This window comes from Lipophrys pholis (genome assembly GCF_963383615.2).
Source record: "Lipophrys pholis genome assembly, chromosome: 20".
Lineage (NCBI taxonomy): Eukaryota > Metazoa > Chordata > Actinopteri > Blenniiformes > Blenniidae > Lipophrys > Lipophrys pholis.
In genome coordinates this window covers 4,380,202-4,502,097 of record NC_137648.1, presented here as the reverse complement: position 1 = coordinate 4,502,097, position 121,896 = coordinate 4,380,202, and the positions used below count along the sequence as shown (strand labels likewise).

Here is a 121,896-nt window from a genome sequence, read left to right as displayed (position 1 = left end):
AGTGCTGTATCTTTCAGCCTGATGGTATGCTTCAGTCTCTGTCATGTGGTGGTGGGGTGTTTGGCACTTTGACGGGTGAGTTTGGCAGAAAATGATGTCATGAAGCAGTGCAACACTGGACCATGAAATAACTAAATAGTGAAATAATGTTTTTACATAACATATATTTAGTATCTTATTGAATTAATGGCACATTTGTATATTAAATTCCATTTTTAATTAATCACACATCTAATAGCAATTGAATAGTGTTAATTTTGGCACATTTAGTCCTCCATACAGATGGAACTGTCAATTTATTTCAATGCATTACAATACAAGGAGTCCTCCCGTGCAGTAGAGGTCGCACTACTGAAGATAATAAACAGAACGGCTGGAGAGATGATTGACCTTTCATTTCCACCAATCAAAATACAAAAGCTTAACATTTCAGCCAATCAAATCTTGCTTTTCAATGTCGGGGGAGGGACTAGAAGCAGCTGCCAGGAAGCTGTGTGAGGCTTCAGTGAAGCAGCGTATCGACACACAGCTCGTTTAAAGTATTTTCCATGTTCGATTGAAGCATCTGTGAATGAATATCGGCTTCTCCGAGCCCCAACTTTTGATCGAAAGGTTTGTTTCCCGCCAGGTAAGCGGATAAATCTCAGCCAGTGTTTTGTTTGCGCGAGTGCTAATGCCACATGCTAATGCTACACGCTGAACGTGTAGGTTTGGTCTTGATGTTTCTTGTGGAAACGGCTGTGTGAGATGGAACCGCGCCTCTGAACCCATCCTTGTCCGGGCCTTTTGCAGGAGTCGTCATGGGTGAGGTGGAGCTCTCCTGTCGGGCTTACGTCAAGATGTACCTGCACGCCTGTCTGTTCCCCCGCTGCAGCGTCAACGGCCTGCTGCTGTCGTCCAGCCCGGCAGGGGGCGCTGTCTGCGTGACGGACTGCGTGCCGCTCCTCCACTCACACCTGTCTCTGGCTCCCGTCACCCAGCTGGCCCTCACACAGGTAAGTGTGATCGCTCTCAAACACCTTGTTGAATACAGTATGTTGCTTCATTATCTCGACATTATCACAATCACAGGGCTGAAGTCAGACGCACGATATTATGTCTTTTAGTGTGTATTTACTGTAAAGCATATCTCGATTGCCGTATTCGATGACATCACATGCTCGTCAAACAGCTGGTGCAGTAGTTTGCCTCTGATGCTTGACGGCAGCCTTTCCTCTCTCTGCAGGTGGATGTGTGGTGTTCACAGACTCAGCAGAGGATTGTGGGATACTATCAAGCCAACGCGTGTGCGTCAGACAACAGGTGAGTTCTCAGACTATGAAGCTTCCCAAACATCTTCCCTCTGGAGTTCATTGCTCAGATTTCATCAGAGACCAGTGGAATCCCACCACATCCTCCCTTTCCAGTCGTCATTTTCACTGATGTCCGTTTCTCTCACAGCCCGACGCCGTGTGCGCTGAAGATTGCCGACAAGATCGCCGAGCAGTTCGACAACGCAGTTTTGTTGATGGTAAGAAACGCAGACACGAAACCAAAGCGGTCTGCTGGAGGTGGAAAACAATCGGCTGAATAACTGTCTCGTGTTTTCCCCGTCGTGCTCTGCAGCTGGATGGCAGCAAGATGTCTTCGGACTATCGGGTTCCTCCCATCGTCATGTACGAGCGTAAAGACTCACGGTGGATCCTCAAAGACAAACACACGTAAGAGTGGAATCATTGATGTTGCGTGGTCCGATCAGTCAAACTGCTGCAACTAGTCCAACGTCAGTTTGAACAATCTTATAGATGGTTTCTTTTTGAAGCACTGCAGCAGTGACTCCTGTTTATTTGTGTGAACGTAATCAGGTTAAAGTTTGTTTTTTACAGCAGTGAGTGATTGTTTCTTGGTTGGTGACTCTTCAGGATTATGCTGCGGCAGTGGGAGGAGACTCGGGCCATCGCCTCCCAGATGCTGGAGTCGGGCGACCATTCGCTGCTGGTGGACTTCGACAGCCACTTAGACGACATCACGCAGGACTGGACCAATCAGAAACTCAACACCAAGATATCCGAGCTCGCCTCGCCGGCCAACGGGAACATCTAGCCCGAGAAGCAGCGTTCGCTTGAACCCTCCACCCTGCTCAAATGTGATTTTGTTTTTGTTTTACACAACCACACCTGCTGCACAGACTCCAGGAAGATGTTTATTTTTCTCCACTGAACGAGAAATTACACACATAAATAACATAATATTTACATCTTGGTACGTCACTCCAGTCTTCCATCCAATGTCTCTTCCCACTAGTGCAGCGTGTGCCTTGCGGTCCAGCCCGACACCACCCTGCTCATTTTCGAAGACAAAGCATCCACCACCACGGCCGCCGTTCATCCCTGCTACCGTTTTGTGCATTTCTATAGTTTGTGCTTTACAAAGTAACAGAGACGCCCTGGTACGAGGAAATCTGACTGGACATGTCGGTATGTTGAAGCTCAGAATATTTTGTCAGGAGATTGAAAATGAAAACTCACAGCTGTACGTGTGCCTATGACGACCGACTGTCGGTGCATGTTTGAAATACAACGATGTTACGGTGTTGCTTACGTTTGTGTGGCTAAGACGGTAACATTCTCCTTTAACTCTTTTCACTATTTAATACCTTTTTTCTGTAATTGTGCACATAAACATAAAGCACAGGTGCAGTTGGTATTTTTTTGGGGTCCAAACACGGTAATAATAATAATAATCAGGATTTAGCGCGGAACCCTTTGTAATACAATTATTAACCACAAGATGGTGCAGTGACTTGTCTGCAAGACGAGGCAAAGAAAACAACATAGTCGCGAACTGATATTGCAGCAAACAGGACTACAAAGCAATTAGGAAAACCAAGCAGGCGAGATGGTCTGGGAAAAACAAAAACATTCTGAGCTTCAGCTTCCTGTACTCGCCGCGGGAGTTTTTCTACAACTGCATGAGTCTGTTTGGTACCACAACAGGTTCACACGACAACGTTTTCCAAGTGAAAACACAAAACTTGTGTTGCATTTTGGGTCCGTTTACGTGCCAACAATGCTCGGAGTCACTGAAAATTCAACTTCATGAACATGTTCGGGATCCGTCTCCGTGGAAACGGGAGAACACAACTTTTCTGAAACACTGCTACTGTGCATGCGCACCACGGCTGTAGTAAACAGTTGTGCATGTGTGTGAGTAGATGGACAATAACAACAATGGCGGCCTTTGAGAGTGCCATGACTCCCGGTCCATATCGTGGCCTGGCATGTCAACTACGTTTTCAGCATTTCTGCCGTTGCCATGTGAACGGACATCATTTTCAAAACTTAAAACGTGTAAACGCAAATCTTTTCTGAAACGAAAACCCCAAAATCATGTTTTCACTTGAAGCGTTGTCGTGTAAACGGGGCACAAGACACTAACGTAGGACACTATAACTTCCTGACATTATTACTGATCTAGAAAATAAAAATGCACTGAGCGTCTCAGACGGAGGATTCCTGATCGGCAGAACTTGTCTTTTCCTTCGAGTGTCCAACCTGCTGCGTTTTGCCTGTGTGACACTTTTTAATGTATTAAAAGATGACTAATAACCCACGCATGTATACAAGCATTTATTTAACTGAAGACGACACATCCAATAAGGAGTACTGGTCTCTACTGTTCTACTGAGCTACTTCAAGTTATGTTTTCCTTCACTGGAATGGTTATGTTTGTATTTGTATCCGTAGTATAAATGACAGATTTCAGACTTGTGATCTTTCAAAACAAAAGACTAAAAGTGACACAAAAAAACCATATTTTTTTTTCCAACAATAGCGTTGTAAACTCTCTGTTCACAGGCTGAGAACCACTTCCATCAAGCGCTTTAGTGTTTACAGAAAACAAACAAATTAATCTTTAAGGTGCATTTACTTTCCCTTGACCAAAACTCTACATCCATTATCGGTGTGTAACAAGTCCAATTATAAAGTGAAGTATTTATTTTGATTAATCTGTTGTAGCTCTGAAACAGAGAAGAGCTTCCACGTAATATAAAAGTTCTAATTTTGTAAAGGGTCGCGGACGGGGTTCAGGCTGTACCGCAGGTGATGGCCTCCGGGGGCACCGCCACCAGGTTGAGGGTGATTTCTCCCAGAGGAGACTGACTGGCCAGAGACTGCAGGATGGAGATGGAGTTCTGGATGGAGCGAGCCTTCTGGACCTCCTTCTCCGCCCAGGGGAGGCTGATCTGCACACAACACACAGTACACACACTGTAACACACTGTACACACACTGTATCATGTTAACGTTCACTGTAACACACAGTTCACACACACACACACACACACACACACACACACACACACACACACACACACACACACACACACACACACACACACACACACTAATTACCTCAATAATATAATATCTTTGTTGTTATTTGATGGTCTGCACTTTTACATAATTTAGATTTCTTACACAGAAATGAAACATTTCCAGCATTACATTTGAATATTATTGGACTATTCCCTAAAATCAAATCCTTTTTGACTTTTTTTTTTTTTTAAACTTGGGCCATAATGATCCGAATTAACTTTTTTTTCGGAAAGTGTTTTAGTCCGTAGGTTTTGAGCGTAGAAATAACATGAATGAACTTACAAACGATCCAAAAAGTTAATTTTTATTTATAATTTAATTCAAACTCTGAGGCTTCCTTATGGATTCATGACACATAAACTCTGTAACATCACAGCTTAACTCTTGGTTTGTCCACATTAACCGATTCAAACAGAGAGAGAGAGAAAAAAGAAGACATTATTCTCATTGTTTTCATTCTCTATTGTGCTGCTAAATTTAGTTGCAGGTTCACAAAAGACACTGGTCATGTTGTTGATTCGCGGATGATGTTGAAAGGATTAAGCGTTCACCTGCACGATGATCAGCTTGCTGGACGGGTCCTCCTGGTTCTTCAGCTCCTCTCCGAAACAAAGAGTGATGCTGCACTTTGGAGGCTCGCCGCCGTTCGTCCGGAAGTCGTCCAGTTCTGATGTGGAGAGGAAGTGAAGAAATTAGGGAATTTTCCCCACGAACGATCCCAGAGGAGCTTTTCAGGCTGCTGCATTGTAAAGCTTCAACTTTTTGAAATATCTCCGCCTCCACCTACGTATACTCGCAATCCAACTTTTTCTGCCGTTACCATGGAAACAAACAATGTTTTTCAAACGCTGCCATGCAAACGAGAAAACTCTTCTTGAAATCGCAAAGATTGATGCTCAAGTTCGTACCTCCGGGTGGTGGGACAATTTCCCCCTTCCCCGTGGATCCATTATCCAGAATAGCTCTCCTAATGTAACAGTTTCCTTTTCTCAAAATAATTTCACTTCTGGTCTTTACTTTTTTAAACTATGTGGCGCCTTGTCTACTCTCTTAAGCATCGTTTGTTTGCGATTTCAAGAAAAGTTTTCAGGCTGCTGCATTGTAAACCTTCAACTTTTTGAAATCTCTCCGCCTCCACCTACGTATACTCGCAATCCAACTTTTTCTGCCGTTACCATGGAAACAAACAATGTTTTTCAAACGCTGCCATGCAAACGAGAAAACTTTTCTTGAAATCGCAAAAAAAAAACGATGCTCAAGAGAGTAGACAAGGCGCCGCATAGTTTAAAAAAGTAAAGACCAGAAGTGAAATTACTTTGAGAAAAGGAAACTGTTACATTAGGAGAGCTATTCTGGATAATATTCTGGATAATATTCTGGATAATGGATCCAGGGGGAAGGGGGAAATTGTCCCACCATCCGGAGGTACGAACTTGATCTGGGGGATTTTAGAATGAGGAAGGGAGATGTCACATTTCTGATGGAAATCAATAAAGAAATACACTTAGGTAAGAAAAGAAAGCCTCTAAGAAATGACTTCATGAACAACCATGAGGTTGTGAGCCTCCTTTAACAGGGTATTAAAGGTTACAGATTCCTGACTCACGCTGCTTGAAGACGTCTTTACTGAAGAGCATCACCGGCTCCGTGTTCCTCTCCATCTTGTGCAGGCCCGGGTTGGTGGCGTGCGGCCCCGTCCAGAAGACCCGCCCCCGGCAGAACCGCTTTCCGTACACGCCCTTCACTAAGGTGGTGAGCAACACGCCGCGCTCCATGAAGGGCAGCAGCGTGTGGAGCCCCTGCAGCTCGGGGCCTGCCGGCAGCGAGGAGGGGGGCTCCGGCAGCGGGATGCGAGGGAAGCGGCTGCTCAGGGCCGCCGGCGTGGAGGGGATGACCGAGGACGGCAGGTACAGTATCCGCACGTCGGTGCCCTGGATCACATAATTGAGGACCTCGTAGCCTAAGTAGTGAATGGTGATGCCGAAGGAGTCCTGGACTGAAGAGACGGAGACAAACGGTCCGGTGAGTTGTCGTCACTGAAAACAGTGACTGCAGCGTGAGCCGACAACATTTCTTCCACTTCCTTACCGGCCGCAGGAGCGGGGTCGTTCTCCTCGATCCGCAAGTCCAACACCGCGTCTGCAAGGGCGAGAAAAGAAAGGAATAGACAAAAGCTCATCAGACCTAAAACAGCTTAAAACACCTCAAATATGTGAAACTGCTGAACAAAAAGTCAAATGACAAATATTCTCAACAGGTGAAAAGCCTGAATGGATAAAAAATGCTTGTAAAGGTGTAACAGCTGATGTAATGTTCATTTTTTCAGTTTATTAATTCATTACAGGCATGTGTGCAATCACACACACACACACACACACACACACACACACACACACACACACACACACACACACACACACACACACACACACACACACACACACACACACACACACACACACACACACGAGTAATATTGCTAAAATAGCTTAAGTTGCTAAAAACCGCCCAAAATGGTAAAACTACTAAAATGACTAATGAGGATAAAATCAATTCCTAGTTTTAGTACGTAGATTTCACGGTATAAGCTTTTAACATTTATGAAGATTAAATAGGTTTTTTTTTTTAGGTTCCAGATGTGAGGTATTTCTTGTGAAGTGATGAGGAAAGTCTGGTTTACAGCTCTGAGTTGGATTCTGGGGCGATCCGGTGTCAACATGTCAGAGTGGATCTGTTCACGCAATGTTGAGGTTACTGATGATTGAAGTGCCTCGAACTCACCGTCGCTCTGCATGAGGCTGCTGTACTGGATACACTGCTGGGTCTGCACGGGGCTGTCGCTCTAAACACAGAGGGAGGCAGAGGAAAACCTTCAAAACTGCAATATTTATGTGAAAATGTCTTTGATTCATTCGCGGATGTGATGATGGTCTGAGGAGATTGGTACTAAATATAACATCATGGGTCTGTGGCCAGCTGTGGATCCCTGACGCTTTCAGAAAGTTATGAACATGGATTTTATTTGCACACCAGGTGACTGATGTGACTTTTACATTAACTAATGATGTAATAACTAAAATCCCACCTTGTTAGATTTAAGCTTGAACCTTTTGTGCCTGTCACTTTAAGTGAGTTTCCTGGATAGACTCATTTACTTTGCTGTCATAATACAACGCACAATTAAATTGGAGAACTGCTCGACCAACATCACTAAAAGTGGCTAAAATAGATCAAAAGAAACAAATATATGACCGGGATGTCTAAATGAGTCAAATGTGACTTTCTTTTTAAAATGAGATTGCTAAAGATGGTGACAACTAAAATGGTTAAACCAAAATTCTCGAGAGGAATTAAACTGCTAAAGTTTTTTTTTTTTTAAATAAAAGTAAGAATAAAATAAGTTAAAATCAAACAACAAAAATGTTTAAAATTATATGAATAAAACAGGTTTAAAAAATGCGGTAAAAGTTTTATCTGTAGTGAATTAAAATTTTAGTGAATTAACCTTTCTATATTCATGTGACACTATTATTTGCTCAGGCGTTCAATTAAACAATAGATTATTTTATTACATTTATCTTAATAATGTTTTTACTTTATTTATTCTTCCTTTTTATGTCTTTCTTAATCTCTTGGTTTTAATGTATTTCATAATCTTAATCCTTTAAATTTTAGATTCTTGATGGCAATTCTTAACTGCAGTACCCCGGTGGTCCTGCGGAGGGGGTGGGGGGCAGTAGAGATCCGGTGGACTCACCAGCTGTGACATCACCTCCTCGGTTTTGATCTGCTGCGCCGGGCTGGCGTCTCCGCCCTCCGAGTCGCCGCCGCTGCTGCTGCTGCTGCGCCGCCTCTTCGCCCTCCGGCCGGCTTTTTCTCTGCACTTCTTCTCAGGAGGCGACAAACCTGAGACACACGGAGCCGAACGGCAAACGTGAAAACCGTCTCCTTCATCCGCGTGTGAACACGTGATGACGAGGACATGACCCTTCATCTGCACTTTGCTCTCTCAGCTCATGACCCACTTTGTGCAGCAGCTGGAAAACAGAGCGGCGTGACTCACAGCGCTTCAGTCTAATCTCGTCCACATTTCTGTCGTTTGTCGGTTTCAGTGATTCGTTACAATCGAAGCTGTTTTAACTAAACATTTGATGGTTCGAGCTTCAAAAAGTGTTTTTTTTTGTTGTTTTTTCCATGTAAAATATGCAGCAAAGTGACTCAGGAAAAGCTTCTGAAGGTTTCATCTGATAAATCAACTTTTACTCACACAAGAATTGTCACTTATTGTAATTCCTCTTTTTTTTTTTTTTATGCAAAATTGTTTGCGATATCAACTGATTTTACAATCTGATACTATTTGTTCAAGAACTCACGTCAAACTTTTCATAATTTGAGCTTCTCAAATGAGAAAAATGTGAAGCTGCAGCAGAGCGACTCACGCAGGGCTTGTGAAGGTTTCATCTGGTTTTTTTATGGATTTCTCAAGACGAAAAACAAGGAAAAGATATATTCATGTTGTTTTAACTGTAATTTTATCTTCTTTTTTTATTTTTTAAATGCTTTAACACTAATGTCAAAGTTGTAAAGATGCAGAAAAGTGACTCATGTTTTTCAGTGTTTGGTCACAGTTGAACCTAAACTTGCAATTTTAACTACTTTAATGATCTGTGACCAATAAGACGATTGAATCTGATTCACCATCGTGTTTTCCTCCTCTTAACTGATGCCTACGTGTAAATACAGTAGAGGCGTCTCTTGCCCGACGCCAGACGTCCCTCACCCTGCTCGCTGAGCGGGACCAGGCGGTACACCTTGTACGGCTCGGAGATGTCCAGCTGCGCTCGCTCCATCACCTCCTGGAACTCGGGGCTCTTGTTGAGGGCGCAGCGCAGGCGGGTCTTCCAGTTGGCCGGGTTGTCCTGCGCCCCGTCCGTCAGCTTCCCCTTGAACTCGGCCCAGGCCTGCGGGAGAGGAGAGCCGTCGGGTCGGAAGCTGCTTTCGAAACGACCGAAACCCGCGGGCGGCTTGGAGGCTTCTCTTCAGATCATTGCTTTTTCAGGTGGCGAACAGCACCCACTGGTGGCCCAACATGGAAACTGCATCGATTTTTTTTTGTCTTTCTGCCGTTGCCGTAAACAACAGTCTTCTTTGACTTTGTTGTTTTTTTTTTGTTGTTGATTTTGATGTTTTGACCAGGGAGGAAGTGATGAAGGCGGTCCATCAATTAAAAAAAGAAAACAGCACTTTTTTTGTGTGAATTAATCACATTTTTTTTTCTCTATATAAATCCTGCAGTGCCTGAATGCAGAGGAGCTAATCTCTCACAGTTGCCTCGGTGTTTTGTTTATGTTGATATACGTATGTTGATGTTTACATGCTGATAGCGAACTTGAGATACACTGAGCCGTATGAAAAATGTGTTGTTTATTCCTGCCTCAGCGAATTAAATATGTAAATACCTGCGTTCAGATTTAAAGAACTGGAAGATGATTTCAGCGACACTGAGGTCGTAAAGATGGCCAACTGTGAAGTGACTCACATGTTTAGTCTTAGTCCAGCTGCTGAAACCGTTAAGTTAACGTTTACAGCGTCTCGGGTCACAGACTGAATGTGTTGTTTGGCTTCCTGCCTGCTGGTTCAGTTGGAAAAAAAAAAAAAAAGATGCTCCCTGGTGTTTCCTGCAGCAGAGAAATGAAGCGGAACAAAGCTGGAGGATAAAAACAACCGACTGCTGTGTCCTCACCTCACCTCACCCCGACACGACGGCCTCACGCAGAGGACGACTCATCTTCCTCTCCAGTGTCTGAATCCAACGCTAACATCCTTCAGCTCGCTGACTCAGCAGACGGGGAGGTAAACCACTGGGCATGGTGACGGCATGACGCTACAGCGACCTGACGCTACAGTCTTTGTTCCCGGGAAAAACACTTTTTTTTCTGCTCCTGGCCACTGCCGCTTCAGCCGCTAACGCTGCATTCAAGAGACTTCATCTTCCTCTCAGTGATTAAATTCCAGCTTCAGCGGGGACTCCCTTCACTTTACTCAGCAGTCAGGAAGCCAAACGTCAGACCCAATCTATGACTCCAGGTTCTGCACCTTTCATTTCCAAGTATTTGCAGATAAGAATGAACATTTAGCGACACTTTATATCTCTTAGTTTAGTCTGTGCTGACCCTCGGATACTCTCTATACTACTGCAGCCGTTCGTAATGGAACAACACAGGTTGACTAAATGAGTGAAATATGAGGAAAAAAAATGCAATCAAAGCCAAATGGGTTCAACTTCATGGCGGTAAAATCAAAATAGGCCCACTTGGTCAAACCGTATGGTCAAACATCATCATCAACATGAAGGCTGATCACGTGAGATGCAGATACAAATACTGGTGTGTGTGTGTTTACTTTAAAGATGGCGGCGTCCTCGTCCTTGCGGAAGTCTTGTTTCCCGGCGTGTTTCCATGGGATACGAAACCTGGTTTTGGAGTCGTCGTCCCACACCAGCCCCGGGTATTTACCACTGCTGACCTGAAACAAGGCAGCCACCGAACCAGACGCACACAGGGTCAATTCTTCTTCACGCGTGTGATTTCATCACAAACATATAAACAACAGCACCCACTAGTGGCCTGGCATGCAAACTACAGCGGTTTAAGCATTTCTGTGTGAACGAACATCGTTTTCAAAACGAGTTTGAGCAGCTCGCTGCACCATCCTGTGGTTGAAAGCGGTACTACAAGACCAAGTTGCTTCAGAATGTTATCTTGTAAACTTCAGTGTCTTTAAGATTATTACTTTTTCAGGGTAATCACACGACGTCTAAGTTGTGTTATCCTCAATTTAATGTTTTGCTGCTCAGAAAAGTAACGTTGTCCTCTGGAGTAGCTCGACGATGCAGGAAAAACATCTCACGACGTGTCAAAACAAACATCTTCTACCCGAATTCCTATGATTCTGTGAATTCTCCACACGATCACACATTTTTCTGTAGGGCAAATCTGCTTGTAAACTAAACTCATAAAATCTGTGTGGGAAAAAGAAATTGAGCGAGATCTGGAAGAAGTTACCATGATTCATTGGTTTGAATTGTTTGTTGATTGTTGCAACACAAACCACAAGAAAGTGTAAATGAGATGGAAAGCAGATGGAGGAGAGGCGACGCAAGCACGTTTCAGTTGAGATGTAAATAAAGTTTGGAGAAAACTTTGCTTGAGGCTTGATTAAAAAAAAAAAAAAACACATTTAGATGTAAATTGCATTAAAAATCGATAATTTGACTCTGGGTTGAAGCAGAAATACATTATTCACCATTAGATTACACGTTCAGTTAAAAATAGGGATTTTAGTTCAGTTTTTTTTTTTTAAATTGAGAAAATTTACCGTTTTATTTTTTTCACTTTAATGTGATATTGAATTAAATTTGTTTGGTTTTTGGCTGTAAAACACAAAAGTGATTTGAGGTTGCTGCTCCCCCCCCCCCCCCCCCCCCCCCCAATAAACTAGAAACCAGTTATTTGCCTGCACGTCTCTAAAAGATGCTTCAGCTGATATCTAATGTTATGAGGAGCTACTGTTGAGTGGCGGCCTCAAGGTTTCTGTTTTATAGCAGATAAGTGAAAACAACTTTACTACAAAAATTAAGTTACCCCAGTTTTAGGTTAATTTGAATCTGTGAAAGACTATTTAAAACATACAAAGAGATAATTTAAAGTGCAATTCATGTTTTAACACCATCAGATGACTGAAATTCACTTTGAAACTAATTTCCCTGCATAATAAACAAAGTGATTAGAGAAACTTGAACGTTCCTCCACACCTACAGGATAATTATTACATTAACATGACAATTTAAAAAAAATAAAAACGATTGCAGTAGTCAATTGAAAGTGGGTGTAAACACACCGGTTGGCCTGGAGGCCACTTAAAACAAGAAATGGAAATGGAACACTGAAGCCACATTCCAGGTTGATTTGGGGTTGTATTACTAAAAGAATGATGTCGGATCTTGTTGCCGTTATTGTGAGTCCAATTAAACCCATTAAACCCATTTCCTTTACATTTCTAAGATCAATATCAAGTTATACCGTTTTGTGTTTTTGGTGGGGAGACATTGTTCAAGGACCTTTGCAATAAGACACTTCGGATAAAAAACACGAGCATAACTTTGCTGTGAGAGGGAATAAATTCACAATGAATGGATCTGGCATTTCATTAAAAAAAACAATAAAGGGAGCATTTGAGGAATTGAGTGGGAGTGGGTGGGTATTAGAGGGCGTATACGGCAAGTTAACAACACAAAGTTCAACAAAGCTGCGATCACAGTATGTCGAGTAATCCACTTTAATCACTTGTTTCTCTTTCCGTCTCTCTCTCTCTCTCTCTCTCTCACACTCACACACTCTTACCTGTTCGACCATCCAGGAGCGCAATCTGCGAGTGGAGCGCATTTTCCCTGCTGCCATGACTCTGTTAATAATAAGATGTAAACGCCACAAACCTAAAAGCAAAAAACAAACAGTGGTGAATACAATAGACATTTTATAATAATTAACATATTCTCCTATAATAGATGTAAAAATGGACAATAACACAGTGAATGATGTCTAAAGGTCCCATTAAAGCCTCGTGTTTGCCGATCCGAGAGACACACACACACGCGCACACTTCGCACACACGCGCAGACACACACAGTTCGGCGCAGTAAACAGGAAAAAGTCCTCTCCAGAACCTCTTCCACAAACGCACTCCGTTCCAGAAACGTGTGGAACAAAACGAACCGCTGGCTCGGCCGTTATTTTTAAGAACAAATCAAAAGTAGACGTAAAGGTGGCGATAAGAGGAAGTGGCTTCAAGTTTCGTTTACCTCGCTGTTGGTGTCGCTCCGCTCCTCCGACTGTGCATTCTGACGCTCCTACTCTCAGAGCGGCTCGGCGCGCGCTGCGCTCACGCAGACGTTCCTCTTCCCCGAAGTCACGTGATTTCACTGAAAAAACCCTCAGATGTCCACCAGAGGGCGACAGCCCCCACTCACTCCAGTTGATATATATACGATCAATAACATTGACTTTAATAGCCCTTAAAGGTATAAACGAATATAGACATTGAAAGGATAATGTAAATAATAAAAAATAATAATAACGATAGTAATAATAGTAGTAGTAACAATATTAATAATATCAAAAACAAAAAACATTCTATTATTCTAAATATAGGTATTCAATTTTATTTATTCTTTATGTGACGCTGTGATCAAACTCAAAAAGGGCTAATAGAAATGTATTTTTATGTTTATGTTCTTTGATGAATTCCTATAAATACAATAATAAATAATAATACTGATAATCTGAAATGGACACATGAAACAAAAAAAGAGAATAAATATATTCTAATATTCTAAATATGATCAATTCTGTTTTGGACAAATAAACAACAACAAAAATAACTTTTTTAAATGTGCGACTGCTGTCAAACTCAAAATGAGCTATTACAAATGTAGAAATGTCTTTTCATGCTTCTGTTCATTCGGGAATAAAAAAAATGGCTTTATAGGATTAGTAATACATTTTTATTTTGCATCCCAACTTTTAAGAATTGGGGATGTACAACAAGAAATTCCAGAAAATACATCTGTGTCAGTTTTGAGTCAATCCTGGCATTTAAGGTAAATATTACAAATCCACATTTTCCCCTTTCAAAAAGAAGAAACACATGATCCACACTACAAAGTGATTCCTTTAAAGGTTTCCCCACTGTAACCAGCCCACTCACCACATTTAGCAACTTCATTTCTTGCCTTCTCTCCAGTGAATTAAAGAAAGTTTGAATGAAAACATGTAAAACCTGAAGTGAAGTGTTTACGGTGTACATGATGAACAAACATGAACTCGTTCTGCTCCGTGTTGAAAAACCACCTCTTATTCCGAGTGAGTTCACCTGACTGACATTTGAAAATATGATCAAATATGAAGACTTGTGCTTCCATATTAAATCACAGTACCCGTGGCACCAACAGATAAATCGTCATACTGCTAAACAATAAGGCTGAACACGACTTTTTAAAGGATCACAGTAAGAAGAGGATCAATTTATTCAAGACTTTTATTTTTTAATTTAAAAAGCCTTAAACATTGTCCCAGTTTAAACTATTCTCTTTCAAACTGTTCAAGACGTCACACATTAGGCTTCATAAAAAATGTCTCCTCATCAAAATAGAATCTTTTGTTCCAGTTTTAAAGATATTAAAAGAGGAAGAATAAACAGGAACAAATGCAAAGAGTTATTACGCCATTTTAAACCCCCCCAAAAAAAAAGGTTTTCAAACGCCCGTTGCAACACGGTCAACATTAAATCTGTGCTCGATTGTCTTCATTTGTTTCGGGGAACTTTTTCTCCGAGGGGAACCTCCGTCAGTTTCTGTGAGGAGAAAAATACCAAGAATGGACATGAAACTTTTTAATGAAAGAGTCCAGAGCCCAGACTCACATGTGCTGATAATCAACCACAAAATCCAAACTGAACTCAACAGTGAATATTTAACCACTTTATACTCTGTTCTTTTTGTGAGGAGTTTATCCATTTATTAATTTATCTCATTTAGAAGGGACAAAAAATATCATTGAGCCACAACAAAGTAAAACTTAAAAGTTTATATTTAAAGGTTATTCTGGCGCTAGTTTACCTTTCCAGCACACTCGGGAAGAACTTGGATTGCATGTGGCCCCTGAACTAAAATGAGTGTGACACCCCCGTGTCAAAGTGTGTGCTGCGATGTACTTCAGTGTCCCACCTTGAGGAGTCGGGCGTGGTGTGTGTGGTCCTCCTCGGTCTCTCCTCGCGTCGTGTCCACCTGGTATCTCTCGCATGCCCTCTTCAGCTCGTCGGCGTCATAGAGCACGGCGGGGTCCAGAGAGTGAGCGTTGATCAGGCTCACCAGGTACTCCCTGTAGTGCTTCCTGCACGCACACACACACACACAAAACCTGCAGCATGTGACGGTACGGGCATGTATTTTCTGTACGACTGGGACTCACTCGCAGAGTCCCGCCTGTCCTGGCTGAATCTGGACGCCACACGGCGAGTCCACCTGCTGGCTGCCTTCATCCTTCTGCTCCATCACACCACAGGCATCTGCAGGGAGGACACACACACACACACACACACACACACACACACACACACACACACACACACACACACACACACACACACACACACACACACACACACACACACACACACACACACACACACACACACACACACACACACACACACACACACACACACACACACACACACACACACACACACACACACACTATCATCATATGAAACCTTTGGAGAGTTTTTTGAAGACATCAGTTTCATATTCACCAGTTGAAGCATCGTTGGAAGGATCCGTGTTAAAGTCCACGCCGCTCCTCTGATGAAAGAAACACAAACGTGAATTTATTAGAACAATTTTAGACACGATACAAGTTTTCCTGACATCTTGATTTTTCTTTAACAATAACAGTTGATATTTCATTTTCTAGTGTGCAATCACATCTTTCTTGTATAGAATATTTGATAGATGATTGTTACGATCATTAATATAACAAATATAGTCGACGATGTAAAATCATTGAACTGGTGATGCTTTCTAAAGGAAATGATTCATTTCAACATTTAAGAAGGTAGATACTTAATATAAATATTGACAGAATTTTTTTATGACTTAGATAGTTCTACTCAAATATATCTATAATATAAAAAAAACACATTTATAACATATTTAAGAAGGCACATCTATATGGTGAGAAGGTATAAAGAGTGTGAGAGGAGAGAAAGACTGAAGGTGTGTCTCTACCTTCAGCAGCTCCTGCAGCCGCGCCGGCTCCCAGTCTCTCAGATAGAAGAGGCAGTCTCTGGGGTGGTGAGCGTGAAGCCCGGGGTAGCTGCACTGGGCCGTCTTACAATTCGTCTGCAGACACAGAACAGCAGGACTCAAACACAAGAGACGAGGCGGAGAATCACAAAGCGTCGTACTGAGGAGGAGAATCACACAGCTGCAGCAGTCAGACGACAAGTCGAGCTCGATATTAGAAGTATTCTAACTTCTTAAACAAACAGAGGTACTTTTTGTCTTCATCGTGTTTAAACGTAACTGAACCAAATGATCACACAATAAATCAGTTTGCATGTTAAAGACAGGAAGAGATGATCAATTACATTAATCACCAACAAATACAGGCATAACAACAATTTTAAACTACAGTTAAAACATTAAAACCTCAATTAATTTGACATTTATTCTACAGGAAATTAAATATTTTGAGCATTTTTGTTTGACGATTAGAATTTAAGCTTATAAGTCAGTTAAATGAAACAAATACGACTAACTTAACATTTTTATAGTTTTTATGTTCATAGCATTTTGTCCAATCAACTTTTATCTTACCTTTATTTTTAATTAAATCTTTCTACAGATTTTTCTAGCACATTTTCATTTGACTTAATTTTACTATTTGACAAATTCATGCTTCTTACTGATTTATTTTATTTAATTCTAATACATTTGGTGTCTTTTGTACATTTTGCAGAGAAGCATGTCAAAATGATTTAACTCAATTCAGCTGAACATATTTCACACATTCTTTATAATTCTAGATTACAAATCATGCAAGTAACTATTTGATCATCTACTTTGTCCAGTGAGAAGTCCAGGTGTGGTGCACAGTGTATGTGATGAAACTGTATGGCGTGAATGTTAGAATGTGAAAAACGTTTCTGTCTGTGCAGATTGATCAGCCATCAGAGTACTTCTGCTCCCGACTGCCGACCTGCCGGACTGGCTGCTGTGGGTGGAGCTCACCTTGTGGTAGGGGTTGTTGCAGCCGCTGCAGAACTGGTACCTGCACTGGCAGCAGGTGAAGTGCATGCAGCCTCCTTTGGTCAGAGCGTACTGGAAGCGGCAGTGAGGACATGCTGCAAGAGGACAACTAGTTTCACCTGAGAGGCCGATCAGTTTTTACTTAATAACCCCAGGAGGCTTTATAAACACTGTGTGGGGTTGAAACAGTGCAACAGCGGAAAAGCCCTGTTGGGGTGGCTAAATGAATATATACAGTGGCTGGAAAAGGTATTTACACTCTTTAAACTCTTGTACATTAGGTCGCATTGCATATAAATGTATTTTACTGGGATTTTATGTTATAGACAAATACAATGTGCCAAATAATTGTGATGCGGGTTTGGGTTATATAATAGATAATGAAGAAAAACAAGAAAAGTGCAGCGTATTCCCTGCAGTATTCCCCCTCCTTTACTTTCATCCTCCAAAATATAATCCAGGACAACCAAGCGCAGTAGTCTCTTAGTGAATAGAGTCCACCTGTGTGCAGTCTAATCTCAGTATGAATCCAGTTGTTCTGTGAAGGCCGCAGACGTTTATTAGAGAACATTTGTGAACAAACAGCGTCATGAAGACCGAGAAAGACACCAGACAATATCAGGCGTCGTTTAAAGGGGTCATATTATGCAAAATTCACTTTCTAATTGTTTTCCAACAGTAATAATCGTCCCCATACGAGGGATTGACACGCCAGAAGTGAAGAAAGTCTGTCATCTCTCAACAAGTGTGTTGCTTTAATGAGCGAATCAGAAATCAAACCCTCGATCATAGTGTCATCGAGGGTTTAGCCAATCCCAATCAAGTTAGGCCCTCCCTTGGACCCTCCCACAATTAGGCAGCTCTGCTCTGGCACATGGCACCACAAGAGGAAGTACTTCTTGGGTGGTGGACTGCTCACAGGAGACCAAAAATAAACTTTTTGGACTAAACGTAAAACACTATGTGATGGAACACGAGCACTGCACATCGCCCTGAACACACCATCCCCACTGTGAAACATGGTGGAGGCAGCATCATGCTGTGGGGATGCTTTTCTTCAGGAGGGACAGGGAGGCTGCTCTGAGTTGATGGGAAGATGGACGGAGCCAAATACTGGGCCAATCTCTAAGGAAAACCTATTAAAAAGGCGGTTCACCTTCCAGAAGCGGTTTAGATCAAAGCATATTCATGTTTAGAACGGAGTCCATGTCCGGACCTTAATTCAACTGAAAATCTCTTATTGTGACAAAATGTGGAACAGTTCAAGTGGTATAAATCCTTTCACAAGCCACTGTATATAAACTGTGTGTGGTGACTGGGGCTGCACGAAGCAGAGCCGAGTGGGGCAGAAAGCTGAAGTGTGAGGTTCGGCTGCGGGTTCAGGTGGACGCGTGCGGCGGGCCTCACTGATGCCGTTGTCTCGCAGGTAGCCGGCCAGGCCCTGCTTCTGGTACTCCGGGTCGTTGTCCCTCTTCCACTGCTGGAACTGCTCGCAGGTCACGTCCTGGTGCTGAGGCTCCCACTGCCAACACGGAGACACGTCATGAGCGAGAAGGACGACGCTGCCTCCTTCAGGCAGAGCGCGGGGGAGGTTCATACTCACGGGCTTCTTGCACTGAGCACAGAAACTCTTGCGGCACGACGGGCAGGTGACCTTCAGCTGGTCTCCATCGTTGATAAAACCAAAGGTGCACTGAAGGGGAGGAGGAGGAGGAGGATTCACTTTCATGATGTATTTCTGATGTTTTTCAGGGTTTGAGCCTCATACAGTGGTGCCTTTGTTGTGTTAATCTCTCCTCCAGGGCCAACATGAGCAGAGTAACAAAACAAGAACTTCATAAAAACATAAAGAGAAGTCATGAGAACCAATAAAGGAAGGTTATGAGAAGTTCAGTTCCACAAAAACAACCCGTCAGACTTAGATTTGTATTGTTTATCTCAGCGTTTCCTGACTCTTGAGAGAACCCTCCCTTTAATTTCCAAAAACATTCTAGTGAATTCAAACACTGATGGACCCCCCCGCCCCCACCGTGAATCTATGAATGTACTTACATCAACTAGTATAACAGAAAAGAGAAAAACCATGCATGAGCTTGAGCTGCAGAGAGAAGCGTCTGTTCATTAAGTTTTATACCAGGTTACAAAACAAATTATTAAATATTATTTTAAATCTACTGCTCGGAAGAAATGAAAGTGAGTTCAACTGTAAGAATTTACTCACAATCACACCAGAATAAACCAAATTTTTTGTTGGTATTCACCAGCAGTTCATGAAAAGTTCTGAGAAAATTGCAGAGTGAAAAAATGTATTGTCAACATTTTTTTTGTCTTTTATTGAGCTACTTCAGTGCAAAGGAAAACATAATCCTATGTCAAGTTCACATGTTGAAATTTCGTTCATTTTATAACAAAAACTTGTATATTTGGAATTTATCAGCCAACGTGTGACTCATTCTGACATTGACATGGTATTTTCTTTTGATCTAAAATTAGTACAGACTAGCAAAGTAATTATCAATTATTTCAATGGTTTCCAAACCAGTTCTAATCATAGGGTTAGTTTTCTTTTGCAGCTTTACTTTGTCACGTATGACAGTAAACTGACTGGTTTTTTTTTAATTTTGTGCATTTTATGTAAAAAACAAAAAGATGGTTAACTGCAGGTTTTGCAGTTTGAAGTAATGTCCAAACTTGATTGAAATTCAAAAATAAAAGCAAATTTGAACCTGAGAAACGTCTCCCCCTCGACCTAAAATGATGTGGGAGGAACTCACATGATAGCACCACAGGAACTTTGGGTCTTTCTTGAGCGTGTGCTCGGTCAGCTTCTTGTGAAACAGCTCGTACACGTCGTGCTCCAAACAGTCCCGCAGCTGCAACATAACAAAGCAGCTCAAGTTTACTGTGAGCAGACGAAAATGCAGCATTTCCTTCTTTCTGTCACATCTCGCCGACCGTTCTTCATCCATTTCTGTGTTTTAGATTTGACTGCACTTCTATCCACTATTATCAGGGTGACAACTTGTTAAAAAGTAACCTGAAAGAAATCATGTTTGCTTTAAATTTAGATTTAATTCAAATGTGTCATGAATGCATTTTCATACAAGTCACAGATTATGTACAAGATGATAACAAAACAAAAGGAATGAGCCCTCCACCCCACAAGATCTCAATATAAATCACAAACTACAAGGCAGAACATGGTTCAAAATAAAAGTTTATGGAAAAGGAAAGTTTGGATGGATGGATGAGCTGACCTGTATGTCCAGCGTGGAGAAGTAGCTGTCCAGCTGTTCGGGGTCGTTGATGTCGGGCTCGCTGCAGGAGGGACACACCATGTCTCTGATGTGTTTGTCCCTCACAGCGATGGTGAAGTGCTGCCTGAAGCAGTCGTGGCACGCGTAGCACTGGCAGGAGGTCAGAGACTGCATCTAGAAAACCAAGAGGGAATAAAACTCAACCCAATCCAGCACACAAACACTTGGCGTGAGATAGAATCAATGTACGCGACGTCTCAGTCGGACCAGAGTCTGATCTGACATTTGATTCACAAGCCAATTTTACAGACATTCAGTTCCTTCCTGACGGCTCCAGTTCTCACACATCGCTCAATAATAGAGTACTCTGGTAGAGACGATGATATATTTGAGGTTCTCAATAGGATCAAAGTTTAGCTTTGCTGCTTTACGTCGTGCTCCTTCAGTAAATACATAAAACAAACCCTTCACACTGAACGACTTCTGCCCTCGGGTGTAAAAGGTTCGATCATTCATCTGCAGCCTCCTTCCTAAACTGCTGGAATATCGGCAGACTTTCCATTTCTTTATTTTGAACTGTATTTATAAAACTAACTGGACTTTCCCTTCATCTTTGATGTCTCTTATGTGAAAAAGCATTTTCTAACAACTTCTTTTTTTATGATCTTAGAATTTTACACCTGAAATGTTTGTATATTCACATGATCCTGTCTTTTCATTTTATTGGCTAACCTATTATCTCAATCTCACATATTCATCAACATTTTTCGTAAATTGTGCTGCTTTAGGCCTTCCCTCTTTAACAATGCTATTATACATTCAAACATTTATAAATGTTCTATTTTTAGAAATACAATATAGTACATAGGACTACTTTTTGCCCATTTCATTGGATTAAGACAGTGGGAGAATGCACCCTCGAGTTCAGGGTGAGATAATAAATAAAACAAGGGTATTTTGCCGGTTTCCCTGCAGGTTAATTTAAAGTGGCGTCGCTCACTTTGCTGCGGGGGAAGATGCACAAACAGCACGGGCACTCGTTGTTGAGGAGGCGGCGGATGAAGTCCTTGTCGTGGGATTCCTTGACAGCTTGAACCACGTCCTCCAGGGAGTAAGACACACCCTGCTCCTGCAGCAGCGACAGCACCAGCTCGCAGCGTCCCCAGCTGGGCAGGTCGTACAACGCCAGCAGGCGGCGGCACATCCTCTGGGGAGCGTGAGGAGAGGTTGAGTGAGGACAAGGGAGGAAGCGATGGAAAGAAAAACAGAAGGCGGCCGACTAAAAATAAACTTCCCGTTTTGTTTTGCTGGAGTCTGACCTGTTTGTCCGGGTGTTTTGGATCGATGGGCGGCTCCGGCTGGTCGGTCCAGATGCGCTGGTGGAAGGACTCCAGGAGGGGGCGCTGGAGCAGAGACAGAGCCCCCTTCACCTCCCCTCCGCTCTGCCGCAGGGCCTCCTCGCACCGCGCCACGTCCCGGAATCCCAGAGAGTGAAGCTCCCTCATCTGTGTTGATCCAACAAACATGAGATCTTGTGTTCTTACTGCTTATTAGACATAAAAATATGTAAATGTGTTTGTCAGTTTATTTAAGTTACATGAAATTTAACAACCACATTAAGACAATAACAAACTCACTGTACTGGAGTATATTGTGAGAATCAAAGGATTTCTGACCAAACTAAATTCAGGTTGGATTATTGTAGCAGTGTGTTTACAGGTCTTAGTAAATAATGTGTCGGACTGCTGCAGCTCATCCAAACATCCTCACCTCATTTCTTTTAAGTCGCGACTTAAAAATATCATTAATTTTCCATTAGAATATAGATTTTACTTATTACCGTTACTTTAATAAAGTTTAAACAATCTCCTTTTTATGGCTTTTTTTTTTTTTTTTTTAAAACACTTTGTTTTAACGTTTTTCATAATCTCGATCATTTGAGTTTAAGATTCTTCATCGCCTTGTTTAAATGTATTTTATTTATTTCCTCATAAAGCACAGTGAACTGCCTTGTGTCGGAAAGGCGCTCTAGAAATAGATTTGCTTTGCCGTAATGCTGGCTGGAACAAAAACCGCCACTCTGCATTGATTGAGTTCATTATGTAAAATCTGGAGAATATATTCGAATTAAAATAGAAAATATCACAAATGTCATTTCATTAACAGTTAAAGAGACACTTGATACCCTTTCAGACTTTTAACCACGTGACAGACTGTGCAGGCCGGTCAAGTCACATATCTCGGATTTGATTCGAGGAGATCGTAAAGCGACTGTTATATAGAACAAGCCTGACATTTTATGCAGATGCGTTGCAGAAGAACATTTATCAATTTTTTTTTCAATCCAGTCAAACTGTTTTTGGAACATAATTTGTTCCTGAAATACAAAAAAGTGAATTTATCCATTTCTGACATTTAAATATAGATTTTTAAAAAAACATTTTCATCTGCATTTCATGTGGAAAACCCGACTACATGGTCGAAATGTTTTGTCATTATAAACTGTGGACTGAAGATAAGGGAAGTGGAACAGGTCGACAGCTGGGAGGAAACGGATAATGGTCATGACAAGATTTCATATGCAGCAATAAAAAAAAAAACACAAAAAACATCCACATAACCTTGAAACCTCTTTACACGTCTCAGTGTTGCTGTGTGCTGAAGACGATCCCAGTGAAACCCGGATACATCTCTTTTACGGTTTCTTTCATACCGACTGATGAGCATGTTCCCAGGAGCTTGAGTAAATTAATCTCGCAGTCTGAATCTTCAAACACATTTCCGGGAGGTTTTGTTCCTCCCGGCCTCAGTTTCAAAGCTCCTCTGAGTTTTTCTTATCAGGATGGAGTTTGTACATATTTGTTCGACACTCCCACGATATCCACACACACCAGGGTCACCCTGTCCTGGCTCATTTCTGCTTGTAGGGGCTCAGCGCCCCCTGCCGTTTCTCACGTGTAGTTCACACACACACTTAGCTGCTGTATTCTATGTGCCGCTTTCTTTCTTTTTATGGTTTTAAAGTAATAATATTAATGTTGTTTCCCTGCTTTATACAGAAAGGAAACGCTGTGGCAGGCCAGATTTCACTTTGTTTCCCCGTAAAAATATAACATTCTTGTCTTGAATACCAAATAGTAAAAAGACATAAACTGTTCAGTTATTAAATAATAATAAAAAAAATATTCCCTTTAATCAACTGTTGAGTGCAAGCTCTGTAATTATTTAATCTTTAAGGTAAATTATAACTCTTAAAAAAAATTGTATATTGGCTTCATTTATATTGTGCATCTCAACTTTGGCAGTCGGGGAGTCAGGAGATTCAAATTCCTTTTAGTGGAGGGGACACAGGCAGCTCAACTTGATCTTGAGTGGGATCGACAGCATGAAGTCGAAGACATTTGCGAAAATAAAATAAAATGTTCTCCTTTGTTTCAGTGCCACAGGTATGAATAAATTATGAAAATGCTTACAAAGTTCTCTAAAGTTGACTTTGCTTTATTTGTTCTTTTTACACTTTTCAACCCGAAAATCCAGACCGGACCTTCTGGTGGACTGGTTTCACATGTTTGTCTCACACACTCAATGGTGATGGCTGCCATGCAAGGTGTTCAGACCCAAAAGTGCTCTGACATCTAGAAAAGAAGGGATGAGGGTTACAAACAACACACTCTCATCTTGGTTTGGGGAAAAATGTAAAAACCCACACTGCTCTGACACTAGCTCAGGTTAAGAGGAGTAATAAACTCTGAACTGAAAAACAGCAGATGTTATTCTGGTGGTTGTTGCTATATAAACCTGTGCAGTGTCACAACTCTGCCTCAAATAACCTCCACCACCATGACGTCTCCCACCTTGGTCTGTCGGTCCCTCAGCAGCTGCCTCACGGCTCGGTCTGTGTCTCCTCCGGCTGCCAGCCAAGCCAGCTTGGCCTCGGCTCTGGAGAGCTTCGCGCCTTCGCCTGCACCGTTCAGCCCACTCTGCTCCTCCTCCTCCTCCTCCTCCTCCTCCTCCAGCGCCTCCTCTTCGTCTCTCTCCACCGCGGGCTGCGTGCCGGCGTTCCCCCGCTTGTAGTTGAGCTGGACGGAGGCGGCCATGGCGCAGATTTCGTCCAGCAGGTGCGGCAGCTCCGACGTCAGCCAGTCGCAGGGGTTTACGTTGCTGCCTCCACACATGCACAGAGCGGCGTACACTTCCTCCGGGCTGACGCCTTGCTTCTCTGCCTCCTGCGGATGAAACCCAGGATTTTAACCGACGGTAAAAGTTGGAATAATTGTCTATAACGATCAAATTAATCATCACTGGCATCTTGTTGGTAGTTGGAGAACATAACTGATGTGTGAACCTGCCATCATACGACATTTTCTGATTAAAGGTAAGATTTCCTTCTCCTCATACTCGTATCTGGTGGATGAGGTTGAGGCCGTCCTCCTTCATCTTATTCTGCCTCTTCAGCTCGGGGTTGACCCGGGGCTTCGGCTGAGGCGGACTCTTGCTGCCGATGGGCGTCTGCTGCAGCGAGTGAGGCACAGAAACCCCGGCGGACTCTTTGCAGGACAGGTTACACATCTCGCACACCGCGGAGGGCTTCGTGTTCAGGTATGTGCAGAACTTACACATCCACTGTGAGACGAAGAAGACACACGAAGAGTCACATACAGAGGAGAGGTGCCGATTGTGATATTGTGGAGGGTTTGATGATCTGTGTCATCCAGACCTTTCCTCCGGAAGCCGGCAGACCCCCGGGGCTGGAGACCGTGGATGGGCGAGTGGCCAGACGGGGGCGCTCACACACCTCACAGAGGATGCTGCTGCCTTGATTCACCACTGTGCAGCTCTTACACTGCCACTCTGAGGGATCCAACACAGAGACAGCTCACTTCCACACAACAACTTCCTGATCCATTTGTTTCCATCTTTAAAGCAAGAAAGTCGTTTTCTTCAGTCTTTTCCTACAAAAAAAAAAACTAGAGAACCTTACTATATCGCAATACTAAACCTTTATTTCAGTCCTCCTGATGATTTTTTTTCTTTATCTAAAATCTTACATTCAGGATAAATTTTTATTTCTTACTTTCTAAGGATTTTATATTTCATTGAGCCATTTGTGGAGTTTTTGTGATTATGCAGTTAGACCAGTGGTGTCAAACACATTTTAGTTCAGGAGCCACATGCAGCCCAAGTTCATCTCGAGTGGGCCAGTCCCGTAAAACAGTGCCATAATAACTTTTAAATTTAAAGCTTAAAGATTTTCTTTGTTGTGGTGAAGCAAATAGTTTTGTGGAAATGTCTATATTTTCACAAAACCAAACAATTACTACAAAATAGGACCACAATCTCAACATATAGCCACTTTTAATGAAACCTTCTTGTGCAAATACAGTGAAATGCCTCCAAAAGATTTATCCTGCAGCTGTTGCATTATGGGTGTTTTTACTCTCTCAGCCTGACAGCATAAAAAAATAAAATCAATGTTTTCTTTGAAATGTTTACAATTTGCTTGTTGATTTGGCCTTATTGGAGCCTCTTGTGGCCCGGTTTTGGCCCACAGGCCTTTTGTTTGACACCCCTGAATTAGACGGTTAAACATCAGCCCCCTTGTTTTATTGATAATAGAAATATTGTTCCATCAGCATTTCATTTATATATATTTCACTTAACTGTCATGCAGCCACCCACCACTAGTCGGGGCTATAGAGCCGTATGCCTGTCCAGCTTGGTATATAAGACACACTAACAGGTGCCATGATAGGAAGAGAATCTCACCTGAGTTTGGGGAGGTGGGGAGTGAGGCTGAGGTTTCCAGAGCGGGCGAAGCAGCAGTGGCCAGTCGAGGGCGTTCGCAGGTGATGCAGAGGACGGCGCGCATCTCGTTCACCGTGGTGCAGTGCGAGCACGTCCATGGAGAGAGAGACGGACTGGAACCAACACAAGAAATCTCACTTCACGCTTTCTCACACTGTCTGAATGACAAACGCTATAAGGCGCGCATGGTTGTGGGAAATGGTTGTTAAGGCCACAAATCTGAGTGCAGCTCAGAAAAAATTATTTTGTTGTTTTTTTCTTTTCTTTCCTACACACGTTTTCCCTGACTTTAACATTGTAACTCTCTTCTTTTAGTGTGTTTTGTCTTTCTGAGTACCCCTCGCCTTACCACAAACAGTTTAACCTTTCAATTATGTGTTTTTTATCATGATTTCTTTTTGAAAAAAGCAACTGTGCTGCAGCAACCTCGTCCTCTCCTCTCCTCTCCTCTCCTCTCCTCTCCTCTCCTCTCTGCTCAGATGAAGAGAACTCTCCTCTCCTCACCTGGAGGTTTTGGCCGGCGTGATTTGAGTCCTGTTGTGTCCTTTGCGGTCGGGGTGAGAGTGGACGAGCCTGTCACAGTTGGAGCACAGCCTCTGGACGCAGGTGGAGCACTGAGCCTGGACGGCAGAGACGCCGCAGATGCTGCACGTTTCTGCACAGTGACGGAGAGAGTCCGTTGGATAAACCCACAAAGCAACAACAATAAAAAGAAATGAGCATTTTAGGTCATACCCTGTTTGCTTTTCTGGAGTTTGTCCCTCTTGTGATTGGCTCTGGAGGGGTGGCGGTGGTAGAGGTCGTCACAGGGGTCGCAGAAGAGCTGATTGTTACATGAGGGGCAGAGCAGAGATGGAGCCCCCCCGCATAGACTGCATGCAGTGGCTGCAGGAGGGTCTGGAGACGAGGAATCCCGGGGAAGCACTGGGACGGTTTGCATTGTCGCTTCAAGGGACAAAACTCCACTTAATGAAAAGTATTTCTTAATTTCAGCTTAACAGTCATGCAAATCAATATAGAAACACATGGAAATACGTTGTTATTCTATAAGACAAGATGTGTGTGAGTATTTGTCCAAATAATGAAATAGATTTAAAAATGCTTGAAACTTTTAGGTTTTCATGCTGTGAGTGTGGAAATAAGTGACAACCATGAGGCTGAAGCGTTATGAGGGGAAACCAATGACAAAAATGAGTTTAATTGCATAATAAAATACATCTAAAGCTATTTCAGTGTTCAAGTTCAGATGAATTACTTTTTCTTACTTTTCTTTTACTTTCCAGTGAGGCTGCTTATTTTGCTCCCTTTCTATCTTCTTGATTCATTTTTTTTTTTTTTTTTAAACTCTCTTAACTTTTAAGGCCAAGAGCAAACTGTGGTGGTTTCTGGGAGAGGCGCTTACAAGAGGCTCCCATCATGTGACAAAAAGCCCTTCAGGCTAAAGGTGTGACACACTGTCTGGTCCGGTTTTCACATGTACTCATGTTAGAAGTTCTGTCACCTGCGGATGGTTTGGGGAGCACCGGAGGTTTAGTCGAAGGAGGCGAGACCTGCGGTTTGCTCTCCTGCTGCTCCTGTGCGGGAGGGATGGCCACAGCGTCGCACACCAGCTGCGTCTGGAGAGACCAGCAGCACAGTTCATCATCTTTGCATCGTCGCATATGACTCAAATGTGACAGGCGTGATGCAGATTAAACAAATCAAAGGAAATGTTGGCATTCAGTCCTGCCAATTCTGTGTGCTTGCCTCTATAAGAATTAATTCTAATCTTTTTCTTCCGCCGGAGTGGGAGAATGTACACAAAAGTACGAAAAAACATGCAGAATATTCAGCAATAGCGTGCTGTGACTTTTGTTAACGATCCGGCAAACTTGTTTCAGCAAAAATTGCAAAAAATAATTGGCCAGTCGGAAATGTGCTTTTAATTTTTTTAACGATTCTGAAAACCGCTTTAGTGAAAAACACAAATAAAATTAAAATTTGCCTGTGAAAACGGATGAGATTTTGGTGTGAAACACAAAATGGAGGGGATACTAGTCAGCGCACGCAAAATTTTATCTGAAATTTTCTAGCTCTATTTACTCTGCTTATTTTGATGAAGAAAAGGGACAAAAACAAAGCCAATAGTTGTTTTTCCACCATATCCGTGTCCGTACAGTGAAAACCAGCGCACACACCTGCTTGATGACTGATGGGATGATGTCTTTGAATTGCTCTTGGTGAGGATGAGTTCCCTGAACACAAAAACAGGAGATGGAACAGGCCTCAGCTTTCACAGGGACATGTTATGAGGCCTGCTTGAGAGTGAAAAACAAACCTTTATGATCATGTCCACTTCAGTGCGTAAGGTCATGACCTCCAGAGTCACCGCGGCAACCTTTCCAGTGTCCGGTTCGGTGACTTCGTCGGGAAAGCTGAGGCCGTCGATCTGCTGGTTGGTGTAACCGTACAAATACAGGACTCTCCGACCTCCCTGGGAAACAAGAAGCTCAAGTTTAGACCTCACACATGAACATTTTGTCCTATTTGCGCCAGGATGTTGATCATTCACAGCCAGCTGCTACTGAAACTGTGTGATACGTGTCATTCTCTCACTTTGACTGCGTCCACCGTGGTCCTGAAGACCGGATTGTTGTGCTTGACGCTCCTCCAGTACCGCGGCCTGGCGGGACTCGTCAGGTTACAGCCGTACTTCTCCAGGATACTCAAGGCCTTGATCAGTCTGCTCAAGGAGTCCAGGGCCTGAAGTAAGAGACGGGGTTAGTGCTCTTTAAGCGGACTTGAAGTGCGTATTTTTTTTGTAGAAAACAGGAAATAAAACAGTTTAAAGCAGGGGTGTCACACGCATTTTAGTTAAGGGGCTCCATGCGGCCAGATTTCATCTGAAATGAGCTGGATGTTAAAATAGTACATAGAACATGCAAACCTCCTCATAGAAAGGATCTCAAGTACAACCCAGTGGGGATATTTTCACAATACCAATGAGGCAAATAAATGTCAGCAGCAGTGCATCATTACCTCCTGTTCGTTCAAGCCCGCCGTGTTCTCCTTCAGAATGGCCTCCGCCGCCAGGTGACAGTACTTCTCTGAGGGGGACAGCGGGAGGGCGGCCATCGTCTGGACCTCAGCCTTCACGTCCTGAGCGGAACCCGAGGAGGAGAGGAGCGACTGAGCTCTCCTCCGGACCTCATCCATCTGCACTGACGCAGCGCTGCTGCTCATCGCTGCTCACAACTGAAGTAAGGAATGAAACATAGAAGTTATTTACCAGGAAAAAAACTGTCTTGGGTCTCAAACTGAAGACTGGTGGCTGCTCATTACTGCACCGTCCCATTCATATGATCGCAACAACAATATCTTTAACTTTAAGTATTTTGACTAAGACACAATATATAGAAACATATTTTTAAATTTTTTTTAAGTTGATTTAATTTGATTCAAGTATATCTGAACTTACAAAATATAAAGTACACACGTTAAAGCTTTTTTTTATATGTATATAATAATAGCTTTTGGTTAAAGAATACTACAAAAATGCAGCTATAGTGAAATATCACAATATTTTTGAGATACTGTATACATTTTTTGAATAACAAGAAAAACACTTGTTTGAATATTTTAGTTTATGTGTAACGATGAATATGAATGTTTTGCTTCTTAAATTAAATTATGAGGAGAAACTGTTATTGAGACACATCTGGGAGAGTCGAAAAAATAATAATAAAAATAACAGCAATGAGACAATCAGATAATAAGAGAAACGATTAGGACAGAACAGTAAAGAATAATGAATGAAATAAAATGACGTGAAATGAATTAAATCATAACGATATCAGCTTCAACTACTTCATTTCTTCATGAATTCATGCACTGACATTCATGTGATTTCTTCGGTTTAAAAAAATTCCCTCTGGGTATTTTCTATTCTATTCTATTCTATTCTATTCTATTCTATTCTATTCACACAGCCATTCTTAATGTATTTTATTGGTCCAGTAGTAATAATAACAATACACTTATGGGGCGCTTCATAACATATTTATAAAAGAAATACTTAAAAATAACCAAAGATTCTTATTATCAAAAAGATCGATTGGACATGGAACAACCATTACATTAGGTACACATTTGTAATGATAAAAAGTATAGGAAGTAGAAGAATATATATATATATATATAAAAACACTTTAACACTTTGCAACTAACAAAGCTCGATCAATGATATTAAACGTGAACCTGCTTCATAGAAACAAAGATTTGCGTTGAATTTGACTTTTGATGGATCTGATGACGACACATGGTGTAAAACACTGGAAGTGGGAAACTCCGAGCTAATCTTAGTTTCTGTGGAGCAACAAGATCAAATCTCAGACACACAGATTCAATTACAGTAGCACACAGTTTGAACACAGTTAACTAGGACAGTGGGTCATCTTTTTGCATGTTAACGGTGGAAACATTGAGCTAAAAACTGTTTTTAATTCCCTTCAGTCGAAACCGAAACTTTCAAAGAGGTTTAATAAACAGCTACGTACCTTCTCGAATGAAGTTTTCTTAAGCTTCTGTTAGAATAAAATCCTCCTCCAGCGTCCGGGGGTTAAATATCTATGTTGTCATGGTTAAAACAGCCGTTTTTAGCGTATAAATTTAGTGAAAGTGTCGCTTTAGCGGCACTTTTAACGCTGTTAGCTTTATAGCTTTAAAAAGGCGGAACTTCACTTTGACGTTTGACTCACTTCCGCCTCTGACCCCGCCTTCTTTTCAAAATAAACGTCTGAACATCCGCTGATTCTACTTTCAAAATAAACGCAAATGAATGTTTATTTGCTGGAAAATAAGTACATAAAATAAAAAGATAAGCAGAGTTATGATAAAAGTTATTTTTAAAGAACCTTCTCAAAAGAAAGGTGATTGACAGGTATAAAAATAAATCCTACGTCAATTTTTTTAAAGTGAGCTTTATTGTCAATTCTGCTATACAAACAAGATAAATAGGGAATCACCCAAAAATAAAAATAAAGAATATAGACAAAATATACACCCAAATAGAAATAAAAATAGGAAAAGGAGAGTATGGGTGAAGTAAAAGAGTGTAAAAATAATCTAAATATAGAAGTAAAAACCTGAAATTTGCAAAATCCAATACAGTGTACTCTTAGGAAAAGCTATAATGTGTCCATTGATGTGGTATAATGTGCATAAGACCTCACTGAGGTCCCATGATCAGTTGGATTTGAAGCAGTAAATTAAGATTTTAGACGCTTTGTCTCAGCTGTATTAATCTTGTCATCATTACATGCCTATCGGATTTATCATGTGTGCAAATCTTGAGATTAAACCTATGAGGAGACTTGATTCAGTGGGAGGCGCAAACTGGATCATTCAACAATAAACCGAAAGTAAAGTCAATGAGGAAATAAAAAAAAAAAAGAGTCACACCAGGCGGACGCGTCGTCATCTGCTGTAGCTTGACTGGATTTAGCTGAACCTTCTCACAATATTAATCTTGTAATCTCTGTGTGGTAGCGGGAAGGTTTGCTTCGTCATGCCAAAAGTTTCAACTCTGAAAATAAGCAGCGCCAATGTGGGGAAGGTGAGTCCGCGTCCAGCTCCAGGGAAACTGCCGCAAAGTGACTTTGCATTTTGGTGAATTGTGCGAAAACACGATTCTGGATTAAAATTTGAAAAGTTTAAGGTCACTTGTGTCCGAATAGTCGACGGAAAGTCCCCATCTTGTGGGAGGAAAACGAAAGTAAATCCAGCCAGTTTTTTTTTTCTTTTGGAAATGTGAGTCAGCAGTTTGACCTGTTTCATTTGTGTCCGCAGGTGGAAAACTTCCGACAGTCTCTGTTCCGTGAGGTTTGTGGAGGATTTTATATCGTATTTTTATTAATTGTTTTTAATTCTACGCACTGCCAACTTTTAATTGCAGGTTGTTAATAAATATTTTAGTCTTTTCATGGGAGGAGGATCGTTTTACGCACTCATTACGCACAGATACACATTACGGTTCAATATGAGATGATACAACTTTTTCATCTGTACGATTTCATTGTATTGATGGACAAATAATAAAAAATGCATGTAGTTTCTTGGTTTGTGCACATGGGGGAGCAACAAACAGTCACAACTTTCCAGTCACATTTACAAACGAATTCATATAAGAAATGGGGATTAAAGTGCGTTTTGTTAAGATGATTTATCAACCCGGAGAAATGGAATTTGTGGAGATTTAAAACAGTGAAAAGTGAATTTAGGGGAATTAAAGTAAGCAGAGGTGGACAGTCACACACTTAATGAATACTTTTGAATCTTGTTTATTATCTGTGCCTTAACTCATAATCATTCTACATGTTTGCTCGGAAAAAGTCCCCAAAAAACCCAAACTGCCTTTCTAAGACTGTCCATGAACAAAATACTTGAGAGTCTAAACAGGGTCGGCTTGTGTTTCCTCATTTGAAAACCAATTCTCCACGTAGATCTTTGGAAATCCCAATAACAGTTGAGTCATCGATTCAAGCATTGAGCTCAATTCTGCAACTCTGTGTGAGATGTGTTGAGAGTCAAATCTGTGAGAGATAGCAGCCCTGAAATCAATTCTGTACCATGGCCCTAAATAATCCCATTTTACTTTGTTTAATCATTTCCAGGCAGACAATCTGTTCTCCAACTTCATCCCACTGAAGATTATCCAGCTGGACGCTCTGCTCAGGGTTCAGTATATCATCTTTTCAGCTCAATGACCTTTCAAATGCCGTTTGTCTTGATAATTCGCTTCATGATTTTATCCATCGTTCACCAGGATGAGGCCCTCAGCATCAAAGACATGTCCTCGCTGCATGCTCCCCTGGACATCCCCATACCAGACCCTCCAGCCCCCGAGGACGAGGTGAGACCACCGGCTACTTCAGCCAAACGGTCACAGTTTTCTCCCTTAGCGCTTTATTATCCACACGTTTTATTTGATATAACGTAATCATAGGCTTTTTGAGATGTTTGAATAGTGACAGGTCTATCAAGGAAAACCAAAATGTACCATAATAACAGGAGAAAACAAAGAAGAAACCAACAGGAGACACAAAACGTACAAGAATTACAACTGAGAAACTCAAAACAAGCATAAAGTGGCAGAATTGAAAAAAGTTTTCCACAAACTGGTGACATGTGATCAAAACAAAGACACAAAATGACTATTACACACGGCAAGATCAAGACAACAAAGAAAGAAAACCCAGCAAATCAACACAAAATTAAAAAAGAAGTGACGCAAATGTGACATGAAAGACACAAAGCACATGGACTTACATTAGAATTACCTCATAAAAGATGAAAAATAGTAATGAACACATATAAACACGTGAACACATGTAGAATTAACAAGACCCAAAAGTATGACATCTATAAAAGAGACAAAATGATGATTAAGAAAAAAATGTCCATGCAATTTTAAATCCCTTTGAAAAATTAGTGGAAAACATTATTGACACAAAAACATCGTGGTTAAAGAACTTTAAATGTCACCTCTTTTCTCCATTAATGACAAAACATAAGATACTAAATACTCTGGTCATAAATCTAAAATAATCAAAGTTCAGTATGTGTCAGGGAATTTCCTGTTTAGTTACAATCAATCACATTAAATCTCGGTTATGCAGCAAAACACACTTTTTACGTTTCACGTCAATATTTTCTCCTCAGAATTTACGCAGTAAGATGTGATTTTGCAGGCAATTCCATCTTCTTCCCGGTTTCTCCTTTAGGAAATGGAGACTGACAAGAATGAAGAAGACGAGAAGAAGAAGAAGAAAGGTGAAGGTGTTTTTATTTTCTATCGGGGGTGCCCTGTTTGACCGTTCGGTAGTTTGAAGCTCGTCTCCGTTGCTCCGCAGCTCCAAAGTGCGGCTTCATCAAGGGGAACGAGAAGATCATGACGGTGCTGGACCGAGTGAAGCCGGAGATCGTCGCTCTCAGAGAGACAATCATCTCCGTACGAGAAAACCTTTTTATCTGAAGTAACTTTTTCACATTGTAATCTATTACTAACTAACCCTTGAAGAGGGGTGTAGGGGTCACAGAGGGGGGTTCTACGGCTTTGCCTGCTTTTAAGTTAATAAATATAATTTATTTCTTCTGGGCATGATTTTAATAGAGAGAACAAATGAGACATCAAAGAAGTCTGGATCCTTTCTAAGGGCTAAAAAAAATTTTGCTTGAAAAATACATTTTGATAGATATTTCATAATCTTAACTTCAGGGACAAAATCAGCTTAATATTAAATTTTCTGCAGGATTGGAGCTAAAACAGTTTATAGTGTCACAAAGTACCAAAAAAAGAACACTTTAATGCCTCGGTTAAAAAAAATAAAATGCAAGACTCATTATGACTAAAGTCAGATTTCCAAAATCAGTTCTCATATACGTCATGATGTGTGGAAGCATTGATCATCACGCGATCAAGGGGAAGTAAAGGCCAATAAGAGTGAAGATACACATCAGCTGGTTGCTTTCTGTATCTAGGATTGGCTAAAGTAAGTTTACAGGGGTAGTGACGTGGACAGGTTGTATTTCATGTTTGTTGGTTTTTAAGGGAAACAGTCCGAAGGAACACTGTTTGAAAGTGAATAGTTGGAAATCTGTGCAGAAATTCATTATTTCAGTTTGAGTTTCTTCTCTGTTCTGAAGGTGTCCTGCTGGATCCAGTATCTCATCCCCAAAATAGAAGATGGAAATGACTTTGGAGTGGCCATCCAGGTACTTTCTTTCTCTCTTAATTTTTTTATATTTTGTACATTTCTATCCCCAGCCCTGTGATTGCTGCCCATTTATCATAGGTCTCAATCTCTGCCTGTGAAATATGAGAAAATTATTATTTTTTTTTTCTTTCTTAAATATAATCCAACTCAACAAGAACTAGGGATGTTTCTTGCAGCTACTTTCTCTCTCTCCTAAATTAAAACCTTTTTATTTAGACTGGTCTCTCGAGATCTGCTTAGATTAGCTCTTCGGAGGTCTGTTAATATCAATAAACAAGTAAATATCCTTGGGTTAGATTGTGGCTGAGGGGCGCATGACCAGTAGCGGCATATCAGAAAAGTTGATGGTTTCCCGCTGTTTCCATGGAGACGAAGTTGGAGCATTTTCAGAAAGTTCCACCTTGGGAGCAGTTTTACAAAAGTGGCACTTTCAGTGGCTCCGAGCTCTGTTGTCATGGAAACGGACACCCAAAAACGCAGCAAACGTTTTCACTTGAAAACGCGGAAGTGGAGCCTTTGAATCAATAAATGGAAATGCGTCATGTAAAATGCTATGTTGTTATTTTATATGATTTATCCAATTTTTATTTCATTTTTTTTCAATTGAAACATCCCTTTTCCTCTTTTTAAATTCCAGGAGAAAATCCTGGAGAGAATCGCTGCAGTAAAAACCAAAGTTGATGGTTTTCAGACCAACATCAACAAGTAGGTCGGATATAAAGGATCTTTTTGGGCAATGTCTCCCAAACTGGGGGGTTCCAGGGATCACTGGAAACCATAATAACACACATTTTAGAATCTGTAATACTGGCCAGTGCTTTTGTATGTTGGTAAAAGTGGGCATGTCCACCAGTGCTTGTAATGCTTTGGCTAATGGAATATGTTTAGGGGGGGGGGGTCCATAGTGGGAATGAGAATTACTGCTTTAAATCAGACAGAATCCTTCATGACACGTTTTCAATCATTACAAAAATGTGAACATGTTTGGATTCTTTCCATCGTGTAAAATAAACAATGCTTCCCTCTTCAGGTACTTTTCAGAGCGAGGGGACGCCGTCGGCAAAGCGTCCAAAGAAACTCACGTGGTGAGTTTTCTCTGCGGATTTCATGTCATCCAATAAAAATAATAATAATCATGATTCAAGGACAATGTTCAGAAACTACTGGAAGTCACCAGTGAGAAGCAGTGCGGAACATTTTCTTTCATAGTATAAATGATTTTCACCATTCTGACACACTTCATTGTACGTGGAAGAAAGTTCTCAGGATTTATTGAAAGTGACTTTGAGATTACAAAGTCATTTGTACATTTATTTTAAATTCCACTACAAATAGAATGTATTATTATTATTATGAACAGTGTCTCATTTTGAAGCAATTCCCTTAACAAAAGAATCGACATGTAAGCGTCAGCCTGATCACATTCCGATGCGTCTCTTCATCCCACAGATGGATTACCGCTCGCTCGTCCACGAGAAGGACGAGTCCATCTACTCAGAGATCAGAGTGATCGTGCTCGACATCCGCGGCTTCTATGTAAGTATCACGCCATTAAAAAAAAAAAAAAAAGATTTATTCAACCACAATGTTGAACCCTGCAGCTTTAAGGTCCAGAGAGTGGGTGGGTGGGACGGGGACCTCTGATGTTAAGTTTTGTTTGTTCTAGACTCATAAGACATTTAAATTGAGTGTTTTCACCTTTGGATGTTCTGAAATGGATTTTCATAAATACATAAACACGTTAGTTATATAGGATACACTTATTTGGAAACACGGTATTTAACAATTTATCATTAAAACGTGAATATAAATCAGTTAAAATTTCCCCGGCTAGCTCAGTTGGTAGAGCATGAGACTCACAATCTCAGGGGTAGTGGGTTCGTGTCCCACGCCGGGGGTCACCTTCCCGTGGGCTCACCACCTGCAGGAAGGTTCTTAATCGGTGCATTGTGATCTGGGTGACAGTGCTCAGACTGCCACCCCCGCGACCCGGAAACGGATAAGCGGAAGAAAATGAATGAATGAATAAAATCGTCACTAAATGTCCCTAAAAAAAAAAAAGAAGCTTTCACTATCATCTTGTCTCATACTGAACACAACATGATGTGTTTTACTATTGTCATTAACTTTTAACTGAGACAAAATGACCATATATGGTCATTTGCTCTATAAAATGGTTAAAGTGATCAAAATCTGAAGTAAATTCAGTGAATGTAATTCAGCAAATAGATTCTCAATTTTACAGGAGTCAAACGCATGATAAAAATCTGCATTTTGATGATTCCTCAACTGAAAGGACACATCTTCTTTAAGGATTTAGTAATATACAGGAAAAAAGTTACTCATTTAAACCAGTTTATGGTCACAAGATAGTTTATTCTCGGTTTGAGGTGATCTTATACAAACAAAAGCGTAATCCTGAAGGTTTTAATTCATGCTTCAACCCCTAAATTCTGATTTTGTAATAGAAATACACTAATAGAAGGGGAAGTTCTGGACTTAAGGTATTTCTCAGCCCCTTAAAAGTCCCATGTGTAAGTTAAACTGATGTCGAACGGCAACGTTACATATTTAAGATTCTACTAGAACCTACTTCAGCTCAGTTGGTCTGTTTTGGGCTCATTCTGAGGTTACAATTCTCAAGTTTGGGTAGTCACGCTAATAAAAAGACAAATGTCAGAAAAATACTGAATTGGAAAGTAAAGTTTTGTAATTTAGGATTAAACTCACACTTTTTAATTTTTTTTATTTTGGTTGATCTCACATCAATAGAAATGATTCTGGTGTATTTGCACAAATCGATGAGCTTGAACATGGAAAAACGCCTGTTGAGTTGAACCATCGAAATGTTCTCTCCCTTCAGGCCGAGCTTTACGACATCATCTGCAAAAACCTGGAGAAGGTGACCAACCCGAAAGGCGAGGAGAAGCCGTCCATGTACTGAGCCTGATGTGGAGGAACCAACTGGAGAGATTCTACAATCCTCAATCCACTCTCACTCAACTTCCCCTTTACAGTCCAATAAACTGCTTTCCTCTCAGCTTTGCGCCACTCCACGAGTGCACCCGCCGTGTGTTTGTGTGAATGAATAAAGGAAACTTGTTTGTGAGATTCTTTTAATTTATTTGTAACAAAAACGGCGTCATTAGTCACCTGTGTGAGACACGGTCTCATGAGAAATACTACAAAAATATTTTCCTTACTCAAAAGTCCACGAAGAGAAAAAAACCCCAAAAACAACGAATCACTCAATGAAATCAGGAACGTAAAACAGGAACATCCTCCCAGCTTTCTGCCGTCTACACGTCCGGTCCTTCTCCGCCGGGGATGAGCTGCAAATGCATTAGAATCACAAAGTGATGAAAATGAACAGCAACAAAACAAGAGGTCCAATGTGCGTCCTGGTTGGTTACCATGGTGATGTTGTTGCCGTTTAGGAGGATCTGGTCGAGTTTGGTGATCCTCCGTCCCTCGGGTGTGAGTTCACTGCAGCAGAAAAAAACAAGATTGAACAAATATTGCAGCAAATCCCAAGAAAAACAAAAGAGTGCGCGTGCGTACGTACAATTCCGTCACGTCCTCCAGGACCATGTCTGAAACTCTGAGTTAGGGGCGACACAAGGAGGCAGGAGACCGGCAGAAATGAGACGCCGCTTTTAAAGAAAGGATACTGACAAAGTCATCGAATCCCAGCAGGGTGCCCACAATTTCCTTGTCGGTTTTCATCACAATGTGAATCCGAGAACCGATACATTTGTCCACCAGCTCTGGAAAACAATTATATGAATCGAATCCATTTTAGCTATTTATTCAATAGTCATGCGGACAGCTTTAGGAGTTTGTTTATGTTACGTTTCACTGTATTTATCACCAGAAGGTTTCAATAACATTGGCTTCATGCTGGCAATGTAGTCTTTTTTAATTTTTATAATAATTGTTTGGTTTTAGTGAAAATATTATCTTTTCCATCATGTAAACTCTGCGACACAACAATGAAAGTAAAAAAAAAAAAAAAAAAGGTTATTATGAACTATTTTAGCAGTGCTGCTCACTCAAGATGAACTTGTACTGCATCTGGCCCCTGAACTTAGATTTGCCTGACAGCCCTGATTTAGACAATGGAATGAATGAAAACCAAGAGCTTGACGTAAATTTAAAATCAAATTATAAGTAAGCAGAAAACAATGGAACCTAAACTAAATCTGCAGAAGTACTGGGGATATGCAGGAGGCTGAAATGACGTGAAGATATTACATTTTACAGGAATCAATGTATATTTAAAGGACGAAATTGCACATGCAGCAACAGTTGAAGGTGAAGTATAAGTAGGAATAAAACAAAGAAATCAATCAAGTTAGTTTCTAATACAAGATGAGATATGGACGTAATACGGCTAATACATTTATAATCTCAACGAAAATGCGACTTTAAGTGTCAGCCAATTGAATGGTGGATAAATACAGTCGTATGTCTATTTTGGGAGCTTCAACAGCCGTTTTCTGTTAATATGTTCTTATTTTTGTGAGTTTCTAATGGAAATCATATCGCCCTTCGTTAGCTCCACGCAGCGTGATGCTAAAGCTAACCATTAAAACGTCGCTAAAATGTACATTTCTATCGGCTGCTGTCCAAACTCTGGCTGCAGCTCTTGAGTTATGTCGCTGATACCTTCCCACTCTCTGTGAAATTAAGTGGCTTAATTAAGAATTAAGAGGATTTACAGACCGAGAGGGAGCAACTGTGAAGGGTTTGTAGTCTGAGCAGCCGCCATGTTGGATCTTACAGTAGGCTCAACCAATCCATGCAAGATTAAACTTAAGCAGACTAAACAAATCAAACTCCGAAAAATGTTTTTCCTTTAACGTTTACACACACACACACACACACGCACGCACACATTCACACACACACACACACACATATAGATATAGATATATTATATTTTTATATATATGCGAAATGCCTATTTCTCTCAAATATTGTTGACAGATCTGTCTAGATCTGTGTTAGTGAGCGCTTCTACTTTGCCGGTGTGGCATATCAAGATGCTGATTAGACAGCATGATTATTGCACAGGTGTGCCTTAGGGTGGTCACAATAAAAAGCCACTCTGAAATGTGCTGTTTCGCTTTTAGCTTTATTGGGGGGGGGGGGGGGGGGGGGGGGGTAATGTGGTGAAGGTGAGCGGACCAATGTTCCACAGGTCACAATCAACAACCTGATCAACTCTATCCGAAGGAGATGTGTTGTAGTGGGGCATATTAAGTCAATATACCATAAGAATCTTTCACTTGGTGATGCAAGCACCAAATTTGGCACAAGTGTGCTTCAGAACCTACTCTTTCCAAAATGTACGTTATCCAGGCTGAAAAACAATATGGCGGCCATTTTTCAAGATGGCCGCCACATCAACCATGAAAAAACAGTTTTTGCCATAGCATGCCAAGAGAATTGGTGATACAAGCACCAAATTTGGCACAAATGTGCTTCAGAACCGGCTTTTTCAGAAATGTACACTTTCCAGGTTGAAAAACAAAATGGTGACCATTTTTTAAGATGGCCGCCATCTAAAATCTTTAAAAATCAGTTTCAGCATAACGTTACTAGGGTTATGAATATTTGGATGATGTGAATGTTGAAAAGGATGTCTTCTGTCTAAAGTAACATTAGAGTATCAATATAAAAAACCAATAGTCTGCTTTTTTCAAGATAGTGGCTATTGAGTTACTAAAAATGTGTGTTGTTTTGTCAATTTCTACGACTGTCTAATTGCATATAGTGTGAAGTTGCTTGGTAATGTCAATCAACAGTGCCATATTTTTTAATACTGGGCCCAGATCCCCAGATCTTCAATATGGCTTATAATATTCTGCATTAGAGAGTGGTGTCAAAGCACAACCAGGGCACACTGGTGACATCACTGCTGTGAGACTCAGCATGGGGTTCAGTGTCGGCTTATAGTGTATTAACTGTAGTTGTAGTTTACTAACTGTGGTGGTGGTATACTCACTGTAGTTTTTAGTACTTAAGTGTCCCAAATGCTATCTAATAAGCCCTGTATATAGCTGAACTAAGTATCTAACTGGAAAAGGTTTCTGCGAGACAGTGACAACAAGACTGAACTTTTTGGATTTCTGGCAGACAAGATCATGACTCTGTGTCCTGACAATATCATAGTCGTGACAAAAGGAGAACAGGCTCTCTCCAACAAACCAATCTGTCTTGAAAACGTAAGCCCCTGCAACCATGAAGAGGCAGACTCAAGAATCTTCACACATGCTTATGATGCAGCCAAGCAACAGGCAAAATCTGTGTTGATTAAAGCATCTGACACAGATGTTGTTGTGATTGCCATCAGTGCTTTCATTAGTCTTCAGGATGTAGGCTTAGAGATGCTTTGGGTTGAATTTGGCCAAGGTCAGTCAATGAGATGGTTGCCAATTCATGATATGGTTCTCAATCTTGGTCCAGAAAAATCCACTGGCATGCTGTTCTTTCATGCTTTCACTGGCTGTGATGTTGTATCAGCGTTTCGTGGCAAAGGAAAGAAAACAGTGTGGCAGGCATGGGAGTTCTACCCTGAAGTGACCTCTGTCTTCAAAAAGCTCAGTTTGTATCCAGCAGTGATAGAAGATGCCGACATTAGCATCCTCGAGAAGTTTGTCATAAATATGTATGACAAAAATAGCACCAGTGATAGTGTTGATGAGGCCAGACTGGACTTGTTCGCTCGTAAGCAAAGATCTTACGATGCCATCCCACCAACAAGGGCATCCCTTGTTCAGCATGTAAAACGTTCTGTTTTCCAAGTTGCCTGCATATGGGGACAGGCTGCTTTGAGCCAAATGCAAATTGAAAGCCCTGCTAATTGGGGTTGGCAAAAAGACGGTGATGTCTGGCAAGTTCTCTGGACAAAGCTTCCTGCAATTGCCGAAAGCTGTCAGCAGTTGACAAAATGTGGATGCAAAACTGACTGCAGAGGCAGATGCAAATGTTATCGTTTCAGCCTCAAGTGTACATAATTATGTGCCTGCAAATGTGAAGACTAAATGAAAAAGCTAACCCACTCTATACGGCTTCCTTTTAAATCCCAATTCGTTGAAAACCTTTTTGGAAAACTTCAAAATTAGAACCATCAAATTGAGAGAGCATCTACAAATCTGTTAAGACAACTTTTTTCAGTAATTTAGGCTGTTTTAATTTAGAATAAATTTTGTATACCAATATACCAGTTAGTCATACATTTCAAGGTAAAGACTAGCCGCAGATTGTGATCCTTTGTTGTGTGCCACCAAGCCGTCAGGGTCACATTTGGGGCTAGATATAGAATATATCGAAAATATGATATACCGCGTAGAATCTAGTCAAAAAATTGTTTCAAATAAGTTTGAATGGCAGCCATCTTGGAAATGGTCACCATTTTGTTTTTTACCTGTATAGCATACTTTTCAGAAAGTGTGTGTTTTGAAGCATATTACTGCCAAATTTGGTCTTTCATCACCAAGACTCTTGGCATTCTATGGCGTAAACGCTTATTGATGGCTTATGTGGCGGCCATCTTGGAAAATGGCTACCATTTTGTTGTTTTACCTGGAAAGCATACTTGTCTTTAAGAGTAGGGTTTTTTTTTTTTGTTTTTTTTTAAATCTTTTTTTTTCTCCCTTGTCCTGTTCGGCAGCTTAGGCCAACAATATGATGTGATTGAGAGCCTTCGGAGTCAGAACAGTTTTTGGTCTTGCAACAGGGAGAGACCTGGAGTCTCCTCCTGTTGCCTTCTCCGTCAGAAGTTGGCATGGCTGCCGTACACGACCGGGGGGGAACGCACAAAGAGAGAGAAGAGAAGAGAGAGAAGAAAGGCGAGGGGGGAGGGGTGAGGGGGGAGGGGGGAGGGGGGGAGGGGATAACATACAATGTCCTTGTTGTGCTACATATATTATTTGCAATAATCACACTCATCCAAATACTTTCCAACTGTTATTAGATTGAACCAGCCTGAGCAGCTCTATCTAGACAGTAAGATGATTTTCTAGATTAACCAGCCTGAGCAGCTCTATCTAGACAGTAAGATGATTTCCTAGATTTAACCAGCCTGAGCAGCTCTATCTAGACAGTAACGTGAAGCAGGAACATGAAATAACAAAGAGGCAACAACAAAAGAGGAACATGATTTTTAAAGTTTGAGCAAATGATGACAGACAACAAGCAACTTCAGAAGCACCTTTCGTGAGGAGTGAAAGTGTGTGTGTGTGTGTGTGTGTGTGTGCGTGTATGTGTGTGTGAGTGTGTGTGGCTTGTCCACTGGGTGTGGCCGGAACTGTTGTGGGGGGACCCGTGGTGACACCCCGGGGTCCGAGGCCACCGCGCCCGGACACCGCCACCCCGGCAGACAGAAGCCCCCCAGGCCCGGGGAGACCCCAGCGAACCACCCCAGAGAGCCCCGCCCCCGCCCAAAAAGCACCCGACGGAGAATGCAGAGAGGAATCCCCCCCAGGCAAGAGGGGCCCACAAGAGAAGGACAAAGGGCACAGGGCCCCAGGCCCCGACCCAAGCCGCCAAGCCGAGAAAAGGCCGGAGCAGGGCCCCCGGGCCGAGCGGGCCGAGAGCCCCCCCAACCCCGGCGGCGAGTCCCACCGCACCCCCGGGAACAGGCCCACCCACCGCCCCCCCCAACCCAGCAAGGCAGAGAGAGTAGGTTTTTGATGCATATTTTTACCTAATTTGGTGCTTCTACCACCAAGTCTTTTGGCATTCTATGGCCGAAACGGTTATTTCATGATTGTTGTGGCGGCCATCTTGGAAAATAGCAGCCATATTGTTTTTCAACCTGGATAGCGTACTTTTTGGAAAGAGTAGGTCTTGAACCACATTTGTGCCAAATTTGGTGCTTGCATCACCAAGTGAAAGATTGTTTCAGCTATCTGCTTCACAATTGCGCCTGCATGAGGCAAATGGTGGTCACACCAGATACTGACTGGTTTTCTTGAGGAGACTTAAGTTTGCGGGAGTGTATATGTGATTTTGACATCCTTGGGGAGCGGCAGTGCAGGGGCTCCAGGTTCAGCGGGAAGTGAGCCTCTCGGTGTTTCACAGCATCTGATGATCCGGGCCGTGGCTTTGTGGCCCTCAGCCTTCCTGGAGAAGACAAGATGATGAATTGGTTTAGAATTAACTCAACCAATTGTCTGGTGTGAAACAAGGGTTTTATCGTCCTCATCCCATCAATAGTTAAAATCCAGCACACAGACATTGGTAACTAAGATGTAAGTGAACAATATAAACGATCCTCTTTATTTTGAAAGTTAGAAAACTGAAGTGTCTGACATGAGACTGGTGGCTGTGTGTGTTGACTCACCGTGCTGCTGGCTCTCAAGACAGGAGGCTTTGAATTCCACACCTCCTGCAAGCTTCTTCTGCACAGCCGGAATGGGAAGAGACTTCTTTAGCTTCTTCTGCTTCTCCTGCTCGTACTTCTGCTGAAGGAGCGCTCTCTCCACCACCAATCGCTTCTCCTCCTCCTCTTCCTCAATCCTGAGGCGCTCACTCTCCTCTTCCTTCATCCTCCTCTTTTCCTCCATCTGTTGGAAACAGACATCAAGGTTGGATGGATAAAACACATTTTCAAAAAGAAAAAAATCAAGGCCAGATGCAACAACAAGGTGATATTTCTGTGATTCCAGACCAACCTGTTGTTTCAAAACTTGCTGGTATGTGGACATCTCGTCCTCCATCTTCTCTTTTTCTCTTTTTTTATGTTCCTTTCTCTCCCTGCATGCAAGAACAATACGTTATTCTGTGTCTGAGATGGTTAAGTCTGGTCAATGCCAGGAAAGCCACCGGTCCAGACGGTGTCTCAGGAATGATTCTTAATATTTTAATATTCATTTCTTATCTCTCTGTATTATGATGTTCTCCTAGTGTGTGTTTTATATTGTTGTCACAACATTCCACTGCTGCTAACACTGTTTTAACATTGATAGTGACATTAAATGACTTCTATTCTATTCTATTCTATTCTATTCTTTATAGTGTGCTGTGAGGGCCCTCTGCTGGTAGAAAGAGACATTACATAAACCATTAGTTAAGAGCACAAGAAGGCAAACATGAATGACAAATTAAAAAGGCAATTTATCAACACTGAATTGACATTGGGCCTCGTCCTTAATAGAATTGTAGGTGAATTTGGTGATTTTAAATGTAATGGCTTTTTAAATTATCAACTCCTCCATTTTCTACATTGTTCTGGTGTGCCTTGTGATAATACCTGGTGGGAGCAGTCTGCGGAGGCCCCTCTGGACTTCTCTGGCCCCGCTGGAGCTCCAGTCGTTTCTCGTCTTTGCTGGAATTCCGAAGGTTCGGCAAGACTCTGACCATTTCCTGTTGACCCACTGAAGCGTACAGGTGGAACGCAGGCAAACAAAAGATGATTATGAAGAAGCCAGGCATATTTGTTTTCTTTCTGAAGCTGCATGTTCCATACGAAAGGTGTTATTAACATTATTGAGGGAACAACCTTGTGTCGGCGATGCTCCTACAGGGTTCGCTTGCCGCTGTGGTGTCGACACAAAACTCTCCTGTGAACATCCCAAATCTCAGATTTACCATCAGGGCTCGAGACATGAAACAAATTTGTACACATGGCAGACTTACAGTCCTGGAGGAGAGCTGGCTCTCAAGGCAGGGGGCTTTGAATTCCACACCTCCTGCAAGCTTCTTCTGCACAGCCGGAACGGGAAGAGACATATTTAGCTCCATCTGCTTCTCCTGCTCGTACTTCTGCTGAAGGAGCGCTCTCTCCACCACCAATCGCTTCTCCTCCTCCTCTTCCTCAATCCTGAGGCGCTCACTCTCCTCTTCCTTCATCCTCCTCTTTTCCTCCATCTGTTGGAAACAGACATCACGGTTGGATGGATAAAACACGTTTTCAAAAAGTAAAAATCAAGGCCAGATGCAACAACAAGGTGATATTTCTGTGATTCCAGACCAACCTGTTGTTTCAAACCTTGCTGGTATGTGGACATCTCGTCCTCCATCTTCTCTTTTTCTCTTTTTTTCTGTTCCTTTCTCTCCCTGCATGCAAGAACAATAAGTTATTCTGTGTCTGAGATGGTTAAGTCTGGTCAATGCCAGGAAAGCCACCGGTCCAGACGGTGTCTCAGGAATCATTCTTAATATTTTAATATTTATTTCTTATCTCTCTGTATTATGATGTTCTCCTAGTGTGTGTTTTATATTGTTGTCACAACATTCCACTGCTGCTAACACTGTGTTTTAACATTGATAGTGACAATAGATGACTTCGATTCTATTCTATTCTTTATAGTGTGCTGTGAGGGCCCTCTGCTGGTAGAAAGAGACATTACATAAACCATTAGTTAAGAGCACAACAAGGCAAACATGAATGACAAATTAAAAAGGCAATTTATCAACACTGAATTGACATTGGGCCTCGTCCTTAATAGAATTGTAGGTGAATTTGGTGATTTTAAATGTAATGGCTTTTTAAATGACCAACTCCTCCATTTTCTACATTGTTCTGGTGTGCCTTGTGATAATACCTGGTGGGAGCAGTCTGCGGAGGCCCCTCTGGACTTCTCTGGCCCCGCTGGAGCTCCAGTCGTTTCTTGTCTTTGCTGGAATTCCGAAGGTTCGGTAAGACTCTGACCATTTCCTGTTGACCCACTGAAGCGTACAGGTGGAACGCAGGCAAACAAAAGATGATTATGAAGAAGCCAGGCATATTTGTTTTCTTTCTGAAGCTGCATGTTCCATACGAAAGGTGTTATTAACATTATTGAGGGAACAACCTTGTGTCGGCGATGCTCCTGCAGGGTTCGCTTGCCGCTGTGGTGTCGACACAAAACTCTCCTGTGAACATCCCAAATCTCAGATTTACCATCAGGGCTCGAGACATGAAACAAATTTGTACACATGGCAGACTTACAGTCCTGGAGGAGAGCTGGCTCTCAAGGCAGGGGGCTTTGAATTCCACACCTCCTGCAAGCTTCTTCTGCACAGCCGGAACAGGAAGAGACATATTTAGCTCCATCTGCTTCTCCTGCTCGTACTTCTGCTGAAGGAGCGCTCTCTCCACCACCAATCGCTTCTCCTCCTCCTCTTTCTCAATCCTGAGGCGCTCACTCTCCTCTTCCTTCATCCTCCTCTTTTCCTCCATCTGTTGGAAACAGACATCACGGTTGGATGGATAAAACACGTTTTCAAAAAGTAAAAATCAAGGCCAGATGCAACAACAAGGTGATATTTCTGTGATTCCAGACCAACCTGTTGTTTCAAACCTTGCTGGTATGTGGACATCTCGTCCTCCATCGTCTCTTTTTCTCTTTTTTTCTGTTCCTTTCTCTCCCTGCATGCAAGAACAATAAGTTATTCTGTGTCTGAGATGGTTAAGTCTGGTCAATGCCAGGAAAGCCACCGGTCCAGACGGTGTCTCAGGAATCATTCTTAATATTTTAATATTTATTTCTTATCTCTCTGTATTATGATGTTCTCCTAGTGAGTGTTTTATATTGTTGTCACAACATTCCACTGCTGCTAACACTGTGTTTTAACATTGATAGTGACAATAAATGACTTCTATTCTATTCTATTCTTTATAGTGTGCTGTGAGGGCCCTCTGCTGGTAGAAAGAGACATTACATAAACCATTAGTTAAGAGCACAACAAGGCAAACATGAATGACAAATTAAAAAGGCAATTTATCAACACTGAATTGACATTGGGCCTCGTCCTTAATAGAATTGTAGGTGAATTTGGTGATTTTTAATGTAATGGCTTTTTAAATGACCAACTCCTCCATTTTCTACATTGTTCTGGTGTGCCTTGTGATAATACCTGGTGGGAGCAGTCTGCGGAGGCCCCTCTGGACTTCTCTGGCCCCGCTGGAGCTCCAGTCGTTTCTTGTCTTTGCTGGAATTCCGAAGGCTCGGTAAGACTCTGACCATTTCCTGTTGACCCACTGAAGCGTACAGGTGGAACGCAGGCAAACAAAAGATGATTATGAAGAAGCCAGGCATATTTGTTTTCTTTCTGAAGCTGCATGTTCCATACGAAAGGTGTTATTAACATTATTGAGGGAACAACCTTGTGTCTGCGATGCTCCTGCAGGGTTCGCTCGCCGCTGTGGTGTCGACACAAAACTCTCCTGTGAACATCCCAAATCTCTCTGCAAAATAATGAGCTTTCAGCAACATGTGTGATAAAAACACACTGCATTGTTTTCTTGATGTATTGTACCTCTGAACCATCGAATTGAGGCCGTTCCTTCGCGATGCTTTGACGAACCTCCTCACTCCTTTCCTGCCACCTCTTCCGCTTCTGCAGCTCCTGCCGAGGCGTTTTGGACTGAATGGTGGGATTCTGGTTTTGTAGTGAGCGGAGCTGCAGAGAGCAAATCAAACTGTTTCTCCAGTTCTAGTTATCTAAAGGAAGAGCGCCTCCCAACTTTAAGAAGGGAGGAACGATCATGAAAGAGATGAACTCCTAACCTCCGTCTTCTTTAGCTCCATCTTCTTCTGCTTCTCCTGCTCGTACTTCTGCTGAAGGAGCGCTCTCTCCACCGCCAATCGCTTCTCCTCCTTCTCTTCCTCAATCCTGAGGCGCTCACTCTCCTCTTCCTTCATCCTCCTCTTTTCCTCCATCTGTTGGAAACAGACATCAAGGTTGGATGGATAAAACACGTTTTCAAAAAGGAAAAAATCAAGGCCAGATGCAACAACAAGGTGATATTTCTGTGATTCCAGACCAACCTGTTGTTTCAAAACTTGCTGGTATTTGATTTTCTCCTGCGACGGCTCGTTGCTAAAACCTGCAACGGGTGAAAGTGAACCAATGATAAGAGTGAAGTTCAACTTTTAAGAATGTTGATACAAATTTAAATGATTTTGTCAATTCTTCTGAACTCATATAAATTGGAATGTTGTTGGACTTTTTAAAGTTTTGATTGCACTAATTAAAACCTCTGTTTAATGGGATTGGAATATTCATCATCACAGAGGAAACATAAGACATGGGCACACTCACATTTACACTTACGGACAATTCAAAGTCACTATTTAACCTCATATGGACTGTGAAGGAGGGGGGGCAGCATGCAATTTCAAGATCAACTTACCAAAAACGTCCCCTTTATGGGTGGTTTTGGGAGCACCACAGCCACCTCTCCCCCAGGGGTCGTATGTCAACATCTCCTCCTTCATCTTCTCTTTTTCTCTATTTTTCTGCTCCTCCTTCTCCCTGATCTACATGCAAGAATAAGTTATTCTGTGTCCGAGATTAAGCGGTGCCTTGTGCTGCACGTTGGGCGTGAACCGAGTCACCTGCTGTCTGAGTGCTTCTTGGTAGTTCTGTTGACTCTCTCTGCTCTGCTTGTCCTGATGAGGCTTCATCAACGCAAGAGGAGACGTTCCACGCCGAGGAGTGCGTCTAGAAGAAGACAGAGAATGAAACAGGCTTTTGTACAGGAGGAAGAGACGGCAGGGGACCAAGACTCTCACAGGCCACAGAGGCGACACCCCGTCCACACCCTCCGACAGCATCCATCCAGATTCTTTAAACCAGTTCTCCTCTCACTTTGACCAGCGGAGCAGCGACCCGGGAGCCGCCCCTCAGCCTGCACCACCAGAGGACGACGCCCCAATCCAGGTGCACCGGCACCAGCACCAGGTGAGGGTCACCCGGCGTCGGGTCAACGCGAGGAAAGCTACTGGTCCAGACAGCGTCTCAGGAATCATTCTTAATATTTTAATATTTATATCTTATCTGTATTATATTTTTCTACGAACATGTCACTGCTGCTAACACTGTGTTTTAACATTGATAGAGACAATAAAGGACTTCTATTCTATTGTATTCTTCATAGTGGGCTGTGAGGGCCCGCTGCTGGTAGAAAGAGACATTACATGGTCCTCGAGTTTCATACTTCATTAAACGGCTAATTGAAAACAAACTTTCAGTTGCAAATATGGAGGTGAAGGTGGGAACACTCACTCAAGGTGGTCACGTGACTTGAGACGAGGCGTCCGTTGAGAAGGATTCACAATGTTCCCAAACTGGCCATCACTTCCAGACAGACCATCTAATGAAGAAAACATAATGAAATTATTATACATCTTTAAACGTCAGCTGGTCGTGAAATAAGACTGAAGCCCATAAACAACCCCACACAAGTGATCACACTCAACAAACTACGTCACCAGAAATAATATCTGCTGTTATATGAGATTAATGATTTCACAAGTCAAGTACTCGTGGACATCGTCAGGTTGATATAGTGGCTCCACAGTAACTACACATAAGATTTCTGAAGCTAATGAATTACAGTGAAAATACTAAACGTTTGACTAAACAGTGTCCTGATGATTACTACTCATATCCTGCTGCATGTGTTTCATGTTGTCCTCTGCTGTGATCCATTACTGTGAACGTAATGATTTGTCTGTGTGTTGCTTTGACCTGAGAGTAAGAATCTCCCCTCAATGTCGGGAAGGTGAAGCTCCACTGGATTCCTGGCTCCATAGACGTAATCGGCTGCATCATCAGGAGTCCAATAAGTCGCAGGCACACCAGGAGTTGCACATTTTTTAGGGCCCCTGGCCCGAGTTGCAGCAGCTCCCAGCAAGGGCACCCTCCGTCCACAGACGCATGTTTGCTGTGGATGATTCTCAAGATCCATTGGCTTGGTCTGAGTGGAAATATGTCTCCTGGAAGGAGTGGGCTTCTTCTCGGGGCCGGGGGCCGGTGTGAGGGAAGGAAGCCACGCTTTGGACGAATTATCCAAAATGTTTAAATGCCGAGCCTTCATAGGCTGCAAGTGAAAATGTGGGGGAAGGAGAGGCTTGATTTGAATCGAGGACTTTCTCATTGCGATGCAGGAGTGCAAACCACTACACCACCGTGCACACAACCCAGTCACCACAGACATTTAGTAAAGTGCAGAATTTCTACTTGTAAACGTATTAATCCCCTTACTGTGCAGGAGGACGCTGGTAATCGCTTCGTTAACTTTTCCTTTTCGGCTTGTGTCTTCAGAAAGTCTTGAAATTCTCTCTTTCTTTCCTCTCTCAGTTTGTTCTACAAGAGAAAACAAAATTCATGACATGTCAATAGAAATCTTCATTTGCTATTTTCAAAATCAACTAAAACTATAAGGTGTAGCCCGCTGTGATGTTTCTGCATTTTATTCAGTGAAAAGACCATTAAATCAAAGCAAAATGAATGTTGGTTTTTTTGATTCTGCATTAAATACAGTGACCGTAAAACCAACGCACACAGATACTTTCACTTGAAACTATTAAATTCCTTGCTTGTGAACCCATCAGTACATATCCGAGCAGTTTCCATGAGATAAAGTACTGTGCAGTCAACAGTTCATATGAGCTTAACCACAGTTTCATTACAGCACAATTCACTGCTTACTGTGAAATCACCCTGATGAACCCATGCACAAACACTCACATACAAACACACACACACACAAAAAAAAAATCCAAACCTGGACCGATGAGTTGTTGTAAATCGGCAGGGAGACCCCTCCATCTGATGAGGGAGCTTCGCTCGCTCTCAGGAGCTGTTTCTAAAGGAGAAACGTGAAAAAAGAAAAGATGGGATTGTGAACTCAACAGAGCGACCGCTTTGTGAAACAAACATTTTAGTTCTGAAATGAATTACAGACCTGAGAAATGCGATGTGTGTTTAATGGGGCCTTCTGTTGAAGTCTCGGAAGCCTTCTTCCATTTTCAGTTTCAAGATGGGACCTAAAATCCACACCTGGAAAATATAACACATTCACAAGCACATAATTACTGTCATCAAGTATTATTTTTGATGTATTTGTGTCTAATTAGTTTTTTTTAGTCCACTTATGAAATTTCACTCTAAATCAAGTACCTTTTCTAATCTTTGTAGCTTACTTTGCTACTTTCAAACTAAATCGTTGATATTGATATCCCACAATTTAAATTAATAATAAACCATTCATCTGTATTTTAGTACTCCAAAGATTCTTTAAACAGACAAACTCTCTGCACTACATCTAGATTCCTTTACAAAGAAAATCTATGTAAATATTTTGTTGTTTTAAAGATAAATGTGTTTTGATTCTAGATATTTAAGATGGATGGATGGATGGATGGATGGATGGATGGATGGATGGATGATAGATAGATAGATAGATAGATAGATAGATAGATAGATAGATAGATAGATAGATAGATAGATAGATAGATAGATAGATAGATAGATAATAAATTCCTTTGCGTTATCTTTGACTTTTGTACCTCAGTACAACGTTGTTGATTACTTTGGGAAATGGCTGATTAAAATCTTCTTACAGAGGTACCTGTACTCTACTTAAACAACAAAGTCAGATGTTTTTCATAACCCAGGACATTGCACAGTACCTTGACCACGGTTGGAATTAATTTTTGGTGCGGCTAATAACCAGGGCATCATGGCTGCAAAACAAATCACAAAGCAGAAACAATCAAGCCCTTGAGGGGGGCAGTATTTAGGTGAGCAAGAGCAGCACATTAAAAAGAGTAAGAGAACAAAAACACAAAAAAGAAAATCAAACCTGCAAAGAAGTGTTCTACGGGTTCTCACTACCTACGGGACTCTGACTGGGAATGTCACCTTGAATAGTGGACAGACGTGGCAACGTTTTAAAAGTTAAATGAAATCTCTAGCTGACAGTGTGGGGAACCTGTAGGGATTTAAAGTTACTGGCTTTTCTCGTCCACTCCAATGTTTAAAATAATATTGAACAGTGTGAAAGATATCAAGACGTGAAAGACAACGCTGAGTGATGACATCACAAAACGTCATCGTCTTTTATCTTGGGACCAACTCGTCAGGTGTTTCAAATGCTAATTAGGCCACGTTGTGACGTCATATGGAAGTTAAGCCACGCTCCCTGCCACGGGCGGACTAGCCGTCTGGCGTACCGGCCGCTGTCCCGGTGTCTCTCGGGGCTGGTCAACAGACTATGAGCAAGAGAATGTCGGTGTAGCCGGCTAGCCGGTTAGCTCCAGCCCCGCCTGAGGTTACTGGCGAGGCTGACGTCGACCAACGAGCTTCACGGGGTCTCTGAAGTGACGTCTGACGGATCGAGCTGAGCCACACGCAGCTATGTTGCCTCCAGTGAACCAGGAGTCAGTCATGAGGACCCTCCTCCACTCCTCCACCCCTCCACCGCTTCATACACATGAGGGTTTTCCATCTATCGAAGCGAATATGGCTCAAAAATCAATTTGAAATGGATTCACAGAAATGCTTTTTCATTTTCAGATTAAACTGCATTTACTGACTCGTGAATAAAAATTAATAATCAATCATACAAACTGCTTTTTAATTTTCTTTGACAATGCTGCTTATTCTGTGACTTAATGGAAAAAGAGAATGATGATTAAGATTTAATTTTCAAAAGACACTCCAGCAAATAGTGACCAAAATTCATTTGGAATTGTCAAAATCAAAATGCGCTTCCATACTTTGGCAGTTTTTGTCTCTGCATTCAGAAATCGGTGCTTGTTTCAGTCAGCCGATGGAGACAACTAAATAACTTAACCAACAAAACAAATAATCAGACGAGGGTAAAAGAACTTAGAATTAATGGCAAGACCATCAGTGACAATGCCACTTTGGCAAATGAATTTAATCACTATTTTGTGAAGTCGGTGGAAGAACTAACAAAAACATTTGTGTTACCAAATATACTAAACAATACAAAATCAACCCTCTCAGCAGGTACGTTTAACCTTAACGTGATAGATGAAGAAGAAATTGCTGGCATTATTAAAACATTAACAAACTCAAAAACTAATGATATTTACAACATGAGTACTTCTTTTCTCAAAACACACAGCAAAATATTAATAAAACCACTGACTTATCTCATTAATCTTTCCATTAAGTCTGGTTCATTTCCAACTGGCTGGAAAAAAGCAGTCGTCATACCAGTATTTAAATCAGGTAGTCATGACAATATAGCTAACTCCTGCCCAATCTCCATTGTACTGGTCTTATCTGAGGTCCTTGAAAAAGTTGTAGCAACTCAGCTGATGGAGTTCCTACAAGACAGTCAACTACTTCATCCTCCCCATTTTGGCTTTAGACCAGGCCACTCAACTGAGATAGCAAATTGCTGTCTAGTGGAAAATATCAAACAATCCTTGGACAAGGGTAATGTGGTGGGAGCTGTATTTCTTGACCTTAAAAAGGCTTTCGACACTGTCAACCACCACTTACTTTTATCAAAAATGGTGTCTTTTAATTTTTCTCCTGATACTATAAAATGGCTCACGTCATATCTCCAGGACAGAGAACAGTGTGTAAAAATTGATCAAAACATATCATCCTTTGTAAACAATCATATGGGCATACCACAAGGGTCCATTCTCGGTCCTTTACTTTTCAGCCTCTTTATTAATGATCTGCCATTCCAATGCCCAGCAGCAACATGTCAGCTTTATGCAGATGATGCTGTTATATATACAGGGGTCAAGACTCCAGCACAGGCTGCACACCTCCTGTCTTCATATATGTTGGACATCCAAAAGTGGCTCATCCAGAACCATCTACTTCTGAACCTCCAGAAAACAGTGTCGATGTGCTTCTCAATTAGAAAATGTAACCTGCAAAAATTCAAAGTTAGTATTCATAACCAAGACATTAGCTTAGTGACAGAATTTAAATATCTTGGAGTGGTATTAGACCCTCAACTCAAATTGAACCACCACATAAAGAAGACATCAAAAACAGTAAAAACAAATCTGAATTGTTTTAAATTAATCAGACATTACATACCACACCAAACAGCCATACTGTACATGCACTCAATGATATTCTCTCACATATCGTATTGTCTGACAGTATGGGCTCAAGCGGCTCCTTCCATAACACAACACATTGGGTCTTTATACAATCAAACTCTTAAAGTCCTGGATAAAAAAAAACAATTAGGTGACATCACTGTAAAGTTATCAAAAAGTAAAATTTCCTGAGTTTCGAAAGTTTCATCGACCTCTGTTTTCTGAAATTAACCTTCAAATGCTTCCATAAGTCAGCACCAGAGCCACTCTCTGATTCTATCCAAAAACAGGACCGCAGCAGAGTCACCAGGAGCTCGGTCAATAACAACTGTAAAATACCCCACCAAAAAACCACATTCGGACAAAAGGCATTCTCAATAAAAGGTGGGGAATGTGTTTCATGATAACAGGTAATTGTGAATCAGATATTTACTCTGTGTATTCTGTGTATTTCTGCTTGTCTGATGTATCTTGGTGTTGTATGTACTGTTGTTTCCTCTTTTACCCTCTGAAAAGGTCTTCCAGGGACAAGAGTTGCAAATTAGTGTCGAGCTATATACTCTATGTGCAACACATCAGATTTTTTCTATGTATATTGCACTGTCCCTGATAAATAAACAAATTGAAATTGAAATTGAAATAACGTTGTAGGCTGGTCTGGGCTGAAAATGCCAGTGCAGATTTTTTGACCCAGTCCACGGGGCAATTTTTTATTATGGGAGAGTTTATAAAAAACTGCAGCTCAGTGATTGTGATTCGTGGCGGTTGTGGTTAATGACGTTATTTGTTTTCATAAATCCGCTTTAGTGACTTTCACTCTGTGGGAAAAAACAACAACAATTCTTTATAAATAAATCATATTAAATTTTTAGCACAATGGCGATCCATAAGTGGCGATCCATAAATTAAAAAAATACTTCTCTCCATATTTGTAAATGAGGTCAAACAAGATGTGAAAAGTATAATCCAATATGACCAAGACTTTTAAACTGTATTTTCTGAAGCTTTGCATCTGGGTGTTTATTTCCCTCGAGTGGATGTGACGTATTGTTTTGCACTCGACGGCTTGTCAATAAAGTTTTTAAGTGACGTAATTACTTGTCTGTGACAAAGAGTATACATTACAAGAGAGATGCTTCACAACCAGCATTGAATTTTTGTGACGTTGTACTTTTTGCCCCTTTTATACAAGTTATATATAAGTGACTTTATATAACTGGCTGGAGCTACCAGTGTCAGAAAATCTGAAAGGTGACAATATATCCACTTTTTGTCCTTCCAATGCTTTTAGTGAATCAGGTACTTTCTATGCAAATACTTACCTAACAATGTAGCTACTGAGGTGACAGCATTGTGTAACGTTTTTACAGAAATCCAGGAAGAAATTGGTCAAATCTGGGAAAAATCTTAAGCGATAAATTACAGTATCAGAAAGTATATTTTCAATATATGAACAGTGTACAAAACCTGGTAATATGAATTAGTATTTTTATGTAAAAGTTTACACAATATGGTCTTTTGGGTGTTGACCATATGAGCATTACTGTCTATTAATATAATGAGAGGGGTATCAAATTAAAATTATACATGAAACATTGCATGACAATATGTATACTACGTGCGTGTGTGTGTGTGTGTGTGTGTGTGTGTGCGTGTGTGTGTGTGTGTGTGTGTGTGTGTGTGTGTTTGTGTGATTCTTAATATGATCCACTTTCACCAGACTTGTCTAAATAAACAAAGCCATTGTTTTTGACAGTCTTGTTATTTCCTATTTACAAAATTAGACATTTTATTTAGGTGTAACTGTGATATGTAAATGAACATATTTATATCTTTCTTTATTTGTTTGTTTGTTTCTTTACGAATTCGTCTCGGCGGAAGTTCATTGGAACGACAGCGGAAGTGTGCGTCTGGGATCTCTCTCGCTCTACTTCCGGTCTGCGTCTCAGTGCGTCGAAGCGGAAGAGAGAATCGTCTCTGATCTCTGTGAGGCAGCTGCAGCTGTTGTGTTGTTGTTATTGTTTTGTTCGCGTTATTTCTCTCCGTTTGCCTGCCGGCTGCCACGTCGCCTCGGGGCTGAAAGGAGTTGTGTTGACTTCGTGCACGTCGCTCCCCGGAGGGTCGCTCACACTCGGCGGGCCGCTGGCTGGGATCCTCGCCGGGGCAGGAATGGAGTCTCCCGGCAGAGAGGAGGCGAATGGGCCGGTGCTGCACATCGTGGTGGTCGGATTTCACCACAAGAAAGGCTGTCAGGTGGGTGAACCTCCTCTTCAGACTAATCTCGAGGATCGATTCCTGTTGGATGTCTGTGATCAGCTGGCTGCAACTGGTCAGTCTCACGAACTGAGCGACTTTGCAATGATTTCACCTTTTAAGTCCCAATAAACGCCAATAAGATGCACGTTTGAGGCACCATCAGCTGTCCTGCGGGCTCCCCGGGTTATGCAACAACTTGGACATCTTTCCAGTTCACTGTATTCAACTGCAGCTCCTCTCGGGCTGCAGCCTGCAACTGTTTGTTCCAGCTCACAGTTTGCAGCATCAGACAAGACCCCCCGCAGATACCCCCCCCCCCCCCTCCCCTCAACATCCCCATCCATGAGGAAAACATGCTGCTTCGTTAATGCATAAAGAGTTTCCATTAATTTAAACAGTTCATAGAGGATTCGGTGCAGCTTTTGTGTCAGAAATGATAAAAACAAAATGCACACAAATCCGCCTCATATGTTCATCAAATACTCACATTTAGTTCAATTTAAATCCAGCAATTCACGATTTAAGCTTATTAGAAAGTGAGTTGAATATTTAAATGGTTTGGGAACAACTCCTGAATGCAGTTTTTATATGTATAGTTTATTTAAAAAAATGATTTAACAAGATGGCCAGGGCAAGAAAAAAAATAATAATCAATCAAATCATTATTTCATTTCTATTTAAAGCTAAAAACACCTCAAAATTGATGAGTGTTTCAAAAAAACGAGTTTCACATGTTTTTCTCACCCAGTGTTGATATAAACCGAATATATGCCAATTTGATTTGATTACATATTGACACATGCAGAATATTTTAAGGTTTTGAATGAATCCAGGAGCTAAAAGTTCCTGAATTTTCATCAATCTGAATAAAAATGTACCTCTCAATAGCATCAATCTGTCAACAACACGAGAAATTTATTCCAGTGTGAAGCAAAAATATAGAATATGGTTTTAGTTTTGCTACTGAAATGTGAATTTCTCTTGCTTTTGTCATACAGATGCGTCTTTGGATTTGATGCACATTTGTTGAATCAACACTTCCAGTTGGCAGCAGCTAATTTTTTTTATTGATTCAAATGACAGTCTCCATAGAAACCAGATTCTCACTTTAGTCCAGTTTATTGAGGAAAGAACTGCAAATATTTGATGATTAAATATCACAGTGAGTATCAAATATGAACCTCCTCACCAATATTTAGATGCAAAAATGATTAAAATCTGAGCCTTGCGGCAAAAAACAGCCGGAAACAAAGGCTTCTGCATGTGTAAACGTGCAGCTTTTTGGTTGCACATCATCATATGACACTATTGTGTTTACAGGAAAACTGAAAAATGTCATGCAACTTGGCGTTTCTAGATTTTACGCGTCACAAACTCGCAGTTTTTCCCGATTTCTTCTCAGTGGAATCATTTTGAGTAAACAATAGTATTCAATCAGTCGTGCTTTTTAACAAAAAAAGGTTAGTTTCTTTTTTGCAGAATAAAGCAAACATTGGTGAAAGTGATTTGCCGCCATGGTGATACAGAAAATATACTTTTAAATGGGTAATTCCACTCATGCATGTTATTTGCTGCAGAAATAAAACTCTCCACTCTTCAGTAAACTTGATCGACCGGTTTCTCTTACATTTTTTGAAAATCGTTCTTCTTATTTTAAACTATTTAAAGTGTATTTATAATAAAATACACTTTAAAAGTGTCTGTGAAAAAGAGAGACGTTATGATCTAATAATATAGAGTGGCCTTAGATTGCTGCCGAACCAAACTTAACTGTCCGAGTGCCGAATTTACACTTTGAGACGAGAAAAGTTAACATTTTCACACTTTTCAAAAATGTCTTGGATGTTTCTCATGTTTGGTTTTGCAGGATTTTATTTATTTTTTTTAATATTGCTGCTCACGTCTTGTTTTTAGTGCTTATTGTGTCATTACCTGCTGGTCAACATGCCAGCACGCACGCACGCACGCACGCACGCACACACACACACACACACACACACACACACACACACACACACACACACACACACACACACACACACACACACACACACACACCTGCTAATCAGTTAGAGTGTCTGGTCTATATTATCGCCTCCTTTAAAAGCGATGGCTGCCTCCAGTCACTGGTCTCCATCTGTCAGAGACAACAGGGTCCCCCTGAAGCCCCCCCACAGAGACCATGCAGTGTGTGTGTGTGAGACGTGTGTGTGTGTGTGTGTGTGGGTGCTGGTTCGGGGTCAGTGATCTCCCGCTGGGCGTCAGTAGATCGGGTTCCCGGCTCTTTAATCCAACTCTCCTCCTCCTTTTGATTCACTTGCTGCCCATCTGCTGCTCTGAGAGCTGAACACACTGAAAACATATGTATGTTTGTATGGAAACAAATTAAGGATTACGAGCATTAAATACACTGTAGAGGAAAATGTTATGTAATATCGTAGAGAAACACAAATGGCAAACAAAAAAAAGCTTTATTAAATACTGTAGAATTACATTTTATACAAATTTCTTTGTTGTAAAAATAGTTAAGAAAAAAAACAAAACAGCAAAATAAGAATGAATACATGAAACAAAATGAGGTAATAGATAAATAAATAACTGAAAACCAAAGGGGGGGAAAAAGTGGTTTAAAAATCCTTTAAAATGAAAAATACAATGAAATACAATCACAAAGGCGTAGAAGTTAATGAAATATTCCCATGACCTGTGTTCTCATTGTAGTGACGGTGAAGGATTGATTGTTGGTCGTTGCCTTCAGTGGGCATTAAAGGGGTAATAACACGTTTTGATCTAATTCCTGCTGCAGGGCGTGCGAGGCGGCGCTCAGGACCGGCAGGTTTTCAGGTTCGTCTCTAAACCGACTCGCCGGCTGCTCCTGTTGAATCACTCCGAACGAAAGAAAGAAAACCTGCAGAGTAATGGTGATGAACGTGTCCGCTCCAGACGGGAGGGTTTCTGGTTTGAAAAGCGTTTGTGAGAACAAAAGTTCACACGCTTAGATTTAGGAACTTTTCCAAGGGTGTGCATGTAATGAGATTTACTACACCATCGTCCGCATACGTGGAGATGCGTGACGATACGGAGTGGACCCGTCCGATGAAGAGAGGAGGAACACCGTCACTTCTCCGTGGTGTTGCTCGTGTGGCTCACAGAATGACGTTTCCTCTGATCCGTCCTCAGGTGGAATTCTCGTACCCGCCGCTGATGCCGGACGAGGGTCATGACAGCAACCTGCTGCCCGAGGAGTGGAAGTACCTCCCGTTCCTGGCTCTTCCCGACGGAGCGCACAACTACCAGGAGGGTAGGCGGCAGCGGGTCACACAAGTGGCTTTTCTGTTTTTTTGTTTTTTTTTTTTAAATCTTCCTGTTGTGTTGCTCCGGAAAGGTTTCGCTTATGAATTATTTGTAACTGAAAATAGTCGGGTCCGGAGAAGTAACTGGATTACATGACTGGTTATAAAAGGAGTATTTAAAGAGGCACGCCTGCCTGATTTTGACCAATCAAGTTGACCACAGTTGCATAGTTATTGGAATCAGGAAAGAAACACGAATGATATTAACAGAAATGACTTTTTTTTTTACTTTGTCGTTTTAACCTCTTTTTCTAAGTTGTTTTTCTAAGTAGAAACTTCCGCACTTTATTTCCTCCTTCTTTTCACATTTTCTCTTTTCGAGTGTTTTTTATCTACAATCTATGTCCAGTTCTGCAGAATGGGAAATTATTGCCGCTTATTGTAGTTATTACCTTCACAATTACGCTTATTGGTAAAACACAAGTCAATTGAAAGGCTTCATCTGTAATAGCTGTTATTTTAGAGCCGGGACCCGCGCCCTTTAAGACCTGGAGTAGTTCTTTTTTATTTTGAACACGTGAGTCATCGCCAGTGTGGTTTTTATTTGAACGCCTGTGTTTGAAGTCCCGCCTGTGAAGGGAAGAGTGTGGAGCTGCGGTCATGTGATGCTGCTGTCCCGTGAAGACAAACAACAGGCGCTGAGCCGAAGTTCACGAAGCAGGCGGGAAAGTGCAGATTCTCATTTCCTGCTCCCGCCCGTCAAGTGAAACAAGCTTTTATTTTAACGCGCTGATAGCGGAAAACTCCTTGCTTTTTGCGACCTTGTTGTGAACCTTCTACGACCATATCTATTTAGATTTTATGGCTGTGGAGTTATAAAATGTTCAATTTGATAAAAAAAATAGAAGATTCTCTGTGTGCACAAAGAGGGCGAAAAAAAGGGAATTCTTAAACTAAAATGTCTTAAAGAAAAATATTGGATGCATAAAAAAATTCTGCACAACTATTTCTAAAACGACATGTTAAATGTTCCTTTTAAAGAAAAGAAGTATTGCAGGAACACGGTCTTAAAAATAATGAAACCGAGTTTGTGAATATGAAACGTTTCAAAGCAGCAGGAAACACCAGAAGTTAGATTATTGAATTTATGTCTGCTGCTGTTTGAGGTTTTTTTTTATCAAAAACAGCTGGAAGTTTGTACATTTTGCTGATATACTAGTCGTAATAGTAGTTATTTACCATGACCTGCCAAACAACTAAAGAAAGTGGGAGGAACTTCAGATGTAAAATATCATAAATATTGATGTAAAAGGCCACATTATGCACATAAAACTGAGTTAGTGTTCAAACATGCTGTTAAGAAGTCATATTCTTCTAGAAAACAACATACGTTATAAAAAAAGGACATTGGTGCTCCAACAGCATGAAGTTCCTTTTCATCTGAAATCCAGCGAGACTCAGACTTTTTGAGCCACATGTGGGGAAATATTTGCGTTTTTGGCTTGATTTTGTGAAAACTGCACTTTTTGGACGTTTCACACTGATGCCAGTCTCGGTTGGTTTATTTCAATAAACAGCCTGTAAAGGGTCGGACCGTCACTGTTTGTGTGTTTCTTCATCCCGTGGCTGAAAGCTGATTAAAACAGAAAGAACAGTGAAGGTTCACGAAGCCTGAGTTTAACGAATAAACGCAATTTCATCTGAATTCTGCTAAAGAACCAGAAAAACCAACCAAATCCAGGTTGACCCGGGGTGACGCTCATTGTTTAGTAATGCCCGAGTGCAGAACAACAAGTTGAGAATGATCTCTTGTTCTGGTGTTTTTGAAGCTCTGATTCGTCACATTTAAAAGCTGCCGCCTCTTATTTTGTTGTGGAAATTTCTCAAATCAACTTTAATGTGGAACAAAACAGAAACAATGTGGATTTTGATCCTAGAATAAGACAAATAATGATTTCTGTATTTTTAATTGTAGTTTCTCTAAACCACGTGCACAATTCAGTTCATCAGCCGGCAGATGAGAAGCTTTTGTTGAAAGTCACAGGAGGTTTTATGTTCTAGATGAACGTCTTACGCCCATTTTTTTTTTTCTTTCTGGCATTCAGGTTCAAAAGTGTGTTTTTACATCTTAAATATGAGCTTTAATTTCTACCTAATAATGTGGTTATTTCTTCTAAAAATTCAAAGATACGTCCTGTCTTCTAACATTTTATCTTTCTGTCTATTCTCACTCTGACCTTTGTGTCTCTGTTTCTATCTTCATCCCCCAACTCTCTGCATTTTTGTCTTTTCCTTTCTCTCCATATGTTTCTCTCTCTTTGTTTCACCCTCTCCATATTTACCCGTTCTCCATTCATTCTCTTATTCTCTCCGTTTCTGTCGCTCTTGACCTATTACCGTCAAAAACAAACGGTTGGGTCAAGATAAGAAGAACCAAACAGATTCTTTCTTCTTTAAATTGATATGTAATTCAGTGATTCTCAGTTTGGCGGGTTGTGACCCAGAATTCATCGGGTGGCCGGACTCAGTTCGTGGGTTCATACATGCTAATTGAATTAAGCGAAACATATTTCATTACATTAAGGGCAAAGAAGGTTCGAAAAAGGCTGAGGTTACTGAAATGAACACCGGGGCGTACTTCCTGCTGTACGTCCAGGTGTTGTTGTTGTTGTTAAACCGCGTTCCCTCCTTCACTGGCTGCTGCTGGTGTGAGTTTGGAGGGAGTTGAAGATTCTCTGCCGCTGTGGAGGGTTGGACACAGACCGCAGCTTGCAAACGTTTGCTCGCCGCCACTGCTTTGTTTCCAGTTTGGCAGCCGAAAGAAGCGCCTGCTTGTAGCCTCGTTTCCACAGTGCCCCTTGGTGCCGGTGCCGGTCGGGTGGGGTCGGCTATCTGTAACCAGACCCATATCAGTGCCGCGTTTCCATTACACGGGGTTCGGTTTGAAATGTAGGCGGGGTTATGAACGGTTGTGTAATCACGCAGGATGTGACACCATTGTGCGTGGACATTTTCAAAAAAGTGACCTGATTGCTGCAGAAGAACTGATTGGAAATGGCTGCTGGCTGGGAGAACAGCGGTTCTCACGGACCAATGAGCAGACGGCAGTGTTGAAGCTCCTCCCCCTCATATCCGGCACATTGTGCCTGGTACCCCAAGTGGAGGGGCATCGAGAAATGGTTACCAATGGTACCGGTTGGTAACGGTTCTGAGTCAGTGGAAACGCACAACAACCGGTTCCGACCTGACCCGTTCCGGCACCAAGGGGCACTGTGGAAACGAGGCTTTTGAGTCCTCCTCACGCGGATGCCCCCCCCCCCGGCGGCGGCATTTCTGTGTTCCAAGCGCCGTTCTCTGTCTTACATAACCGCACGGTTGGTCTCTGAACTTGCACGGATGGATCAAAGCGGCGTGGCGTCTTCTGAACGCCGACTGCGGCGTTCCCCCTCTCCCCAAGCCTTTAATCTGCGCTGTTTTTCCCACCGCACTGCAAAACTCCTCATTAATTCTGCTGCAGAGATTAAAAAAAAGTGTGTGCGAACTACTGCAGGCGCCGTTTTTTTTTTTTAACTCTACTGATGTTGGTCTTCTGCAGACACAGTGTTTTTTCACCTGCCGCCGCTCAGCGAGGACATGAAGTGCGTCTACGGGGTGTCCTGTTATCGACAAATTGAAGCAAAGGTCAGTTCAAAATATACTACTTGAGCCTATGTCGTACCCAATCTAAAAATTGTGACAGACATGCAAAAGTGGCACAAATGCAGGAATTATTTTTATTTATTTATTTTTTATACCCTTTGTCCTGTTCGGCAGCTTGGGCAAACAATATGATGTGATTGAGAACCTTCCGGTGTCAGAACAGATTTTGCTCTTGAACAGGAAGAGACCTGGAGTCTCCTCCTGTTGCTGCCTTTATTACAAGGAGTCATGGCTGCTGTACACGACCGGGGGGGGGGGGGCGCTCAAAGAGAGAGAGAAGAGAGAAGATTGAGGGGGCATGCAATACCCTTGTTAGTGCTACATATATTATTTACAGTTATCACACTGATCCAAACACTTTCCAACTGTTATTAGATTAAACAGCCTGAGCAGCTCTATCTGGACAGTAACGTGATTTTCAAGCAGGAACAGGAATTAACAAAGAAGCAGCAACAAAAGAAAAACGTGATTTTGAAAGTTGAACGAATGATGGCAGAAAAGCAAGAACTCAAGTGGATAAAGAACGACACAAATGCAAAAGTAAAAGCCACATGAAAAGCAACATGATTATGGAACTTGTTCTCAAGCCCATAATGAACAAAGAACAAGTCGTTAGTATTTCATTATTTGAGCAGTCCTGTATTTTTTTAATTATTTTTTCTACCTATTTTGAGAACAAAAACTCTGATTTCAATGTGCAGAAGTATGTGGACACCAACATTTACATATTTGCCATCACCTCTTTTGCAAAATAAGACTCTTCACACAACATCTCCTGGACATAAAACATCAGTTTTGAACCTCAGTAATGCAGAAACAAAAAAACCAGTTGAACTGAAGCAGTTGCAGCTGCTTATTAAAGTGCTCTGTTGGCGGGGGGGGGGTTGTGGCGCCGAGCTGACCGTCCTGCACGACTGTGATGGATCTGCACCGCCTGGGAGTTTTATTCCTGCTGCCTATTAATTGCATTTGTTGCGTCTGTCGCCAGGCCCTGAAGGTCCGGCAGGCCGACGTCACCCGGGAGACGGTTCAGAAGAGCGTGTGCGTCCTCAGCCGGGTGGTGAGTCGGTCCCTGGACGATGCAGTTCCGTTTCAAAACTAATCCAATAAAGCTCGATTTCAGATGGAATCAAACGGTGAAGTCACTGAGCTGTGAAATGTTGCTGTGACCTGTGAAGCAACATGTGTGCAGATAAAAGCACTTGTTTGGATGCAGATGTAGAAGAATGAACCACAGATCGATTGTGGGATTCTGATCCTGATTTTATTGTGTAGTTTAGTTTAACACACGCACCACTTTGTTTTTTCCTGCTTTGTGACATTGGTTGTGTATTTAAGTATGTTACGTGTTGCTATTACCGTCATCTCCGGACTATAAGTCACACGCTTTGAACCCTGCGGTTTAAACAATGACGCGGCTAATTTATGGATTTTAACATTAACGAGCTTCATGCCACCGACACATGGGTGATGCGTTCGGGTGCATCACGTAACTCCAACACTTTTTTTTTTTTTCCCTCTTTTTTAATTTGGTGGGTGCAGCTTATATTCAGGTGCGCCCAATAGTCCATAGATTATGGTATTTTGTAGCTTTTATCTGTATATTTGTAATTAAGTCAGTGCTGCCTTCGTGTATTTACCCTGTTCATCGTCAGAATAAACATGACCACCAGCATTAACTAAGACAAAGACAGGAGGATCAGGATGTGGCGCAATAAGTCATAATTTACCAGGAGCTGCTGGTTGTTCAACCTCTTTGAGTACTTTGAAAGACGTTTTGACTCCCTCTCTGTTAGAACTGAGCCAGTTGGAGGATTTTGTGGGTCAGGCTGTATGTGACTGGACTGTATGTGTTGGGATTTATCTGCAGCCTCTGTACGGCCTGCTTCAAGCGAAGCTGCAGCTCATCACGCACGCCTACTTCGAGGAGAAAGACTTTTCCCAGATCTCCATCCTGAAGGTGAGGAAACGCTCCGATCGAACCGGGTTTTTTTCCTTCTTTCGTCGTCCGCCCCGCTGATCTTTGCAACGTCTCTGCAGGAGCTGTACGAACACATGAACGGTTCTCTGAGGGTGTCGTCTCTGGAGGGCTCACAGGTTTATTTAGGTATGTCTGATGTTTGGAAATGGCCAACTTGAAGCAAATTTCCAAAGAAATCTCCCATGAGAAAACAATTTACAGTTATATCGGCTCTAAAAATGTCTTTTTGAATCTCTAAAATAGGATATCTAGGATAACTATTGCTTACTGCTGTTCCTCAGGGAGTTTAACTTGTGGTGTACCACAGGGTTCACTCCTTGGCCCACTGATTTTCTTCCATACACATTTTATCACATGATACTGGAACTTAAACTAGTACTACAACTACAACAGCTTCTACTACAAGAACTACCAGCACAGCTATTATTACTTTATTATTTAGACATGATAAATATAAATATATTATATAAATAGTATAAAGTATCAGTACCTACTGCTACTGTTATTACTACTACTACTACTACTACTATTATTATTTGAAATTATTTCCCAAAGAGGGATCAATACAGGAGAAAGTATCAGTACCTACTGCTACTGTTATTACTACTGCTACTACTACTACTACTACTGCTACTGCTACTACTACTTTTACTATTACTACTACTACTTTTTATTTATTTTTTTCCATTTTCTCCCTACATGTTTCAGTCGTGGAGCTCTCTGTCAGTGTGGCTGATTTTAACTTTAGAAAAATGCTCCTGCGTTCTTCTCTGGGGGTAAATTCTTGTTTGTTTGTTGACGCCCGGTTTATTTTCTCTCCTCAGGGTTATCGCCAAGAGATCTAATACTGCATTTCCGACACAAGGTGGGGAACTGTAGTGAAGTTTTTTGCAGTAATTCACATCAGCACATTGTTAATGCATTTTTATCTTTTCTTTATGTCTCCAGGTTCTCATCCTCTTCAAGCTCATTCTGCTGGAGAAGAAGGTGAGAAAACACTCTTTTCTTTTCTCGTCTCCTGCCAGAGTTTGCCGCTTGGGGAATTGGCTTTTTGAAAATTCTGGTTTTATTGTTTGCAGGTCCTGTTTTATGTGTCTCCAGTCAACAGACTCGTGGGAGCTCTGATGACAGTTTTATCGCTGTTTCCAGGTCAGTAACTCCCCCCCAAAAAACTACAGTCGCTTTTGCTTGTGTAGCGGCTTTTGTAGCTTTTGTATTGGTGTTGTAGCTCTTCTGGCTTTGTATTGGTGTGTTGTGTTGTAGCCTTTGTGTTGGTATTCTAGCTTTTCTATTAGTGTTGTAGCTTTTGTAACTTGATATAGCTTTGTATTGGCACTGTAGCTTTTGTATTGGTTTGTAACTGTTGTGTTGGTATTCTAGCTTTTTTATTAGTGTTGTAGCTTTTGTAGCTTTGTATTGGCACTGTAGCTTTTGTATTGGTGTTGTAGCTTTTGTAACTTGATGTAGCTTTGTATTGGCAGTGTAGCTTTTGTATTGGTTTGTAACCTTTTTGTTGGTATTCTAGCTTTTTTATTAGTGTTGTAGCTTTTGTAGCTTTGTATTGGCACTGTAACTTTTGTATTGGTGTTGTAGCTTTTGTGTTTCTAGCTTTCTTATTAGTGTTGTAGCTTTTGTAGCTTTGTATTGGCACTGTAGCTTTTGTATTGGTGTTGTAGCTTTTGTGTCTCTAGCTTTTGTGTTTCTAGCTTTTTTATTAGTGTTGTAGCTTTTGTAGCTTTGTATTGGCACTGTAGCTTTTGTATTGGTGTTGTAGCTTTTGTGTTTCTAGCTTTTTTATTAGTGTTGTAGCTTTTGTAACTTCATGTAGCTTTGTATTGGCACTGTAGCTTTTGTAACTTTGTGTTGATGTAGCTTTTGTATTGATTTTGTAGCATTGTGCTGGTGTTGTAACTTTTGTAGCTTCATATTGATGTAGCATTGTATTGTATTTGTAGCTTTTGTATTTGTGTGGCAGCTTTTGTAGCATTGCATCGGTGAGTTCTGAGGCGGTGAAACTTGCAGTAGAGGTGATGTGAACTTGTCTCTCCGCAGGTATGATCGAGCACGGCCTGGTGGACTCGTCTCACTACCGGCCGAGGGGCAGCATGTCGGAGGAGCCGACTCTGGTGGAGAGCGTCTTGGGGCCCGAGGAGTTCGTCTCCGTGTCCGTCACCGACCTCGCCAACGTCTCCCTGGAGCTGGAGGGCGTAGATCCGACCCGGCCTGCCGCAGAGACCCCGTCCTCCGGAGACAACAACCACCTCAAACCGCCGTCCCGCACCTCTCCGGACTCGTCCGAGAGCGATTGGGAGACCCTGGACCCCAGCGTGCTGGAGGAAGCCGGTCCCAAAGAGGCGACGGAGACGGACCTCCTGCCGGACGCTTTTGACTCTGAGTCCGGGACGCCCATCACCATGCAGCCGCAAGCGGCCGGCGACCAGGCCGTCACTCAGGGGCTGGTGTCGGGTCTGGAGGAGGACCAGCACGGCCTGCCGCTCGCCATCTTCACCAAGGTAACACCCACAATGCAACAGGTCCCATTTGACTGTGGCAGAGGTTTAATCAGCTCACTAATATTGAATAAACTTTTTTACATTTTAACACAACCACACTACGTTTATTCAATGAAATAATGACACGGAGAAAGCCAAGGATAATTCAAAATTGACAGATTAATTTAAGGAAATAATGAAATCTACAGAATAAAGTCCAGGAAGGGATGAAACATGCTGAATAATGTCCTTGATATGTGGGAATAACCACAAAAATGTCAAGAATTTTTTTTAAATTTCCCAAATAAAGTCGATCAAAGTCAGAATCTATTTGATAGAGGAAAGAATAAGTCAGAATCTACTCAGACAAAAAAAGAAAAGGCCAAATCATGTAATCAAAAGTGAAGAAAACGCCAAAAAATGCATTTAAAAAAATTCAGAAAAAGAAAAGTCTACAGAGTAAGGTTCAGAAAAGGTTCACATCTACATAAAATGTAAAGGAAATGTTGAAATTTAGAATAAAATATGAAAAAAAAAAAGCTAAGAATTTTAAGAAAGTCTACATCTACAATTAAAATGGAAGAAAAAGACAAAATCCACAGAATAATGTTAACAACATAATACTACATAAAAACACATAAAACGTAAAGAAAAGGCCAAAATCTGCTATTAAACTATGACATTTATTTTATCTTCAAAGTTTCTCGCTCAGTGAAGCCGCAAACAGAACAAAACTATTTTAGAATCCTGCTGGAAATAAACCCTCAATGTTGTTTCAAGAATTTAATATGATAAAAAAAAAAGTGTGTTTTGGGTTCCAGCAGTTTCCTCTGTGATCCGCTCACCTGGCCGTCTCTGCCGGGTGGAGTTTACCTTGCCTGCTGTTTGTTGCCAGGGTTACCTGTGCCTGCCCTACATGGCGCTGCAGCAGCATCACCTCCTGTCCGATGTGGCGGTGCGAGGCTTCGTCGCCGGGGCGACCAACATCCTGTTCAGGCAGCAGCGGCACCTCAGCGACGCCATCGTGGAGGTGAGTCCCGCCCCGGACTCCACAACGCTCCCCCGCTCTGGGCTCCACGCTGAGCGCCTCTCGCTGCCCGCAGGTGGAGGAGGCCCGCGTCCAGATCCAGGACCCCGAGCTGAGGAAGACCCTCGCCCTGACCACCGCCGACCTGCGCTTCGCCGACTACCTGGTCAAACACGTGACGGAGAACCGGGATGACGTGTTCCTGGACGGGACGGGCTGGGAGGGTGGCGACGAGTGGATCCGGGCCCAGTTCACGCTCTACCTCCACTCCCTACTGTCCTCCACACTGCAGCAGGGTGAGGAGAACCCTAGAGCCCCCCCAGAGCCCCCCCCCCCCCCCCCCCCCCGCCCCCCAGAGCCCCCTAACCTGCTCTATTCCATCTGAAATAATTTAATAATCTCCAGGACTAAATAATAATGCTTCTTCTCTATCAAATCAAAAAAAAAAAGATAACTGCTCCCTTTTGGAGTTCTACTGGACAAACAATAAAAACTTTGTTTTAAAAAGAAATCCAGCTTCAACAACATAAATGTGTCTTTAAAGTAATGATGTCATTAATCTTAGTTAAGCCTTGTTCACCTGATATTGACCTTGATTATCTGGTTAGTTTGATGCTCGATCATCTTATGTTCACTTCTATTATTTTAGATTGGGGTTTTTCTTATTTCAGCTCAGTTTCTCTTGTATTAATCTACTTTATCTTAGTTTAGCCTAGGGCCTCTGTTATCTTTCTAGGTTGTTTATTTTATCGCCTATCGCTGCGTTTCTGAACTTTTCTTTCATCTTTGAAAGACATTCTGGATTTTCCAGGATTATTTTTTTCCTGCAGCTTTTTAAAAAGACTTTTATCCTGAAAGGTCATACAGAAGCCAAACCAGAGCATGGTTTAGTATAAGTGGCTCGTTGTAATGGTAGATATGATGTATAAGAGTCAGAGGACAGAAGCTGATCTGGTCAGTATTTTCACTTTAATTCCACAATAATGATCCCTGAACTATCTGCTGACCGTTCCAGATAACGAGAGGCTGCTGGCGGATTACGGAGCTCCGTTCATCACCGCGTGGAAAATCACCCACAACTACCGAGTGTGGTGCAGCAACAAGCACCCCGGCATGACCGCCATCACCCCGGGGTGAGCGCCGCGCACACCGAGTAAATCACTCGACCTCACAGAAATCTGATTTTATTCTCTTAAGCTGAATAGATCTACGAGAGGCACGGGCTGAGTCCGCCAGGGGAGAAGTTTCATTCACTTTAAAGACATGCATGTTTAGTATTGCTGTGCATTCGTTACAGTGACTGTTTAAAAAAAATATAGAATGGTGAATTTATAATTATTTTTAAAGGATCAAATACATTACAGGACCTTCTGTACAGATTTAAAGACTATAAATCAAAGTTGTGCAAGTTACTCAAAGTTGGTAATTGATTAGCTAGTTGCTATTTTAAGATCGGCGGGTGGATGTTCATGAACATAGTTGTTGCTCACTGCTCATCCTTTCTGTTGCAGTCACCCGTTTCAGGGCCAGTACAGCGTCGCTGACGTCAAGTTACGACTCTCACAGTGAGTATTCATTCATTCATTCATTCATTCGTTAATTCATTCATTCATTCATTCATTCATTCGTTAATTCATTCATTCATTCATTCATTCATTCGTTAATTCATTCATTCATTCATTCATTCATTCATTCATTCATTCATTCATTCATTCATTCCACCTTCTGAAGAGAAACATCTTCCTCAGCGGCCCTCAGTTTATATCTCAGACTGCTGCTGCCCTCCAGTGGATTAAAGGAGTAACAGCAGCTGCACTTCAACAGGAAGGAAAAACATTTAACATTTATTTTAAAAGGTTTTGAGGCATTAATTAGTAGGGATCAAATTATTATTCATATTGTTCTTATTACTACTACCACCACCAATGATTATAATGACTAGTGATCATAGATAAAAATGATGAAGTAAAAATCTTGTTAAGAAATATGCTTTCATATCAGATCTGGAAAAATGTCTGGGTTTTATTTCTGTAATTTTTTTCTCTTTTTATTGTTTTTTTCATTTATTTTCTTTCTTTCCATTTTCTTTTTGTCTCTGTCTGTTTTGTTGATTAGATTTTCTCCTATTTTCTTTTTTCATTTTTCTTTTTACTGCAAAATAAAATAATGAAACACATAATTGCAAAAAACAGCATTTCTTTAGTTAGATATTTTTGATTTGAATGAGCTCACTATTTTAATTCAGTGTTTGTGTTCATTGCTTTCACTCAAACATGTTAAAATCGGAATTATTTGATCAGTTATTAGTAATCAAATTCTAAATAAAAACAAACAGGTTGAATTCCTGTGGGAGTGGATCTGATATCCTTACAACGTGATACAGCCTCTTCTTCCTCGTCCGGAGCCTCCAGCTGTTTAACGCTGCAGCGCGTTCCTCCTTCACGATGTGTTTGTGGACAGATTTAGCCCGCTGTGGCGGCAGCGGCAGCAGCGAGGGTCTCGTATCGGCCCGTAATTCTGAGCCGGCTTCATTCTGAAAAGCCGGAGACTTCAGGCGGCCGCGGCTCCGGTTTCATTCCAGGAAACATGGCCGAAAGGCGACTCCGTCCACAGCTGGAGTCTAGGGTTTCTCTTCAGATGGATGAAGCTGAAGCCCACACACACACACACACACACACACACACACACACACACACACACACACTGGGCACCCCCGTCCCTGACTTGGCCCGGTGGTGATGACACGTTCTGGACTGCAGGGCCGTGACTGCTCTCACTTTACACTCGGCACACACACACACACACACACACACACACACACACACACACACACACACACACACACACACACACACACACACACACACACACACACACACACGCGCACACACTCATTCACACTTAAGGACAATTTAGCGTCACCAGTTCACCTCACATGAATGTTTTTGGACTGTGGGAGGAAACCGGAGAACTCTGAGGAAACTCACGCGCTCGGGTAGAACGTGCAAACTCCACACAGCAAGGCCCAGGCCAGTATTTGAACCCGCGACCTTCTCACTGTGAGGCGAGCGCGCTCTTCAGTCATAAGTTAATGTTTAATTGGATTAACTCTTAACGTCGAAATGAACCGCATATTTGTTTGTTTCATTAAACAAATATAGTTCAAATGTTATTTGATCATGTACCTAAGAAAATGTAAGAGAACCACATTTTGATTTATATATTAATATGATGATCCAAATAATGAATATAGCTTTTAAACACACAAATTGAATTTTCATATTTCCTTTAGATAATGTACTTTTGCATTTTGTTTATATTAAATTTTATTTATAAAAACACACAATCTACTACTTTCTCTTTTTGGGGGCTTTTGATATATATATAAATTGGTTTCATCTTTATTTGAGATTCTTTTCAGGAATTTTATTTTAGGGAAAAAAAGTATACTTTGGAAGAAAAAAACCACTTGTTTTCATTGAATTTTGATAATCAGAAAAAAACTTTTGTTTAAAAAGTTGAAGAATTTCCACCAGGGATTAATATAAAATAAGTATTTCTGATTCTGAAATTATGTAGAATTTATTTTTTTTTTTTTCACATTTTAATTTGAAACTAATTAATGGAGGGAAAAAAAGGGTACTTTAATTTTTGTTAATTTTAAGAAAATTAACAGTAAAAAGCCAACATACGTAAGTCACTTGGGTGACTTTCTTGATGATTAAAAAAAAAAAGTCAGAAGAGTAAGTGTAAAGTGATCACTGCTGAGGACGGATAACCTAAGAGACCAATAAGACTTCTTTAAACTTGAGTAAATTATTTTCTGCGGAAAAACAACCGTAAAGACAAACTCTGTGGTCACCGCCTGTGGGACTCGAACCGGCGTCCCGCTCCGCACACTGACGCTCTGTTTTCCTCTGCAGCTCGGTGCAAAACAGCGAGCGAGGGAAGAAGATCGGGAACGCCATGATGACCACCAGCAGGAGCGTGGTGCAGACCGGGAAGGCCGTGGGTAAGAAAACACACACACACACACACACACACACACACACACACACACACACACACACACACACACACACACACACACACACACACACACACACACACACACACACACACACACACACACACACACACACACACACACACACACACACACAGAGTACACATCAGGTTAATTTAAGAGTCTCCTCTGTCTCTCTTCCCTCAGGTCAGTCAGTGGGCGGAGCTTTGACCAGCGCCAAGTCGGCCATGTCGTCCTGGTTCTCCACGCTGGCGCAGCCTCCGCCCATCACCTCGCCCGATTCGCCTGCTGAGCCGGCCTCCGAGCTCAAACCGTGACTCAGGACGTCCACTGACGGTGAGACGCCAGAGCAGTCGTCGTCATCGGCAGACGTCACGCAGGAATAATCCCAGCCAGGAAGAAAGAAAAGCCTGATCCCCTGATCGGAGATTCTGCACCTCTGGTCCAATCCCTGTACGGTCCAAATACACTGTGATAACGAAGACGCTGTGTATGTGTGTGTGCGTGTGTGTGTGTGTACACGTTATGTGTATCCCAGGGTTAAGCAGGACAGCATGAACATTTTAGCGGTTACTATTTAAAAGTCACTGTGACTCCAGTTGGTCCCTAACAGTGCCTCCGTGGTAACACTGTGGTTGTTGACGTGTTAACAATCTGACTTTATTTCTCACATTTAAGGTCCAGAAATGTTTAGATTTTTCACTTTTGTTATTTCAGTCAAAATAAATAAATTAAAAAAAGCGTATATTTTTGTCACAATACAAACAAATCTATAATCGTAACTTTATGAGGCTAGCTGAGCTAACTAAGTTAGACTTACCGCGCTAAAATACAAAGTGCCTGCTTTGGCAAATTAATTATAAATTAACAATAAAGATATTTCACAGGTAAATAAAAAAATAAACCTCGGGTATCAAAACGGTTAACATGACAAATTGATTTTGTCGTTACTTTTTTGCTTTAGCTTCTTTTACTTAAGATTTATTCGGGTCACTCGCTGAAATTAATGCGCATGCAAGTTTCAACGCTAGCTAGCTACACAGATAAACGTGGCATTATCACAAATACTATGGGAAAAAAAATGTAAATTGAATGAGCTCATGAACAATAGATTATAGGCAAATTGATAATTTTGGTATTGTTATTAATCACGCAAGGATTAGCAATAAAAAAAAGGGCTTGTAATATCTTTACTGTTGTACTAATCTGCTATTAAATTGACGATGAAGAAACAATTAGCGGGCTAACTTTGTTAGCCACCGCTGCAACACTAATAAGTAGTTTTCTGATTGACATAACTTAACGACATAAAAACAACTGAGCGTTTGTTAGCCTGGCACGCTACGTGGTTAGCATACAGCCAAAACGTGTCAACATTAGCATAAATGTTTTTCTGAATATGTCTTTTAAATTTACTACAAAAAGATTGGACCCCAAACATGATTGAAGCTTTTCTCACCGTAGCTGAAAGCCTCGACGCGTGCTAACAAATGCTACTAGCTAATCTTGAATTCAACTTAGTGTATATCCATCTGTGGTTTTCTGCATGGATTTTATGGAAAACATCTTAAAATAAGTCGACATTCCGGAGCGGTTTTTCTATTTTTGACCAAACGAGAAAAGCTATCGCTAGCTCATGCTAATTTCTAGCTTTTGAACTTCGTAACTCAATAAATGTGTCTTTAAGAAGTCATCTGTATATTTTACTACTTCTTGATAAATGATTTACTGCAGTTTTATACTTCTATGAATAGATCTCAAACGTATTTACTCCTGGTGAAGTTGCTTCTCTGCTTCGAAATCTCTTTATCATGGCTGAAAAAGCAGAAACAACCACAGTGTTACTACAGAATTTCCTCCTTGAACCTTCGTGTCCAGTGACGATGGAAGCACCTGCACGCAGCCTCGCCCAGGCCTTTTTCTACTTCATATATATCTATATATTTGGAGAGGTGTTTAGTTAAAAAGCAGGTAAGATATTTATTGTTGTCTCCTGATGTGCGTGTGTGTGCGAATGTCGTGTAACTAACTTGTTGGATTACTCAACATAATGTGGTCCAGTGAGCATGCTCAGTCCAGTTTTACAGCTGTTTGTCTCCTGATTTCTATGCGTCTCACAAACTCCCTCCAATTTCTGCTTTGAGTTAAATGTTTTTTTTTTTTTTTTTTTAAATCCTCGAGATATTTTTTTCTTTTCTATTTAAAGTATATGAATGTACTGTGAACTCAAGAGTCACAGAATATTTTCCTGACAAATTCTTTTAATGTATTGGAAATAAAAGTATATTAAAATGAATTGCTGTATTGAAAATAAAAGTGTGCTTGTATTTTTTTTATTTTGGACTTGTGAACTCGGTGACCTCTGGTGTGTGTGCGTGTGTGTAAATCTGAGGCAAGCAGAAAGTCACACCCGCTGATCCGCTGCCACGACAGATGGACTGATCCTAAAATAATGATCATGTCGGTGTGAACGGACACAAACCCAGAGTCTCTCCGCCGATTCACAGCTGGTATTGTAACATTTGGCAAACGGGTGGAAAAAAAAAAGTTGCAAGTTTTTAATATTTCTACTTATACAGCTAACAAATATACGCCAATCCAAAGAGATCAAAGCTTGTCTTTGTGACACATCTTTTACTGAAAACTTGAAAGTAATTCTTCTATGTTGGACCTTTTAAAAGGTGGTTATGATGGTTTGACAGTTGATCAATTTAAAATTATTGTTTGAAAATCTTGTACCAGACCTTTAAACCCTGATGTCTCAGAGTGAACAAACCAAGCCGGGAGTCGATTTCAGGAACGTTTTTGGTATGTTTTTTAATAAATTAACGTTCATTCAAAATACAGTGCCAAAGGAGTATGATGCAGCCAAACATGCTAGTAAGGTTTGTCATGAAGCACCTGTGCTCATGGTTTCTTTTTGTTTGTTTTTTTCCTTGTTTAAAAGGTAGGAGGAAGACTCCACCCCTCCCCAACCCCACCCCACCCCACCCTCTCCCTTGGCCCCGCCCTCTCCTCTCACAACCAATCAGCAGCAAGAATCCTCAATATTCACTCAGAAAGAAAGAAAACAAAATGGTAAGATAGGAAAATGGAGATCTAGCCACAGTCACACTACAGTAATGTCCGATATTAAATAAAAAAAAAAAAACACTAATACAAAATAGACCTGGTTATTCTCCCCCACACTAAAACTCGTCTTTTTAACATATGAAAAATAGATATCTTATTATATTTATATATATATATATATTTCAGCAGCTTGGAAATGAAAACAAAACAAAAAATAATACATGAGCCTGAAAGGTGTGTACTGCGAGGTGTGTGTGTGTGTGTGTGAGGCGTAGACCGACGGCTGTGTGGAAGACCTGCGCGCTAACAGACTGGGAGGGGAACAGGGAGGTGGGGTGGGGGTGGGGGCGCGACCGGACCTGCAGTCAACCCCTCCCTTCCCAAACCCACCGCACCCCCTCCGACCCCCCCCTTGTCGGAAGAGCGTCCGCAGGGTCCTTTGGAGGAAACGCACCATCCTGACTTTAAAGGAATACTCCACAAAAACACATCGACTCTGCGCCGCTTTTCAACACTGATCGACAGAAAGACTTGAAATCTGGTCTTTTCATTGTCCGAACTGAAGTTAACGTTTACGTAGCTCCGCCTCTCGCTCAAGGATACTGAACAAACAACGGGGAAAGATGGGATCGAACCAGTCACCTTGTGATTGGAAAACAACCCACTGCACCACCTGAGCCAAACTAAAACCACCTTGTTTGATTATATCTTTGGGTTAATTTGATCAGGCTTCTTTAGATGGCTTTTATCATCACACTCTGGATAATCGCGTATTTAACGGATTTAATTAGTAGCCAAAAACATTTACTACGTTAAAGCATAATAATCATCTCCTCTTGAAAAAGTCTATAAATGAGGATCCAAACAACCAGCTTCAGTATTCCTTTTCTCATCTTTGCAGGACCATTTTGCACCACTAGTAGGTGTGATGAGTCATGACAGTAATGACTAATTTGTATTTGTCCCCAAAATGAGAAGGTGATCTGGAGAAATTTTGGTTTTAGCTCCACGTCTCTAGCCATTACCCATTTTTTGATCGACTAAAATCGAGCTGAAACATTCCAGGACTTTTAACATGATTGATCTCGACACCGTCTGTCACTGCAATACCACTTTGCTGCACTAGATGGCGTAGTGAGTCTTGCTCATTGTTCCTCGTTGCCCACACTGGTAAACAAAACTGTGCAAAATTGAAACTGTAGACAATTGTAACATTAGAAATAAAAGACAACAAGTTTATGGATCAAATGTAGAGAAAGTGCGAACCACGACACTGAAATGTCACTCCGATGCCATTTCTGGCTTCAAATTGCTTCTTTCGTCCAACTAACCATCTCAGAATTCAAACATCGTATTAAAAAACATTCACAAGAACGGTAAACAAAATTAAAAAAAAGTTGAAAACTGTTAAAACCATTAACATTTCAGGCCACTATGCTTGAAAATAAAATAAAAAAATTCATCTCTGGTTTCAGCTTCCGAAATGCAAACTTTTGTAGCTTTTAAACCAAATATGTTTGTTTTGTTTTATAAATACGTCCCCTGAAAACATACTTTTGCAGCTTTATTTGACCTTTTAGCTTTCAAGAGATAAACTGAGCACAAGCATAAAAATGCACAGGGGGCGCCACTAACCCTCAGCTGCAGGTTTACGCGGCGACAGACGAGACTTTTTTTGTGGAGTATTCCTTTACAAATGAGAGAAGAGAATAAACAGGAGAGGAAGGGAAGAGAGATAAGCCACAATCTGAAGGAAAAAGGAGGAGGGCCGGGGTGATTTTGGTACAGTTGCCATTGTCATTTAACGAGAGTGCATCAGCATCATCATCATCATCCTCCTCCTCACAAAATCAGTTGACGTTCAGATTATCACATTGTAAGAAACAGTATGACAGACGTAATGATATCCAACAGAAGAACAAACAGAAGGAACCAAGAACTGAAAAACTTCAGATTACTAATATTATTCGAGGGGCTTGTTATTGTATCTGTTCACCAGTCCAGAGAGACCCCGCCCCCCTTCCTCACGAGAGAGCAAACGCACCCCCACCTCATCCCTCAGTCTCGCGAGGCAAGGGAGGGGAGCTTCAGAGCTACGCCACGGGGAGCGTCACCAGCTCCCCGTCCATGTCGAACTCCTCCGCTCCGTCGGGGGAGAAGAGGTAGGTGGGGGGCTTCCAGGGGGACTCCTCCAGGCAGGAGGGGTACAGCTTGCCCACCGCACAGCGGAAGTCCTTTCCCAGGTCCCAGAGCACGCGCTCGGACACGGGCTGCCGCAGGTACCAGCGGTCCAGCTCCACGTCGTACTGATAGATGGCGTACTTGGCGCGCTCGTTCATGTGGGTCTCGCGCATGAAGATGCACAGCGAGTTGAGCAGCACCACCGCCCGCACGCACGGGTCCGAGTAGCGCTTGGCGGGGATGTTGGCGGCCAGGCGCCACTCGTTCTTGTTGACGTCGTAGATCTCCACCGTGACGGAGGAGCCGTCGATGGTGCTGGTCGGCAGGCGGATGCCCGAGTTGCTGACCACGTGGAGGCCGCCGATGTAGAAAATAAGATCCCCGAAGGCGGCGGCGGAGGCGAAGCAGCGGCTGGTCTTGCGCATGGCCATCTCCACCCAGGTGTCGGCGCGGGGGAAGTAACAGTACATCAGGTCATGCGTCATCACGTAGATGCAGTCGTGCGCCACCACAGAGGTGCTCCAGTTCCAGGCAAAGGGCAGCGGGCTCATCATGCTCCACTCGTCCTTCTCGCAGTCGTAGCGTTCCACCGTGCGCTTGTTCAGCTCGCCGCCCACGTTGTCTCCTCCGATTGCATAGATGTAGCCCTCGCAGTAGACCAGTGAGGGCTTGATTCGGGCACACAGCATGGGCGTCTTGGGCACCCAGGCGTTCTGCTGAGCGTCGAACCAGAAGAAGCTGTCCACCGAGTGGAAGACCGCCTGCAACTTGCTGCTTTTGCCGTGGTTGGCGATAGAGTTTTTGAGCGGGATCTGCCCGCCGGCGATGAACACGTCGTTGTCTGGAGTGACCAGAGTTCCCACCTTCTGCAGGTCTCCCGGTGGGTTGCAGAGCTTGTACACTTTCTCCGCCTGCGGGCTGTAGCACACCACTGTCATAGGCACAGACGTGGCCATGACGTAGCACTCGCCGTTCGTTTCCGACAAGGCCTCCATGAAGATCAGCATCTCCTCCTTCGTCATGCCCAAACGTGGCTTGAAGAACTTGGGCATGGACTTGTAGAGGCCCTGCACCACCACAGACTTGTCGTTGGGCGGCAGGCCCTGAAACCAGGCGCGCTGCGTCACCTCGGACAGCGCATCGATGCGGATCTGACTGAGCACGGAGGACAGGTGCTGTGAACGTGCTTCCATGTTGTACTCCAGCCACAGCATGGCCGCCTCGCGCACAGTCTCCTCCTTCTCTACGTTGAGGTTGTCGCTGCTCAGGATGTCTATGAGCAGCTCGTGCGAGAGCTGCAGGAAGGCCTCCTGCCGGTACACCATGGGGAACTTGTGCTCCACCATGCGCTTGGCGCTCTGCTTGAGCTCGCTGCAGCTGAACAGGTCGCCGATGCTCAGCATGCGGACGCAGTTCTCCGCATTGATCTTCTTCACCAGGTAGTCTCTGCACTGCAGCAAGACATCTTCCACCTGAGAGAGACAGAAGACCACCGTCAGACGGTACTGCGCGCTAATATGTGCAGGTGTGAAGTAAAGGAAGCCCACAAGAAGAAACTTGGCCGCAAATAAGGAACTCAGAAATCCAGCCATCGTCATCAGGAACGATCAGCACTGACCTGCAGGAAGCAGGCGGTCTCGTAGAGCGGCTCCACCGTGCTGTCGCTGATGGCCAGGTTGCCCGTGTAGGCGTAGGTGATGATGATCTGTAGCGTGGCCGGATCCACGTTCCTCAGGTGGACGTGGGTCTGCTTGCTCTCGCTGAGGCCGCTCATGAACATCGCTCTGCAGGAGGGGGGGAAACACAAAGGCATTGGGAAAAAAAAAGCATGATTGAAATCACTTCATCTTCCTTTTTTAATCTGTGTCACCTCTTTCATCAGATACAAACCAGCGTGACGGTTACTCAGCAGGAAAATGCTAATCACCACCATAGTGCTAAATCATTTCACTTTGTACCGCCACCAGCAATTTATTTATCTCCAAACATCTTTCATTCTCAAAAAGTATATTGCACCATCACCTCTGACCAACAACAATCAACTCGGCCTACAGGAACTGAACAAATACCCAACATGATGCAAGGACACGACAGTCAACCTACCAAAGTATTTAGTCTTGTGTCACTTGATTTTCCAGTCTGTTCTCAGGTTAATGGCAGGGTAGGAGACACCGGGAAAATACAAAGTAGATCCAACAGCAAGTTCAAACTTGGCTTGAGGACATAACATCTCAGGACTGCCCTCAAATGACAAACATGGCAGTACTGAAATCTTACATATTGCACCTTTAAATGCCCTTTTCAAGAACTAGACCAGCAGGTCATTAAACACAAGCTTTCCTCATATATAATGTATCCAAGTCGGTTCAGCAGCCTCCTTGTTGGACTTCGCCCTCCAATTATCATCCCTCTCTTCTGATAACCTCTCCCTAAAATAAACCCAACTCGACAAGACAAATCTCCACAGCAGCTTCACTGAGCCCCAACTCCATGTTGTTCTGCGTTTTTACCATCCAAAGTTTTTCTTTCAAATAAACAGAGCCTCCTAATGACAGCTGGCCAGCAGCCAGAGACGCTGGAAAAACAGACAAAGTTACCAAACGGAGTCCGGGTACCTGTAATTGGCTGCTGCTGGAGTTCATTTCCCCATCATGCTCCTGCTAGTTTACAGCTACACCGGGAGCTCTCTCACTCTAACTCCAGTGTAGTGATACAATGCCACATCTTAGGTGGACTTCAATGGTGTATTTAATAAGAATTTCTCAATTTCGAGCTTGCAGCTAGATTTTTTCCATGGTTTCTGAAGGAATGGATTTTTATACTATATATACATATATATATACATAGAATGCTTTCAATGGATGTGATTTCTTATGAAACATTTTATCAGATTATTTATTCCAGATTCAGGCATTTGATTTGACCATATATATATAGGTATGTATACTTGCAAGTACTATTCCTAATCTTTCCTAATGTAATTTGTGGAGTACTTTGAGTTGTATGTTCACGTTGCAAAAGAAGATTGATTTCTCTCCAATGTGATTTTAGTTAATATTATAGGGGCTTATTTGGATTTGGAGTCAGTTGCTTGGCGGTAAATGGCAAAAACAAGTCAATGACAAAAGCTGTATCAACCTTTGATCATTTAAATAGATATTCTTTAATAAATCTACAGAACACATGATGGATTTTCTTCAAACCTGATGTTACCTGAGCCTTTGGAACAAGTTTTCTTCAGTAACAATCGCTCCCAATTGAGTGCTAACGCAATACTTTGTTGGTAAAACAAGACAAGAGTGTGTTTACACTCGTGGTTTGGCGTTTTTCTAGTCCAGACCAAAGCAACAACTAAATAAATGAAAGGTCCCATTTTAGGATTGGCTCCATTTGCATTCACACTGGCATTTTTACAATTTGAGCCAAAGACATTTAAATGAGGTGTGTCAAGAGGCAGAACATCCACAATAACTGTGTGCCCGGCGAAAGGCATTTGAGAGAGTATTTTTAACCAACCAGGAGCTTTTAAAATGTATTAAAGTGTCCAAACAGCAGCAGGAATCTATCCATTGTACAGATATATGGTTCAGACATCTGTCACACCCTATGCTCAGACAGATATTCAAACTCATTCTACTTCAGGGGGCACAAACAATCCAGTTTGTGAGTAAATATTGGAAGAAAATCATGAAAAGATGTGAAGTGGATCTAATCTAAGTTAAAATACTAGGGCCCTTCAGATTAATCGGCTGATTATTGTCGTGAAAAAAAACCTCAACAAGTTCCCCATGACATGCATCACTGTGTCATTCACGTTTGATTGATATGTGAACTCGTTCTCTAGTCATGTTTTTAAAATCGCTGCTGCCACATCGCCTGGACGTCGCCATCTCTGACTTGACTCGTGTCATTACTAATCGACATATTTTCGCTGACGCGTCACTGAGTGATAAAAAATATTGATCGGCTGACATATCGCTCATCTGAATTTGTTATCCCCTAATCTCTGAATCGGCCCTAAAAAAAATTATATTGGTTGGGTCCTATTAAATACAACATCTTGTAGTTTTATTGCAGGAATAAACAAACATGACTTCAGCTTTCAAGTGCAGGCAGCTGCTTTAGGATTGAAAGATTTTTCTTGTAGGCTTGATCAGGTTATCGATGTGGGCTGTTTACTGCCCACTAATAGAAAGTTAGTCAGCTTGTGGAAGGTTTACACAACATTATTATACCACAGAGTACAGAACTGTGGTTTGACCATTTTGACAGTGTGCTGATCATATTTTCCTTGGTGATATAAACTTTTATTACGTTAACCTGGTTGAAAAAAGCCTCTTCAAAAGCCTTTGGAGAATTTGATATTTGGAAATGTGTTGCTCTGCATCATTTAGTTCAGCCTCTGGCATTGTACATTGGCCAATGAAATAGTCATTACCCGCTAGTACAATAAAGGAGGCAGCTTTTTCTCCCAGTGCACTTGGTTCAAGCTTGAGGAAGTACCATCATTAATCACCACTATTCGACAAATCACGAGAAGAAACACAAAAGACACAACTTATGGATCAGCCTTTCACAGTCGTCCAAATTCAACACAGGAATTACTGAAAATCTTGCGGCGTCTAAAGAAAATGTTCCTACTATACGAGTCTTTTCTGTTCAGTCACAAAATTAACCCATTAGCCCCAGAAACAGATATTTAGCAGTTATTTGCCTGCAGAGTGGCTCGGGGGGTTTTGGAGTGTGTGTGGGTGTGGATCACAGCAGGGGCAAAACTTGCCAGCCTGTGTTATGTAACCCTGCAGGCAAACCCCCTTCACCCCTGTCCTCCTCTCCCCCTCTTTCTTCCTCTCACCCAGACCTACGTGACCAGACTTTCCCCTGCAATACCCCCTCCTTCCTCTCTGAGACGAGGTGGACAGAGAGGCGGCAGGGAAGGCAGAGCAGTTCAGAGGAAGCGCTGCGACACCTTCAAACCCCGAAGGGGAAATGCTTTGCATGTTCACACCAGATAACGAGCGCGTGGGAAACCGGTGGGTGTGGTGGTGGTGGTGGGAGGCTCCGAGTTGTTGGGACGGTTTCTTGGTATGCATCAGTGTGTGTAACTAGAGGAAGAAGAGGAGGGGGAGGGAGGTAGCCGTCGCATTCAAATGCAGCATGAGCTCCTGTCATGTACAGATGGGACTGTTCCCAGACTGGAGGAGGCTGCTGCTGCTCCGTCATATCCACTGCAGTGCACTCACTTCATTATGCAATGTGCGCACAAATGAGGCCTCCCCGGGGGCCTGGGGGGAGACCTCTGTGGAACTGCACGCCAGAGACTTTTCTCCACCTTTATCGGACGTTTCCTGCAGGACACACCATCCTCTCCATGAAGAGCAGGTGACACTTGCTCTACAACGTGCTGCATTATTCATTGTAACTGTAGAAGTCAGAAACGGCCCACATAACGACGGCGTCCCTACACTTCCTCGCTCAATGCACAGACACAAAACATGATCACAATGAGCCTTGGCTCCTTTGGAAACAACACACTCGCTTGCGCACTCACCTGAAATAGGAGCTACAGGTGGCCAGGACCATCTTGTGACAGGGGAACTCAGTGTCCTCCACCAGCAGCACCACGTCCGTCAGTAACTTCTGCTCATAGAAGAACTTGAGCTGCTCCAGCAGGGAGACAGCGTAGTCCGTGTTGACCGGCCTGCGCTCACTGAGATCCGACATGGTTGCATCCCATGAATCACGCCCCAGTTTTGAAAAGTCACGCAGCCGGCAGAACCGGACTCAATCCAACCAAGAGAAAAAAAATGTAATAAAATAGAAGCACTCTTAAAGATTGGAGGGTGAAGGGGAGTGGGGGGTGGGGACGGGAAGGTGCGTGCTACACCTCCACCAGCCTGCGTGGAGGTGTCCAACTGCAACGTAGGGACAAACGTTTGTCGCTCCTTCTGCTGGAGACGAGCAGAGAGATGAAAGGCGGAGGAGTCCAGGGATGAGATGAGGTACAGGGCTGTTTCCCTCTGGTGAGTCCTTTCTTGTCTGTTGTCTGAGGTCATGCAGCAAAGCACCAGGGACCGGAGGTAGATGGAGAGAGAGGGCGCGACGAGCTGTCGCAATACTGCTACATCAGTGCTCGTCTGAAAAAAAACACAAGAGAACAGAAAAGGGCAGCAGTGAGAGGTTGAAATTACAGAAACCAGCCACAGTTCATTTCGTTTTACTCCGATTTCATTTTTGTTTAGGCTGTCAAAGCCACAGACTGTCTGAAAGTTTTAACAAGACTTCACAGCAATTCTTAGATGAAGATGTGTTCAACCAAAGTCGGAATGGAAGCAGGACCGAATGTCTTCTCAACGGTGTGGCTGTTGGTGTAGCTAGAAACTGGGAAAGTTACAGAAGCAATTGTAGCTCCACATAGATGAACTGTTGGTTTTAAAGCTAATGGTATCAACTGACTTTTCTTCTCCACAAATGAACACAACGATGTTCTTGTAGCCAACTGTCTGGGTTAGGCATGCCAAATCCATTTACAAAACTGCTGCAATAGACGGTCGACAACGAGAATCTGAAAGGAAGCGCCCATCAACTCACATTACATCACTGTTCTGGTCGTTCATGCCAAATTGGAAACTTGGTAGTTCCCATTTGATAATGTTTCAGCGGGGAACATTAATGTGAGACTAAGTCACAGCCCCATACAAGTCAATATATAGATTAAAAAGTCAATATTCTCAATAAAGATCTCCACCACAAAAATGGAAATCATTCTGGTTTTGTAGTTGGCTAACTTTGTAGGCTCGGCTCATAAAGTCAAGATATTTTTAACCGTTCGAGAAATTGCTGTGACAGTCAAAGAGAACTCTTTGGTGAGTTTTTGCAATTGGTAACTTTCCAATTTCCCAGTTAGCAGCATTGGCATGACAACTAGAAACAGCACATAGATGTAATGTCAACATCAATAGATACATGCTAGTTTGTCATTTTTGTTGCTCGCTAAGTGCATAGACTGGGCCAATGAAGGTGTTTTCTAATGCTAAATGCAGCAAAGTTTGTCTATTACAATCATTAAGAATACCTATTCCACATGAAGCTGCACAATTCCCCTAGTGCCAAGTCACATTGATGCCCAGTTACTAATGAACACCTGTAAAGATTCTTCCTCATGCATATCTATATATGATGTAGATCTGATTCTTGTACTAACCACAACTTCTGGCTCAGTTGCATTTGCAGAGGTTACTAGCCTGAAGACATCAAGTTGAACTCAAAGTGTCTGGAGATCAACAGGAAAACACAGACTCATTAATCAGGGTCATCATGATTCATAACTTTCACCACAGCCTAGTTTACTGGATATAAACTAGTTTGTGGGAAAGGGTGTTGTAGCTGCAATGTTAACATGTTGGTTACAACACCGGCACTTTCGAGAGAGCAACACTAATCTGCGTAATATGGTCATTATTACCTGGATCAATATTACTCAGTGTAGGTCTTTATTTAAAAAGCTCAGATTCTTTGAAGGTCACAGCTCATATGGAACCTTCCGCGCACAGGCTGATTTTAATCAATAAAAGATAACGTTACAGTCCAAGAAGATAAAACACGGCCAAGCATCACTACATAACTATTTCCATCAAATGCAAGAACCCCTTTCAGCAAAGTATAAAAGACAATTCAAGGGAATCTACACAATCTTCATAAAATAATCTATTATTGGTGTGATGTGATAAAAATCAGCAAAAAGTCAGACAAATTTAGAATTGTGTAAGGCTGCATTTCACCAACACTTCCACGCCACACGGGATCAGATCTGCTGAATAGTGGCAGAGACGACCACCCGACATGACCTCAGATCTGGTGTCATTTTGTTTGCCTCAACACTTCTGCTGTCAACATGCACCGAGACAGCCGTGAACCTCGGATTCAGGACATCTAATGAAGGGGGTCTGCCTCTGAAGATCACCTCCCTCTATCAAATGATGCAACAGACGGCGAAAAGATGAGACAAGCAAGTCCGAGGATACGGGGGAGTACCAGGATAGGATAGCAAAGAGAGAAATCCTGCATGATAAGTTTGAAATCAACCAGAAAAAAAACGACCGAGAGAATAAGATACAGAAATGTACAACCATAAAAAGACAAAGGGGAAAAAAGAACACGAAAAAGGACACACTAACCAGAAAGTGACACGCAACAGCAGGGAGACAAAAAAAACAACCCCACAAAGTGAATGAAAAAGCTGCACAAAAGAAGCTATTGCAGACACTTAAATAGACCTGTGACAAAACAGGGCACACAGGGAGAAACAAAGCAACCACAAAGGGACAAAAACATTAGTAAAGATGCAAACAAAACAGGAAAAGAGATCAGAAGCATGTACTTATATACCACAAAACTGACATATTGACAAGAAATACACATGAGGAGACGATAAAAACATAGATCAACACCAAAAGACACACAGCTAAATTACCTTAAATACACACAGCAAGACCACAATGACACATGAAATTGTTCTTATGAAAGGCCCTTCCACATGTCTGAGGGAGGGGGGGGGGGCCGTTGTCTCATAATCCGCCCATGGTAGTAGATGGATTTTACCGCACCATTGGCCATCAAAAAAGGCAGATGGCGAGACAAACAGAACCTCTAGTTAGCTCTTGACTTCGTACCCATCCTCACAACCTGGTGACCGGTGGGTCAAGCACGTAGTAACGGTTGATGTTTAGGTAACGTGCTCCGTTGCAAGCCCAGCGAGATGCTTGCCTGGCTCGCTTCCGTTAGCACTCTACCGTTACCCAGCGCGTCCAAAACAAACCCCCCCCCCACCACCACCACCACCACCACCGTGCTCTGGAAGCCACGGCCCGCCGCTACACACAGCACTCACCTCAACCTGCCTCCGCAGAATCGTGACTCAAACTTTGATGCAAACTGGTTTACGCTCCTCTATGATTCGATTACAACCAGATCGCTTCGATTATCAGCGCACGTCGTGTTCGATTGCTCCCCCGCGGTAATGTAGCAACTTTAGCTGCGCTTTGCTCCAGTGTCGGGGTTCTTAGCGATCAGCCACCGAGACGGCGACTTTTCTACGGCATCTTTTAAGAAGGGTAAATGGAATGCAATTGTCTTCTTTAGAAATATAGTGTCACTACACAGGACGTGAACGGAGCTATTAGAGAAGAGAGCGGTCATGCTGCTCGCAGCTAGGCTAACTGCTAACACAGCTAAATAAACGTAAGCTAAGCTAAACCCCCCCACTTTTCACGTAAAACGCTTCAATAGCCCAAAATGCAACGTGCTTACAGTAACCGCAGACAAGCTCCGCAAGAAGAACAGTCAGGGTGTTGTTTTCTCCTCGGCAGAAGGCGTCAGCTAAACTCCCGGAGCGGAACAGAGACGGTGAAGAGTCGAGTCGAGCCGCCGAGCATAGAACAACCTTTAAGCGCATCACAAGCGCCCGAAAGACCGGAGGCCGAGGCCGGGGACTGCGCATGCGTGTCCACCCGGGCGGCCTGCGTCGCAGACAGCAGTGAAACCGCGACACCTGCAGGAGAGACGGAGAAACTACAGTTCAGCAATCTATTAAATGTTAGGTTGCTTGATTATGATTTTCAACCCCACAAAATATACGCGTGAACCATATCATGTGATCTGTATTCCATAATATCTATATATGATACATACCACATATTTTGTATGTCTCTATCTAAGTCATCAAAAGCAGCATCGACTACAGTTTTATTTTTTACTGACATGATTTCAATGCTGTAATAAATCTTTTGTTGTTCTTCAAGTTGGACAATGAACCTCTCTAAAAGCTGTTAATACTACTACTCCAATAATAATAATAATAATAATAATAATAATAATAATAATAATAATAATACCACTGAAATGGCTTTTTTTCTTTCATTTGTTTAATTTACATGATATAATTTAATATGATTTCTTTTTCTCGTAAACTGAATTCAATAAAATATTTGAATGACATTATGGGATTATTATTAATAATATTATTATTAATAATATTAATAATAATAATAATAATAATAATATCCTGAAATAGAATATAAAAATATCAGAGCTCACCTTTCTTTTTTCTTCTTTCTTTTTTCCCTTTAGTATGTACCACTATAAATACTTTTTTTTCTTTGTACTATCATTTAATTTTATACTGGTTGACATTAACCACCATAATCTACTGTTCGTCTTGTCTTTTAGGGTCGGACTTGAGAGGCATGTTTTTTTTTTTTTTGCCCCTTCTCACAGTTTGAACTGTATTCTCGTTCTCGCTGTCAGTGTATGAGGATGAATCGCTTCAGTCTCCACGTGATCCGGTGCGTCTTCACGCACTGGCTGCGGAGCCGGCAGCAGAGGCGCTAATTTGCGCGTCCGCACCTGTTTCCCATTTCACTAATGAGCGGAGACGCGTGCGCACGTAGAAGTTTTAAAGACATGAGAAGTCCGTCTTTAGTGAGTCGAAGCTCGGGGGTGTTTATTTAGTTGTTTTGTGGTGTTTTATTTCTGGCAGGCCGAGCAAGAACAAAGGGGAAAATGGACGGTAAATACTGAGGATGTGTCTTTGGTTTCATGTCATGATGGGAGACTCTGACCACTTTTGTTTGTAGACGCTGGAAACAAACCACCGCAGTCGTTTGGAAACGGAGCGCAGAGAAATCCTCACCCCAGACCGTTTTTCTACGTCCAGCCTCCGTCTCAGCCGTATTACATGTACCAACACTGGGGGCTCAACAACCCCTACAACCACTATGGAGTACACGGTGGAGGTGAGGCTTTCCCACCTGAGTTTAACGCAAAGACACTTGGAACAATGCAACCAAGTCCTATGAGCCATGCTCCTTCTCGTAGATTATTTTTTTATGTACCAACTTAAAAATAAACGGTTTGATCAGGCTGACTTCTGTTCATTGGACATACTGTATTGGCCCAGTAAAATGTGAAAGCATGGTAACCTTTAGAGGTCTCCAACCCTGTCCTGCAGGCTTTACATCCTCCCTGCTGCAGCGCACCTGTTTGCATTTTACTGGGCTTTATGAAGAGCTTGTTGATGAAATTAATACAAAATGTACTATGAAAAGCCCCTTTTGTTTAGTTTGTCTGGTCTAATTGCTGACTTCTAGTGCCGCATCTTGTTGAAATCAGTTTAGTTGTCAATGTCACAATGCGTACGGTAGGTGAAATAAAGTGTTCTAAAGAGCTATTGAGTTTCTAGCAGTCGTCCCATGAGTTTCATTTCATCAGTTTTTGTCTTTCTACTTGTGAGAATGTGAAATAGTTTTAATATAAATGAGCATTTGTGTGTCCAGTAAACCTACTGAATCAGAAGCATGCAATTAACATTGTTTATCCCTTTGTCTTAGGTTACAACCTTGCTCGTCCCTGCATGCTCCCTTATCAGTACATGCAATATCCCGGCTTTGTGTTCCCACAAACTTCACTATACCCGCTGGATTACAGGCGAATATTTGAGCCTCGCTTCCACGCTCCCCCGTGTGGTGACCCACCTCGCAACCATAATCAGCAGCAGCCACCTCAGCCTCACGGGTGTCGAGAAACCGCCTGCTCGGAGGCACAGACAGACCCCAGCGATGCCATAGCCAAGCTCATCGAGTGCCTGGATAAGATCCGAGCCACCGAGCGTCAGCAGGGAGCTGCGCGTGACCGGGAGCTGGACTCTGGTGTTGCCTCCCAGTCCTCTGGGATGTTTTCTCCGGAAGAAGGGAAGAAGAACGAAGCGCAGGATGGGGTCCTGCCTCCAACGCCTCCTGAAAGCCATTTGGAGACCCCGGTGGTGACCTATAGAGATTCCAGTGCGGCGGCATACGAATCCAGCCCATTGGTTTTAAGCCCCGAGAGATGCTGGACTGCAGCCTTGGAAGCGGAACTGCCCATTGACAGCTCCTCGGTCCACGAGGACGTCCCCCTGCTGGAGCGGTCAGCTGACGAAGACTTCATTCATTTGGACACGGAAGTGGTTGCAGATATCCGGTCAAATATTACTGTGACCAAGCCAAGTGTTCCCAAATGTGGTGATGAAGAGTCGGCACAGTCCCTTTTCTTTTCCTCCAGTCAGCCGGTGCCCACTGAGGCGAAAAGCTGCAATAAAGTCTCTAATGCGGAGTTTCCAGCCGGGTCATTTGATGAGGCCAAATCCGATTGTGGGTACCAAATCCTCAAGCTGCCACTTGACAGCATTTTAACCCCCGGATCCGCAGGAGCTGCTTGCATCTCACCGCCTGCTGGCCCTTACTACTACAACTACCTCTCAATGCAGACGACCCACGAACGAATGAGCGTGCTCAGCCCGTCTCTGGACGAGCTGTCCTCCAGAGATGAGATGTTCTCCACGGACCTGGATGATATGGATATCTTCCCCAAGCGCGTGTACACAGGTCGGAGGCTGCCAGAGGCCATCGACGGACCCTCCCGCAAGCCCGCTAAAGGAGAAGAGACGGACCAAGAGTGGGTGCCGGGATCAAAGAGGTCCATGTGCGCCTGCTGTGGGAAGCGCCTGTTGAAAGGGACGAGTCGGGCCAAATCCCACAGCTCCAAGACGTACCGGGACGATCCCGGGGACACCGAGGAGGAGAGCCGGTATGGAAGAGGATGCGAGCAGCCGGTAAGCAGAGCTGGCATGAGGAAGCAAACCAACACGAGGAAACCTCACAGCGTCCCGGCAAGACACGCCACCAAACCGTGGTATAAAAGAGCGCAGTACAAAGAGCTGTCGGATCCAGCCGATGAGGAGCGAGGCCATGTCTGCAAACAGGAGGCGGCTGAAGGAGATCCTGCGGAGCAGGAGAGCACTGAGCTGCAGTGCAGAACCTGTCAGGGTGAGTCTCGGATGGGAATGCGCGCCTTGTTTTATGCCCATGTTCTGGTTTTACATTAGTAACATGCAGACAATTTGAGTTAAATTGTAGACAGACACTGCACAGAGGATCTGACCACATCGGACCAGAGCAGGTGGGCAGACTGTGACTCCGTTCACAGAAGACAAGCCGGCCCTCTGCAGAGACAAGGTGATGTGAAGCATGTCGCACATAGTGTGTGTGTGATGGATCAACACCCTGAATGAAAGTCACTCGGTTCTCACATTTAGTGCAATTAAAATGACACACTGGCTTGATATGTGCAGTCAATTTGAATTTATGCACAAAAATGGCAAAATAAAACGTAAACTCCTTGAGAAAGATTTTGTGTTGTTTGGACAGAGGTGAGCAATCGGTGGAAAGTGATGTACCACCGGCCGAGGGATGAAGACCACGACGATGACGAGCACTGGGAAAGAGGTTTAAGAGTCAATCATTTCTACAGCTAAACGATGCAGTTTGCCACCTTCCAATTAGGGGAAGGTGTGTTTTAGCAACTTACAGACCAAGGAAGCAGTTCCCCATCAAGCGACATTAGTCTGGAGCCATAAAATATTTAATTCCTCAAACTGAGAACAATATGGCTCATGAATTTCAGTTTTCTATTCATCACAAAACTCTTGTACTGAGGAATTTTCATAGCAAGAAATTAGCCAGTAGACTTTTCTTTTGGGATTTCCATTGTGCTCTTTGCTCTTCTATCGTCAGCGTCTTTGTTGAGGGAACCGAGATGATGCTGTCCAACGTCTGCGTTTTGGAGAATTTGTGTTGAACTGTAAGTCAAAATTAGTTGAATATGTATATCGTTTGTTTTTCCCCAAAGTATCTTTCAAAGAATATGCTTTTTCTTCCCCCACAGGTCCCCCCCCCCCCCCCCCCCCCCCACCACACCCCACGATGGTATAGATGTTCAGAGATGAAGATATTTGGAGCACCTGGTGAAACGCACTGCACATGTGGCCTCTTTATGGTGAAAATAAATATTGGTACAGGGTTTCACAGCTTTGCACTAATCAGGATTGATGGATTTCACAAATGAACAAATTGGGCTGAAAAGTTGTGCAACAGATGGTGAACCACTGCTTGGGGCCAGTCCAATAAAATATTGTCATTATTTAAGCTTGTGGTGTCTTTTCTTATGTCGTTTATTTTGAGTGGCAACAAACCCTGTACTTTTCTCCTTTCTCAATGATTTCAACAAAGTTCTTGCTCATAATTTACGGCCTGGTTTCAAAATCTGAAGTGTTTGATCAATGCTTAGCTGAGAGGTGAGCAATTGATTTTTCCTATAAGGGAAGAATACCTTTTGTCACATATATGAAATGTACACTGAAATTTGTTCTCTGCATTCAAAACATCCTTCGGCAGCTAGTGGGCAGAGCCTGGAGGTCAACGGCCGTACTCCAGGACCCACAGTGATAAACTCTCAGGTGTGGGATTCCTTTGCTGGAACCTATAAACGTCTGCTTGTTGAACCTCGAGGCCACCACTGCCCATTAAAGTACGACTCTTTGTACTTATTTTGTGTTCAATTTATCTATTAAAAACCACTGGTTTTGACAAGGATTTTTCTTTTCTCCCACTTTCCAAAATCTCTTGAATGCACCATAACTTCCAAGGTCCACAAAGTTCAAATGTATGTTTTCCAACATGATGTGTGACCTTGCTGACGTCCCAGGTGGTGATAGAGATTCCCAATTTAACAGTTCAGATTAATTTTATCCAGAGGGAAATATGACTTTCCACACTTCTCGGTTAAATGTACGATGGACAAGTTCCCAACTGGATTGCGTTCGCATGCATTTCACTCCGTTTCAAGTTGCTCAGTGACATACCATAAGTTCCCAGGCTGATGGATCAGTCACATTTAGAAGTTAACGTTCTGAATTCCCAGTTTATCAGGAATGCTCCCCAGCGCCAATTTTTTATTTTTTTTGATTTAACAGGAAAATATACCAGGGCATATAGAAAGCTCCACATAAGTCAAAGTGGCACACAAACTATTGTAAATAAACACAAAATAACTTACTATAAATATAATAAAGATAATGATAATTGAAGAAAAATCACCCTCAGATATGAAGCTATGACGCATTGCCTCTCAGGCCATTGGTGGTGGGCGGGACATGTTTGAAAACAGACGCCTGATTGGCTGTGAAATGCGATTGGCCGACGGAATCAGCCAATCAACGCATCGTTAGAATCCACCTTGATTAAAGCCTTGAGAAAACCTGCGCCCAGCTTTCTGAGTGGATCTTGTTTGAATGCAAGTGCGCGTCTTTCTCTTCTATCGCCCAGAAAACGCAAAGAAAACTTTAAACTTTCCTCTTTGGGTGCAGATTTATGGCGGCAGCCACGTGTCCTTCACCGCGACCTTACGGTCTGGGCCCAGGAGGTCCGGACCTGCAGCCCCGAGCTGCTCCGGGGCTCCAGCAGCCGGCTCCGGGGCCTTCTGGAGCGGCACGGCCCCAGCAGCAGCAGCAGCAGCAGCAGCAGCAGCCGCAGCAGCAGAAGCACAGTAAACCATTCTTCTACGTGCAGCCGCAGCAGCCCTACGTGCCCATGCAGAGTCTGCAGTGGCCGCTCCCGGTGCACATGCCGATGTCCTACAACCCCTACTTCGGATACCCCGGCTTAGGTACGAAATAAGCTTTTTTTTATTGATTTTTTTAATTAAAATGCACAATTTCCAGTTAATTTGGGACTCAAAGGCTCATTGAATTTTTTTATTGAGAAAATAAAACGACAAACACAATGGCTAATTTCAGACTAAATCCATGTTATGTTAATGCAGAAATGCTTTAATTCTAATGCCATTAAACTTTTTTTCCAGTGTTGGTGCAAATCTCTGGGTTGCACTAAAAATACTATTTCATGCATGTGTCTAAAGTTTTGCGGAATGGCTGGATTTTATAAGTTGCAGGAAGAATGCATGCACCAATTGTGACGTTTAATAACTTCTTGGTGTCAAACACATTTTAGTGATACTACATTAATTTCATTTGGACTGGGCCTGACTGGTAAAATAGTACCACACAGAGTATAGTTTGACAGTTCGCTTTTGCAAAGCTAGATAATTACAGAAAATGTCTACAATCTCAACTTAAAGCCAATTCTAATGGTGGAAAATACAGTGAAATGTCCAAAAACCCCTCCAGCTGTTGCATTATGCATGTTTCCAAACTCCCCTGACAGCATGGCTTTGCAGCGAAGCCAATTTAAATCTTCTTGCAAGAAAATGTTTTTTTGGTATTACACATCTTATTTTTAAAAAAGTCATATAATACCAATGTTTTTGTAAGTCTCGTATACGTTTTGTGACCAAACCAACTTAAAACTGAAACTATAAGATTAAGAGAAATGGAGTATCAAGACTCATTTTTAATTAAACACATAAATGTGTACTTTCGACAATATATTATCAAAAGTATTTTCTCAACATCTCATTTAAAAAATTTTTGTAATGTCTGCAGAAACACCATGAACCCAACTTATTTCTTCATAGGTTTTCTCACAACAATATACATTTATTTATATGTGTTCATGTTAATATAAAAGTAAAATCAGTCCAAAATGTGACTGATGTCTCATGCATGCTCGAGAAACTCCTGAACACATAATGATTGATTTTTGCTTGAAGCTAAATTAAAACTTATTGTGTAATTTAAACAATTTTCTTCGGTATAGAATATGGTATATGTGGCTGTTGTTTGATTACTGTAGTTTACTGGCTGTATCACCGTGTGTTACAGGTTATGGTATGCCGATGATGCCACACTACCAACCAAACCCTTACGTGGAGCCACCCAGCTTCATTGTCCCGCACACCCACCTCCACCTGATGGACTACCGACGCATGGTCAACCCCCAGTATTACCAGACCATGGCCTACCACTCCCGCAGGTTCCACTACAAACACAACTCCCAGCCCAAAGAGACGACCACCTCACAGGTTCAAACCGAGCCCCTGGTATCCCCCCAGAGGACCGGCGGCCCGAGCAGCTCTCGGGTCAAGTCCCCAGACGTCCTTGACGCTCGCGGCGCTCCCTCCATTGAGCTGCCGTTTCCCTCTTCAGCGATGCAGAATGCGGAGGATCATTCCACGCAGGTCAGCGGCTCGGCGGCGCCCTCCACCAGCACGGCACCGTCAACCGGCAGCTTCACGATTCAAACGGAGGAGGTGCGGATTGAGTGCTGCACGACGCCGGCTGGGCTTCAGCTGCTGCACGCCCGCGACACCGCGGAAATGTCCCGTGACTTTTCCGATGACGTGGTCACGTGCAGCTCTGTCCTCCAGAGGCACGTCCTGCATGAGGAGGCCTCCAGCCTCCCCGTGGACCAGGCCAAGCAGGCACTGCAGGTCTGTCCCGACATCCTGATGGGTGGTACGCTCAGTGAGAAGATCCCTGCTGCTCAGGAGGAGTTGAGGAACCGGACGGACTTTATGAAGGAGCCCTTTGGCTGCGAATCTCAAGCAGCTACTTGTAATGCTGTAGAGAAGCCCATACGTGAGGAAGACCAGACTGGAACCTCCAGTGATCTTAACCTCAAAATTATCCACCTGCCCTTCGATGCAAAGTATCTGGACGAGCTGAGGAAGATGGAATCCAGTGTTTGGTCCAACGAGGAGACTTTGATCCCGTCTCCTGAACCTCAACTGCAAGGTGTTTCCACAGATTCTCACGATGAAACATTGATTCCTGAAGCCGAGTTACTGATGTTCAGCGAGGATGTTGTTACGGAAGAGGTTCCAGACACGCCTCCTCTGGAAGAGGAGAACCAGGTCTCCTCTGTGGAGACTCTCGGTGATGAGATGATGGCAAATCATCCTTCGATCGGTCTTTCAGAAGATACTCGTGTGGCCGAGGAGATCGAGACAGCAGAGGGGACTCTCGGACCTAATTCGCCACTCACGGCGGATAGAAGCCGACGGAGACGGGACTCCAAATTCCAAGACTATCAGGAAACCTCCTTCGAGTCGCTCCCTGCCTACCTCCCCTCCACCAGCTGGTTCTCCGACTTTGACAACGTTTACATCTGCAGCAAGGTGCAGCAGGCTCCTGAGAAGAGGTACAAACCTGAGAGCCGCTCGGGTTTAGATGTGCCGACCAGGAGAAGGAAACTAGAGTTGGATCACAGAGACGCACTCAACGCTCGAAAGCTGAAGGATCAGTACAAACCCAAAGGTAAAGCAGACCACTGGAGCCTCTCTGACCACGAGTACTGTCTCAGCAGGAGCTTCATCGAGAACAACACCTTTGTCTCCAAAAGAGACCAGCTTTGTTCCAGATGTGTGGAAAAACACGGCATCTGCGCCTCACCTGGAGCAGGACTCGACCGCCAGAACTTAAAACGAAAAGCCGTTCCCTTCCAACAGAGGAACGACGGAGTCTCACGGGCATACAATGTCTGCAAGTCTCGCTCCAACAGGCAGCTGGCGAAGAGAGGCTCCAGCCTGGATGTGTGCAGTTCTCATCATGCCTTCGACACGGAGGGAGAGTCCTCCGAGAACAGCCGCCGTCACTCGGGTCCCAAGTGGCTGGATGCAAACGAACCTGTCAAGAGGCCGCTGCTGTCCAGACAGAACGTGGACAGACATCCGTCCCCTGGGAACCAGAGGCTGAGGGAGAAGAGCTGCCTGCCCAGCGAAGCGCCGCGTCATCACGCTGCGTGGGAGAGACTGCGCCACTGTCCTCACGGCCACGCCATCCGAGAGATGGACGAGAACTGCACCGTGCCCACTCCCCTCCAGGACCAGTGGAGGAACCATGTTTATGTGAAGCAGCGCTGGCAGGCGGGTGAGAAAACACACTGCTCTGACGTGACTGGTCCAGATGAAACACACTGACACAGGATGACTTCATGGTCATTTTGAGAGTTGATTTTAAGGTTTGGCTGTTGTTTCAGGCACTTTTTACTCCTCATTTTGCCTGTTTGACAAAAACTTAGATTATCTACAGAGCTGTGTCAAACCATAGCCTGGAGACTTCGCAAATCCATTCTCAGCAGTTGTCTAGTGATGGCAAGTCTGTGCAACCAGCAAATCTGACATTGGCCTACCGTGTAGTTAATTGGGTGGAGACAATCGCTTGGTTTTGTGGACATGATGTTCGTCTTTGTGTTTGATCTGTTTCATTTTGGTCATTCGGTCTCGCTGAGGTTGCTTTTTGCATCTTTGTGATGACCGAGCGACTCTTTGCGGTCGTTTAGTGTTGACCAGGGACTTTGAAAACAAATCTTGCTGCATCCAGCTCATTGGTAACGTTCTGTCAAGATAATACTCTGCAGCAGTGTACAGCCTCTTTGTGGTGGTTTTGTCTTTAGTTGGTGTCTTTGCAGACATTCTGTGTGCATTTGATGTGATTTGTGGCCATAAAGTGCATCTTTGTTGACTCATTCTGGGCATTTTGAGTCTTTGTGGTTGCAGTTTGTATTGTCATGGTCGTCTAACAATAGCTGGATACTTTCACTTAAAAACAGAAGCTATAGGAAGTCTTATGGATGCTTTGGGAATCTTTGTGGTAGTCTAGTGATGCCTGGAGGCTATGAGGAGGATTACATCCGAATTGTCTCTTTCCTGTGTCCAGCCTCTGTAGTCTAATACTTTGACTAAAAAGTGATAGAAAACAAACACAAAATGCATAAAGATGGCACAATTTCCTTCTGGATCATGTAGAATCCTGCGTTGTGTTGCATCTCCTTGATGCATTCTCTTTTCTTCTTGCATCCTTTGGCTTTTCTTGCATCTCAGGGTAACGTTACACAACTCGTCACTCTCTGTTCCTCTTTGTTGTGTCTTAACATTCTTTGTGCTCATTTTCCATCTCTGCTGGGATGTTCTGTATCATTCTGTAGTTCTGTGGTTGTTTGGCCGTCCCAGTAATCGTCCCATGTGCGTCTCTCTTCGCACACAGAGAGTTCTTGGAAGGCGGTGATGCAGAGCGAGGACATCGACGGCTCAAACAGCGACGCAAGATCACAACTTTTAATACACAGGAAATCACAACCACTATCACAAGGTTTGATTCTAACATTGTACTCTACCAGACTAGTGCAACTTATTTTAAAGTAACTTATCCACTTATAAATAATGTATAGACATGACTAAAATACATTTCCTGATAAACTCATTTGTAAAAAGAAAAAATTAAATTCTACCACTTTAGTCCAGAAACCTCACTGACTTTAGGTTTTTATGGTAAAGAGTAACTTGTGTTAACAATTAAAATTGCACTAAAAAAAGCTGAAATCTTTTTGTTTTTCTCTGCAGGAACTCGTACAAAAGACACACGATGCTGATTTACACGACCACAGTTCATAAGTGAACAAAAGCACTTTTAAAAAAAAACCCAAAAAAACTATGCACAAAGTATTTTTTTCCACCTAATTGAACTGCATTTAATGCAAACACTTTGCTCACTATTTATTAACCTTTGAATAAACACGGATTTATCAAACTTTTGTAGTCTGTTCTGAATTCTTGAATTTGAGGTGTTGTTGCCAAATGAGGCCACTAGGTGGAAGTATTTATCTGCATTCTATGCAGTCACTGGCTCAAAGCGTAATATTTGAGTCGGTGATTGCAAATCTTAAAATAACATTCATTTGAAGGAAGCTTAGTTTTACAATGTTTCATATAAACCAGGACGGCTGTAAAAACTAATTTCTGTCGGCTCTGGAATGACTTTTTGTGAATGTGTGTTTTATTTTCAACTTCAGGTGAATCACTTCTGATCTCAGTTGCTGATAGGGAACATATTGTGGAAAATATAGCGTCTTGTACTGCGAGATTGAGTCTCAGCTGCAGCACATAAAGGAAAGTGACTGAATCACTGTACAGATGACTGGTAACAAGTGTAAAACAACCAGAGTGGCACAAAATGAGCAGGACCACAAGGAAATGAAGAGTGGGCTACCAGATAAATTCAAAATGTTTACACACAACTAGACAAAAGGTAAAATCTGTTGTGACACAAAAAAACTGGCATACAATGACCAAACTGACTAAATGTGACATTAAAAAAGGCAGAGAGGCGAAACAGCCAAAATATGAGCTCAAAGAGAGAATTACAAATTGGACTCCAAAAAACGCCAAGCTGACAAAACTTGCAAAAAAATCCACAAATTGAATCCCAATGAAGTATGTTTTGCCAAATTACCACATTTCAGGTTACAGAGTGACTACAAGGATGATCAGAAGAGCTGAATTGGTATTATTGGTATGAAAACGAAGAAACTAATGCACAAAATCACAAAAAGGCAGGAAGGCTAAAGTAAAAATGACCAGCTCGAGATACAAAATGACTATGAAGTGATGCAAGTTGCATAAACAGAGAATACAAATGGACAAGAAATGAAGGTAGAACGTGTATTGGTTATAAAACAACCAAACCTGTGCAAAATAATCCCATCAACTAGAAACATTTTAAAAATTCCAAAAATGAAACAAAAAACGATCATGAACTGAGACTAGATGTGACATAAAACAAGCAGAGGGATTAAACAGCCAAGATATGAGCAAAATTAAAATTTGACGCTTAAAAGAGCAGCACTTTTGCTAAAAATATAAAAATAAAATAAAATAAAAAAAGTTGTGGAAAAAAATGTTAAATATAACAAAATGCTCCAAAATTGAACTGAGCAACAACCAAAAACTGTGAACTGAATTCTAAAAACAATTAAGGCGATGTAAAAGTCCCTTAAAATGTGTAAAACAAGCTTGTAAAAGGTTGTGAATATATGCCAGCTTCTGAAGTGTCTGTGTGAGGAAGAAATGAGTGTTGGCTGCGCTGAAGTGGCAGATAAAACGGACGTCATCGGCGCGTGTGTTTCTCATCAAGCTGTTAACTTATAATGCACAATGTGGATTCTCGAGGAGGAAACCCCCCCCCACCCACCACATATGTAGTGAATAAATAAGGAGGCATGTTGCAGACCATTAGAGCTGCTGCAGTGTTCGCTCAGCCAAGGAAACCAGGTAATGAAACCAGTTTTTAGTGACATTGTTCTAAATGAAACATGTGATGTGAGGCTGTAATAGCTTTCATAGCTGCAGGGGAGACCGACGCTCAGATGTGGAGAGTATGTTTGTGTGGTTTCAAGCTCTCGGAACAGACCACAGAGTGTGCGTCTGCTTTTATGTGTCGTAAATAACATGTAAACGTCTGCAAAAATGGCTGTTGTGACACTGGAAACCACCGCAGTGACCCAAATTCAGCAGGTGACGCACAACAACGATCGCTACATCACAAAACGAACACGATGATGTAAAGTGACTGATATACAAGAGAGACATAAAGAAAAGTGGACAATAAAACAACCACTATGATAAAGTGACTCAAATTTGACTGATAACAGCCAGTAAAATATACAAGAAATGGAAATTGTTGTTCAATTTGACCACAGGGACGATGGAAAAGACGAATAAAAGTGGCTTCCAGTAAGGCAGAAAGAGACGCAAAGTGACAGATTAGACAGAAATTTGAAAAAATATACAAGAAGCAGCTCCAAATGCAAAAATTGGAAATATTGTGGTCAGAACAACCACAAAATTAACTAAACTGGTTTAAATCCTAAATGTGCTGCTTCAAATGACAACTCAAAGATATAAAATGAGCAACAATTGAAACGTGAGATGAGCAGAAGCATCACAATATAAAGAAGTGGGCAACAAAGCAACTGTAAAAACATGTAAAAGTGTAAAAAAAAAAAAGGCAGTAATAGATGTCAAGAAAATGCAGAATGGCATCAAAAAGATGCAAAAAGTCTCAACTGTGACAAAAATCCACCAAAAATTAAATACAAGCATTTACAGACACGCATAAAAATGAAGAAAACATATAAAATAATGCACCAAATAACCAGAATGCATCAAAACAATTGCTCAAATGATGACTAGACCCTATATACAACCAAAAGTGATGTGAAATAGGCAGAAGCGTCACAATTTGAAGAAGTGGGCAACAAAACATGTAAAACTCTCAACAAACGGGCCTGAAAAGATGTGAAGGAGATGCAGAATGTCTCAACTGTGACGACAAATTCACAAAAACACCATCGAAAGAACCTAAAATGATGTGAAATGACCCATAGTGAAAAAGAGAATGACATCAGAGAGGACCAGATTTGTGAAAAAGCATTTCTCCGTCATTGTTCCAGATGAAACGGCTTCTTTATGTGCGACGCATTCATGTGTTGATTTCAGCGTCTTACAGCGGGTGAACAACGGCCGGTTCTTCTCTGCGTTTCGCTTCGTTTTGTGGCGCGGGTCTGCAGGGAAAGCCCAACACAATGCCGCATCATCAAAGCAGAGAGAGAGAGAGAGAGAGAAAGGCCGCCGCCTCGTGCATCGTTTGAGACACTCGAAAGCCCCTGCAATTCCTCGCACTCCTCTATTGCGAGTGATTTGGGGGCTGGCGGGGGAGCGGCGGGCCCTTTGAAGCTAACGGCGTGCGGTGACGGGATGAGCAAAAGTTGCGGCAGCCGAGCGCAACACATGATTTCCCCTCAGATTCTCGGGTTTTCGGCCGGCCCGCACGGTCTCAGAGCTCATATCTCACAGACTTCACGACGCCCGCATTATGGGCCGACGTGACGGGCTTCAACGTGATTGGCTCCCGAAGGGGTCGCGCAGAGCTGGAGCGGTGGTGGCGGGATGTCGGATATAAAGCTAGAGGAGAGCCGCTCATTTTTTTATTTTTTTTTTTTTTTAAACTTCTTTTTTTTTTTTTAATACTGGAAACATTTGGAGGTCCCCGCAGACGCAAACATGGAGTGAGCGGCGATGATTTCCCTTTACGGTACGAGTGGATGTTCTCTGGCGCGTGGACGCAAAAAAACATCCACTTAGAGGCAGAAAGACGGAGGAAACTCTCATGTGAGGACGTTTCTCTGCTCCACACTTTTCTGATCTTGAAGGGGAACATTCCCCCGATGAGTTTCCAGGGAGGAGCGCGCAACTAAATATAGATCCAGGCACCGCACAGGAAAAATGCTAAACACGTTTATTTGGTATGCTAATGCTAATGCAGTCCTCCGCTTTGGCAGCGTGGAGGTTGGGACGGAGCAAACACTGTTTTCTGTCGCCTATGTTGCTTCGCCTTGTTAAAACCCCGTTTACATTACGATCAACCGGAAACGGCAGAAACCTTTCACCGTTCGGCCGAAGCGTCTTGAAAAAGGATCGCCACACACGCTTTAGGCCGCCTTCGCACAACGAAAGCCTCGTTCACACACAGCCGGGGGGTTTGCAAAAACGGACCCCCCCCCCCCCCCCCCCCTACGTTTTCAAAAATAACATTGTTCACAGCACATCGTTTTCCCTCTTTTCATTTACAGAAACCCGCATAAAAACTTTACCAGCTACTTACGAGAAGCATCAAGCCAAGTCAGCCAATCAGACATTCTGACATTTCTGTGTTAATGGACATTTATTTTTTGAAACTTTGCCATCTTGCGGAAACAAAAACACAAAAATGAGGCGTAGTCGCGCAAACACGGTTTTAGTTTGCATATCAGGCCACTAGCTGGTGCTGTTTTTGTAATGTTTTTCACTTTTTTTTTTTATTATTTCGATCTGTTGTAAAGTTTGATTGGATTTTGCAAAGTGTTTGTATTACGGTGCATGTTGCACATGTCCCTCAACATTGTCTCAGTGTGTGTGCGCAGCTACTGGAGTGGAAGGTTGAGAGCATCTATCCCGCCTCCTTAGCTGTTGGGAGTGATTCTGTCAAGCTGTCAAGTCGTTTTCCCGTTTTTTCTCTCCTGGAGAACAGCGCGGCGCGGTGTCACATAGTTCAAGTGTTCTGAAACGCTCGTCGTCGGCCGACGTCTCGGAGATGACTAAGTGGTATCGGGACTCCAGATTACTTTGAGGAGAATTTCCTCGAGTGCTCTCTGATCCTTTCAGCGAGAAATGAGAAGGAGACCCGGATGCGATTATGAGAGTAAACAGAGGCTCGACTCAAACCTGAGGGTGTATGGACAGAACCTGCTTCTTATTCTTCATTTCTGAAGCGTTAGAAAAAACCTTTTATCCCGACAGATGACTGTGTTTACCTGTTTCCCATCAAAAAGAGTAAGAAGCTCCTCAATGTGACTTAAAATGACTCATATTGGACATAAAACGAGCACAAAGACAAAATCATGATCCAATATGGACACAAGCATGTATACATGTCGCAAGCTTTTCCAAATATGAGAAATCACCTTAAATTCTCACAAGATATTTGAAAAGGCAAAGACAAATAATTGGATGTTAGTGTGATGAAAAATGGCTGAAAAGAAAAATAAGAAATATTATAGAATTGTACCAAATGTGTCTTTAACTATACTAAATTACCTTAAAGTAAGAGGGCAAATGACCAGAGAGAGACATCCTGTGTGTCATAAAACGTCCTAAAAGACACGAGAGCGCATGAATCGAATATAACTGGCAAAATATGCCACATAATGACTTTTAAAAAGACTCACAGTAAAAGAGACGCAAAATTCCAGAAATAACAAGCAAAATGACAACAACCTGCCTTAAATCTGCTTCGGTTGAAGCTCAATATGAAGACGTGTGTTTGTTGTGTTTAGTGTGTCGGGTGTGACGTGTGTGTCGGTCTGTTGATATGTCGGGTGTGATTGGTGCGTCGGGTGCCTTTGCATGTTGCTCTCCCTCATCCTTCCTCCCTTTGCCGAACACAAACACTCCTCTGGCCTCCTGACGTGGCCGTCTGGTCCGCGCGGCTCCTGAGGGACATGATGGATGCTTCTTTGAAGGATCCCTTCTGTCATCCAGACGCCCAATTAGGGCTCCGGCTACGGCTGGCCGGGCCGGACCGAGAGGGAGGAGGGCGGCATCAGTCACTCAGCGGACCACACCGACTCCTTGACACTCGAGTCCATCGCTCACCTGACGCTGCAACAACAGAGATCCTCTGCTGCACACAGTGAAAGCTGCAAGACGTCATTATCATGACACACTATAGCCCGAACAAGACAGAACAGCGGGGACTGACATTAACATGAAATAATTGCACTTATTGAAGCACAAAATGGCATACATTTAGCATGAATTAGCCTAAAAGATGGAGTAAATAGTGCAATTATAATACAAAATCTTTAAAATGAGACACAAATACCTTGAAATATGAGCTGAAAGTACTATAAAGTTATTGACTATGACCAAACATGTTGCAGATTTTTGATTTCAAATCAATTTGATAACGCAAATATATATACCAAATGGAAGAGAGACTGTTGTTACCAACTACTGTTTTGCATAAAATGGTGTAAACTGATAAGTGATGCAGATGACGATAAACAACTGCAATAACTGTTGCACAAATATCCTCGACAGGGCATAGAAAGCCCCCAAGACGCAAGAAATACTGCTGTGATGACACAAAATATACAAAAAGAAACATAAAATGACACAAACGAGATATAAAATGTTTAAGATTTTACAGCAAATCAAACAATTTGACATAAAATCTCAGAATCTGACCCAAATGTTGCAGATTTTTGCCTAAATGTGACCTAAAACCACTTAAGAAATGCAATATGGTCATTTCTCATGCAAAATGCATCGTAATAGATGCCTTGTGTCCCAAAATAACCTAAAGTTTCTACAAAAAAAGACGTAAGAATTGTTGCAAATGTGATACAGAATTTACAAAATAACAACAGAGAAGCCGATTCTGATCCAAATATCCAAGCAAGAAATCAGATCCACGTGTGTGTGTGTGTGTGTGTGTGTGTGTGTGTGTGTGTGTGTGTGTGTGTGTGTGTGTGTGTGTGTGTGTGTTTTTCTTATTTCCAGTGGGGCCTCCCACACTCAGGTGTATGCTCTCTATTAGGCAATGACACGTTGAAGGTTGAGCTGCGGCGTGGCGTCGCTTCCTGGCAGCAGCTGGAGGAAATGTAGATCAGCGTGTGCACAACGACTCTCGACCTTCACTGTTAGTGCTCACACACACACACACACACACACACACACACACACACACACACACACACACACACACACACACACACACACACACACACACACACGGCTGCTGCAGGTCGGTTTCAGCTCCTGCTGGATGTGTCCGAGCTGAGAGGTCATTTCAGCAGATTCTAATAAAACCAGCAGGAGTTTTTTATTAACCTGTGGCTCCAAGCCACATGTGGGCTTTAAGAATTCTTTTGACCAAAATAATGCGTAAGTAAACATTTTTTTGCTTTACTTCTATACAACATCAGAATATCTCTGGAGCGGTCTCCTCTCCTGAATAAAAAGTGATAACAAAGGAAAGGCAATGAAAATTAGATGGCTGAAAGGGGGGCGGGACTAAGTGGCTAAAATACCTGTAATTGATTCAATAAAAGAGAGGCCAAAACAGCTAAAATGGGCTAAATAACAACGAAGCAGCAAAAAGTAAAACTTAGAAAACGTATGAAATAGCAAAAATGTATTTGTTTATTTGTTTGTTTAAGAGGAAAACGTTTTAATTTCAGGAAAGTTTCGCGGTTACACAGAAACATTGAGAAAAAAATGGTCATTTTACACAGAAACGGCAGAAACGCTGAAAACAATGTTGTTTTCCTGTTGCGCCACTAGTGGGCGCTGCATGTTATCATGTAATGAAACCACAAACACACGTGTACAGAGAACAATACCCTATCAACATTAACAATGGAGAGTACACGGACATTCGTACGGACAGATGATGAGGTTGGATTGTTATTACAGTGACTCTCTACTAAAAATACTACCGATTATAATAATTATATTTGAAAAACTTTAATTATGTGTAATGAGTGCAGAAATAACTGGCAAAACTTAACTTTTCAGTGAAATTGGAATTTTTTTTATCAGAATAATCAACGTAAAACTGAAGTGACCTCCAGTCCCCTTCATGAAGGTTCACTGAGTCGTCCATGATTGGATTTAGTCATTCAGTCTTGGGATCGTCCACCTCACACGTCGTGTATGAATGATTAGGTCAGTCGACAAGCATCCTTGGACTTGCTTCCTTGAAGAGTCTCCCAGCCATCTGCAGTTTGTTTTTCCGGATTCTGCAGCTGCACTCTGCAAACTGGGTGAATTAGCAGCCAATCAAGGCAATTTCTGTTTTCTTGCTGATGTTTCCAGGAGCCTTTCTGTTCGTTTGATTTGTCATATCTCCAGTTGCTTCTTCCAAATGTGATTTAAATGACGGCAATTTGGCGCCGACTTTAGCAAGAACACAAGCATCCGATCCAAACCGTGGATAACACGAGTCAGCCGCTGAATACCACCGTTTATCCAGCGCCGACATCCAACACAGGGACATTTCACAGTGATCGGTCTGACTGGCACTTTATCAACAAACTCCTCCTGAAGCAGAGGGGATAGAGAAAACTTTCCCTTTAGGCTTTGTCCTGTTCAGCAGCTTCAAACTTTGGAGTGACAGATCTGAAGACCTGACAACACAGGCACCTTATTGTCTGGACGATAAGTTCACACTTTGTTTCGTTGTTCAGCTGATCATGTGACTTCTATTAGAGCTGGAGGGTTAGGAAGCGTCATATAAGCAAATATATCAAATCAAAATACATCAAAGTACACCGATACAGACCCGCTGGGACCACTAGATGTCATTATATAACCACAGAATGATGTGACAATCCCACCCCAAAAAATCCCTTCATTACTGCTGAATTTGATTTGGATAAAAGCAAAAACATTGTGAAGAAACCAAAGAAGGGTAATCGTGAGCTAAAAGTACTATGATCGGAGCTCAGGAACACAATAGAAGGGTCTGGAACAGCAGCTGCTGGACGATGATTTTCAAGGGTTACATTGGGACATGAAAGAATAAATGTAACTTGGATTTGTATTTTGACAGATGGGAGAAAATACTATAGAACAATCCACCAGTGCATTGAGAGTCCAGAACTCAGAAGAAGAACCAGTGAAAGAGCCTTAGAGGGTCGAGAGATCAAATACAGATCAAAGTCCCTGATCCATCGAGCCCCGCTGAGCAGAAGCCCCATCCAGGTTGAGGTACTGAAAACTTTAGTTTAATTGTAAGAAAGTCAACATCTTATCACTATTTTTGCTAGATTTTCTTGTCAAAGTTAATAGAAGAAGCAATCATCTCATAAGTGGCATTTCAGAACTTTCTTTTTGACTCTGTCTTCCTCACGTCTCAGATGAATTTAGGTTTTTTCCTGAAATGTCATGAGGTTTTACGCCCATGATTAAAGACTCAGCATATAGACTTCACTTGATTTACGGCAATAATTCAGATTTATTGCCAAACCTTAAGCATTCTGAGGTCCTTCTAACGGATCGCTCCCGACACCTTCCAGTCCACCCTGACTTCACTCCAACGCCTCACCTAGTTGAGCCCAAGTTCTCTTTGCTACCCGTTCCACCGTCCTTCTTCCCATTTATACTTTGATTTCCTCACACAAAAAAAAAACTAATTGCAAAATAATCTCATGATACAGGTTTTTGGACAGTGAAGGAAAAAAACCTCCAAGAAGAACAGAAAACCTCCATGTCCAACCCAGAATTGGTCCATGGACCTTCTGGCTGTAATCGGAGTGTGCAAATACAACTTCACCACTGAGCCCTGGTGTGAATGTGAACACGAGTGCTGAACACCAAACCACTGAGTCTTAACTATAGCACTCTAGTCTCTCCAGCAAGACAGAGATATTATTGTCATTTACTCTTACGTTACTGCTTTCAGCCACTTGGTGGCAGTAATACACCAGTCAGTTGTTTAACATTTTCTTAAAAGCAGAAGAACGTATGTCTTTAGCAATGCTAAAGTCTTTAAAAATATATATATATATATAAATAAATAACAACGGGATCAGTTCCAAACCCTCCCAATCGTCTCCATATTTTTTTTTTCGACAGTACAATCTCATTAGTTTAATTGTTGTGTTAATATACCTGCCTTGAGCAATTTGCGCTTTAAGCAGCTTGATTTGTTCGGTGATTGTTGGTCTGTTGTGTCTTGTTGTGTGTACAGGTTTATGAGATTTACAAGTCGACAGATGGGAAATTAAAGTCGTTGCGATAATTATATCGTGTCAGTTATCTGACAAAGTTTTTCTTAAACTTTGAGTGTATCTGATTTAGTAAGTGGATTATAAACCAAGAGTACATTCGAACATTTTGAACCTGGAAATTAAACACACGAAGCGTTCCAGTTGTGCTACAGACATATCTGAACGCTCGTCGTTGTCGCAGGAAACGTGTCCAAACCAAGTTAGAATGTGTACGAGAAAAGGTTGAGGAGCCGATTACGAGCTAAAATCTCTCTGCATTCTCGGTGCTTTTCTTTCATTCCGATGCGCGGGCTTTCCCAGTGTTGTCGTGATTTATTCCGTTTTCGAAGCGGCCCTCTTTCGGCACCAGCTTCTCCGGATGAGTTCCCCGTCTTTCACAGTTTGATATCCGAGCGAAATGAAGAATCAGACGATGGTTTCCGCAGTTAAGTGTTTATTGAGAAGGTCACGATTGAGACCGGGCGACGCTCGGCTGCTCGTGTAAATGTCAAAGATCTATGCGGTTTTGTTTTGGTCTCTTTCGGGGATGATTCACGACACTGAGATACATGTCGCCGCGACTTAGCAGCCTCAGTCGGACACGAGGTACTGGAAAGCGGCAGCGGCCGTGCGGACGTCCCGTCCGCGCGGCTAACGGCGCAGCGCTTGAGAAGATGGAGTCAGCGTACCGTGAAACAGGAATACGTCGCGGGGCCCCTCTGGGCGCCGTGTCCGGTAATGGCCGAGCCCGGTAATGGCCGAGCCCGCGGGGAGAAGCCGGAGCCGCAAAGTTCAGCGTGTCCACTTGTTAGCCGCACAAGGAAACAGGTCCATCACGGGACCGAGGCGGTGGCGGGCGAACCGAGGCGGCGGGCGGCCCCCCCCTGCGCTGCCGGCTCAGCGTTTCTCCACCGCCGAGGTGCCGGAGCATAGATCAGCCTGAGCCGCGCGGTCTTAATACCCAGCGCTTTAACGCTGTAATGTCCTCCGATTGACGGACGACCTGTGTATATGAAGCGCGCCTCACCAGGTCCTGGTACTGTGATTCTTTTATTTTTCTTCCCTCGATGTGAAGGCTAATCTACGTGCTGTTTCTGTTTTTCAAACGTCCAGTTCAATTTCATCTGGGATGAGCCTGAACCAGTAAAATGACAATCAGGAGTCAGTGGTCTAATGTTTACTTGACAACATATTAAGTAAAAATGCAAAACTTTCGCTCTGCTTTGTCGATTTGTTTCCATGACGAAACTACATCATTTTCAGAGTTTCTGTCATCTCTGTGTAAACGGACATTGTTTTCAAAATGTTGTCTTGTAAACGCTGAACATTTCTGAATCATTTTCACTAGAAATGTTGTGTGAACGAGGCCATAGTCTGAAAACAACCCAAACTCCAACTGTGTCCACGTTGTTTTAGTGCAAAGAAGGAGTGCATGATGAAATTGTATTATTTTATTTCCAAAAACCTGAAAAAGGTTCAAAATCTACAAAGTAAAATATGTACATTTCAAATATTAGGAATCTTTTAATGATCTATAATGGTGCAAAATACAGTGAAACATTGAATAACCCTTTTACTCTACCAGCAGAGTGTATTTCTTTTAGAATTTTGTAGTTTGTAAAAGGCTGGTTTTTATTCCCGAGCCTTTAAAAGCGCTCGCCTTTATGTCTACTACTTTTGTAAAAAAAAAACACTGCGGCCCAGAGTCAATAGAGCAGAATCAGCAGTTACTAGGTAACACGTTAGGTTTTCATTGAAATTGTTACTGTGTGGAAGGTCATTTTGCAGGACATGCTGCTGGTAAATAATAAATGCCGGGACTTCCTGTTTCATCAATGGAACACATGCTTTATATAAAGTTCAGCCATTACAAATAGAGCTTTGATTTTAATGTGATCATTTTGAATGTTTGGAGAACTATTTCTGAGTTTCGGTGAAGTATTTGTGCCCAGATGGTACTACCTATTTCTTTTAACTTCATGATTCTAAGAGCTTCTCGACTGATTTTGACCAGTTCAGAGTAAACAGAACTAGTCCATGAATTTGTAATGCACTTGAATACTTTGTGTACATTTTGTAGGTTATTATTGAAAGAGTGAAACATCATTGGCAAATATTGTACATTTACTTTATGTTCAGATGTAAAGAAGCAGAAGCCCTTTATTTTCACACATATCTGTAGCCAATGGTTCAATGAGTATGGCCAATAATAAAGGTAGTTTGGGCCTCCTTGTCTGGTTCCTCTTTGTAAAGTGAAACTTATTGATGTGATCCTGCTGGTAGAAACTGTAGGCCTGGGAGATTTGTACAGCGCTGATATCCACTGGATAAATGAGTCTCCCAGGCAAAACTTTTGAAGGACAGCAAAAAGAAAAGCCCAATTAACTTTATTGAATGCCTTTTCTGCATCAAGTGACATAACGAATGCTTTTGGATTGCAACACCGTGACACACTGATCAGATTTAGAAGTTGCCGGACATTATTGATGGAACGTCGGCTTTTAAAGGATCCTGTCTGATCGTTATGAATTACAGATGGGATTACTGTCCCTGGAGGGCCTTGGACATGATTCTGGTGTCAGTATTTATTGGTGACACATGGCAGCAGCTGAAAGAACGTGACGGGTCTTGGTTTTGTTTTGATTGCAGCAATATTCATGTATGGTCTTATAGGTCGGTTGGTTTTGATCTGTCACTGTCACCGGAGGAAATGGTGGCCAGTATTGACCGGAAAAGTTACATAAATTCAACTGGAAAGCCACCTGGACTTGTGCTTTACCTGCTGGCATGCTTTGTTGAGCACCTTCATTGATCTTGGACAATATGTTGAAGATGTTTCTTTGTTCTGTTGTTAATTGGGGAAGATTGAAACGTGTCCTATTTTGTGTTTTCGCTTAGTTCTTCTTATTGCATTTGAGTCGATTTGAAATCAATTAAGGTTAGGGTTAGTTGTGATTTTGCACTTAGACGGCTCCAAAGGTCAACGTCTGGATCTGAATTCTGTTAACTGTTTGATGTTTTCCTCAAGATTTCCTGCTTGTTGTTCTTCTCTGTTGAAGTTTCCGCTGCTTATGGTTGTTGATGAATCTGATATAGCCACTATTACTAAGAAGGCTTGTATAGAACTTGTAAAATTTATTATGCTCTTTAAAATGGAGAGAAGCGGAGACTGATATGATCAAAATGTGGCTTTGTAAGAGTTTTATCTTCTGTATTAAGTAGATGTTTTACATTAGTGCAGTCTGTGAGGGTGGAAAGTGGTCCAAACATCTAGTGAGACTTTTTTTAATCTCTCGTCCCACTCAGTTGAAATTAAACTGATCAGGTCAGGTGACATTAAACTGTTCAGGCAGGATGTAAAGCTTATCCACAGTCCGTGGAGTCTTTTTGTCCTTCTGCCTGAAGTCCATCGAGATAAGATACAGAACTTTGACCTCTCGTTGTTTTTCTTAGGAAATAGGTAATTGACTAATTCAAACTTTTTATGATCTTTATCGTTGCTCCACCGTTAGGACCTTCAGCACACCAGTGAGCCGCACACTTTAGATGATCGCTGGAATAAGACATGAAAACATGTGGAGCTGAATGAAGGGAAAATAACAATTACTGCTCGTATTATGTATGTAGAAATTACATTTTTAGATATAAGTTTGTGTTATCAACAATAAAAAGAAATTAAAAAAACCCCTATATATATGTATTTATTCCTTTAGTGGAACAGGCGTTGTTCTATTCCTGTTAAAAATATTAAGTTTTACTAGAATTCAACTTCATATTTTTCTTTTTTCCAGATATATTCCTGATATATTGTGTCTTTGCGTAAAACAATGAAGGCTTTATGATTCTGACATTTATGCCTTCAGTGAGAAGAATCGATGACTAAAACATGAAGACAAAGCACCATAAATCGGATGTTTTCAGTTCAGGAGATGCAGCTGCACCCTGCAAATGATTTAATCTCCACAACATGCAGCCGTTTGCATGTCGGATTGGCAGAAACCTGGACAGAGGAAGTAATTCTGGGCTGCTATGACATGTTTGTGGCTCGGAGGCCGTCTGGCTCAGCTTGACGGACAACAACAGGAGCTTTTACAGAGTCTGACCGTGGGCGTCTTTTAAGAAGCTGTAAATCCCCTCAATGTGTGTGTGTGTGTGTGGCTTTCATGCGGCCGGCTGTATCTCACTCCGCAGACGCTATTTTTCACTCACTTTTGTCTCTCCAGCTGTCTAACCCTCTTCCTCCTGCCTTTTCCTCACACTTGTCCTTCTAATTAATGCTCTCAGACGTCTCAGCCTGTGGGTGATCAATGATCTCTCGCTAATTTACTTGGCGGCACAAGTCGGACGACTCGCTGGCGAAGAGTCGGTCAGCGGGCTCTGAATGTATGGCGGCGCCTAAGAACATCTCCGTCGAGGGACTCGGGCAGAGATTGAATTCTGAGGCTGACCGCTTCCCATCTCAGAGAGCTGACCTTCAGATTCTCACGCAGAGTGTGGACGGATGAATATATATACGACGCTTTGGGTGCAGACACAGCTCAAACCAGATCGACTCCCGCGGAGAAATGTGTGCACGGTCTCCCGCCGCGTCCACGGGTCTAATGACCTCGTTACCGGATCGTCTCCAAGCGGGAAATTTCATGCATTTTCAAGATGAACCAAAGCATGACAGCAAATGTGTGCACTTTCACACCTGGATGGCGCCCACTGCCCATCGGCTCCATCTCCTCCTGACCTCTGTTTCCAATTCAGCTCCACTAATCCACGATAGCGGCTCAGCGGGGGGTCTCCAGAAATCAGCAGCTGGGTCAGATATTTCCTATCCATGAGGGATTATTCCAGCCCACCTCAGGAAAGTAGAGGAAGATGAAGAAAGCTCCATATCTTGTGTTAACAGGCCCCGAGACGCAGGCAGGAGATCAAGTTTTTTTTTTTTCTCCTGGATTTTGAGGTTTATTCATCACAGTTCAAGGGATAAGCTAATTTTAAGGGAGAAGCATTAAATCCAGCGAGGTTACCTTTGACTACCTTTAAAGCTTCACATCAGACCATCAGCTGAGAGAAGCATCTGTGAGATGAATCGTCGGAGGGGTTCGGGGAGGGTATCACACATTTAATTAGGCTGCTGAAGAGTGAGCGGGTGCGCTGATGCGGAAGTGCCGAGGCATTGTTCGCCTTTTCAGGAGCGGGGGTGGAGGGAAGGAGGGAAGGAGGGCACGCGGGCTGACTTCCTGTTGGGCTCCCTTTAGCAGACCACATGGTGGAGGCTCTCGAGCCATCTGTGCCTCAGTTTCATCATCATCTGTAGCGGGGATGTAACGGGGCTTATCGCCGGAGAAACACAAAGACAGCTCGCTTAAATGAGGACGGCACAGGAGGGGGACTGCACGTCTCGGTGGGAGAGAAACTTTACCTTAGATTTTGTTCCCTCTCTTCAAAACAAACTAGTGACTGATTACTCTCATGAAGTTAGCGACATAGTTACAGTCAGTGAATTTCGGCGTACATTAGCCAAGGCTATCGTCTGAACGGTTACTATTCCTCCAAGCTCCTGTTTACCAGAGTTTTAGTCACCAGAGTATCTTTTGAAAAGAACTCATCTCGCTCTAAAACGGCTTCCAAGGGGGAACTTTTTGAAAACACTCAAACTCTGTGTAAATGGCCGAAAACGCAACTTCTTTTGAAAGGCTGATGCTGCATGGCCAATGGACAGCAACAACAATGGCAGCCTCCAGACCACAGTGTCCCGGTCCATAGTCTCCTGGGACTTGGTCGTTTTATAGTTGAGAGTCACCCGGAATGCCAATTTTTTGTCGTCTGTCCATTTGAATGTCTGTGTACTCCCATTGTTGATGTTTATAGTGTTTTGCTGTCTTGTGTGCATGTGTGGACGGTTTTATTACAAAACCAAACAAGAGCACCAACTCATGACATCATTTTCAGTGTTTCTGATGTTTCTGTATAAATGAACATAGCTTTCAAATGTTGCTGTACAAACGCAAAACATTTCCGAAACGAAAATGCAAAATCGACACTGTCATGTAAACAAGGCCTGAGTGGGTTCAGGACTAATGAGGCATTTCTCCTTTGGTAAACAGGAGATTAGTTAAATAGTTACCATCTTCCACAAAAAGCTAACATGAGGCAGAACGTCAAGAGACAGCAGGTCTGCAGCTTTTCAATGATTTCCAGTTATGAGAAAAGTAAAGACCCGACTGAAACTTGTGTGATCAGAACTGTGCAACTCATTTCTTTTTTATGATGTAATCAGTGTCACCATGTTTTCTCCAACATTTTTGCCTTTTTTTTTTTTCTTTTCTGACTTCCTAACGTGCAGCACCGAGTACAAGGATCAAAGGGTGAGGACACAGAAAGCTGCAAGCTCAAATCTCGGTGTGTCACAGCGAAATCATCCAGTAATCCTGCAGGGGAGGCTGTGAAAGAAGCAGCTTAACAGGTAGACAGATCTGTGTGTGTTTCTCCTCTGCAGTGCCCCACCTCATTTCCCCACCAAGGTTACATAACGCGGATTAGCTCATTCCTCCACGCAGGCTGTTTTTGTTTGCTAACCCTTCCCGTCCTGTAATCCCCGTCTGCCTCGGCCTCCAGCGGCCACATCTGCAGAGCGTTTCTGCCGCTGAGGCCCCGCAGGGCAGCATGGCGCTCCTCCGAGCTCTCCCGCTCCACACGTGTTCGCAATCACCCGCTTCTTGAATTCCTCTCGTCACTGGCGTTGCCCCCCTGCTGGGTTTGTTTGGGTAAACCGTCCTGAATAACCACCCCCCCCACCAGTTGCCATGCTGATTACCTCCGGGTGAGGAGGCTCGAGGCGTCGCCAAGGAGTCAGGCCGGGAAATGGAGTCATATTCAGAGCTCGTGAGTGCGACTCGACAGGCTTCACAAGTAAATATTGTGACGTTAATGGCGACGTGATTATTCCCACAGCAAAGTCGGGCTGCTGAACGGGGCTCTTTATCCGCAGGCTGATAATTTACTGATGATTTACCGCTGCTGAATATTCATGTCATGTCTGGAAACAGGTATAATCAGCACTGCTGCCTGCGCTGCTGATAATTACTACGTGAGATGAAACCCCTGTTTTGGTTCTGCAGTGTGGAGACCCATCAAATGTTACCTATTATCTTATATTTATGAACCTGCGTCTCATATTTGGCACTTTGGCATGAGATTACCTTAATTATGAGAAAGTAACTCCTATTAATGGAGACAAAACTTATCATGGTGCATGAAATGAGCTTTAAAATGAGGAATTTAACCTATTTGAGGTGCAAAACTTCCTAAAGATGCATGAGATTAGATCAAAACGGGTAATTTGGAAAGTGGCTGTATGAAATCATGATCTGCAGTAGTTTGGGGTCTGCATAGTTGTTTTTACAAAGTTGTGTTTTTGTGGCTCCGAGCACCGTTGTCGTGTATATGGACACCCAAAACGTAACGAAGGTGATCTGTTTTCACTTGAAAATGTTGTTGTGTAAACGGGGCCTCACAGTCAGACTTACAGGAGTCACCAACTCACTGTCAAACACAAGTTAGTGGAACCAGCAAGAGAATCCACATAAGAAATCTACTGAAAACCACAGTTACCATTGAAATGAAGTTGAGATGGTACTCTGCGAGGTACAACAAATTGAAATTTCACTATTTACTGCCTTTTAACATCCGCCCATAGTGTGGTCTGTTTCTTTCAGTTTTTTCCAACCTAAGAAAATATAACATTGACAGAGCACCTCACTCTAAAGTTGGACCATGTTTGTATTCTTAGGTCATTCTTTACCTTTTTTATACTATAGATCACTGCCTGAAGTGTATTGGGATGTGGTAAACATTAGTCAGATACATAGAAATTCCTCCAGTTTAAATAAATCCATTAATCGTGAAATATGTGTCATTTTGATCATTTGTTTTTCTTTTTTTTGAAAAAGAGAATATTTACATATTACACATGTCTTATTTCTATTACCATTTAAAAGTCCCAAAAGTTTTTAAAAAAATTTTGAAAATACTGTCTTGATACATCAACATTGAAACATTAAATGCAGTACGATGAAAACTCTTCTTAGTGTTGTTTTTTGTCTGATGGTTTCCTGCATCGGCAGAAAAAAAGAAACTTTCTCAGGTGCATTCAGGAATGCAAAAGTTATGCACCATCAAACGCACAATTGTCTTCCCGTAGTTGATTAATCCAAATTAACGGATTGAAGTCCAGGTCCGAATTGAAAGTGCATTAAGCGCCACATGGCAACAATTGATCATAGTTTGATTCTACCTGTATAGTACAATAGTCTGTTGATTCCTTGAAAGAAAATTGTGCGGTTACATCAGCAAATCACAAAAACGATCGAGCAAGAAGGAAGACACGACAGGAGATCATTTCTAAAATCCCCAAAGGACAGAAAAAAAGCTTCAAGTTAATTCTATGCAAGAAGCTGCCAAACACGCTAATTAAATATCAGCATTATGCAGTCTGCCGGCAGCAGGCGGGACTTTCAGCTGCGCTCGGTCCTGCACCTTTTAACCTTTTTATTTGGTAATTTAGTATCGATTCGCTGGAAAATAACCGTGAAGTTTGAGTTTAGTAGTGAAGGTCTGCCGTGTCTCCCAGATTTCAGCAGTTCACAGAGACTGTGACCCGGCTGAGAGGGTTAAAGAGGGTCCTGGATGATCCTTTCTGCTCTGCTGATGTAGCCTGAGGTGGTTGGTTTTTCCTCACAGCTGAGATGCAGAGGGCAGCTTGTTGTGGAGCCTGTCAGACTGCTTATTTTCACTGCCGCTGTATCTACTGGAGCCAGAAAAAAGGGTGATTTATGCTTTCATGTTTTAGTGGTCCATTCTACTCTGACTGCATAAATGTAGACAGACCTGGAAAAAAAAAAAAACAAAAACATGCAAAATGTGGGATTTTCTATTTAGACAGGTGGGCCGTCCAACGGTGCAGTGGTGAGCTGTCTCATCTTATTGTGAGAATATCGCTGGTTTGAGTCTGTGTTGGGCAGTGGAGCCAATTTCCTCCGAAAGTATAAAAAGTGTTGAAGGTTAATCAGTGAATTTGAAATTGCCCAACGTTGTGACTGTCTGTGTGTTTGCTCTGTGATGAAGTGATACAGGCGATGGATGGATGGTTTATATAGGCAGGCTACGGCTATAGAGGCAGATATTTGAAGTGGAAAAATGTATAATATGGTATTTGGCCTTCGTCCTATCTTGTAAACTTTGGGGAACTATAACTAAATCAGTATTATGTGTGCTCTCAAAGGAGAAACTGAAAAGTGCCTGACCTTAATCTACACAACATTACCACATAACACATTAGTGTGTTTTGTGGTAATGTTGGTATTAGCGATGCAGCTATGGTTTCACTTTGGTTTTGGAAAGAAGATTTTGCACATCTCGACCGTGGAGATTCACCTTCAACTCGATGCCGGAGGTGGATCCTCGCTAACCAGCATCAGATACACACTGACACGGTCCCTTTAGTTTCAACCACGAATCTCTGCAGGAAGATTCTCCTCTCCTTCGCACGTTGTTTCACAGCTCAGTGTGAAATCTGGATTTTCTGTGAAAATACAGAGAGTCCAAAAAGTGTTCTCGCCAGTCTGATAGACGCCAACGCCGAGACCCACTTGGAAACCAACGGCGTGCCGGTTGGAACCTGATCAGGTTTCCGAGAAGATCTTCTGCCTTCAGATTGGAAATCTAAAAGTCTTCCTTGCTTAAAGTAACTAGTTTGTTCAACCTGCTTCATGTAAGTTTTATCACTTTATTTCCACCTATACTGTGTTTTCAATACATTTTTCCTTCATATTTGCTTCATTTATGACACGTGCATCATTTTTCTGCCACGTGTATGCGGGCTTAGTTTTGGGGGTCGTATCCTGACATGTTCCCACAACAAAATCCATAAGCTTTTGCCATCATTCCTCTCCATTTGTTTCCAACAAGCTGAACAGAATAGAATAGAATAGAATAGAATAGTAACACTGGTAAAAAAATTGTTTTATTGTTTGTTCCCCAATCTGAAACAAAACCAAAAACATCAAAACTTTAAGACGTGCCAACACAAGATTTATGTACTATTGAGTCACATTTCGTCTTCCTCCTGTAAACTGCTAAACAGTGTCATCATTTACTTTGTGTGAAATTCGTATTTTTTTTACAATGAGACCATTAGTTATGAGGTGATGGTGAATAAATCCAAATTCGTCCCTACAAACTTTTTGTTCAATTCATGCATGACGGCTCATTTTCACACTCCAAAACGTCAAACTTTGTGAAAACCTGGCACGCACACGCACACGCACACGCACACGCACGCACACCCGCCCGCCCGCGTGAATTGATAATTCACGAGCTATCTTTTATTCATCTGTTATTTTAATGCGTTCAGCAGCTACATATTCACAGACTCTGAACTAATTTGCACCTCCGCGGGACGGCCGAGGTGTGTTTGATCTGACCTCCGGTGCAACGCACTCCCGAATTCATCTCAACTCGGCTTCAAAGACGAAGACGGAGACGTCCAGGCTGCGGACTGAAACCACATCAGAGAAATTATTTCTCAGCACCAACTTCAACTTCAAGACACAATTAAAGAATCAGCTGAAGCAAAATAGCCAAACAGGTTTGTTTTATGTGGAATTCCCTCTGATCCAAGCGATTTGGAGCGCTGGTTGATCCCTCGTCCAAAGTCAGCATTTAAATAAATACACTTTGTTTGTGGAGAACTTTAACCCGCTCTTCAACCAACTGGTACACTGATTTCTGTGTGGCTGATTTCACTGAAACTTTGGAAAAATTGGTCAAAACATAAAGTTTGATGAATTAAAGTTTATAATAAAGCGTATAAATAAGAGAAGAAGAAAGGAGTCAACCATCACTATGAGGGCGATGGCGGGAGGTAGTGTTGATGTTGATATTCAGGCAGAATCTGAGTTATCCTTTCAGGCAGCGGTGGTCGTTGAATTAGTCTTTGTACTGATATTTTGGTCTGTATCCGTGAGCTTCCAGGAGACGGACAGAAAAAAAATTTATTAAATAACTATAGAATACAGATGTAAGGCCTTGTGTGTATTGTGTCTACGATGAAGGGAGTTCTCTCATATAGCACTTTTTTCACTGATTCAACAGCCTCCAAGTGTTTTACAATGTAATGCACATCAGGCACATATTCACACATGGAGGCCGCTGCCATCCGAGGTGCTCAGTCTGTCCACTGGGAGCAGTTTGAGGTTCAGCGTCTTGCACAAGGACACGTCGATATGTGAGGAGATGGGGGGGATTGAGTCTACAGTTTTCCAATTGAGAGACGACCTGCTCTCCCGACTGAGCCATGACCTCCCTCTATGTCTATATCTTTGTCTCTACATCTATGTTGAGCATAAATGAGCCTTTGCACAATATCAACATTAATAACCTTTAGCATTAGCTCCTGTTCTTACCATTGTAGTTATTATTTTAACAATATTTTGAGTTAGAACAGTGTCACCTGGTAGATTAAAAGCGAAAAAAGCTCAATGCACTGCATTGGAAACACACTCACTCATGCCCATGAATGCCATCAGGCGTGTCGGGCAGCAACAAAGGATCTCCACTCTTGTCGGGTCGGGGCCAGCTTCTGAATGGTTCCCCAGTGTTTGAAGGTTTCTTGAGCTTCCCTTCCACAGTCCGACGCCTGGTGTTGTGGGGTCGTTCCCTTTTCCATTTTCGGTTCTGCTGTCCATTGCAGGTCTGTGCTGTTGATGCTGCCCTCCTCCCTCCTTGTGTCCGATCCATTTCCATTGCCTTCGTGTGATGATTGTCTCCATGCTCTCTTGTTTACATTGTGTGTGAGAAATTGTCGGTTGGAGATGGTCTCAGGCCAGAAAATGATTGTTCCTAGGTTGTTTGTATGGAAGCTGGAGAATTTAGCGTGGAGGGCACAAAGCTCTGGTGCAGCTCTAGTTCTATCTTGGCATCGGAAACATTTAGGGACACAGGCAGTGACGCGTTCATCGTTTTAAGCACATATCTGTATTTGTAGAGCATCAATGAGCCTTAAAAGGCAAAAATCCAGTTCTTTACTTTTCTTTTCAGCCTTCTATCCAGTCTTGCTCACAAACAAGCACACACAATCAGCACAAAGTGATAAGACATCCGCTGACTCGTCTCTCATCTGACCGCCTGACCACATTTGTTTTTCTCACTCCAGCTGGCATCACTCCACTGGTCCTGTCCTCCACCCCCCTCAGGCGTTTCTTCTGCCTCCTAAAAAAAGAGACAGACACTGCAGCTGATGAAAACGTAGCAGATTTACCCCCGCCGCCACCTTCCGCCTCAGCTGCTATCATCCAATCAAATCCTCCTTTCAATCTCCCTGGATGAGGAAGAGATAGGAGTTAAGGTGACCTCGGTCTGAATGAGGCTAGCGAGGCTGTATAATTGGATACACTGACGTGAGATTGAGTTTATCCCAGGTAGAAAAGGCTCCGACTGACACGCTTTTCCCAGAGTCTCTGCTCCGAGATGGATATTTGTGAATGGGAGTAATCACTTTACGAGGCTGCTGCTGCTGCTGCCGCCCCTCACACCTCAGAAACAACAATCACTTTAAACTGCTGCTCCCGAGGTGCACTTGCCCCAGAGGGCAAATATGTGGACGAGGTCAAGTCTCGTTACTTTTGACTGCTGTGACAGACGGGTTCATAGAAGAGGTGGTACCGGATGTTCCACCACTTTGGTCAGGATGGAAACATCTCATCAGTTATTGTATAACTGTATTGTAAAGCGGGGTGTCAAACACATTTTAGTTCAGGGGCCACATACCGCCCAGTTCCATCTCGAGTGGGCTGGACCAGTAAAATAATGCCATATTAACCTTCAAATATAAATGCTAAAGTTTTTATTTGTTGTGGTGCAGAGTATACATGATGAAAATGTCTATAGTTTCTCAAAAATCAAACAATTCCTATGAGAATGACAAAAATCTCAACATAAATTCAATTTTAGTGATACCTTCTGCTGCAAAATACAGTGAAACATCCCCAAAACGTAAACAAAAACGTCTCCTCTCTCGCTAATGCTGTTGGCTAT

At 42.5% G+C, this 121,896-nt stretch overlaps 8 protein-coding genes across 10 annotated transcripts; 4 read left to right on the top strand and 4 right to left on the bottom strand.

Annotated features, from left to right (window-relative positions):
* The first annotated feature begins 470 nt into the window (after positions 1 to 470).
* On the top strand, positions 471 to 3,758 carry emc9 (ER membrane protein complex subunit 9). 2 transcript variants are annotated; one of them, XM_080489446.1, is made up of 6 exons: positions 471 to 628; positions 793 to 995; positions 1,226 to 1,302; positions 1,441 to 1,510; positions 1,606 to 1,700; positions 1,902 to 3,758. In XM_080489446.1, the coding sequence occupies exons 2-6, from the start codon at positions 801 to 803 to the stop codon at positions 2,080 to 2,082; spliced, it is 618 nt and encodes a 205-aa protein (XP_080345572.1). In that variant the 5' UTR covers positions 471 to 628; positions 793 to 800; the 3' UTR covers positions 2,083 to 3,758. The 2 variants fall into 2 exon arrangements, with proteins under 2 accessions (XP_080345572.1, XP_080345573.1); XM_080489447.1 differs by having other exon boundaries at positions 482 to 612; positions 1,902 to 3,590.
* irf9 (interferon regulatory factor 9) lies at positions 2,202 to 13,321 on the bottom strand. The gene is made up of 10 exons (XM_080489445.1): positions 13,219 to 13,321; positions 12,761 to 12,852; positions 10,761 to 10,883; positions 9,139 to 9,319; positions 8,116 to 8,264; positions 7,140 to 7,200; positions 6,447 to 6,497; positions 5,965 to 6,354; positions 4,910 to 5,025; positions 2,202 to 4,225 (listed from the first exon to the last, which is right to left on the bottom strand). Exons 2-10 carry the CDS (start codon positions 12,815 to 12,817, stop codon positions 4,067 to 4,069), a joined length of 1,287 nt encoding a protein of 428 aa, XP_080345571.1. The 5' UTR covers positions 12,818 to 12,852; positions 13,219 to 13,321; the 3' UTR covers positions 2,202 to 4,066.
* Positions 13,322 to 13,902: 581 nt separating this feature from the next.
* rnf31 (ring finger protein 31) lies at positions 13,903 to 31,017 on the bottom strand. Its single transcript, XM_080489781.1, has 24 exons — positions 30,824 to 31,017; positions 29,307 to 29,522; positions 28,884 to 29,030; positions 28,606 to 28,761; positions 28,466 to 28,522; positions 27,790 to 27,904; positions 27,024 to 27,233; positions 26,793 to 26,943; positions 26,250 to 26,401; positions 25,201 to 25,334; positions 24,882 to 25,106; positions 24,338 to 24,709; positions 21,803 to 21,988; positions 21,484 to 21,690; positions 20,484 to 20,657; positions 20,001 to 20,099; positions 18,830 to 18,919; positions 18,634 to 18,748; positions 17,209 to 17,321; positions 16,204 to 16,317; positions 15,729 to 15,777; positions 15,386 to 15,482; positions 15,142 to 15,307; positions 13,903 to 14,768 (listed from the first exon to the last, which is right to left on the bottom strand). The coding sequence occupies exons 2-24, from the start codon at positions 29,508 to 29,510 to the stop codon at positions 14,721 to 14,723; spliced, it is 3,381 nt and encodes a 1,126-aa protein (XP_080345907.1). The 5' UTR covers positions 29,511 to 29,522; positions 30,824 to 31,017; the 3' UTR covers positions 13,903 to 14,720.
* A 591-nt stretch (positions 31,018 to 31,608) lies between these two features.
* Positions 31,609 to 38,150, top strand: psme2 (proteasome activator subunit 2). Its single transcript, XM_080489710.1, has 11 exons — positions 31,609 to 31,881; positions 32,115 to 32,147; positions 32,939 to 33,001; positions 33,091 to 33,177; positions 34,049 to 34,097; positions 34,178 to 34,275; positions 34,971 to 35,039; positions 35,679 to 35,746; positions 36,072 to 36,126; positions 36,491 to 36,577; positions 37,905 to 38,150. The coding sequence occupies exons 1-11, from the start codon at positions 31,834 to 31,836 to the stop codon at positions 37,983 to 37,985; spliced, it is 738 nt and encodes a 245-aa protein (XP_080345836.1). The 5' UTR covers positions 31,609 to 31,833; the 3' UTR covers positions 37,986 to 38,150.
* lsm5 (LSM5 homolog, U6 small nuclear RNA and mRNA degradation associated) lies at positions 38,144 to 39,821 on the bottom strand. The gene is made up of 5 exons (XM_080489711.1): positions 39,767 to 39,821; positions 38,713 to 38,808; positions 38,607 to 38,634; positions 38,455 to 38,527; positions 38,144 to 38,373 (listed from the first exon to the last, which is right to left on the bottom strand). The coding sequence occupies exons 1-5, from the start codon at positions 39,810 to 39,812 to the stop codon at positions 38,341 to 38,343; spliced, it is 276 nt and encodes a 91-aa protein (XP_080345837.1). The 5' UTR covers positions 39,813 to 39,821; the 3' UTR covers positions 38,144 to 38,340.
* A 16,996-nt stretch (positions 39,822 to 56,817) lies between these two features.
* avl9 (AVL9 homolog (S. cerevisiase)) lies at positions 56,818 to 75,946 on the top strand. 2 transcript variants are annotated; one of them, XR_013936381.1, is made up of 17 exons: positions 56,818 to 57,117; positions 60,301 to 60,421; positions 64,009 to 64,094; positions 65,101 to 65,172; positions 65,983 to 66,072; positions 66,153 to 66,219; positions 66,918 to 66,958; positions 67,042 to 67,080; positions 67,173 to 67,242; positions 68,146 to 68,606; positions 69,481 to 69,615; positions 69,689 to 69,908; positions 70,628 to 70,745; positions 71,124 to 71,177; positions 73,536 to 73,624; positions 73,826 to 74,251; positions 75,479 to 75,946. XR_013936381.1 is itself a non-coding variant. In XM_080489109.1 (16 exons), exons 1-16 carry the CDS (start codon positions 57,034 to 57,036, stop codon positions 73,954 to 73,956), a joined length of 1,878 nt encoding a protein of 625 aa, XP_080345235.1. In that variant the 5' UTR covers positions 56,818 to 57,033; the 3' UTR covers positions 73,957 to 75,946. The 2 variants fall into 2 exon arrangements, 1 of the variants encoding a protein (XP_080345235.1); XM_080489109.1 differs by having other exon boundaries at positions 73,826 to 75,946.
* Positions 75,947 to 77,997: 2,051 nt separating this feature from the next.
* On the bottom strand, positions 77,998 to 88,365 carry kbtbd2 (kelch repeat and BTB (POZ) domain containing 2). Its single transcript, XM_080489777.1, has 4 exons — positions 88,202 to 88,365; positions 84,444 to 85,029; positions 80,511 to 80,676; positions 77,998 to 80,364 (listed from the first exon to the last, which is right to left on the bottom strand). The coding sequence occupies exons 2-4, from the start codon at positions 84,614 to 84,616 to the stop codon at positions 78,805 to 78,807; spliced, it is 1,899 nt and encodes a 632-aa protein (XP_080345903.1). The 5' UTR covers positions 84,617 to 85,029; positions 88,202 to 88,365; the 3' UTR covers positions 77,998 to 78,804.
* Positions 88,366 to 89,452: 1,087 nt separating this feature from the next.
* buc (bucky ball) lies at positions 89,453 to 92,240 on the top strand (the record flags this gene model as incomplete). Its single annotated transcript, XM_080489937.1, has 4 exons — positions 89,453 to 89,459; positions 89,527 to 89,685; positions 90,280 to 91,752; positions 92,134 to 92,240. 4 exons carry the CDS (start codon positions 89,453 to 89,455, stop codon positions 92,238 to 92,240), a joined length of 1,746 nt encoding a protein of 581 aa, XP_080346063.1.
* Between the last annotated feature and the right edge of the window lie 29,656 nt (positions 92,241 to 121,896).

What these genes read in the sequence shown, in the direction of transcription:
- lsm5 (XM_080489711.1), bottom strand. Translation starts at nt 39,812, where the DNA reads ATGGCGGCTGCTCAGACTACAAACCCTTCACAGTTGCTCCCTCTCG. An exon ending in TTCACAGTTGCTCCCTCTCG is followed by an intron (nt 38,809 to 39,766) that starts GTCTGTAAATCC and finishes ATTGTTTTCCAG; the next exon opens with AGCTGGTGGACAAATGTATC. An exon ending in ACGGCAACAACATCACCATG is followed by an intron (nt 38,374 to 38,454) that starts GTAACCAACCAG and finishes ATGCATTTGCAG; the next exon opens with CTCATCCCCGGCGGAGAAGG.
- kbtbd2 (XM_080489777.1), bottom strand. Translation starts at nt 84,616, where the DNA reads ATGTCGGATCTCAGTGAGCGCAGGCCGGTCAACACGGACTACGCTGTC. An exon ending in ACCTGTAGCTCCTATTTCAG is followed by an intron (nt 80,677 to 84,443) that starts GTGAGTGCGCAA and finishes CCCCTCCTGCAG; the next exon opens with AGCGATGTTCATGAGCGGCC. An exon ending in AGACCGCCTGCTTCCTGCAG is followed by an intron (nt 80,365 to 80,510) that starts GTCAGTGCTGAT and finishes TGTCTCTCTCAG; the next exon opens with GTGGAAGATGTCTTGCTGCA.
- rnf31 (XM_080489781.1), bottom strand. Translation starts at nt 29,510, where the DNA reads ATGAGCAGCAGCGCTGCGTCAGTGCAGATGGATGAGGTCCGGAGGAGA. An exon ending in AGTTCCTGTGGTGCTATCAT is followed by an intron (nt 18,920 to 20,000) that starts GTGAGTTCCTCC and finishes CCTCCCCTTCAG; the next exon opens with TGCACCTTTGGTTTTATCAA. An exon ending in GCAACAACCCCTACCACAAG is followed by an intron (nt 16,318 to 17,208) that starts GTGAGCTCCACC and finishes CTGTGTCTGCAG; the next exon opens with ACGAATTGTAAGACGGCCCA.
- psme2 (XM_080489710.1), top strand. Translation starts at nt 31,834, where the DNA reads ATGCCAAAAGTTTCAACTCTGAAAATAAGCAGCGCCAATGTGGGGAAG. An exon ending in AGCTGGACGCTCTGCTCAGG is followed by an intron (nt 33,002 to 33,090) that starts GTTCAGTATATC and finishes ATCGTTCACCAG; the next exon opens with GATGAGGCCCTCAGCATCAA. An exon ending in CTCCAGCCCCCGAGGACGAG is followed by an intron (nt 33,178 to 34,048) that starts GTGAGACCACCG and finishes TTTCTCCTTTAG; the next exon opens with GAAATGGAGACTGACAAGAA.
- emc9 (XM_080489446.1), top strand. Translation starts at nt 801, where the DNA reads ATGGGTGAGGTGGAGCTCTCCTGTCGGGCTTACGTCAAGATGTACCTG. An exon ending in ACAACGCAGTTTTGTTGATG is followed by an intron (nt 1,511 to 1,605) that starts GTAAGAAACGCA and finishes CGTGCTCTGCAG; the next exon opens with CTGGATGGCAGCAAGATGTC. An exon ending in ATCCTCAAAGACAAACACAC is followed by an intron (nt 1,701 to 1,901) that starts GTAAGAGTGGAA and finishes GTGACTCTTCAG; the next exon opens with GATTATGCTGCGGCAGTGGG.
- irf9 (XM_080489445.1), bottom strand. Translation starts at nt 12,817, where the DNA reads ATGGCAGCAGGGAAAATGCGCTCCACTCGCAGATTGCGCTCCTGGATG. An exon ending in GCTCCTGGATGGTCGAACAG is followed by an intron (nt 10,884 to 12,760) that starts GTAAGAGTGTGT and finishes GCCTTGTTTCAG; the next exon opens with GTCAGCAGTGGTAAATACCC. An exon ending in CAGCCTCATGCAGAGCGACG is followed by an intron (nt 6,498 to 7,139) that starts GTGAGTTCGAGG and finishes TCGCCCTTGCAG; the next exon opens with ACGCGGTGTTGGACTTGCGG.
- avl9 (XM_080489109.1), top strand. Translation starts at nt 57,034, where the DNA reads ATGGAGTCTCCCGGCAGAGAGGAGGCGAATGGGCCGGTGCTGCACATC. An exon ending in TCAGCGACGCCATCGTGGAG is followed by an intron (nt 69,616 to 69,688) that starts GTGAGTCCCGCC and finishes CGCTGCCCGCAG; the next exon opens with GTGGAGGAGGCCCGCGTCCA. An exon ending in GCAGACCGGGAAGGCCGTGG is followed by an intron (nt 73,625 to 73,825) that starts GTAAGAAAACAC and finishes CTCTTCCCTCAG; the next exon opens with GTCAGTCAGTGGGCGGAGCT.